Genomic DNA, 121896 nt, shown 5'->3' with positions numbered 1-121896 from the left:
CCTTCTGCCATCAGTTTGAAGGTCTGGCTACACAAAACTGTGTTTGCATTACCTCCAATAACTTTACTTCCAATGACTTTTGAACGAAAGTGAAATTCTGTGGCCTTGATGTTGGTTGAATTTAAGCTGGAATGCTTTGAAATAAAAAAAAAAGGTCTGGCAATCAACCAACAAGCAATCAGGCACGAAGTACAGAAAGCCTGTCTGAAGTCCCATGATGCATTTGCTTTAAATCAGTTTAAATGAGAGCTGGAGAAAACTGTGGTACCCATGGACTCGTTCCTTCCACAGATCCTCCCACCATTTCTCACTGTCAGTCAACGACAACACAATGATGTAAAGTAACTGAACGTTTCCCCAATCGCTTCTTTGTGCTGTAGAGGCGAATATCATCAGTGTCCATAAACATTTAAGATGTAATGATAATGAGAGTGATCTACGGCCCTGTTAGAGCCGGGTGGAACAATCACACGGAGACGTTTCAGTCCGAGAGACGCCGTTTGCTCTGAGATGTCCTGGAGGTAGATGATGCAACAGTGCTGGGAGAGGAGTAGAGCTAGTCACGCGTTTGCTAGTCCAGTGTTTTCATCAGGCATGCTCCCTTGCAACAGGACAGCGTGTGTCACCACCACTGTCATAGCAGAACACTCACTCAGCACGAGATAACACTCCAAAACCACGCACAAACACAAATGCAGGCAATTACAAACACAGTTGCTCATGCAATGTTCTCATATAGCAAGACAAACATGCAGGCTTTTTTACTGAAACTACAGAATACGTCTGATTAGGTGGTTTCATTGCGTGTTCCTTATCAAACTAATAAACTCATGTTTAACCGACATATTAGACTTTCAAATGAGCGGCGGTTTTGCTTTGTGCTTAGGAGGGGCTTCGCGGATGTCTGACTGAGACTCTGCCATGATGCAAACCCCTTGCAAGTCGGCAAATCACCCTCCATCTGCAACCTAAGATATCGTAATGAGAGTTATTTAGCACAGAAAGGGCAGAGAAAAAGTATGCTGGCTACGACACATCTACAATTGAAACAAGAATCCTAAAATACATTTCATGTCAGCATATACTGTCGCTGATGTACTTAATGTAAATCCATTACTCCTATATTTATGTTTTTTGAAAAAAAGGTCTAAAATTAATCTAAAAGAAATGTACAGTTTTTAGGAGATCTTTTGGAAGCTGTTTGGACAGAACTTGAGGTGATGTATTTTAAAAATAGGATCCAAATCCCTCCCATTTTGAGGCCAACTGCAACGTAACAGGAGTGCGGTTTCCCCGTCTAACAAATTGATTGACAGTCACGTATTAACATGTCTCCGTAGTATAATAACGCATATAATCATATCAACAAGACAGGACATGCACAAAGCAATTGTGAATAAAAAATCTGTTCAGCTCTCTGTGATCATCAGTCAACATCAAATGTGATGAAGAATTAAGTTTAAAACGTTTTTAAAACAGTGCATGCTTCTAATTACAGGGATTTTACCATCTTTACTTTATCACCACAGCTACATGTCAGTACTAGGCATGGGACGGTAACCATTTTCTAAATTATACTGCAGTTTGGAAAAGTCAAGGTTTTAAACCCGTCAAAATTTTCTGCAATACCGTTTCTAAGGTATTGTATGAGATTTTTTATTCATGTTTTTTTAAGGACAACAATATCTCCAGTAGAAAAAAATGCCGTTTTGAATTGTAAAAAAAAAAAAATTCTGTTTTTAAAACAAATGAAGACAGTAAAATTAGCCTGACACATTTACTACTCCAAAATATTTTAAATGTTTCTCAAAACAAAATATATTGTGTTCAAAAGGCAAAAAAGTTTAAGTTGTCTACCCAGACATTTAAAAATAATAAATTTTGGAGCAGTAATCACAATACCGTGATAGAAGACACTTCAGTCACAGTTTGTGAACGTTAAATCAGGTTTATTTTGTATATTAACATAACGAATATCCATACATCACATATCAATGTGCATCCTGTGACATTTGCCATGCAAAAACAGTGTAAAGTTAAACGCTTGTGCTGTGTGTCTGTGTGTGCGTCTACTTTGTAAAACCTCCACAACAAACACAACAAATAATCATTAAAAAATTTATCATTGTAGTATTTCTCACAAACGTTACATGAAATCAGCTTCCTTCATGTCTGTCACTGTGCAGTTTATCTGACACAGCCGGTGATTGAGGCACACTCTGACAGGCACGTGGGAACGGTGGGCGGGGAGAACTAGCATGAAAAGCACAGACAACAATAACAGCTACATTGTGTTCAAAGCAGAAAATTCCAGTATTTTGAAAGGTTTATTAAACAACCGATGGGTGTTTTCAGCTGAAACTGTACAGACACATCCTTCTGTGCTGTGTAATGGTGTTAGATAGTGGCTTTTACTTTTTAAACTCGTCAAACTAACCCATACACCGCCAGAAGTTTAACAGGTCATATGCAGCATACTGATGTGCTTTTTTCGAGTTAGCGGCATTATACAATAGGCCTGCACAATATATCTTTTCAGCATCGATATCGTAATGTGATCATTCGCAATAGTCACATTATGAGTCTCCGCAATGTTGAGTCTGGGTTAAAATTTAGCATATTGCAAGTGTTTTTTGAGGCCGGTGACTGTGTGGGGTTTTTAAAAGCATTTAGGCAAAAGAAATGTACCATTTGTAACTTTGACAAATGACTAACGATTAATTTTATTTAAATGTTTATAAAAGAAAGACTATGCAGTATTAATTTTACATTTGATTATTCAATTACTGTGTTCCAGAGTACAGTTTGACATTTAAAAAAAAAAGCTGTTTATTTATTTGTATCATTTTCTTTATTGAAAGTATCTACGCTTGTTTCTTCTATTTTATGCATATGCACTCCCCTACAGAATCATCCTAATCAAAAATGAAGAAATTCTTTGCAAATAGTTATTTAACAAATCTAGTGAAATTGTATTTCTATCGCAATATATATCGCAGAATGAAAAAAAAATACCGCAATGTTAGATTTTACCAATATTGTGCAGCCCTTTTATACAACATGGAAGTGCCAGGAAAAAATTTAAAACTACTCTGACTGTATTTACCTGACAAAAAACAAAGGTCCTATAAACCAAGCATGGCTTCTGGGTGAGAAAATTATGGAGTAATTTTTGGGTGACCTATTCCTTTAACTTATCATGGCTCAATAAAAGTATCAATTTCTTACCAAATCAAATAACTGACTTGGACATTAAAGATGTATTTAAAATAAATACAAGTTAAAATGCAAGTTAAATAATAGCCACCAGGCCTTTGATACTATACAGCAGGGGTGCTTAATTCTGTTCCTGGAGATCTACCTTCCTACAGAGTTCAGCTCCAGCCCTGATGAAACACACCTGAACCAACTAATTAGGACCTGAACGGCACTGGATAATTACAGACAGGTGTGTTTGATAATGGTTGCAACTGAAATCTCCAGGAAGGTAGATCTCCAGGAACAGGGTTGAGCACCCCTGCTATACAGTATATTTTAGATATACAGTATATGTGTGTGTGTGTGTGTGTGTGTGTGTGTGTGTGTGTGTGTGTGTGTGTGTGTGTGTGTGTGTGTGTGTGTCTCACTAAGCAACTCAATCTGCCTGGTGCAGTAAACAAAACATAATACATAAACAGCATTTATTTTATTTTATTGACTGTTTTGCACAACTTCTAAAATAACTAGCACAGTTCTGACAAACTGACATTATCACATGACACAATCAGCCAATCAGTGTAATACGGTCAATAAGACAGACTGCGTTATCAAATAAGATCAGCCATTTACCATTATCTATTTCCCTTTGTAAAATTTTAAGTGCTTTTGCTTCCCTTGCCATCTTTTAACATTGTGTACAATTAGTACAGTAGGAACTCACGAGTTTATAAACAGTACAGTACTTGAGATTTATACATTCAGAAAATTTCATTCCTTTTGGTTCAAAACCACCCTCAAATGGCTGCATGCGGCGCTGTGTGTTTGTTAGTGTGTGCATGAGACAGCATTAGTGGAGCAACAGAGCCTCTGATTACGGTTTGACTGTGCATCTGGCCTGCACATTACATCAGCTATGTGTGACAGCTCCTCCAAGCCTTCAGGCTCTCCAATCCCCCACCTTGATGCATCAGACCAAGTAAGATTGAGTGCCATGATTTAAAATAGCCATGTTTCTATGAAGTATTAAGACTATAACTAGTCATTTACGTGAACCAAAGGTCAGCAGTAATCAGTTCTACTGAAAAAGATGGCAAAGAATCTCAGTTTAGACTCACTTTAAAATTAAAAAACCCATCATCATTTACTGTATTTATCATTAACATTTTCCAAACTCATCTGAAATTTGACCATCTTCAGAATGCAAATGAAGATATCGTTCATTTCCATCCCTGCACCAAAAGCATGATCAGTCAAAAACTCTGAAGCTTCAAAATGTACATTAATATATCAAAAATAAATGACTCTGAACTGAGCAATCCATCCAAAGTTTTCTGTAGAGTAATGTTATTTTGTAGATGTAGATAAGATCAACTCTTATATTCACATATAAACATCAGTGCTTACTGCAATCAAATTTGCTAGCTGTGTGAGAACTGTTGAGATTCATTCTTGTGCTTCACACAAACACACTGGAGTTTCCGCAAGAACCAATCAAGTTTGCTCTTGTGTGTCAAACTGGAATAGTTTTGAATAGCTTTAGTTTGTTTGCTCAATGTTTGCATATGATTAAAAGCCTCAAATATTCCTTAAATGCATGGACGTTTTACCAATCATTATTACATTTCAGGTCTTTAGAGACCCAGACAGACCTACAGTATACATTTAACAGTTATAAATCTCTAACTGCTGCAGTAGCACAAGACTCTTCAGGTATCTTTAAAACAATGATAAAAAAAGATAATAAATCAGGGCTCAATTTGAGCAAGGCGTCATCAAAGTGCACTTCTCACATTCAGTTTATATTTGTGATCTCAAGTCTATTCTCAAAACTATGACCAGCTCTTCCATCAAGTAACAGTGATTGAGTACAGTAATTGGTCTGCAGAAAAAATAATACATTTTTTTGCAGGTTTTGCAGATTTGCAGGTATTATATTCCTGTGGTAAATAGGAGTAAAACATCTTATGATCATTGTGTATCAGAAAAATGTCATGTTAAAGAATGAAGGTGAGCTTTATCAGTTTTATTTAGTCATTAAATATTTAAGTATTGTTGTACCATACTTCACTGTTATATAGCACAGGTCACTAGTGAAACTATACTGTACACTTTTACAAATATTAATATAAAAACAGACATTCGTTGAAAGTTTAATGTTGATTATACTGTATTGATCTTATTCTTCAAATGTGGAAGTGTACTAGTTTTTGCGATTGTTTTAGAACTTTCGATTCAGTTTCCTACGGGAGAAATGACTGGGAATAATAAATGGCAGTATACGGTCAAACTACTTGCCCTACAAACAAGTGTTTGCATGACTTAACAGAAAAGGTAGTATATTATAACAAGAAAATATCAGTTTGTAACACAGAACAACAAGCTGTCTTTAACGTCTAAAAATGAATGCAAATAAACAAGACGGGAAGTCTCGAGTCAAAAAGATTCAAATGGTTGCGCCCACTCGTCCACGGAGAATAAGGTGAATAGATTAAGAAATATTTCAAATGTTGGAAAAGGATAGTGTATGATGTCCCTAACTTTTAAAGGACCAAAATATGTGTTGAAGGGTTAAATCTACAAACAAAAGCAATCATATCACCTCAGAAGGCATACATAAAACACATCACCTTTATAAGTAAACAAACTTCTGGGCAGAAATCTCTCAGATTTGATTAAAAATCCCATCATGCTTTCTGAATATGAGGAAAATTCTGCTGAATTAGCCATGACATAAGGCTGAGCAAATGATGACAGGACTTACAATTTATAGACCATTTAATAAAAATGATGTCAATAAAACTGAAGGCATTCTGAAATCTCCCTTTTCTACTCGGCGTCCCTCAGCCCTGAAACAGGAGCAACTCCCTCGCTCTTTTATTCCGTCATACACCCTTATATAACTCTAATAAAAGACACAGCTTGCGATGAGGATTTGATTTAGTGTGTCTTTGGAGTTTTCCGAGCCATGTTGCAGCCCGTGGCCCAAGAGGAGAGGGAAGGAGAGGGGAGGGGGTGAGGACTGGAGACTGGACACACTCATGTGGAAAGGAGGATCTGGCCTGGAGGGGCTCAGCCGACCCTCACAGCCCCATCTCGCTGTGGTTCACGCACAAGCCTGTGTGTGTGTATGTATGTGTGTGTGTGTGGCTACGTCAAGGAGGGGGGTGCCTGAGCCAATGAGATTCAGAATGTGAAATATGTGGGTGAAGTTAGCCATGCATAAGCATGTATGAATGTGTGGCTGAGCAAAATGTCATATTTCTACGCCTAAGTAGACATGCATGTTGCATGAACGTGGTGTGTTCATTTAAGCGCTCTCATGTGATTATGTGTGTGACATATTTGCACCTCCCTTTCCAGAATGCCGAGGATGGACACGTATCCGTCCCAGTGTGACAAACACATGCCGATGTAAAGTGTTTCAACGCACACACCTTGCATGACAGTTCTTCGTTATGACGAATGGAAGCGGACGTGTTCTGCCCCGCCGGCCCTCCTGTCACATCCTCCTGCAATGACACACAGCAGAGACGGAGACAGCTCAGACGTATTCAAATAAAATAGCATAAAAAGAAACAAACAACACATACTTAGCATTCGTAATCTTAAAAATGCAGCAGAGGAAAAAAGAAAATTCTCCATATGCAGCAGCAGAGTATCTACCTTCTTCGATTTCTGCAATGCCCTGATGGTCAGCTGATTGGGAATAAGGGAGCAGACAGTCAGTGTGTTTGGCTGAGCATCTCCTCTGCAGTGCAACTTGACTTTAGAGCTTCTGTCTCAAATGCATTGTTAAATTTGCTGCTAATTTTTTGTGACTACTTGATATATGCTGTCCTTTCCATGAGCATTTACCCATGAATAATCAATCATGTACTTGGTTTGTCGCCAGTAAAGTGTCTCTACAGGTACTAGAGCTGCTATGAAGAGGAAAAAAGCAAAAAAGCTTTTCCTAAAAAACTGCCTCGAGTGATTCTGTGAAGGCAATGGACTCTCGTGCTTACAGATCTCTGCCTGTTAATGTGGCCAGACTTGAGTTGAATCAGCGACCGGTGCCTGTTCTAGTGAAACTCTCCATCAAGTCATGTTTGATAATCCATGACCAATCTCATTTCTTTACGGATCTATTACCGTGCCCAAACCCATCCATGCAAGCACAATGTTCGGAGATTAATGTAAAATGTAGTTACATAATTTACTTACATAATGAGACAAAGTTAAGACAGCATTTTATGGCGCCTTTGATAAATCTGCACTTTAGAATAAGGTCCCATTACTTAACTCTAGTTCATTCATTAACTAAAGAAATTACCCTCGCAATAAGGTATCTACTTATATTTGGCCACATTACTTAATAAATATACAATTAATTGTTTCAACTTAGGTTTAGTAAATAATTTAACACATGCCAGCTTTTAATTTTGATAATGTATTAGTAAACATTGCAAAGAATAAATAGGACCTGCTTTATTTATAGACTGTGTGATCAACTCCAAACATCAGCATTTGCACAAACACTTACATATTGTACCTTAGTTTAAACTAAAGACATTGCACAAAGGTTCTTCGAGGACAAAAAAAAACTGCCCAAAAAACATTTGTTCAATGTTTTGCAATTTCAGTGACAAATTTCATTACTGGTATCAGTCCCAATTAAAGGTCCTAAAACTTACACAAATGTTGATTTGAGCCCTCTAACAGTCTGTTTACATGATGCCACTGTTCCTTAGCAAAGCTCAACAATAAGGACTGCCTGCTGGCCTGGGGCCAGTTTACAAGACGCTCGGGACAGCATACAGAATGGTTACTGGTCTGATCGCTTAAGTTTAATTTGGCTGTGACTGTTTATCAATTGCATGCTTTCATGCCCAGACGTTTGTTTCGGGCATATCTCGTTTGCCAAGTAAGCACGGTTCGTGGCATATGTGAATCCCACAATCGTGCTCAAGTCCACGCCAAATCAATCGGTCTGAGATCACCAGAATGAGGTAGTCTTGGCTCGATTGAGCGGATCAATTGTAGTGAAACAAAATGATCCACGAACCAGGCTATATCACAGTGTATTATGGTTGTGTAATGGCCATATATATGGCTATATGAAGAGAGAATGATGAGTAGGGCAGGATGTCATTTCTACCGGCAAATGTGCGTTTCATGTCCATGAAAGTGACAGAATGCTGGAATATTACCGAATGCTGTTTATTTGTTGACCGAAAAAAAATTGACCGAAATTACCATCTGATATTTTTTCCATATTTTAATCTTATATTTTGTAACAGGCCAATTGTTTTGTTCATTTCGACACCTTGAAAGAAAGATCAACATTGCTTCATGATCTGACAGCAGTCCTGGTACTGTGACAAGAAATGCACCCCTGCATGGACCCCCTTCATAGACTTATTTTAGCATTCTTAGTCTAAATTTTTTTTTTAACTCAAAGGCAATAATTGATTAAAATGTAGGCTAATATGATTATTATGTTAATGGATCAATCAAGAACAAGAAGTGAAATGCATTTTAAATCTAGGTTTACAAATAAATTCATTCATTTTCTTGTCGGCTTAATCCCTTTATTAATCCGGGGTCGCCACAGTGGAATGAACCACCAACTTATCCAGCACATTTTTACGCAGCGGATGCCCTTCCAGCCACAACCCATCTCTGGGAAACATCCACACACACACACACAGTCACACACACACTCATACACTATGGACAATTTAGCCTACCTGTACCGCATGTCTTTGGATTGTGGGGGAAACCGGAGCACCCGGAGGAAACCCACGCGAATGCAGGGAGAACATGCAAACTCCACACAGAAACGCCAATTGAGCTGAGGATCGAATCAGCGACTTTCTTGCTGTGAGGCGACAGCACTACCTACTGCACCACTGCATCGCCCTGGTTTACAAATAAATGAAAAATAAAAATATTGACAGTATTATAAACTAATGTAATGAGCCGGTTTCTAAAATTAAGCATTTTGGTGGGTTTTTAAACAAAAAGCATAATATTGTTGTAGTTTTCAACTAAAACATTCACTTTAATTAATCTAATCAGTAGTTAAACTATTTTTAAATTGTCAGTTGTATTTTAAAAAGTTATGCTGAAAAACTTAATGGCTAACTTCTTTTTTTGATGGGGCCAGAGAAAATGTTGGCAGGGCACGTAAAAATCTAAACCACTGGCCCGATCCCTGGCCACTGAACCCTGCTTATTTACTAGTATATGAAAACGTAAATAAATAAGCAAAATTTTAATTAAAGTAATGATTGAATCTTAAGATTAATACCTTGTGGGGTTATTCATTTTAAGACTTTAATGTTGATCATTTTTGAGTCACATGAAAAAAAAAACTTCCACTCTCAAACATAATTACACTATATATTACTGTATACAAAACAAACTCCATACCAACATTCATTCATTCATTTTCCTTTGGCTTACATCAGAGGTCCCCCACAGAGGAATGAACCGCCAGCTTATCCACCATTTGTTTTCAGAGCAGATGCCCTTCAAGCTGCAACCCAACACTGGGAAACACTTATTCACACTCATACACTGTGGCCAATTTAGTTCAACTTTATAGTTCAACTTTAGACTGTGGTGGAACCAGAGCATACGGAAGAAACCCCCCACCAACACGAGAGCATGCAAACTCCACACAAATGCCAACCCAGCCAATACTCGAACCAGCGACCTTCTTCCTGTGAGACGATCGTGCTACCCACTGTACCCAGCTGTGAACCACTGAGCAAAAGTGTCGCCTCCATACCAATATCTATACCAAAATATCAACATTATTACAACAGTGACGTACATCGACTTGAAATCGACTTCTGTTGGAGAAAGTAACTTTCTAATTAGACTAATCAAAAAAAACTAATCATTTCTAATTAGGGAAAAATGGGACGCCACTGATATGCCTGCGCTAAGTTAAAGGAATTCCATGTGACCAGAAAGTAAAGAAGTCATATCGAGGGTGAGGGAAGGTTACAATATTTGATTGAAGTTCACGAGGGCAAATGATTGTTTGTTTGTTTGTTTTTTACAAATTTACTGAAGTGCACAGAAACATATATCGTTTAAAACTACAAATACGTTACATTTTGATTTCAGAGCGACTTAATTACACCCGTTTGGCTTTTACTAAGATTAAATAAATAAATGTATGGTATTTTAACAACGACTGAAGTGTGTCCACTTATTAAAATAAATGCCTTATTGCACTCTGTTAGCTCACCTTTGTTAGCCATGCTGAAACAGGTCCTTTTCATTGTTTCTTTCCTTCAAACTCTGATGTGTTTCCTTGCATCTTGTTTTTAATCCCTTTAGTTGTAAAATAGTGTCTGGAAATCTCACAATTTTGTTGGATTAATTCACCAACACATGTTTTAAAAACCGAGCATAGAAAAAAGCAACAGCGCGAAAATTGTTCCACTTTACGTCACGTTGCTATGGCAATGACGTGCCAGACTGACGTACATAAATTAAAGTTAAGTTGTTGTTTTTTTTTTTTAGTTTTTAAAATGTATTACTGTTTGTTACAGTTTACTTATATGTCCTTATATTACTTATAACTTAATGTCCTTCTGTGGATATGCAATATTACCACAGTGTCAATTGTTTTTCATAACAGATGTAGGTCATTACAGGTAATATATGATATATAATATAATATATCATGATCAACTTTTATGTCGATTCCAAAAAATGTTCCCAGTATGTCAGATTTTATTGATTTTAAAGATTTTATTGTAATTTTTACACATTTTAACATTGTTTTAAAACCATGTTACAATGTTTTAGCACATAGCTAATATTTTATGACTTTGGATGGATGGATGGATGGATGGATGGATGGATGGATGGATGGATGGATGGATGGATGGATGGATGGATGGATGGATGGATGGATGGATAGATAGATAGATAGATAGATAGATAGATAGATAGATAGATAGATAGATAGATAGATAGATAGATAGATAGATAGATAGATAGATAGATAGATAGATAGATAACAAACAACAATTGCTTAACAAACAACAGCAAGGTCACTGGTTTGAGTGCCGGCTGGGCCAGTTGGCATTTCTGTGTAGAGTTTGCATGTTCTCCTTGTTTCCTCAGAATGCTCCGTTTACCCCAACAATATAAACTAAATTTAAATTTGCGGTGTGTGTGAATGTATGGGTGTTTCCCAGCACTATGATGGTTTGCAGCTTGAAGGGCATCCGCTGTGTAAAACATACAGTTGAAGTCAGAATTATTATCGCCCCTGGTTTTTTTCTGCCAATTTCTGTTTAACGGAGAGATTTTTTTCAACAAATTTCTAAACATAATTAACATAGTTTCTAGTAACTGATTTCTAATAACTGATTTCTTTGATCTTTAAGCATGATGACAGTAAATTATATTTTTCAAGACACTTCTATACAGCTTAAAGTGACAGTTAAAGGCTTAACTAGGTTAGCTTAATTAGGTTAACTAGGCAGGTTAGGGTAATTACGCAAGTCATTGTGTAACTTTGTTTGTTCTGTAGAGTATCGTAGAGTACTTGTTCTGTAGAGTATTGTAGAGTATTGAAAAAGGGGCGTAAAAGGGGCTAATAATTTTGACCTTAAATGTAAAAAAATAAAAATAAAACTGCTTTTATTCTAGATGAAATGAAACAAGACTTTCTCCAGAAGAAAAAAATATTATCTGACATACTGTAAAAATGTCCTTGCTCTGGTAAACATAATTTGTAAAATATTTCAAAGAGAAAAAAAATTCAAAAGAGAGCTAATAATTCTGACTTCAACTATTTGCCAGAGTAGTTGGTGGTTCATTCTGCTGTGGCAGCCCCTGGAAATCAAGAACTAAGTTAAATAAATAAAAAAAATTAAGAAAATAAAATTAAACCTTACTGTAAAGTGCTACCACAGAAATCTAATAAGCCGCAGCAACAGAGAAATACAAGTTCCCAGATAATAACACTGAGGTTTCTAGAACAACAAAGAAAATCACGTTTTCCCCCTCCAGATTCAAGCAGCGTGCAGCTTGTCTCTCTTCAATCCACTTCCTTCCTTCCCTCCTTCATATTCAACATCTCATTTATTTTACTGCCTGAGTTTGTTTCCAGCAGGGACAGCGGCACGACAGCCTACGATGCTGTAGCATTTGAAAGCAAACCACAAGTTTAATAGAACATAAAGTACAATCAGGCTTAAGCTTGTTCAATTATGATACACACTGCAGCATTCACCAGCGTTCTGCCTATCACCGCGGATGAATACTAAAGACTGAGCCGGAAGATAAAAGTGTGTCTAGAACAGGAATTTAGATTCATAAATGTTTCAGTAAGGCTGCGTTGTGATGTGTTTTACACCATATTGCAATGGATGCTTAAATGAGTGGCTGGGGGAAGCGGTTGCTGAGAGACATAAAATAAAAGAGGAGAAGAGGCACTAGGGCCCAGCAACTAAAAACACAAGCACCTGCTGTGAGGAACTCCACAGTGTCAGAGAGAATTAGAGCGGCCCTGTGGGACAGCATGGCTGATATGTGTGAATGGCAGAGCGAGGGGCAGTAATGGATTATCTGACACTCATTTCATGATATCATGACAAACCCACCTGCTCGGTCAGTGAAGATCATATGATCAAAGCGTAACTTTTCACTGGACCTAGAAAGACCATGACAAGATTTTCAGACTTCAGGGGTGTTGATTTAACGCACTTTCAGATCACTTATCATACTGCTGACATACTAAGCAGCAGTACATCATCCCATTTATGACAAAACTACTCAGCAGAATGTGGACATGAACTATTGACTTCAGTTTAGGATTTTTTTTTTATAATCGCTTATGTTTAGGGGGAAAAGTCTAATGTACATGACAATCAGTCTTTTAACAAGGTAAGAATTTTTGCCAGAACCAAGATGACAGATGGAGCCACTTGCTTTCATATGAAACAGTTTGTATGAGTCACCGCTGATGTGAAAAGCATGAATCCACGTCCTTCCTTTAAATCAGGTTTCCCACGAGTCGTAGGCCTATGAAGTGCACACAAATAAGAAAATATATAAACATTTAAGGGCAACATGGTGGCACAGTGGGTAGCACAATTGCCCCACAGCAAGAAGGTCGCTGGTTCGAGCCTCGGCTAGGTCAGTTAGCATTTCTGTGTGGAGTTTGCATGTTTTCCCCATGATCCGCGTGGGTTTCCTCTGGGTGCTTCGGTTTCCCCCACAGAACAAAGACATTTAGGACAGGTGAATTGGATTAACTAAATTGTCAATAGTGTATGTGTGTATGTTCTGTATCTCCAGGTTGGGGGTTGAGCATTGGGCAAATGACCCACCTTGTAAAAATAAATGTTACAAAACATCAGTATTGATCTGCTAAATATCAACTTTGATATAAACAGCCCTGGGAGTAAGTAAGTAAGTAAGTATTAACTAAAACAAACTGATAAGGAGCAATATTATTTTGCACTTGTTAATATTGCTAGTTCAAAAGTACATCAACTAAAATTATTCGTAAATGTTCCGATTACAATTTTCCAAGATTAATGAATGCTGTATTGTTCATTATTCATGTTAACAAATCAAGTTAAAGAGATTATTCACTCAAAAATGAAATAGTTTCACCCTAATTTTGCTCCAAACATATACTAGTTTCATTTTTATATCGAACACAAAAGAAAATATTTAGAAAAATGTTGGAAAACAGTGGCCGTTGACTTCTATTGTTTGTTCCCCTCATAACAGAAATCAAAAAAATATCAAAAAAGAGTGTATGGGTGTTTCCCATGTGTTAAGTTGTGGTTGCAAAGGCATCCGCTTCGTGAAACACATGCTGGATAAGTTGGCGGTTCATTCTGCTGTGGCAACCCCTGATGAATAAAGAGACTAAGCCAAAAGGAAAATGAATGAATGAATGAATAAACATTTGACTACTATATTGTGCATCATAAAACAAATTAGTTCAAAATGTCTATTGTTTGGTTTAATGGCTGACATATTTGGAAATAATTAATGCTAGCATGGGTGGAATGCTAGCATGTAAGAAACCAGATGATCGGTGCCTGAAGAGACAACCCAACAAAGGTTTTTTGTATCAGTATAGGATCACGTAGGGATTAGCAGCAAAAAAGAAAGATAAAAAAACTTGTAATAGTGCAGAGGAGGAGACAAAAGTTGTTTTTCTCTTTAAATAAATGTCAAAAGAGAAAAGCCTTCACTATGCTGAACAACAGCTTATTTTAGGAACAGGCTAATCTTCAACTTCACTCTAAAAATGCTGGGTTGTCGTAACCCAATGTTAGTCGAATTTGGACAAACCCAAAGTTGGGTTACAACAACCCATCATTTTTTAGACTTCAAGTTGAATTGTTTGTCAATTCGTTTTGAATGGATCTATTTTTAGTGTACACTGAAAAAAAATATCGTGTACGCAGTGGTTCAGTGGTTAGCACTGTCACCTTACAGCGAGAAGGTCACTGGTTCGAGTCCCAACTGGGCCAGTTGGCATTTCATTGTGGAGTTTGCATGTTCTCCCCGTGGTACTCCAGTTTCCCTTACAGTTCAAAGACATGCGGTACAGGTGAACTGAATCAACTAAATTGACCAAAGTGTACGTGTGTGGATGAATGAGTGTGTATGGATGTTTCCCAGCACTGGGTTGCAGCTGGAGGGCCATCCACTGTGTAAAAACATATGCTGGATAAGTTGGCGATTCATTCTGCTGTGGCAATGCTGTTTTATATAGGGACTTAGCCGAAGGAAAATTAATTAATAAAATCATACAATTTTGAGTACAACACATGACATCTACTTTCATTTTCATGGTATCTGTAAACAGTGCCTTACAACTGACATCAAGGCATATGTGATTCAAGTGTGCTTTCCAATAGTAAAGCACGCATGCACACTAACACATGCACTCTCAGACATATGAACTTAATAGAGCTAGTGACGTCACTGCGAAAGGGTAGGGTTGGGAGCAGAGTTAGACTTGCATGTGCACTAGGACTTGCCACGGCGGAATGAACCGCCAACTTATCCAGCAACTAACCCAGTACTGAGAAACACCCATACACTTACATTCACACACATACACTACGTCTAATGTAGCCTATTCACTTCACCTATACCACGTCTTTGAACTGTGGGGAAAACCAGACCACCCTAAGGGAAACCCAGGCAAACATGCAAACTCCATACAAAACTGAGTCGGGGCTCGAACCAGCGACCTTCTTGCTGTGAGGCGATTGTGCTACCCACTATAGCACCGTGCTGCCCAGCGTCAGACCAAAAACCAATAATAACACCTCTGATATTTGATACCTTGGAGTGAGAACAATCATGTTCATCAAATTGAAGTGTTCAATACTGACAATTTGAAAGGGCCCTTCATAATGAAATTTTCAAAGCCTAAAAGTGATGGACACTTGTTTTCATGATTGTTTGTACTTTTTAGTTTGTGGCCAAAGGATTTTTCATTCATTTTCTTGTCGGCTTAGTCCCTTTATTAATCTGGGGTCGCCACAGCGGAATGAATCGCCAACTTGTCCAGCAAGTTTTTACGCAGCGGATGCCCTTCCAGCCGCAACCCATCTCTGGGAAACATCCACACACACACTCATACACTATGGACAATTTAGCCTACCCAATTCACCTGTTCCGCATGTCTTTGGACTGTGGGGGAAACCGGAGCACCTGGAGGAAACCCATGCGAAGACAGAGAGAACATGCAAACTCCACACAGAAACGCCAACTCAGCCGAGGTTCGAACCAGCGACCTTGAGGCGACAGCACTATCTACTGCGCCACTGCCTCGCCCTGTTAGTATTTTTTAGGTGAGATATTTTTGGTCTGCAACACTTTTATACTGTACATTTAATACTCTCACCACTCTCACAAGGGTAAACCTTTCAATGGGATTAGGGTACAGAGATGAACTCTTCAGAAGGGGACACTGCCCAAGTTAAGATAACATAATCAGCAGAAGGGCTTTTCGTGCTGCACTTAACCCTGGTTTATCGCTGTGCTGTGACCATGGGGATAATTTAGAATTTTTTAGAAATGTATGTAACATTGCTAACCTACTGTAAGGTTACAAACCTTGCTTCAGAGTGGGCTTAATAAATAATAGGATGCATATTGTAGAATATGCAAGTAAAGAAGAAAAGAAAAAACATAAACCCTGGGTTTAGGAGTGTACATGTAAAATGTCAGATAATGAATAGGCAGGATTTACCGTTAACCCCCTGGTAACCGTGGGAATTCAGTTTAACTGGGGTTTAGAATTCACACAGTTGACTATTTCAAGTGTGACATTGAAGAGTCCTTCTGAAAACTGAATATATGCACAGACTAATTTGTGTTGGGCAACATGATTGTTCACCACAGTTGTGCTGTGCCTTCCCGGTCACAAAAATACCTTAACGTTTTAAGAGAAAGTTTGAATAACTTTATTATGACCACTTTTCTTAAATGACATGTTTTTAATGACAGTTACCCATATAATTCATGGCTGACAGAGAGTGAAATATCTGCAAATGACCCAACAGTTTTGTAATTAGCTCCCATTAGTGACATTTCTATTCGCATCTATGGATATTACTCATCCTGTAATTTGCATAGCACGTCTAGGAAAAATGTTATAAGGATAACCTAGCTTGAAACGGAAAACCATTACATTCTTTACTTTAAAATAAGCTTTCCTCATCAACACAGGGGCTTAAAAATGAGCCTTGCCACCGTGCATCTGCGTGAGATGTTTGACAGCTAGAGATAAGCTTGCATAAGCAGGATGTGGCTAAGCTGAAGCCGTTCCCCGATGAGGTGGTGGTGGTGGTGGTGGTGGTGGTGGTGATCACCTTCAGCCGCCGAGAGAGGAAAGCCAGGGGGAGATGAAAACGGGCAACTCAGTGTGATTAGGTGTGTGCTTTCTGTACAAACAATCAAGATGGCAGATGTGCCACTGTGAATTACCTTGTAATGTTAGCGAACGCTAATCCCTCAGCACATTCGTGCCCTTTGCTCTCTTTATCAAATAATGTCTGCTGATATGAGCGGAGCGTGTTGTCAGAGATACCAAAGACAAGGCCATGGGGAGAGGAACTGTGCCATTAGCAGCCTCTTGAGTGGAAGGAAATCATGCTAACTCTGTACTGAAAGATTGGTAAGGCTGTGACAATAAATAATCAAGTGGAACAAACTTGCCGTTTACATGCTGTCTGACTGTATTTATTGTAGGTTCTGAGTAAACACTCTTACTCTAGCTCCATTCAGCAAACAGTATAGTCAAGGTGTGCAATATAGAGAGTAATGTTCTATATTTATATGATCCATTGGTACAGTTATGTATGAACTTTGTTGGCTGAGACCTTTCTCCTCACTTCTCCTCCAAAATATTTAGTCAAGTGTTTGTATAACCGTTTAAATTATATATATATAGATTTTTAACCCATCATTAAGTCGATGTATTTACTTGTGTAAATGTGTACATTTATATTTATTCAGTTTTTAAATTAATTTAACTAATAATATTGTTATATAGTAATAGTAATATTAAAATGTTCAAACAGTTGAAGTTAGAATTATTAGCCCCTCTGAATTATTAGCCCCCTTGTTTATTTTTTTTCTGTTAACAGAGAGATTTAACACATTTCTAAACATGATAGTTTTAATAACTCATTTCTAATAACTGATTTATTTTATCTTTGCTATGATGACAGAAAATAATATTTGACTAGATATTTTTCAAGACACTTCTTTACAGCTTAAAGTGACACTTAAAGGCTTAACTAGGTTAATTAGGTTAACTAGGCAGGTTATGGTAATTAGGAGAGTTATTGTGTAATGATGGTTTGCTCTGTAGACTATTGAAAAAAGTTATAGCTTAAGCAGGCTAATAATTTTGACCTTAAAATGTTTTTTTTTTTTTTTTTTTTTTAATTAAAAACTGCTTTTTTCTAGCCAAAATAAAACAAGTAAGACTTTCTCCAGAAGAAAAAATATTGTCAGACATACTGTGAAAATTTCCTTGCTCTGTTAAACATCATTTGGGAAATATTTTAAAAAGGGGAAACAATTCAAAGGGGCTAATAATTCTAACTTCAACTGTATGATTTATTTACAATACAGGTTGTAAAGTAATATGTTCTGTCTTTTAGTAGAGATATTATACGAGAGACTTTGTTTACCAAATAATTGGATCTAACTGGATTTGCATTGTAACCATTAATAAATACAAGTTAAAAAAATTTTTTTTTTTTATTTTATTTATTAAGTCTGTAGTTACGATACTCCCAAAATCATTCCGCATCATTACTAGCAAAAATAACACAAAAAAAAATGTCCACAAATTCTGAGTCTGGCCTTACTCATTGGTTAAGGTTAGGTAAAGGAATAGTTAACCAAGAACATCAAGTGGATCAACTCTATATTGGTTTAAGTTTTCTACTGAACACAAAAAAGGTTGATAAATGTTGACTTCTATTATAAGGAAAAACAAACTATGGAAGTTAACGGCCACAGTTTTCCAACATTCTTAAAAATATTCTTTCGTGTTCAATATAAAAAAAAAAACTAATATCGATTTGGAGCAAAATAAAGGTGAAACTATTTAAATTTTGTTTGAATCATCTCTTTAACTTGAATTGTTAACATTAAGAATAAACAATACAGCATTTATTAACCTTTAAAAAATGTAATCAGAACATTTATGAATAATTTTAGCTGATGTACTTTCGAATTAGCAATATTAACAAATGTAAAAAATATTGCTTATTATTAGTTTATTTTAGTTAATAGTTACTTTAGGTAATACTTGCTCTCAGTGCCGTTTATATCGAAGTTGATATTTAGCTGCATCATGTTGGTGTCATCTAATTTTTACAAGGTGGGTCATTAGCCCAATGCTCAACCCCGAACCTGTAGGACCAGGACATACACATACACTACGGCTAATTTAGCTTATTCAATTCCCCTATAGTGCATATTTTTGAACTGTGGGGGAGCATGCACACAAAGGAAACCTATGCAAACACTGGGAGAACATGCAAATTCCACACTAAAATGCCAAATGACCCAGGCTCGAGTCTCGAACCAGCAACCTGCTTGCTGTGAGGCGAAAGTGCTAAGCACTGCGCCAGCCTTTCTTTTTAGTTAATGCATTATCTAAATGTTAACAAGAAAGTGTTTTTGTCAATTGTTTTTTTTTTTTTATTAAAACTGAATTAGAAATTGTGCTTTAGGAGGAATAAAATATGAAGCAAATTCAAACAGAAATAATAAGATGTCAAACTTAGAAAAGTACATCAAATTACTGCAACACTAAAATCCAATTCAAAATATTGATAAACACTTCAATAGTACGTAAAGGATGCTAAAATAAAATAAGATTTGTGCAGTGTCAGAGGGTTAAAGGTGGGCTGGATCTATACTTGGCGTGTGAGATTTTCGACTGTGTGCCGCTGCTGACTGAATTTGTAGCCGACAGACTGAGGAGGGTTTATTTTTAACAGCTTAAGTTTCTTGACAAACTCAGCCTGCGTTGTCTCTTCCAGGTCCAGATGGACAGCTCTGCTGATACCCTTGCTTATTCATTTCATGCCAGAAAGAATCAACATTTTGAATGCCAATAGATTTTTTTTGTTCCTTTTTCTTTCAGCTACTTTCTCTTTCCTCTGGTTCCGGTCCAGCGTCCCTCCCCTCCCGTTTGTCCTTTATCCGGAAACCGCACTAGGAGAGATTTGTGGCTCAGCTGCTCCGCTGGTACTGAGCTCTGAATGACTTTTATGTGCTAATGACTCTGTTTAATGAAACCTTGTAAAATTCTGCACATGGCAAAGGAAGCCTAATTTAAAGGCTTGGAGATTTGGAGCTCAGTAAATTGCAGCACTGACGGCTCTGTTTGGGCCGTTCTCCATACTTTCATAATGATTCAGGCTTTCCAATGTGCGTGGCAGGACAGAAATCTGATAAACAAAAACATCTAAAAATCTTTTATAGAAATATTTGTCATATACTTCAGAACAGAGATCACCATTCTGCATTTAATTTCACTCAAACCAGTGGAACCCTATACTGACACTGGCTTGTTAGGTGCAGTATAAGTACTGTCATTTTAAAAGATTTACACTGAAAATAGATACAGGAGAGCAGGTATAGCTTTCCGACTCATAGTATCACCATAGCAACCTTCCTGGAGACTAAATACTTTATAAAATGGCAATGTCATACATCTTTATATGAAAGACTGAATGCTTCAGCAGCAGCAGAGCTTGGAAATAAATAGTCAAATAAATATGGGAGAGCAGACAGAAATGCACAAAAGCTCATAAATCTGGATCATATTTACATGACTCTTGAAGCTAGAGTGTGGAATATACAGAGATGTATTAGTCTGAACAGTATAAGCCTGAAGCTGATATATGCAGTAAAAGGGGACGCTTTGTTTAGGTTTGCCTATTAAAGGGATAGTTCACTCAAAAATGAAACATTTTAATTTGCTGAAAGTGTTCTCACCCTCAGGCCATCCAAGATCTTACTTTTTCTAGTAGATATACAAGTGTAAAAAGTGAAATGGGAGGCCTTGGCAATTCATGAAATGCAAGTCAACATCTACCAGCATATAATATCAACAATGAATAATATATATATATATATATATATATATATATATATATATATATATATATATATATATATATATATATATATATATATATATATATATATATATATAAAGCATTGGACTATATTGGACTGAAACACATCTTAAACTATTTTACAGAAGCTCTGGAAGACAAAGAAAACAAATTATAGGAGTGTCTGCTTAAAATGTTCACTATGTTTGGGTTAGAAAAATGATTCTCCTTCAAATAAGGCATTTCTTAAAAGGAAAAAAGTGAGAGGTGCAGCTCCACTAAATTATTAAACAGTCTAAAATTATATTGCAACCACCATGAATGGTATGAGAAAAGTTTTAATTTCGATTCCTAGAAGAACAAGCAGGGACCACCCGCTTCGAATGTTATCACTTGATTAAAAGAGCGTTATCTGTGGTTATCAGCAGATAGATATGGCCCGGCAGGGGCCTTCTGGTAAGCTCAGAAGGCAGTTATCATCCATCCACATGGTTAATCAGCTATACTAATAGAGAAGACTCCAGATGCATTTCTGTTTTACATTACTGTGACCGTTAGGTTTAGGGTTGGGGAAGACGTTAATAAAATACAATTATTGGGAAATTATTAAACAATGTTAATGATTCTTGTTAACTTCCCGCCGCAGCCGTAAGTGATCTAGCTGGTTAACCATGTGGATGGATGATACCAGCCTTCTGAGCCTACCAAGGCTTCCTTCAACACACCTGTTTGGAAGTTTCTGGTATACCTAAAAAAAACTTTATTAGCTGGTTCAGGTGTGTTTCATTGGGGTTGGAACTAAAATATGCAGGACACCGGCCTTCCAGGACGAAGTTTGGGCACCCCTGGTTAAATCAATTTGCACCATTTATGAGACTTTAATGTTGTTATATATGAAATGTGCTTTGAGTTTATTTATTTTTGTCTAACTGGCCTACAGAAATTTATTTTAATAAAAGTCCCATTATAGTAGCCTACATCATTTTTAAATTCTGTTATTTATGTTTATGTCAGCTTGTTGTCTTTTATTCACGATTGATTTTGTTTAGATTTTGTCAATATTATAATCTTAAAAGTATAAAATTGGGCAGTACCGTTGCTCAATGGTTAGCACTGCACCCTCCAGCAAGAAGGTCACTGGTTCAAGTCCCTGGTGGATCAGTTGGCATTTCTGTGTGGAGTTTGAATGTTCTCTCCATATTTGCATGGGTTTTCTCCGGGTGCTCCAGTTTCCACCACAAGTCCAGACAAGTCATAATATAGGTGAACTTAATAAGCTAAATTGCCCATAGTGTGAGTGTATGTGTAAATGAGTGTGGATGTTTCCCAGTACTGGGTTGCTGCTGGAAGGGCATCCGCTGTGTAAAACATATGCTGGATAAGTTAGAGGTTCATTCCTGTGTGATGATCCTTGATGTATTAAGGGACTAAGTCAAAGAAAAATGAATGGATGAAAGTATAACATTTAGAACAAATTTCTTGTACATTAAAGTAAGCTATACACAAGTCACAAATGGTGCAAATTTCAATGTAACACTGGTATGTAATTGCATTTTATCTATAACCAAACCTCCCAGTTTCACATAATATTCTTCTTTGCTGTTCTACTGACATTGGTTGTCCTGAGAGTAAGTAAATTTCAGCTAATTGTATTTTTGGTCTGTACTACTACCCCTTTAAATTGATAAGCAAGTGTTTTTTTTTATCTGCTAGACTAATGTGGCAGCAAAGCAGGTCCATATGCAGAGTGTACTTACATATCAAGGTTACAAGAGGACATTTGGAGAGATCAGAGGCTCTCAGCAGCTGGAGAAAATCTGTGTTTAATGTAAAGCTGAAGCAACACGCAGATGAAGAAGCGTCACGTCTGTGCCAGTAAACCAGTTGAACAGCACTGCCATCTTGAGGCCACAGCAACCAGCACCTGCCAGAGAGAAGCGCGGGAACACGAGGCCTGCCTCCCTCCTGTCAGAATCACTAATTGCATGTTGAATTGCCCGTCACACGCCGTATATTTAGCATTGACGGTGATATTAGTCTTAGTAATGAGTCTTTTTCTCAGCTTGGATGGTTTTAGTCTATCATCAGGAACATTAAGGTAATAACAAACCCTGGCAGGCTACTTTTCTCACCCCTGCCTAATCAAAGCTATCCATTCCGCGCACGCGGTGAGGTCTGCGGTGAACCCCATACATCTCCACAAAACACCACACGTGCGTCAGGTGAGATCAGCTCGTGGAGCTTTAGACCTGTGCAGATGATACCAGCCGACGTTTCTAGAAGTTTGCAGAAAGATGGCAGTTTATCAAGCGTTAACCAGCGTGACTGTAATAAGGTTTATTGCGGAAACGTTCACGCTTAAGTGGTTGGTCCAATTACGGTCACCTTAGGAAAGATTCCCATTGAGATGTTTTCGCAAATCGACGATGAGCTCCAGGGGGGTTTGCTTCAAATGTACTTATTCCGCCCCTCCAGTTAAGCATCGGGAGACTGATAAGAGGAAAATTAGAAAGAGAAAAAAGGAGGAATCGACCGGCCTTTATTAAGAATCCCTCCCTCTGCCTTCTGGCGGTGTCTGGTGGCCCGCGCTCCACGTGCTGCTCTCTTTGATTCCACAGTTTGTTTTACCCTTTTAGGGAGCAGATGATTCCCATGGGCTGAACTGACGATTATTTTGTAGGCACGACCCTCTCTTTGTAAAAACCTACTAATGCTCCATTAATTGAATTGCTGATCTTGTCGGGTATTTAAATGGTGTGACAGGTTAAAGGATAATTAATGCATTAAGCACATGAAATGTTTGATGTTGATGATAGCTGCTGTTTTTAGATGGAATTCACTGAGATAATATTCATTGTTGTGACATGAAGGTGAAGTTCATAAGAGCTGCAGTTAGTTTATAAATCTATAGGCCGATGTACATCAGCCATGTTGAAAAGCAGCTGTAGTTAGGCATGCACATTTGTTTAGCTAACTAACACAATGCTACAAGACAAAAATGGAAGAATAATTAAATTCAAGCTAAATATTGCAAAAAAATAATAATAATTACAACCTATAAAGTTCAACTAAATTTTGTTGCTTTTGATTTTTCCTCTTTTTTTTTAAAAAAATCTGTATTTAATATTTTTCTATAACGTAAATTTGGGTGTACTCGTTTTTGGACCATTATCGTAAGTTATTTTGTTAGATAAGCTCCACATTTCTCATAAACAATAGTGATAATAGTTGAACATGCATAGTGGTGAATAGAAAAGTATAATTTTTGTGTTTTCATTTGTTCCAGCAGCATGTTAAAAACCCATAAGTGTATAACCCAGGGGTGCCCAAACTCGGTCCTGGAGGGCCGATGTCCTGCATATTTATTTCCAACCCCAATTAGACACACCTAAACTAGCTAATCAATCTCTTTCTAGGTATATTAAAAAACTTCCAGGCAGAGGTGTGGAAGGAAGTTGGAACTAAACTTTGCAGGACATCGGCCCTCCAGGACAGAGTTGGACACCCCTGGTATAACCCATAAGCACAACAACTCATAAGACTTTACAAAAAAGTAAAATAAATGACTGTTATAAATATACATATTAAGATTGATAATAAAATAAATATATACCCTACAGTCTGTTAAAAAGGTCATTCTTTCATTGAGACCAAGCGTAACAATAACAATATAATGTTAATAACCTTTAGAGCCAATTTGAATGAATCACGCTTTAAAGAGCTTGAACATTTAAAGCAGCAGGTGAAAAAACAATAACATTCTTGTAATAAACAGAAAAAATATCGTCTGCTGGTTTGGCCGCTAATATAGCTCATTATAGTTATATTTATAGTCATTGTTCTTAATTCTCCACACTAGCTATAATGGAAACAGCACAGAGAAACAATGTTGTTGGCTTCACTTTCGGAACAATTGTTTCCAGCTGATAAAAAAGCGAAAGCCAATCAGAATCTTCAGAGCTAGAGCATTTAAAGCATCTGAAAAAAATGAAGAAAAAACAAAACAAAACATGATCCTCTATTGGTTTGGAAGCTAACAGTGAATATGTTTACATGGACACCAATAATCTGATTTTTAAAAGTTTAAGTCAATACTCTGATTAAGAGTCTACCATGTAAACAGCAATTTTGGATTAGTTTAATCTGATTAAGGTCATAATTGAACTAAACAGAAATCGAATTAAGACATGTGGAGTATGCTGGTTTTAGTAGCATTATTGAAGTGGAGTACAGACATGTAAACACTGCAATCAAACTATTACCGTTGTGTAGGATTTTTGCCGCATTATACTTTATACACACATGGCTGTTTGACACTATTCTCTGCACCAACCGAGTCAGTAATGGACTACAGACACACACATTGCGAAATGCAGAGGTTTTCTTTAAAAAAAACACCACTACAGCAGTGCATACTCGCATCCAGTATCTGGTTTGTCATGGGGTGCATGCATGAAAAGAGTGAAAGTGCCAAACTGCAGATAAAATCAAAAAAATAAAATGAAACATCCAAAATTACATGAAACTCCAGAGGAAATGTGGATAGCGTGGTGATGCAATAGCGATAATCGATCTATGTGCTATAACATGTGAAACGGGATCATTAAAGGAACATTCTGAAAGCAACTTATGTAAACACCTTAATTATATTATTGTCTTATTCAGATTAAGGCAAATAATTTGATAACTAATGTCCATGTAAACGTAGTCATTGTTATTGCTATAATTTTACATTATCATTCTTACTATGAATGTACTTCAATCCTATTTAAATGAACAACGTCTGAATGTTGGATTTGAGCTGCACTGGAATAAAAAGCGCCTGACACAACACATGTACCTCATCAAGCAAAAGAGCACAAACCATCAAGATGGAAACTTAACAAAGCACAAGCACTCCCATCTTTAAAGCGAATCAGTTTATATAGTTTGGTTTACAAAAAATGTCAGCATACAGTATGTCATTTTCTCCCAGTACAAACTAACGCGTGACTCATTCAGTGAGAACGTACATCTAGATGTATTTACAGCGCAAGCAATCATTCCAACAAAATAAACATGAAAACGTAACCACATGTACTACTCTCTACTGGCAGCCGCTACGGTTGAAGAGGTAGCTTCCACAGTTAGACAATGCATCCCATTTTCGATTAGATGTGTCCTACAAAAATAATTTACAACATTCTGACATCTATAAACACACACGCGCGCACATACACACACTCACAGACACATGATTTGGAATTCTGTCAGTTCTACTGGCTACGACCTGCAAGGCTTGTCAGTTGATGCCAGAGCTTATATGACTGGCTTAATGGCATTCACTTTGCAAACATATTAGAAGACCAAAAGAAGATGTTGACATTCGGTATCTAAGGCAACCAAAACACACTTTTCCTTTCACTTGAACATACATGGACATACATGAACATACATACATGAACATACATGGACGAAGTGGAATCATGATGATGAAATGTTCTATATTGCTGAACAACAACAAAAAAGATACTTTGGTCCTCTTGTCAGTTCCACCTGACATAACTTAATGGCTAATTTTAAACATCAATATATCATACAGCTAATCAAACATCACTGCTACTGTATGATAGGGTTGGGTGATGTCGACCAGTTTGGCATCGTATGAGGTCTAATGTGAAACATTGCGATGGACGATAGCATCGTCGTCGTAGGCGGTGGTGAGTTAATTATTTATGAATAACTAATTTATTCATAACAAATTAATTAAATGTAGCCTACCATTTCAACTACCTGACCCGCATGGTCTTTGTTTTACCCATAACCAATCGTAAATAAATAAAAATAAGTTACACACAAATTACCACCTGTCAAACACTTTTTCTGCGGGACCTGAACAGGCAGAGTGATGTGTGTCGTTATAATGGCGTTGACAAACTTGGTTGGTAAGAAATGTGCACAACCAACAGGAACCAGCCAATAGTATCTAAAGTTTTTGCAAAAATTACCAGGTACAAGTGTGCAATTGAAAGATTGAAGCAGGGTACTGACACTGTGACACGTTACCTGATAGATTAAAAAAAACATAAGAGTCGTTAGATAGAGACAAGATTAATTAAATATCACGTTTAACAACTATACTGAGACGCGATCCAGCAGTAGATCCTTGATTAACTGTCCGACGTGCACTGCTCTCGGGAGTTTTGTACTCAAACCACCCGCTGACTGCTGGAGCTCAGACGCGCACATACACTGCAGCGCAAGACAGTGTGTGTGTGTGTGTGGTCACGTGATGTGTTTTTTGCGGTATAGTGTGAAAGGAGAAATTTTCATTTTCAGTTTTCAGGATAATTTTCGTTATAAAATGGCATTTTAAAACTAAAGGCCCGTGCATACCGGGACGCTTTTTGCTCGCGTTTTCAGTCGACGTTTAATGCCTTGTGACTAAATAAAGGGCGCCAATGTGATCGTGCACACCAAATGCCAGGTGCAAAAGCGTCATTTTTTGTGAAACGACTAATGCTTGTTTTTTTTTGTTTTGACGTGCTGCGTCAAAACCTTCTCCTCCAATAAGATTAGCACTTTTGTTCACGTGCACGGAACTGCTGAGGTTACAGTAAACAGCACTTGGAGGCACTCAAGCGCAAAACTGTCAATGCGAGCGCACGTTAAAGAAGCTGCCCAGAGGCCATATGAACATGGAGCTGCTTATTGCATTGGTGAACGTTATGGCATCGCCAGTAACTTTAAAAACAAGCGTTTCAACTTTCTCTCTTCTTCTGTGTTACAAGTGGGTATCATAAGCTTAAAGTTGTGTAGCGCGATCTAACGTCAAGGAGCCATTTTGCACACTCTTCTGCTTTACGGCAGTGAAAATTGCTTAGGTATGAATCCGGAAACACTGCTCAAAAAACGCTGATGTTAAACGCAAACGAAAAGCAACTGAGTGTGTATGAGCCTTAAGGCGCATTAGTGTAAACGGGTGTATTTTTTCCGCGAGTGGGTTGCTGCTGTGAGGGGGGCAGGGCAGAGGATTGCAATGCATCGTGATGTGTATCAGCCATATGGCATCGTCTATCGACCCAACCCTACTGTATGATGTAAAGTGTAGAGAAAAATAGGTTTTTATAAGGGCAGGTTTTAAATCCTAGACACCTCAGGGACTACGCATAATATTACAGATCCAAATATTCAAGTTTATTTATTAGAATTTAAACATATTGGAAATATTACTGCGCATAAATGTCCATTTTTAAATTTATATTACTTCTCCTGCCATTCATATTTAAAAAAGTCAGATCTTTAGCAAATTTTCATGTTACATTCAGTCATAGCATGTACAATTAATCTATTTTTTCAGATGTAACAATATTAATGTTAATATCAGCCATTAATTGTTAATCATTGATAAGAATCAGTCGGAATATTAATATGCATCCTTTCTGTGTGTCATATACTGTAGCAAACAAATCAGATCATCTAGACAGAAGGTAGCTTACACTATCATGAAAACCTATTTTTACTCTACCCAGTGTACAAAATACATCTTGAAATGATCTGGTGACTTTTTTTTTGTCAGGAATAAATGCAAAATAATCATAATAAAAAAATATAGTCTGCCATTCATCCATCAAAGCATTTCCATGTTTAAAATAAATTATTAGAAACATACTAGTGATTAAGGAAGCACTGTGGTCAAGAAGACATCCAAACGTCATTGTAAAACTTAAATTAAAGATGATTTCTTTTCCATAAAGAGTCCATAAAAGAGTACTGGCATGTTTGGATCACTCGGTTAGCTGAAGGACAGGCATGTGATTTTTAGGATTGCTTTCAGAATAAGCAAGCGAGGAATGAATGCTTTTACTATTAGAGGAAACACATGAGAAACCTGTAGAGTACATTCTCATCGGCATACTGGAAAAATCCAGTATATGGAGAAACTTTGCTACATTGAACGGGATTCCCGTTACAGTCTGAGACTATGATCACAAAGGACGAGGAGAATCAACATGACTAAAAACAATGGCACATATATCCCTGCTTTAAATCAAAAGGACAGACGTTTGAAAGAATAAAAGGGAAAATAGATTTTCTTTTTCTAAAAACACAAAATGCCCCAAGAAAATGAACAGACAACTTCTGCTCTCTTGTGAACTGAAAGGCAGGCACTGGGAGAGATAAGATCACTGTGTCCATCAGCTGTCAATCAGCCCTGGGTGCCAACGCAACCGAATTTGGCTGAGGGGGACAGGAAACCAAAAACAAGATGTGTTGTTTGCTGACAACATTTGGCTCAGTGAGTCTTTCTGTATTGTCAGATTTCCCTTTTCATGGATTCAGTCGATGTTCACTCAGACACACACACACACACACACAGACACACACACATGCGCACAAGTGTGAAAAGAGAGAAGAAAGTGCTTCCGGGCTGTTTGCATTTGCAGCCCCTCCCTGCTGTCTGTCCTTGTGGAGCAGTGACACTCCGCACCCTGGAGGACTCGTGAGGAGGTGAGTGTGTGAGCGCTCTGGGCTGTGAGCTCAGTCTGTCATGCGGGGGATGTTGTAAGAGTAGTGTACTAAAGGGAGGCCGCGGCTCTGGCAAAAACAAGCTCGGCCGCACGCCTGCACCTGCTCTGAACTGTCTGATACGAACGAATCCCCCTCGTCTCCATATTCCGACTGTGCGGAAAGCGTCCCGGTATCGGGCCAGTAGCCCTCTGAACTCAAACACTGAGGCACGTTCCCCATCAAAGCAGGACAGCTGTGGGACTTTACTAAATGTCTGCAGGCCGATGAAGAGGAGGAACCTGAAGAGGAAGACGTCCTGATGTGGAGAGCGGCGTCACAATGTTCGCACATTCCTCGAGAGTCGCCGTGAAGCTTTGTGTACATTCCACAATCACTTGACAAGCCTTCTCCATCATCAGAAACTGGTGATCCTCCTGCCACAGTTCCTTTGGTGACTGTTTTAGCAACCAGCCTGCCGCATCCTCCAGTCCTGCCCCGTCCTCGAAGGTGAAGCCAGTCATACCTGAAGGAAGGACTGAAGCAGACGTACAGCACAGGGTTCAAGCAGGCAGACAGAGGGAAGAATATGAGCGTCACTGATTTGGCCATCTCTGGTCCGCCCACTGCATTACTAGTCCCGGCCAGCAGGGGAGCAAAGGAGAAAGCTGCCACCGGGCAGAAGAAGATGCAGTTGGTGAAGATGAGCCAAGCGATGTGGCGCACAGATCCAGCCTGCTCAGGGTCAGCCAGCTGAGCGCGCCCAAGTCTGCAGTATAACCTTGTATAAACCACAGCGCTTAGCAAGTATGCTAGTGTGTTCATTAGCACTAGGGCTACTGTAAACCCCAGGCCAGGACTGGAGCCTTCAGAGAAGGGCAGGCAGAGGGGAGAACCCATGGCTGATCCATGGTACAGACTAAGACAGGCCGCTGCAACAGATACCAATCCCAAAAGAAGTGCGGCTATAGCAAACCTCCTTCGCCTTTCCCTTCTTTCACCCCTGGACCTCAGAGCTCCCGCCTTCCCCATCAGAGCCCTCACGGCCAAGCATCGCTCCACAGCAGCTAACGCCAGCAGCAGGACGGCCCACTCTGAGGAGAACACCGCGAGGAAGCCCACCACCTGACAACCAGCGCCTGTTTCCCACCACACACCATACTCTGCAAATGAGCCCCAGGTGACGGTGTCCAGCAAGGTCAGCGCTGCCACGTAGACCCCAGTCAGCAGGTTAGCAGAGGCCAGAAGAGCCACCAGGAAGCGGGATGGGGATAGAGAGGAGGTGCGTGGGGAGAAGGTGGCGGCAAGGACCAGGCAGTTGAAGAGGAGTGCAACCAGGCAGATGAACCACACAGTCAGTCGAATCATCCAGCTTCCCAACAAGTGTTCACAAGGTTTAAATGCCCCTGAAAGATGAAAACCATAAACAGACACACATCAAACCATAGTATGAAAAGTGCCTAAGAGGCATGAACATTGCACAATGGTTGGTTTGATGTTTCTGAAGAAGTCTACTAGGATCACCAACATTGCTTTTTATAAAAAAAAATTATATTGTGAATTATTATTAAAATAAAAATAAATGTGTTTCAAATAAACCTTATGGCAAACAGATTACTGCAAAATACAGAGGGATTCAAAAAGAATACCACAACTTTGATAATCCAGTACTCTGAAAAGAAAAAAATGAGAGCTAAGCTCTTTCTGTCACTGATTTAAGGAAGCTCTGAAGTTTTGAAAAACTTTAAGTACTCTTCACATTGATTAAGTGCCCAAGGTTCCATCAAGTTTCTTTGAATAAATACAGATTTTCAAAGTTGTGGTATTCTTTTTGATTCACCCTGTATAACTATTGTAATCCAATAATCATTTGTTCAGAAGTATAACCTTAACAAATTCAAATTTCATGTAATAGTATTATATAAAAAGAAAAACAGTGAAAAAGGGATGCAACTAGTTTTCAGCCATTATACAGTGGTCGCTCGTTAATCACAAGAGTTACATTTGAAAAATAACCTGCAATAGGTAAAATCCGTGAAGTTGTCCGCTTTATTTTTTACAATTATGATGTTTGAAGGCTGTAAAACTCCTCACTACGCACTTTATAAATTTTTCTCAGACAGGCATTTACATTTACACATGTTTCTCTTTTAGTTTAACACTTATGTTATTTTCCTCTTTTATATAATAAACTGAAAATTCATTTATTCTGTAATGGCGCCCTACAGCCGAGTAACTTCTACCTTGCTTTAGCATGTCCAACTTTTTTTGTGATAGCTAGCATCTTCCTCTGCCTTTTGGGTGCTACAGCAGGTAATCTTTGACAGTGCAGAACATTTCATCTGCATTGTGGGGTTTGTTGGGGAGAAAACTTGCAAACATACAGTCCAGCACTTTAGAGTCTCACTGCTGGCGATTGAAGATTAATGTCAATCTGGCAAGCTGAACGCATTCTGTACTGTACAGAAGGGGTTCTCAACAGTCTGTAGATCAATTGGTACCGGGACACAAGAAATCATTAATTATTTTGTTTTATTTCTTATCTGAGTCTGAATGATCTTTTATTTTAAAAAATCTTTTATTTTGAAAGATGACCATATTCTCTCGTTTACTTCTCTGTCACTTGAGCGCCCAATTTAACCCACAAGCTGCAAAATAAGTAAGAAACAGACGTCTTTGGAAAGTTTCTTTGCTAAGGGAAAAAGGACCATTGAACTGCCAAGGAACGGATCTGCAACCCATTTGTCAACAAATCAGTTGGAGATGCTGCTGGAAATCGCCTTTTTAGCTGTCATTCGCATATCGTGTCTTTTCTAGAGTTTGCGCAAGTCTGTTATTTCCAATGGAGGCGTGGCGCAGTGCAAGCAGTGTGACGCATGTGTGCCTTCCAGACACACCCAGTTAAATAAATACCGCGAGCAACGGCATTGTCTTGGTCCACGGTAAAATTGTCAATCGTTGACCAGTCCGTGTTGATAAAAAGGTTGGGGACCACTCCTGTACAGGAGACACGGCAAGGAAAATATTATTTGACAATGGTCTACAGCCAATCAGGATACAGAACACAATTTGCTAATCAGGACACAGAACATGCCCTGTAAAAAAAAAGCACGTCAAATCGCACAAAAAAATCCTCAAAATTGCGAGGCTGTGAAAGATGAACTGAGTTCCAGAGAGAGACCACTGTATATACAATATAGTATGATACTGATAACTACAGCAGTCCCCATTATGCTACAGATTTTTTTGGACCAATTACATATATTATTATGTAGCACTAAGCCTATTACTATTCTGTAACATTACATTACCCACAGTTTTCTGACAGTGGCAAAATAAAAAAGAGCCTTTTTTTGTATTTACCCGGTAATGGAGAGCAGTGCATGACCATAGGAATCCTTTCCATGTCCTCCTCGCCACCTAACATGTATATTTATATGTAAGTCAACTATGAAAAGCACAATACCACACATAAACACAGCCAGAAAAGCTAATTCAATCACTTACAGCCACAAATACCAGAAAACAGAGAGCTACACCAAAAAGTCATACCAAATGCATTTCTTCGCTCGTCATCCTCTGCTGGGTTAACCGCACTATCATAAGCCACAAAAGCGCAACACTGGTAGGCATAAGGAACCGTTATGGACCTGTGGGGACAGAGACACAGTGAGCGAGGTCTTGAAGAATTACTTAATTATCTGGGTTTTGATGAAAGAAAAGCTCAAGGTCTTGCTGATTTCTTGAGTACACTGTGAGTGTGATTACAGAGTACGGGTGAAGGTTGGGACGTCACGTTATTATTCATACAAACTGAACTGGGACGCGGGGGAGCAACCGTAATGACCTGTAATCAGTCACGGCTCATGAGAAAGACTGTGAAGAGCTCTAACCTGAGTTTAGGCAGAGTCTTAGACATCAGGCCGTTCCTCAGCTCCATGTTTCCAGTCAGCTTGAGCTGGTTCAGTGCGCTCAGTCCTGCAGTTGGAACACTGGCAAGGGAGTTGAGACTGAGATCCCTAATGACATGATGGAAAAAAAGCAATTATAGTCATGGACACACACACACATACACACACACACATAGAAGCAAGCCCCATATGGCTTTGTTGTTTAATCTGAGGTGCTCTGGTGGAGAAAATGCACGTACGACCAAAAGCAGTTCTGATATCTTCAAGCAGTTAAACAGCAATTTATTACAAGTTCAATCGTGACAATTATGCCCTCTTAAAAATGATGAATATGAGCAATAATGGAGGCAGACTCCAGTGAACACTCACAGGTTAGTGAGAGCGCTGAGAGAAAGGAAAGCATCTCTGTGGATGAACTTGATCTGGTTTCTGCTCAGGTCTCTGTAGAGCGGAAAGAAAACAAACACATACACACAGGCTAAACATACATACAGATGGCTCTGGATAAAGGTTCAGAATTCAGAACAAAGCCTTGTGCAAGCTCACTGTGAGGGTGATTGCTGAACTGCTGTTCATTTGACTGAAATGAAGTCATACTTTGGTTATTTTATAGTTATTTTAATTTAGTTACACATATTTGTTATCATTCATTCATTCATTTATTCATTTTTTCAGCATATGTTTTGCACAGCGGATGCCCTTCTAGCCGCAACCCAGTACTGGAAAACACCCATACACCCTCACATTCGCACATACTCATACACTACGGCCAATTTAGTTCACCTATAGCGCATGTCTTTGGACTGTGGGGGAAACCCACACCAACACTTGGGAGAACATGCAAACTCCACACAGAAATGCCAATGGCCCAGCTGGCACTTGTACCAGCGATCTTTTTGCTGTGAGGTGACAGTGCAAACCACCACCACCACATATACGTTATAGTTATTTAAAATAATTGCCATGTAATATAATACGTGTGTCTTGGAGGCATCTTAACCATAGAATATCAATGACTGGAATAAAAAAAATGACATAAATTGTACTTTTTTTGATATGTTGAAATTGAAACCATTATATTATTATTATAACTGTTAATATTATTAAAAATAAATAATAATCATAATTCTGTTGTATTTGTTGTTAAATAAGAGGATAAAGCAACTTTCCTTCAAAAAACACAATTGTGTTCATCCTGACGCATGCCTTTTTAAATAAATATATAATTTATAATAATATTCAACAATTTATGATGTTGTTGTTATAATTAGAAATATTAATGAATAATAATTAAGAAAATTAATAATCACAATGTTTATAATTTAGTTGTAGTTGCTATTAAATAAGAGGATAAAGTAACATTCCTTAAAAAAAATTGTGATCATCCTGACACATGCCTTTTTAAATAAAAAAATAATTTATAATAATATTCAACAATTAATGATGTTGTTGTTATAATTATAATTATTAAGGAATAATAATTAATAAAAAATAATAATTGCAATGTTGACAATTTTGCCATATTTATTATTAAGTAAGAAGATAAAGCGACTTTCCTTAAAAAAAACAAATTGTGTTCATCCTGACGCATGCCTTTTTTAAATAAGTATATAATAATAATAATATTCAACAATTTATGATGTTGTTGTTATAATTAATAATGAATAACAATTAAGAAAATTAATTAATTAATGCTTATAATTTTGCTGTATTTGTTGTTAAATAAGATTATGATGCGACATTCCTTCAAAAAAATATTTAACAGTTTATGATGTTGTTATTATAATTATTAATTAATAATAATTAATAAAATTAATAATCACAATGCTTTGTAATTCTGCTGTATTTATTATTAAATAAGAGAAGTGACTTTCCTTAAAAAAAATTGTGTTCATCGACGCATGCCTTTTTAAATAAATAAATATATAATTAATAATAATATTCAACAGTTAATGTTGATGTTGTTATAATTATTAATGAATGATATTAAAAAAAATAATAATCACAATGTTTATAATTTTACTGTATTTGTTATTAAATAAGTGGATAAAGCGACTTTCCTTCAAAAAACAAAAAACAAAAGCAAATTGTTTTCATCCTGACACATGCCTTTTTTAATAAATATATAATTAATAATAATATTCAACAATTTATGATGTTGTTGTTGGTATAGTCATAATTATTAATAAATAATAATTAATAAAAATAATAATCACAATGCTTATAATGGACAGCACGGTGGCTCAGGGGGTAGCATAATCGCCTCACAGCAAGAGTTCGCTGGTACGAGCCCTGGCTGGGTCAGTTGGCATTTTTGTGTGGAGTTTGCATGCTCTCCCCTTGTTCACGTGGGTTTCCTCCAGGTGCTCAGGTTTCCCCCACAGTCCAAAGACATGTGCTATAGGTGAACTGAATAAGCTAAATTGGCCATAGAGTATGAGAGTGAATGCAAGAGTCTGTGGGTGCTTCCCAGTGTTGGGTTGTGGCTGAAAGGACATCCGGTGCATAAAAGATGCTGAATAAGTTGGCGGTTCATTCCGGTGACCACTGATTAATAAATGGACTAAGCTGAAAAGAAAATGAATGGATGAACATTCAACAATTTGTGATGTTGTTGTTTTAATTATAAATATTATTGAATGATAATTAATAAGAAATAACGAGCACAATGTTGATAATTTGCTGTATTTTTCGTTAAATAAGAGGGGAAAAACATTGTTCATCATGATGTATGCCTTTTTAAATCAATATATAATTAATAATAAATTTATGATGATTATACAATATTTGTATTCATACTCCAACTAGCAATACTACTACTAATAATAATAATCACAATGAATAAATCTTCAAGTTATATAGCTCATTAGACCAATTACAGTTAATAACTCAATACAAGAATTCAGTAATACTTCTTAATTCTGATTGGCTAATCTAAGCATCGAATGGTCAATTTTGTTTGTATAATGAGTGTTGCCAACAATTTCCTCTATAGCTGTGCTAGTTTTAGGTCTTTTGTATCCCTCTACAGCCTCTTTCATCTCATATAATGAAATCTTTCATCGACTCCGAATCAATATTTCATGACCATTTATTTATTTATACGGTAAGGAGCCATGTAATACGTGGCATAATTTAGGGTCGTCTAATACAGGACTGATCACCCTGCCTGGGATTACTTTGTGATAACGACCTGCTGTCTATATACATTTTTTATTACGACATTTGCATATAACCACAATTTTGGCACACAATAATTGCAATTACTTACAGCACTCGAAGGCTAGTCATGCCCTGGAAAGTTCCCCTGTCTATCTGCTTGATTTGGTTATGCTGTAGATTGCTGCAAATATAAAAAAAAAAAGTCAGTGCCTATTCATTTGAATGTCAGAACTGAACATAATGTAGCATGTTCGCAAAAACTTACATGTCCTGCAGTCTAACGCAGCCCTGAAAGGATGGCAGGTCTTCAATGTCATTATAGGAAAGGTCTCTGTCAGGACATAGACACAAATGTTGAGACACCGAGCTGGTGAGGAGTGGGAATGTTTTGATGAAGTTTGGACAGGAACAAAAGGATGTGTGATGTGTTACAGCAGTCAGGTCTGACTCTGGCTCGCTCCTCCGGGAGGTCATTAGACAGCACTTTAAAACGTCCCCCTGCAGCTGTGCTTCTGACAGGCCACTGCACACTGATGACGCTCGACTGACGCACACCGCGCCTGGCCACCATTGACTTCCACTTTGTGTGTTTTAGGGCTAAGTGTCCATTCAGATGTCTTGGTTTCAGATCCTCAAGCTCTTGATTTGATTAATTGAATATCAATTTATTATAAATGCTGTATTTTTATTTATGAAAATCATCGGTGAACTCAGTGTATCTCTTCAGATGCGTGGAATAAAAAGTCATAATATGGAAATGTAGCAGGGGTTTTTTAAAGTCAAAAACAGTGGGACCTTCTATTTATGTAGAAACACACACATTAATATACATCAATTCGAAATACATTAATCAGCATTTGAAGTGGGTCAAAAACTTTCATTAAAGCTAACCTAAAACCAAAATGTGCAGCTGTTCTTGAACTTTTTTGATCCACTTCAAATGTTGACTACTACAGATCAAACAAGTTCTACAAATATTCATAAAGTTATGAAACAAATTCAGCCAAGAGCACTGATTTTTTTCATAGTGTTCTTGACCTTATACATGAGTGATATCTCTGAATTGTTTTTATTTGGGCAGTTCAACACACAAGTGTGAAGTTGATGTTCAAGTTGAAGTTAGTCACAAAAGTGAAGTGAATTTAGCTCTCGCACACAGCGGTGTCACACAGTGCTTCGGGAGTTTGTGCCACAAAAAGGCATCTGTCAGACCCTTTTTTTCACATTACTTTAATGACTCATCAAACATTTTTATTCACTTTTATCCATGTTTCTTTGCTGCTCTGATTTATATGAGCATTAATGCTCTGCGTCATTGGGTTACTAATTAAATCACTGAACTTGTATTTAAATACTTTTCTAATTACTTTGTCTGAAAAGTAAATAACTCAAAAATCCCTATAAATGCATATCAATGCAAAAAACAGAGGTGCCCCAACTTTTTTCCTTTGCAGGGCCTAAAACCAAACTTGATTGAGGACTGCGGGCAAAATATATACCAAACCATATTCAATAAATTTGCCAAGGGGAATTTCCTTATTTATGTGGTAATATATAAAAAAAAAGACCAATTAACCCAGTATCATTTTATATACAGTATAATGTAATATAATGAACTTATATGTACATACATAAACAATCCCATTTATAACACAATAGAGTTCAATGCAGAATACACTAGTCGAGCTGCTCCTTGATTTGGCTTGTGCTTTGTCCTCTATCCAGGGTTTCTGCAGGTTTCACCAAGTTAAAATTTAAGACTTAAGCCATTTTTAAGACCATTATGAATCAAATTTTAGACTCATACAGGGCTAAACACTAAGGAGTCCCAGATGGAAAATATTTATATTTGCCCAATCAAAAAAATAAAATAAAAAAATGTATAATTTATTACATTTAATAATACAATTATAATTTACTAATGATTAATTTAAATAGTTTAAATATTACTTAGCAATAATATTTTAAATATTGTGTCAAAACAAGTAAGCTCTAGTTATAAACACATTTATTTTAATATGAATTTTCTAAAAAAATGGACAAATGTTTTAAAAGTTTTAAAAACTGTAATAAACTAAATATATGCACAACAGTCTGTCCAGGTCAGTGTCCTCAGCAGTAAATACATGGGTAACTTTTAAACAAATATTATTATGAGGAAAATAATCAAACCATTATGGTAAATAAAGGTAAAGATGACATTTTTAAATAAAAAGTATAAGTTTTATTGAGATTGCCATTGTTGGTGATTTGTATGGGTGTTAATGGCCAGATTGGGTAGCTTTACATGAACAAAGGAAAATTAAGACCTGTTTAAAAAGATTTAAGACCTACAGCACAACATTTCAGTAAATTTAAGACTTTTTAAGGCCAAAAATTCTGGTTTTGAGATTTAAAACATTTTAAAACACTACGGAAACCTTGTCTATTTGTCAAGTGGCAGTGTTTACATTTTAAAAGACAAAAGGCAGTTTAAATTTACAACATTTAATTAAATCATTTAATTTAAGGTAGTTTTTTGTAGTTCTGCAATATGATATCATCAAAATGATGATCTCTGTCAAAAATCTGTCAAAATTCATTGACTTTTTAAGCATCAAGCAAAATAACCAAAATAAAAAATATATATATTCTAAAAATATATAATGTATTGTTATTTAGTCATTTCTGGCTCCATTTGTTTTCTTCATCATGTGAAATTGTCTTAGTAAATTGTATAGCAATAAACTAATAATTCTGCTTCCCTAAATTGATAGAAACAGAACTGTTGAATTTTAAGACTCTGTAGATTTTAAGATTCTTAAGACATTTTAAGAATCTGTAAAAAAGTCAAATAAAAATAAAGAGTAATCTCTCACATTACTTATTCAGTGCATACCTAGTTGAACTAGTTAATAGTTCATTTGTAAGTCATTAAACCCAACACTGCTGCTACATAAATATGTTTGCTGATGCACTATATAGAACAATCTCTATCGCTAGATGTAATTATATATTGCCTAGTCCTACCAATGTCAAAATATAAAAACCACTGGAATATAGAATTTAGAAAAGAATCGATTCATGACTTTGAGAATCAATATAGAAGTTATTATTTGCCCCAGTGTGTATTCAAAGCTAAGCCAGTAAGCAAAGTGCATAGAGTTCTGAGTGACATGCCCAGCATATGTTAGTTCCTGAATGACAGCAGCGGCTTGAAGGCTTTTCCATGACCGTGTGTGAGTGTTCTGAGTGACAGCTAACCTTTGTGTGTTAAGAGGCCTGTGACTGATGATTAATTACTGACTGCTGAAGGCGGTAACTGGACCATCGCCGGCCTCTCATGGACCTCTGACTGACATGTGTTATGGATGATTATGAATGGTGTGTCACTGCTAAGAAACATGTTTGTGTGTTTACGCTGGGGTATTAGTTTGTAGCATTTAGTGCTAATATGCATACATGTGTTGTATATACAGTAAGTGGGAAAGAACTTACACTGTTCGCAGCACAGTTAGATCCTCACACAGGTCTGCCGGGATGCTCCTGATTTTAGTTCCTGTTAAAGTCCTGGACAATGCAAGAGAAATAAAATATCAATTTTGTTTTTGCTTTAATTAAACAGTTTTGTCAACTATTAAATGTCTAGTCCTTAAAGGGGCTGCATGACAAGTTGAGAAAACTTTGCTATTAGCGACACCAGTGGCCATTAACAGTACTGCCTGTCTAAGTTAGTTTGTGTTATTTGCTTAGAGGTAAACAAATATGCAAATAACCTAAGTCTACATAAAAATTATTTATGTTATGATATCTTGTAAACTCTGCATTTTACCTATTTAATATTTATTATTTTGTGTTGGAGAACACATTTTTAATAGCTCTGCAAATCACAGATAAGGTCATTAAAATGACATTTTTATGATTATTTTATGATCATTCATTTTATTTTAGTTTTATTATTTTATTACTGCATAACACACTGACATTACACTAGAAAATGTCTCTTATTACATTATCTTGGATGTTAATATGCATAAGTACTCCATTTATGTGTCATATCAGAAGGCACTCGGGAAGATGTGTAAATGTCACAAACGTTTATGTAACGTAGGCAAACTACAGATTCAGGGAAGGGCTACATAAGATGTCATGTCCACACATTGGAAATAAATAAAGAGATTAACATGTGGACATTCTTAAAGATTATAGCTTCTTCAGTGTTTGCAATTAATTGTACTTTTAGGCTGTGTTTCCATATAAGGAAAAGTTTTATAAATGGTTTGCCGTTCGTTTTATTGTAACCGACACTCGTCTTTGTGTGGTTTTATGGAAACTCACAGGCTCTCCAGATTTATTGTTCCAGTGAGGCTGGGGAAATCCTGCATCATACTGGCACCACGCAGCATTCTGTAAAATATAAATTAAACATAATGAAAACTCCACGATCATCCGTTCAAGACAAAAGCTAAAGCTTAGCAGATAATTTGAGCTGATACTTTCCTAAATTGAGAGTAAATGTGAACCCTGCCAAACTACATAAATGAAGTACGTAAAAGAAAAATAAAGTCATTATTTATTCACTCCTGTGTCATTTAAAACATGTATGCATTTCTTTTTTCTGAACCAAAATATTCAATGAAAGTCAAAGGGTATCATTAGGATATTCTTTGGATAAGAGCATTTTTCAAAATATCTTATTTTGGGTTCCGCAGATAAAAGAAATGACTACAGGTTTTAAATAACATAAGACGATGAGTAACCGATGGCAGGCTTATTGCTATTATTATTACTATTATTATTCTACCCCAATGTGTAGAAAAACTAAATCCAGCTTCTGACAGGCCACTGCACACAGAAGACGCTCAACTGACGCACACCACACCTGGCTGCCATTGACTTCCACTGTGTGTGTTGTAGGGCTAGGCGTCCATTCAGATTGATTTGATTAATTAAATACCAATTTAATATAAATATTGTATTTATATTTATGAAAATCATCAGTGAGCACGTTATTTTATCATAAAACATGTATCTCTGTTTCAGATGCGTGGAATAAATAGTCATAATATGAAAATATAGCAGGGTGTTTTCAAAGTCAAAGACAGTGGGACCTTCGTTTTATGTAGAAGCACATACATAAGATTGAAAAACAATAAACAGAATTTGAAGTGGGTCAAAAAAAGTGAATCAAAGCTAACCTAAAATCAAAATGTGCAGCCATTCTTGACTACTACAGATCAGATCAATTCTACATATGTTCATAAAGTTATGAAACATATTCAGCCAAGAGTACTGATATTTTTTTATTAATATTAACTACACAGAAAGTCAAAGGGTCTCATAAGGATATTCTTTGGATTAGAACATTCTTCAAAATATCTTATTTTGGGTTCTGCAGAAAAAATAAATGAATACAGGTTTTAAATAACATAATACGATGAGTAAATGATGGTAGGCTTATTATTATTATTATTATTTTGTGTAAGCTAGATGAAGGTTGTAAAATTAGGTTAAAGTGGAAACGTACCACAATGTGTAGAAAAACTAAATAATATATAAAATACAAAAAAATTTACAAATAATAAGAAACATAACTAGTATATTTGATTTTTAACATATAGTTTTCATGGTAAAGATGAATCTTTTTACAAAAAACTTTGCAAACCTATATTTCATATTTTAAATACAGCATAGATCGTTATTAATTTCATGATAAAAATTTAGAGAAAATAACAACTCCTAAATGCTCTGTTTATCATTTCATGGATGAAAGAAAATCACATTGGTGTAAAAACTAATTTTGTAATTTTGGTGTGACTAAACAGAATTAACATGAAAACCAAGTAAATGGTGTAATAATATGCATATGAGCCTGTAAGTGACAGGTGTCAGTGTGAGTGACTGGCATGTTAAATGTGTGTGTAATTACTTCAGTTCCACAACAATTACTGAATAATGCTTCTGCTTACAGAGAGTGCAAGTCTGACAGGTTCTGGAAAGCAGTGGTTCCCACGAAGGAGAGCGGGTTGTCAAAAAGATGGCTGTAGACACACATATAATGAATGTTTATAGCCAACAAAAATAAATAAATAAATGAAGCACGATATTTCAGTGTGTGTGTGTGGGATCAGCGTTTGCTTACATTGTTCGAAGAAGGGAATTCCTGCAGAAGGCTCCCTCAGGGATAGATGCAATGTTGTTGCTATGAAATCCACTAGCAAACAGGGAAAAATTTAAATCATTATGAAATCATTAGACTAAACATTTTTAGATGCTCTGAGATAATCTCCCTCAGGATTCATAACTGCTGCTTCACTGACCACAGCTCTGTTTTATCAAGCAGGTCTCAATCTTAACACTAGAGGGCAGCTTGACACTACTGTAGTTCTCTTCAAAACACAAGGCTGGAAGGATTAACAAAAACCTGTTTGGGACTCTTGATGCTATATTACACTCTTCAAGTCTTATTTTGTCTTGTAAAAGGACTCCCAAGATGTTTCTTTTTAGAGCAATTTAGAGGTGTGTACAGTTCTCACTTGGCAGGTTTGGTTTGATTAAAAAAAACTGTGGTGTGATTGTGAGTGCAGTTCATTTGAAAAGTGTGATCTCTGCAAACGGATCCCTGCTGTGCACCAAACTGAAAAGATGAGTCTTGGTTTAGTTCTGTGTTTCAATTGAAATATGAATGCAACATAGAGATATCTTAATCAGCTAAAAACAAGACGCAATGTCCCAAAATTTGACATTAAAAATCCTTAATTATACCACTTTTTTCTAGTCATTGTAGTGTTAGAAACACTTTTATGGTCCCACATAGAAATCTGATATGTGGCAATATATGCAAATTATATATATTACATACAAGTTCCAATATAATACCTAAAATGTTATATATAATATATAATGAACACACACTCAAATATTTTGAAATATACACCACATATACGACATATATGTCATATATGTCAATTGCATATTTTCCATAGATCAAATTTCTATATGGGGCAGCAGATTTGTGTTTGTATATGACACAGTGCCCTGTGTAGCTTTGACCTGTTTACAGATTTTATTAGCTCTTTTAAAGATAAAAAACAGCACATATATGCACATATACAAGTGATTTGAACCAGGATTGTTTTGTATGTTAAGATTAAAACAAGCAGTTTAAAAAAGCTTTCAATTAGTTAGTTTAAATAAAAAGTCAACATCAACAATTGTTGTCCACAACAGTGGATTTATTCCCATACAGAGAGAGTAGCATACGTTTTTGGATCTTGGATTGTGATGGGAGAGTCGGATCGGAGTGCAAAGTCTTTTCCAGCACACCCCAAAGATTCTCAACTGGTTTAAGGTCCGGACTCTGTGGTGGTTTTATGTTCCTTAAACAATCTTTTACAATTTAAGCCTGATGACTCCTGGCATTGACTACCTTTACATGGGCATCAGTAATCAAATTAATTGTTTTAATACGAATAAGGCAGTAATATAATTAAGGTGTTGATATGAGTTACTTTTTGAAGCACATTCATTCAATTAACATCATTGCTTCACCACGCTATTGTTGTGATTCGGGATAGATACAAACAACTGAAGGTAAGATCCAAATGCAGGTTTATTCGTGGTCAGGCAAGCAATGGTCAAAACAGGTATGAACAGGCATATACGGGCAAATCCAAAGTCGAAGTCGGTAAACAGGCAAAAGGTCGAAAGGCTGGCGGCTAAACAGGATAACAAGGAAACTAAGCTAGGTACAGACACGGAGAAAACAAGATCGGAAGAAACGCGTTGAAATGTCACCAAACAGTAGACAAGACTCGGCAAAGTGAATGAGTGTGTGTGCTGCTTAAATACTGTGTGTAATCAGTCTCTGTAACAGGTTTCAGCTGGTGATGTAATCAGGAAGATGAGTGACCAGGCGTGCGTGATTGGAAGAAGTGCATGTATGGAAATGTAGTCCTGGGGAATGCGGAAGTGAGGTTCATGAAGAGGAAACCAGCGATTTCCAGTGAATGATCGCTGGTTATCGTAACATAGCCCCCCCTCTAAAGAGCGGCTTCCAGACGCTCCAAATACAGTTCAGGCGGGGGGTGGAGCGGAGGCGGAACAGGGGGAGGGATGGAGGGCCAGGACCATGCAGCTGGAGCGTACCTGGGGCGTGGAGCTGAGGCGGGCCTGGAGCGTGGAGTTGCGGAAGACCCGGAGGAGGGAGCTGCGGAGGGCCTGGAGTGTGGAGCTGCGGAAGACCCGGAGAGTAGAGCTGTCGTGGTCCTGGATCGTTTGACAATGGAGGACCTGGAGCGTGGAGCTGCGGAAGACCCGGAGAGTGGAGTTGCGGAGGGCCTGGAGCGTGGAGCTGTGGAAGACCCGGAGAGTAGAGTTGCGGAGGGCCTGGAGCGTGGAGCTGAGACCATTGAGGAAGCTTAGGTGGCAGCTGCCATTCAGGAAGTTCAGCCGACGGCGGCCATTCAGGAGGCTTGGGCGGCGGCCATTCAGGAAACTCAGGTGGCGACCATTCAAGAAGCTCAGGAGGCGGCGGCCATTCAGGAAACTCAGGCGGCGACCATTCAAGAAGCTCAGGAGGCGGCGGCCATTCAGGAGGCTTGGGCGGCGGCCATTCAGGAAACTCAGGCGGCGACCATTCAAGAAGCTCAGGAGGCGGCGGCCATTCAGGAGGCTTGGGCGGCGGCCATTCAGGAAACTCAGGCGGCGACCATTCAAGAAGCTCAGGAGGCGGCGACCATTCAGGAGGCTCAGGAGGCGGAGTCGACTCTGGTTGCGGCGTCGACTCTGGCTGCGGCGTCGACTCTGGCTGCGGCGTCGACTCTGGCTGCGGCGTCGACTCTGGCTGCGGCGTCGACTCTGGCTGCGGCGTCGACTCTGGCTGCGCTGGAGGATCTGGCAGCACTGGACGGTCTGGCAGCACTGGAGTGTCTAGTAGCTCTGGAAGGTCTGGCAGCTCTGGAGGATCTGGCAGGTCTGGTAGCACTGGAGGGTCTGGCAGTCCTGGAGGGTCTGGCAGCACTGGAGGGTCTGGCAGCTCTAGAGGGTCTGGCAGCACTGGAGGGTCTGGCAGCTCTGGAGGGTCTGGCAGCACTGGAGGGACTGGTAGCACTGGAGGTGGCGGTGGCAGCTCTGGAGGGTCTGGCAGCTCTGGAAGGTCTGGCAGCTCTGGAGGGTCTGGCAGCTCTGGTAACTCAGGTAGTGGTGACCATTCTGGGGGCTCAGTTGATGGCACTTCAGGAACTAGAACAGGAACTAAGGCAGGAACGGACAAGGAACAGGAAACCATCTTGTGAGCTGGTGGCAGATTGGCGTTTACCACATTGTGAGCTGGAGGGCTGGTTGTGACCACATTGTGAGCTGGAGGACTGGAGTCGGCCATCTTGTGAGCTGGAAGACTGGAGTCGGCCATTTTGTGAGCTGAAGGACTAGATGCGGCCATTTTCTGAGCTGGGAGTGTGGTGATGGAATGAGCAGCAAGCCCCGGTGTTATCTGGTCTTGCTGTACACTGCCCCTCCCCAAAAAATATTTAGGAGTTTCCTCCACCTCACCTATGGTGAAGGACGAGTCCACAGTGCGTAGAGCATAGTCCAAAAATTCAGAGAAAGTCCCTCGAGAACGAACACTTGAAAGTGTGCTCTTTAGCGGCTCATTAAGCCCATAAATAAAAAAGTCAATGAGCATACAGTCTGGTAAATCAGTGGTGTTAGCGATCTCCAAATAACACTGGATGTGGTTCTCGAGGGATTGATTACCTTGGCGTAGACGGACCAAAAACACTGCTGGATCCATAACGTGGCCGAGTCTTCTGTTGTGATTCGGGATAGATACAAACAACTGAAGGTAAGATCCAAATGCAGGTTTATTCGTGGTCAGGCAAGCAATGGTCAAAACAGGTATGAACAGGCATATACGGGCAAATCCAAAGTCGAAGTCGGTAAACAGGCAAAAGGTCGAAAGGCTGGCGGCTAAACAGGATAACAAGGAAACTAAGCTAGGTACAGACACGGAGAAAACAAGATCGGAAGAAACGCGTTGAAATGTCACCAAACAGTAGACAAGACTCTGCAAAGTGAATGAGTGTGTGTGCTGCTTAAATACTGTGTGTAATCAGTCTCTGTAACAGGTTTCAGCTGGTGATGTAATCAGGAAGATGAGTGACCAGGCGTGCGTGATTGGAAGAAGTGCATGTATGGAAATGTAGTCCTGGGGAATGCGGAAGTGAGGTTCATGAAGAGGAAACCAGCGATCTCCAGTGAATGATCGCTGGTTATCGTAACAGCTATCCACATTTCCTCCTGAGTATCATAATTTTGGGTGTTTCATTTTTAATTTGTCGACTTTAACTGCAGTTTGGCACTTTCACTGTCATTCTCTAACATTTCATGCATGCCACCGTGACAAACCAGATATTGGATGTGAGTAAGAAATGCTGAAAAAGTGTAGTTTTAATGGATTGTCTTAATCGTATTAAAATGAGATTATTGGTGTCCATGTAAACGTACATTCTCACGGTCATCAATTGATGGAATGACCTGGTCATTGAGTATATTCAGGTAGTCAGTTAACCTCATTCTTTGGGCACCTAACCTGCTGAACCTATAGACCTGACCAACTTCAGCATCCCCAGATCACAGCATTGCCCTCGTCAGGCTTGCATGATATTCACTTTAGATAGTGTTTGTTATAAAAGCCATTTTGTATCTTTAGATTCACTTTTAAAAATCACAAGGAGTTTGTAAGCGAACCAGGTTTAAATGTGTTATCATTATTATTTGACAGGTTCAGACAACCTCACTTTCTGTGTAAAAAACACCAACCATCCACATCAAAAACGAACCCCCAAACAAGTGTCTGAGACAAACTACTCGAATGACAGTAAATGAGTGTGTGTTTGCAAAAACTCACAGTTCTTTCAGCTTGGGCAGCATCTGAATGGCCTCTGGGAAGATCTTCAGATTGTTGAAGTTTAGATCCCTGAAAGAACACAGGACAGGTCACGTTATTCATTTAGCCCTCACTCCTGTGAACTAAACACTTCCCCTAATATAGCAAACTTATTATTTTTATACTAAAGACTTAGACATGTGTCTGTATTCAATAATTCAATACATTGTGGTAATAAATATGCACAACAATGTTACCTTGTTCTCCATAAAATATTGTGAATTTATTATTCTGTCTCTGAGTTTGTAAATATTTATAGAGATCCCTTTAACTTCTTTAATATCCAATGAAAGATATGTATAACACTGCATGTAACTCGTTATACAAGAGAAAGACCATAGTCACCAACAACACAATCGTTTGGTTAATGTTATGTAATGGTGTTAATGACAAGTTACTTGAAAACTATTACATTTGTTATCAGAAGGACAACAGATCATTTCTGCCCCTATGTAAATTATTAAAATACTGTGATAATACTGTGAAAAAAAAGTCAAATGTGATACCCTCACATACTTATGTACATTGAACAAATTAGAATTCATATTAAAATATTTTAGCCATCTGTTTTAGTTCTCCATTTTAAAGGCAACCGTAACTGATTTTGCTTCCAAAGAAAAACGACACAATCTAAAATAAGGAGAAACCAAAAACTGCTTGCGAGAAATCAGACCAGTGAGCACAGCCGATCTCCTGATTTCTTCAGTGTGTTATTGTTTGTCTGAGCTGCCACACGATACAACCTGGCATGAAACTTCCTCTCTACCCCTAATGCCCCTGTCCGGTGTCCCACTCTCCTCCCCAGGGGCACAGGACGTTGGCGTGTCCTCATCCTGTCCTAATTATGGCCCGAATAAGTAAATAAAGCAGAGTCAGCGATGGCTATCTGCCTTCCCCTTCCCCTCGCCTCTTCCTCCCTGATGCGGTGGATGCTTGCTAAACGAACTGTGGTAAGTGGAGAGAGAGAACGGAGGCAATAAGGTAAAGCCCAAGGTCCTGAAAAGGCTCCTTTGTCCTTTATCGGCATACTGTAAATCCTGATTAACTCTATTCAAGTGAAGCAATAATGAGTTGCCCAACTTAATAAAGGCCGATCTGTAATCGCATTAAAACATGCAAAACACATGAAAAGTCTCTATTGTAACTAACATTTATAAGTAAACTGGGGTTTTATCTCTGTAATAAATTTTAGAAAAACAATTGATGTATTTTTTTATGTCAAAACAGAGACTAGAGACACCTTACAAATATCTACCTAAAATACTAGAGTTATGATGCAATGTCTCAAATTGAAAAAAATATGTGTTAATGTATCAGGCTATATGATAGGGATCTTTAATCAACGCTTAAGTGTTTCATAACTAGTGTGTTTTCTAGTATAACGCATCCTAGCAACTTAGGCATCCTCACCTGCAAACCTGAGTTCTGCAGAAGAGGGCGCTAGAGCAGCAGAGAAATGTCCTAACACCACACAGAGCAACTATACTTCTACCCAAACACCCGAGTATGATGCTATTAATGACAGACCCACTTCGGTTGATGTAAACGTACATGTATTTACATTCTCCACAATGAAAGGAGAGTATATGACATAAGTAGGTGAAGGGGAACTCACAATGTCTCCAGGTTGTCCAGCCCATTAAAGCAGTTTTTCCCAATTTCCTGGATCCGATTATTGTGGAGATGCCTGAATAATATGGATAAACAAAAATTTATAAGCAATACTTATTTAGACATTTTTATTTTTACACAATCCTTTTATTTTACGATTCTTGTTGATGACAATAAGCTGATCGTTGTTTATTACACTCAAAAAATATTTTGCTGCTTGTTATTAACATTTTCATGATAAGCATTGGTTAACATTATACAGTACGTTATTCGGGTATATGCACATGGACCTTTAATTATCAGCTAGTCAGCCCTTGGGCTTCTGGTGAACTGTCTTTGCATTATAAAATCGCACATTTAGGGTCTGATTTCTTTAAAAATAAGTGATCTTCGATGCCTGATAAATATACGATATAAAATGGGTCTCGGTGACGCTGTGGTGCAGTAGGTAGTGCTGTCGCCTCACAGGAAAAAGGTTGCTGGTTTAAGCCTAGGCTGGGTCAGTTGGCGTTTCTGTGTGGAGTTTGCATGTTCTTCCCACGTTCACGTGGGTTTCCTCCAGGTGCTTCGGTTTCCCCCACAGTCCAAAGACATGTGGTACAGGTGAATTGGGTAGGCTAAATTGTCCGTAGTGTATGAGTGTGTATGGATATTTCCCAGAGATGGGTTGCAGCTGCAAAGGCAACCGCTGTGGCGACCCCAGATTAATAAAGGGACAAAGCCGAAAAGAAAATGAATGAATGATAGAAGTGGGTCTCAGACCAGACAAGAAGCACTCCTTTAAAATTAAATTTTCCCTCACCATGTCTTTAAAATACAACAATTTATTTTACTGCAGTTGTTTCAGTTTCTGCTCACCTGCTGATCCTGAAGATGCTAGTGGCTACACGGTCTTTTATCTCCTTATACACTTAAACAACTAAATGAATGCTTAGGTCTATTTAACTGAATGTATTGTGATTACATTACAACATCGATGCTGTGAAAGAAACCTTGTGAAATTGAAAATAGTCACGTTAAGCTTTTACCAAAAGGTTATCATTGGCTGAAAAACACTAGCTGTGCATATCCCATTGAGACTTGGATGATGACAATTAAAATATAAAAGAAATGGAAATGGGCATGCGCAGTGGCGCAGTAGGTAGTGCTGTCGCCTCACAGCAAGAAGGGGCAGGCTAAATTGTCCGTGGTGTATGAGTGTGTGTGTGGGACTAAGCCGACAAGAAAATGAATGAATGGAAATGGGCATATGCTATTAAATATAAATCCATTTAATAAATATAAATGTATTTTTAATATTTCCAATAATTATAAAGATGCCAATTTAGAAAGTTTAGCTCATTTTAAAAATAAGGCATAATACATTTAAAATCAATCAGGTTCCACAATAATTCACTTGTTTTATATAGCCAATTCTGTGTAATAAAATGACAAAATGTACTTAAAACATGTCTTCAAGATGTATACCCATTTAATATAATGAATCTAACTTAAGAGGTAAAAGAATGCATCTAATGTAATCTAGGCAGTAATTAATTGCTCATTTATAACTATTCAGATGACAAGTGATGTCCACTTTGCTCGAATTTTCCAGTCATTAAAAAGATGCACTTCTCAGCGGAACACCAACGCAAACATTTTGTGTCGCTGGAAGTCGTGTGGATGGATAACTCCTCAACCGCACAGGTCTGTGTGTTTGTTCAGTCTACTTAACGGATTAATTGGCCTCCACTCCTAAGACAAATATTTTCCAGCAGCTGGAATGTAATTGGTAAATCAGACCCACAGAGAAGCTTCCAGAAAGAGAGAGAGAGAGAGAGAGGGAGAGGGGGAGAGAGAAAGCCTATAGGCTCTGTTCAACTTTGCAAGACACAAGGGGCCATTTTGCTTTTGCCTGTTTTCTCTCTCTAAAATCGCCCATCCGCACCGCTGTTTACCTGCGTGTGTACTTAAGCGTATTTGTACAAGTGCTTTACGAGCCGCCTAGGACTACAGTTAGTGCGGCGCATTGATGGATTTAACTGACATGTGGTAAAAGGCAACAGGGGAAGGTCAATTTATCAGTGTTGAAATAGGATCTGATGAATGTGACTAAAGCTGCTCTGTACTCACAAAACAACCAGGCTAGAGAGGTTGGCGAAGGCGTTGTCTGGGATGTGTGTGATGCGGTTGAGGGCAAGCGTCAGGGCCTGCAGGTTACTTTGGTGCTGCAAGGGGCTGATGGGAACCTCAGTCAGGCTGTTGTCATCCAACCAGAGGTGCCTGAGCTGCTGCAGACCCTCAAAACTGTCCTCCGGCACTGATGTGATGTGGTTAGCATCCAAACGCCTGCACAGAAAGACAGAGAGATTCATGAAACCAGACTGAGTATGCATGAGCGGAAACATTTTACTACTACAAATATGGCATCAGAGAACATGTTGTCTTTTCATTGTAAGTCCAAGTAACAATAAAAAAGGATTTCAAGAGTTCGCACTTAGATATTGCTTTATAAAATTAGCAGGTTTGGCATGCTTTTCTGGGAGAGAACCCTGAGCTTGGAGATATTTGAGACCCCCGCCTGGTTAAAAAGCATGTAAGGGGGTATGAGATCAGGTGGTTCTCAAGAGCTCCCCCTGGTAAAGGAAGAAAGAGGGGAGATGGGGTAGATGGGGGGTTTCTTAGATAAGGGAGTACAGATGGGATACCAGCCTCACTCAATCATATCACATGATCCTCTCAAAATTAGTTTGTGAAACTTCACTTAAATTGATAAAAGTTGTCAATTAAAGCTGCGGTCACACTGGGCTTTTCCTCCCATAGACTTTCATTCATACGCACGCAAATGCGTCAGACCGGAAACGCTGGGTCATGTGTCCAGTTTCGCAGGTTGCTGCGGTGCAAGGTTCAAGCTTGGTGAACTCTGACCTGCAAAATCGCATCACTTGACTGCGTGAGACCAATCGAGGATCAAAACATGACATCTCTGGACAGAAATTTAAAACATGCTTGCTTTTAAAAATGTCTAATAAGCTTGTTTAATCCCGCCCTTTTTCGTAGCACCGCACGACAGAATTTCGCATGCTCAAACTCTAATGTGACTGCAGCTTAACTCTGACACTAACAAAGGCACACAGCCAAAACATTTTTTTTTTCTCCTGTGATTTATTTAATAAGCTATTAAGTGTCTTTCTTTGGTACTTTGGAAGAAATTTGGTCGTGGCACTAAACTTATCTGGTAGTGCAGTAGTGCACAGTGATTGAATTTCAATTAAGTAAAAAACTATACAAAAAATGTCGGGAAAATAAGGCACTTTTTTTTAAATATACTGATGTCATCATTCAACCATACATTTAAAAACATCCATCAGGTAGTAATTAAAAAATATTCTGTAAAAGGTAAAATTAATAAAAATCATAGTGCTTTAATACACATTCTCCAAAAACTCTCACAGAGGATTCCAGATATGCCAGAAATTAGCAGATCTCTGACGCAAGTCACAAGTACATTTTTTCATGGGTAAGAAAAAACCATCAAATTCAGCCACACATTGATGAAAGAGACATTGAGGGGAGGAGAAATGCAAAAGAATACATTTTATGCCCATTTTTAAAATAATTTCAAATATGCTATGACTTTTGTTCTAAAAAGACATTTCTTTTTTCTTTCCTAAATACCAGTAATTTTTTGTGAGAGAAAGTGAGAGTAATAATAGTTACTCTAATAATGTTTAACTGATTTCTTTTATCTTTGCTGTGATGACAGTACATAATATTTTACAAATAATTTTTCAAGGTTACAATATTCAGCTTAAAGTGCAATTTAAAGTCTTTACTAGGTTAATTAGGTTAACTAGGCAAGTTAGAGTAATTATAAAAATCATTGCATAACAATGGTTTGTTCTGTAGACAAACGAAAAGAAAAATTGTATAAGAGAGCTATTAATATGGATTTATCTTCTTCAGAAAAAAATACATTATAGCCAAAAATAGAAAATTTTCTTGCTCTTTAAAACATAGTTTGGGAAATATAAAAAAAAAACACAGAAGGGCTAATAATTTTGACTTTTACTTTTTTTTTTTTTTTTAGGGCTACCAGAAGCCTTGTGCCTATTATCTCTGATGTCAATTTTATTCTACTTTACTCTTCTATTCTATTTCTTTAAACAAACAATGCATTTTTGAAAATGACCTTTTTTTCTGAAAAATCCCAGAAGCTTCAGTGCTTTACATTTTTGTTGAAAATCTTATTTTTGGACAAATCCCAGAAGCTTCAGTGATATATTTGTCCTGATAATTAAGATGTAAAATTAAAGCCTGAATTAAATCTGTTCATCTTAGATAATGAGGAAGACTGACTAAACTTGATTTAAATTTAGTTAGTTTTAGTTAGTAGCAAAATGACTTGAAATTAACATCAGGAGAGTGTGCATATATTGTCCTTGCATTGAAAGTCCAGAAAGCTCTTCGACAAACACGCCGTTGTGAGAGTGCACATATTGGAAATAACAGTGTTCTGTCAAGTAGGTGCTAAAACATCAGTTAGCGCTCAGTTTCTGAACACAGTTCTGTTAAAGAAACACAAGACGTTTCCATGATCTCACTACACTGGCCTCTCTTTTCACACAGCCCAGGTGGGAGCCCTGGGCCCTCACCGGGGCCCCTTCAATGGTTTTATGAGAAAAGGGGACCACACCTTTCAGGCCCGAGGGCTTTTGACTGAAATAAACAGTGCTGTGTCAAATACTGTAGATGCTTGAAAGAGCTGACTCAGTGTTTATATATTCATCAACGAGCGTGCGTTGCATATGACTTCACAAGGCTTACGGATATAGTGCGCAAGTCATGTGGAGAATTTTCTATTTCTACTTCCTATTCTAAATTAGGACACTGAGATTTGTAACGGGAGCCAATCACAGGGAGGAAGGGCTTGATGGGTAATAACGGTGGGGTGGTGACTTCCTGTTTATGAATGGCTGACACTGACTAAGCTATACTCTCCCTCCCCTGAAGATTATACAATTAAGCACACAAAAGGCTGGATCATGCGTAGGTGTAGATCTCAGTTAGAACAAGAACTGCGCTTTACAGCCTTGCCACTAAAAGGTGAACAAGCATAGAAATGAAATAAGGCAACATACATACATGCTCTGTTACCTGCTGTTAACTGCTGAGGGATCATCACACAAACATAACTGAACTGACCTAACAGGAGCGATATCTATAAGTATTTATTGAAAAAAAAAAACCAAATTTATATTATTATACAAAACATGCAGTGCTCCTGAACATTCAAAGCTATTTAAACCAACATCCACCATATTGAATTCATCTGTATTTTTTTTACCCAGGCTCATTCTAATTCCGTACACCAATTACATTTCTGGAGATTGCCAAATACATCCAAGGAGCTACAATTTTTGCAGTTTTTGTTTTCGCAAATACGTGTATGCTTTTTAAGATCTCAAATTTCTCTTGGGAGTGCCATTCACACCTGCCGTTCTTGCATAAATCCACTAGAGTCCGCGGTCGACTGACTGACTGACTGACTGACTGATCCTCTCAACCACCCACTTTCCCTAAACCCAACTGACAATGTTGACAATGTCGCGGCAGCCTGTTTTTTTACCATGTTTTTAGATTTTTACTTTTAGACAGCAATTTAAAATGCAGGATTATATGTTCATGCGGGGTAACTGCAATATTAAAAGAACATATTTCAAAGCTGTTATGCTTATTGTTTATATTTGTTTATTTACTGCTAAGTGTATTTCTAATAAATAACTACATAAGAATGTTTGCATAAGAGTTCCGACTTTAAGCTGTAGAGCTAAATGTTCAAGTTTAATCTTGTTAAGAATTTACTATCGATCTTTATTTAATAATGTAAAAAACCTATTTTGAAAAACCCACACTGTATAAAAAATCTGTAATTTTACGGTTTATTTTCGGCAGCTGGGTTGCCGGAAAAAAAAAGTAAAATAACGGCTGATAAATTACAAAATTTTACCAAAAATTTAAATATAAGTAAATATCTGTAATTTAATGTCTGCTATTTTACCGTAAATTTCTATAATTTAACGCATGTTATTTACTGTTTTTTTCCGGCACCCCAGCTGCCAGAAACAGATTTTTTTATAGTGTAGGAAAGGTTTGAGGGAATCATTGGCAAACTAGTATTGTGGATTTTGACAAAGTGACTTCCGCACACTACAGCATCAATCTGCCTATAAAGTTGCATAAAATGTTCAGTTTAGCACTTCTGTTATCAAAATAAAGGTAGAACATAAAGTACTTATACAAAGACATTTAAATCTATATTGTTGTTCAATAAGTCGATATAAACCGAATTTGCTGCAGACTTTTATTTATGATGAATTTCCAACTGAAATTAAATACGGAATAGGGACTTGAGTTTAAAATTTCTGCATTTAGTCTAATCTTTTACTTAAAGCAAATTAACATTAGAGGGCTGTGGCTAAGCATATTTCGCCCAAGCTCTGAAACTGACATTATCAGAGAACAACTGCAATGGAGTATATGCATAAGGACTTTTAATCTTCAGTACGCAGCTCAAGTGCTTCCAGTGAATTTTCATGCCATTACAAAAACGCTGTGTTTAAGATTTGATTTCTTTACAAATCAATAATCTTCACTGTCTGATTGAGATACAATAAAAGTGGGTCTCAGACAGGACAGGAAGCACTGAATTAAATTCCATTGTTCCGCGTCATGTCTTTAAAATATTTAAACTTATTTTAACACAGTATTTTCAATGGAGTTTCTGCACTCGCCAGCCACCTATCTTTTATTTCTGATTATATATATACAACTGATTATATTTGAATTAAATTACCTTATCGATACCTTTTACTGGAAGTTTATTGGTGGCTAACAATCCCTTGCACTTTTTGGAGCGGAAAGAAAAGCAAACTTTTGATTAAAGATTACCAACATATATTTTTTTTCTGTTGATTAACATTTTTTTTAAACCACATATTAATTTTACACCTAACAAGTGCACTACCAAAACAAACGGGAATTTAATTTCATCTGGTCTTTCAAACTCTGCATAAATAGCGAGCTGCTCAGCTTACTGTTGGGCAAAAGAAACACACAGTTGGGGAGCTTATGAATGCCTTTGTGTAATGGAAATAAATTACAGCATCGTGGATCAACTAAACGAAAATATAAACACAGCTCATAATTGTTCACAATAGTTCTGCCTGGAACTGTATGTGTACAGTGTACTTTAAGCTTAGTCTCGCTTGTTAAATAAACTTTTTGTATTCTCTCAGGCCATTCTGGGAAATGAGAACTAAAGATTGCACATTCTAACCAATCAACAGTGAGTGAAAACCAGTTCTCAAGCATGTATTTCACCCTTTTATTTAAATCTGAGTGCAATTTTCTTTAGGGAAAAAAAAATTAGGACTGCAAGGCATTTGTGAGCTACGGTTAGAGATCATCTAAACTGACGTGTACTTTTGGACAGGAACTCTGGCTCATGTTGGGCTTTGGCACATTCAAGAATGTTTAATTCTCTGTTCTACACAGCATGAAGCTCACACAATGTCATAACGCAATGCTGATGATTGATAAGCAAACTGAAATCAGTAAAGGAATGACACACTTTGGCCTTCACAGTCCCTTATAGATTTAAAAACGGACGGTTGATTTGTGAATTGAACTGAATCATAATTCAGGAGTCGACTCAGGTGGCTCTTATCTATGGAGATATGAATCTGTCTGCTGCTGCATGCTTATTTTGAATGTGCAGATCTGGGCATGTTTTAACATCAGCCGCTGCCAAACGTGAGCGTGCAACACAATGACAAACACACAGTACAGCATTCACAGACAGTCAAGAGGGTTGAGTGGCATAAATGAGAGAGAGAGAGAAGGATATTAATTTAAGACGTGTATCTAAAAGGAGAAGTTTGGCCATGAAAGCTGTTATAATGTAACAAATTAGCGGCTTATCATTTGCGACGATTTATCACTTCATAAGGAATTTTGAAAACATACCAGATTGTAGCTTTTAGCGCTCAAGAAGACTGGAGAATAATTGTTTATGATAATGAATTGCTCTCTGGTCTGTTAACTGGCAAACCACTGGAGTGACTTTTGAGGTTAGAAGGCAGCAATGTTTACTGGTTCACTGCAAACTGTGGCACAGACGGCCACTTGAAATTATAGATGGACGTAAGATTATAATTGTGGCTTTGGAAAATGTTCTGAGTAAAGAGAGGCTTTTCCAAAGAATATCCATAGCATAAACTGCCCTAACTAGGGATGCAAAGAAATTCTGGCCACATGAAATCCTTCAAAATGCCATTTCTGAGAAAGGAAAAACAGTAAACAGTAACTGTAACATTCAATAAAAGAATCATTTACATGGAGGGAAAAGCAGTCTGCAGTGCACTTGAAATGATCCAAGTTTAACAAGATTTAATGTAAACACTGGCTGTTAATGGGTGATATATTGACAGGAAAAAGGTTGCGTTTTATAGTTGTTGAGAAATGAACACCTCTCTTTCAGAGTACTCAGACAGATAAAAGCTGACATTCATACACACAGCTATTAAAATGTATGATTAATAGTAGTGCTGTGTTATTCTTGGTTGCATGAAACAACAAAAAAGGTGCATGTTTTCACACATGCTTATATTAATTTTAAACTGCATAATATTAATGTTTTAGCTTTGGATGGAAAAACTTGATTTTTATTTACTGTAAAGACAACATTTGTTAATCTGACCAACAGTTATTTAATTTTAATATACATTTATTCAGCAAAGAGTTATTAAACTTATCAAAGATGACAGTAAAGCATTTATAATGTAAAAAACGATTTTAAATAAATACTTTTAGTTAAAGTTTTTGAATGTTATATTTACCAAAGTATCCTGAAAAATGTAAAATAAAACCAAAATGGCATATTTAGAGTTGTTCGGTTTAAATCATGTGACTCTGAAGACTGGAGTATTTGCAGTTTGTAGCTCAAATTTTTGTAATGGCTTGCCAGCATGAGTTACCAATAACCACAACATTTTTAATGCAGTGCTTTTAAAAACATGTCACAAAAAGATCAATAAATCACCCTCAGCTTAGTCCCTGAAGTATCAGGGGTCACCACAGCAGAATGAACCACCAATTATCCTGGCATATGTTTTATGCACCTGATGCCCTTACCAACCCAGCACTGGGAAACACCCATATAGGGCTGCATGATTAATCAAAAAAGACCTCGATTCGACTTAACACACAATCTTAATTCTGCTTTTCTATGATTCAGCCAGTTATATTTTCAAGGTAAGAAGAGAAGCGTAAAGGTGGTCGCACACAAGTCTTCACATTGTTTTATATATAATGCTAAGCAACACCTCCAAATGGTGTTAAAAGTGTCACATACTGTATTTATAAGGTAAAATTCACCCAAAATGTAATTTCTGTCGTTATGACATATTCTAGATTTTTTACTACCAAGAAGACAGTCGCCCACCAATGATGTCTATTTTAGTGAACAGAACCTGCATAGGCTGTGAATAACAGGTAATAAAGTTGTAAATAACAATCAATTTGTTGGACAGAGCGATCATTTGGGAGCCACATGGGAAGTATGATTTGCATGTATGCTTTTTTTCTCTCAAAGTGATGGCAGCTATGATATGAATGCACTTGGCATCAAAAGTAAAACCGAAAGTGCGAACATCATTTAAATTATGTCGCATTTTTAGTTTATTATGACAAGCGTTTTTTTTTTTTCATAGCGAAAACAGTGTTGTGCATGAGAATAAATGTTTAATGGTGTCATTATAACTACTTTAGCCTATATGATGTATAATGCAAGAGGGAATCCGATAAAAAAAAAAGTTTCAGTTTGCCAGTGAAAACAATGGTGATCAAAAATAGTGATTCCGATGTAATCACTACTGTGAATTAACAACCAGGACATGTTTAAAGTTTATTTAAGTCTACCATTCAAAGTCTATACAAAATGTAGCATTTTAACCAACAGTAGACCTTCACATAGGCCTAATATTATTATTGTTGTTTTACCATGCGTAAGAATTCAAATGAACTGTTGTTATTATCTGCATTCATACATTATTATTTTAATGATTTGCAATAATTTGTCTAACATATCTCTTGTTTACATTGCACTAAATGCCCCGTACAACTCTCACCACTACAGTTAAAGATCATTTCTACCATGTGCGCCTGCAGGGCACGAGTGCGTCGGTCCGCTTGCGAGCCGTGCGTGCAACACTCCCAATATGCGCACTTCTCCATTGGAAATAATGAACTTGCGTGTGGAAAAGATGCAATATGTCAACGGCTTGCTGCTATAGTTAATCCAGTGTGTGTGCTTATTGGCATAACTTTGTTTTGTTACAGCAGCTTTTTTCCATGCAACAGAAATGCGGCGTTGAGAAGCCTTTAATGTATAAAATCCGGGTTAATAGTGAAATTGGCTAATCATTGCATCCTATTAACAATATCAGTGCATTATACAAAATGCATTTTCTACAATCATATATAAATGTTTTAGGCTGCTCGTGCCACTTGCTTAATGTCAGGTGACTAACTCTCTGCGCAGTCTTTAACTTCAGCTCGTGCTGTATTGAACAGTCATGTCACTTCTTATCTACATTATAGCGACTGTTTTTTGACTGAACAAAATTTTTTTTGATGTCTTAGTCACACAAATTGGAGGGCCGGAAAAAAAATTCCGGGTTCGGCCTGCGGGCCGCCAATTGAATAGCCCTGATATAAATCATACTTATTTAAAAACAAGCCTAATTTAAAATGGGGATTGTTGGTTAACTGTCGGGAAGAATATTCCGTTTTAGATCAGTTCATAAGCTGCAACCAAAGAAATAATTAGTCAATCAAACACCTGTCATCAAGTAGAACTACTGCAAGTAAAGGGGGTTTTCGGTAGTTTCCTCCAGGCTTTGTCTCCACCTTGTTCCCCGCAGCCATGTCAATGTAATTAAGAAGAGTTTTTATTTTTGGTAGCCTGATTAGCGCAGCTGAAGAACCTGTGGAGAAAGCCTGCAGGGTGAACACAATCCCGCAGCACTCTGACCTCTGCTCTGACTGTATCCCACTCTTTCACTCATCATCCATGCTGTGGGACAGAAAGCACACTGATTGACAGGTCATTCTCTGAGGCCTTCTCCAAAAGCAGACGGACTGTGCCAAAATACATTACTTCAGCACCACAGGGAAACAGAGAGGAAAAACACACGACGTGAGGGGGTGGGACACAGAGAGACAGAGAGATCTGGAGAGGTGATAATGGTTTAGAGCTGATTTTTTAAACATACATTGTCCTTCGGCAGAAACAGCAGCTGGTCTAGATCTCAATGAGACATACATTTAGAGGACAGACACTCAAACACTCAAACACTCAAGCACACACACACACACACACAAACACACACAAACACACACAAACACACACAAACACACACACACACACACACACACACACACACACACACACACACACACACACACACGCGCACACACACACACACACACACATACTTGTACTAAGCAAATGTTTCTTGATGCCCTGTTTATTATTTATATTAGTAATAAACTCAGACGAAATAAGATTATATTTCTAAACTCACAACATATTACTCCATGTAACTGGCAAAATGCTATAATTTTTAGATGAATACCATTGCATCCAGTCTCTGTGTTGGCTAATACAAGTGAATAGTGTACTGTATATTGGGAGCATCAATGACAATAATTCATGATATTCATGATGGTAATAGATATGTTTTGCACTGAGAGACAGGAAAAAAGTATCTTTGGACGAGAAGTACTATCTTTTTTAACAAAATAGGTGTATTGCACATCACTCCACATCAACATCACACAAATAAACGCATCCAGATATTTAAGTAGCTGAGTAAAAAGAAGACAGACATGCTTCAAACATGAAGACAATAGATGCATAATTGAGGCAATATATGTTTTATCCATCTTCTTTGAGCCATTACTCATCAATTTTTTTAAGTTTAAAGAATATGTCTGATGGAATGTTAATCGGCATAGCCTTTAACACTGTATTATAAAATAGTATGGTTTCTTCCTCATGGTGTGATACAAAACCATATCTGAAAGTTAGACTGCATCTGTAAACATGTGCTGCTGTAGTACTTTCATTTATTGCACAGACTGATTTTTACCACACTGTACAGCCCTGACCCATCGTTATTATCATGGGTAGACAAGTTCTTATCGCAGAAGAATTTTTACTAGCGTATTGCAAATGATAAGATATCGCCCATCCCTACCGACTAACATTTCCACTGCAATTTTAAACTATATTATCTTCTATCTAATAAATAAGCTTTTTGAGACAACAGAATTTTAGTTACAAATCGATTTGAAAAAAAAAAAAACTAACACAAAACTAATAGATTGTTAAAACATTATTAATTATTAAAGTGATTTGGCCAAGAGCATTAAAAGATTTAATCTTTGGCTTTTTTTTTTTTACATTAAACATAAAGACACTAGTTAGTAGGGTTTACTTTAAGACAATGCATGGGTCTACTTTAATGATACACATCTGAGTTCTGTTAATGTTCACTTAAGACATAAACAACAGTTTCTTAGGGTACTCGACAAGAAAGTTATACTGGAATAAGTCTTAGACAAAGGTTAATTGCAATTAATCGCATGCAAAATAAAAGTTTGTTTTGACAGAATATATGTGTGCGTGTTATATATATTTATTATGTATATGTGAAACACATAGGAAATAAACTACATTTTTTGTCACATACATATTTTAAATTTACTTATAATTTTGAATATATAAGATAATTGTGTCATATACATATATATTTTATATTTTAATATAAATAAACATGTTCTCAAACATATGCATGCATGTATTTATATATAAATAATAAACAGACACAATACACACACGATAAATTTTATCGAAACAAACTTTTATTTTAAATGCCACTAATCATGATTAATTTGTAAAGCGCTAATCTGGAATATGCTTATGTGTTCGTACAATCAAGAGCGAGAAGTCAGAGAAGACTAATTTAATGTGTCTGTGTTAGGGATGCAACAATTATAGATGTTATTTGTACAATTATAGTCCTGGTTTCATGTTATCACAATTATTATGCATTCATAAATTTTAAAACACTACTAGTTTAGAAAAAACTATGAAAACTGTTGTTTATTGCTGCTCAGTAGGCTTGGGCGGTAATCCGGTAATATGGTATATGCGGGATCTAAAAATAGCAACTGTGTCAGTCTCAATACCGTTATACCATCATAAAAAACAATGCACTTAAATAGGAGACTATAAATATTTAAATATTAAATATCCTTTATTTAATGCCTACAAATATGTATGCGTGATTGTCATTATGGGACAGTGTGGAGGAGAGAGAGAGAGAGGGAGGGAGAGGTGAGGTGGCAAATTAATAATTTCTTACTTCTTTTACCAATATCGCTTTTCTGGACACTCAAAGCACTTTACAGTATTTTGGGGAAAATCCCGAAGCGACGCCAGCTATACTGTGCCAGACCGCACACCACACACTAGCTGAATGGTGGAGAGGAGACAGTGATGAATCCAATTATGATATAGGATGGTTAAGAGGCCATGATGGACAAATTTGGTCAGGATTCTGGGGTTAAATGCTTACTCTTTTTTTAAAGGACATCCTGGGATTTCTAACGACTACAGAAAGTCAGGACCTCGGTTTAACGTCTCATCTGAAAGACGGCACTTAATGAGCAGTATAGTGTGCCCATCAATATACTAGGGTGTTAGGACCCAGAGCGCAGGTTGAGGGCCACTGCTAGTTTCACTAACACAAATTCTGGCAACAACCGAGCTTTCCTATGCGGTCTCCCATCCAGGTACTGACCGGGTACAGCAATGCTTAGATTCAGTGAGCGATCGTGTGAGAGTTGCAGAGATCTAGCTGTTGGCATGTGAACGGCCCTTAGTCAATAGCCTCAGCCACAGTCATCCAGTGTGCATGTGTATTAGCCTCGGTGTACAAGTTTGAAACATTAAACTAGCGCACAGTTGGCATAACTTTGTTAAGTTGCAGCAGTTTTGTTCCATGCAGAAACGCTGTATTGAGAATTTTTACGATTAATTAACCATAACAAATTAAAGTGTGGTCAATAGTGAAACTGGTTAATTGTTGTTTCCCAGGTCTGTGTAGGGATAGCTTGGTAGTAGGGATCAGAAAATAGCTTGTTTAGTTTTCTTCTCTTGATGGAAAAATTGTTTAATTATCATTAACATTAACATAAATAATTATCATTAAAATCAACAATTGTGTATACTGAATTATGTTTGTTTGAGATGGAGGAGAGAAAAAAGAGATGCTTACAAAGACTGCAGGGCATTAAGATTCTTGAGAGCTGCGCTGGGGACAGTCTTCAACTGATTGTTCTGAAGCATCCTGAAAAATAAGTACAAAAACTACCATTATATTCTGGGTTTACCTGAATGATACATCTATCTGACATCATAGCACAACAGAACAGAAAAACACTTCTCTCCCATATTTCTCCACAAATCATGAGCTCAGACAGCTCTATTCATGTATATGAATGTATGTGTGTGTCTTGCTCTGAGCTAATCACGGTGCATATCTTGCTTCCTCTATACTATCAGCTCTCTGGCGTCACTCAAATGGCACAGGCCACGAGGACAGCTTTTCCCACTCAGTGCCAGGCCGCAACACACACACACAACGGCACAGAGCCCAGTCAGGAGGCGTTCAAACACACATGACCACAGTAAATAGAAATATTGCAGAATCATCTACGGCTCCAATGACTTTGGCTTTTGGTCCAAGCGATAAGTTTCCCTTACACATTCCCAATTCCCCGCAGCAGTGTCTGGACGAGCACCATAGGGCTTTGAAGCAGCCCAGGACGAAGACAGGAAGAGGAAAAATGAGCTTTATGTAAAGCGTGGCTGAGGGGACCAGGTGGCTGATAAGCAGCATTTGAATTGGCTCCCAAACACCTGAAAGGCCAAATATAAGTTGCGGCAAAGAGGGCGAGAGAAGGGGGAGAACGCATCACGATGAAAGGTACTCCATCAGACACTGACAGACTTGCTGATCCGGTAGCAGTGAAATTCTTGTTAGTTACACAACGCCACTTAACAACTCAACAAAACACACAGCAGGATCTACTGCGCTCTCACTGTGCTGCACAACATCTCGCCGGGTGAACGAGTAAGCCTGGATCAAATAGAGGTGTGTGTGTGTGTGTGAGAGAGAGAAATACTTACAGGACTTTAAGCTGATGGAGGCCAGACAGAGCCTCTGGGTGGATGAAAGCAAGGTCATTACCAGCCAAACGTCTGTGGGGAAAAGAGAGAGAAAAGATACTTTATTTTAGCTGGACAGCAAAAAAATGTCAGATATTCTGATGGGATAATAGAGAAAGGGTGTCAAAGGGTGTGAGAGTGAAGTTATGAGTGGGAAGGAGAACAGAAAGAGTTATTATATATCAAAGGATAGCTTTGACTCTAAACTAGGCTGGATACGTTGTTGTAAAATGGTGACGAACTTAAATATAAATAACCCATTATATAGCTTAAATCACAAACTTTTTCTTGTAAAATAAGCCTATACATTTAATATAATAATAATAATAATAATAATAATAATAATAAAAAAAATAATAATAGTAATAACAATACATTTTATTTATAGTGCGCTTTTTTCAGACCCAAATCGCTACAAGGCATACAAGACAAACAGTAACAAAGCAAAACTATGAAAAAACAGTAAAAGCACCACAACAAGACAATAAAATATGAAAAATAAAATTGAATGATTAAATTGACAAAAATAAGTTAAAAGCAACAGAAAAAGGTGAGTCTTGAGATGTTTCTTAAAACAGTCATGTGAAGCGGCATTCCTGATGCTGATAGGTAGACCACTCCATAGCTTAGGCGCACTGTACCAACAAGCTCTACCAATCGCGGTCTTTAGTTTACAGTGCGGCTGGTACAGCATAAGTCCAGATGCTGAATGAAAACTGGAATGGCGAGAGTTAAACGACAGTGTCATTTGTACATATACTAATGATATCAAGAAAATATACTGTGCAGTTTATAAGTAAATTAAGTCATGTAAAAACATTACTTTAACCTAATTTACATTAAGTTTCATTTATTTTTAAATGTTTATAGACTGGATAAAAATATCAGTCAATATTTCAGCATGTCATAATATATGCAAGTGCTATGCCAAGTCCCAATTAATCTAACACAGTATACATAACATAAAATAAATAAAAATAAACACTAAATAGAACGTGCTGGTAGAAACAGGTAATTTTTTTTAAATAAAAATGTGTAATCAGTCACAAACCTTCATTTGTAAGTGATTTGCCCAATAAGAATTATTTTATATAACAATAACAAACTTCATATTACAAAAGAAATAAAAAGAAATTATATTAAATTATTTTTATAAACATATACAGACTAGAAATGTTTATCTAATTAGTACTTTACAATATTACTGTTTTATTAGAATTTAAAGCTCTCATGAAATTAAAATCAAGTTTTTTAGACGTTAGAATCAGTATTGTTAGTTTTTAAGACATCGATAAGGTAGTGTGCTCCAAAACAGTGACAAAATTTGTGTTCAGAAAACTGTTGTAAAGCTTATAGTTTGTCCCTTAAGCCTAAATGGATTAACGGTTTTAGTCACGTCACCTCAAACTTCAGTTTCTAATTAAATTATAACTAATGAAATGCTTTCTAGTATCTGACATGCCCCGCCCCCTTCAAGACACTTCTCATTTGCTGTTCATTTGTTGAGCTTGAGCTCAACCGCTCTCACTGGCAGAGCGTTGATGAGACGAAATGCTACAGGCATTTGGGGAGGAGCTACACTATGTCCCACCCTCTAATCGTGTTTCAGTTGAGATTACGTTAAACATTGAATAAAAATATGCATTTCAAAGCACTTCACAGGACTTTTAACAGACAGACTTGCCGAACGATACTTTTATATGCTATTTTTATACAATTTAAACACACACACACACACACACACACACTATTTTCTTGAAATAATGAAGTTTACAGAACTTTCCAGTTCACCTAAGAGACATTGCCTAGAGCATGTCTATATTGGTAACAAGAACCAAGCTGTGCATCACTTAGCAAAGGGTCAACTTTTATGTGGCTTGTCAACCATAAACAAACTTTAGGTTCAGTGTGGGAGTGCAATACATACAGCAGTGCATATCTGCGGTGCTGACAGCGGTGTGTCTGATAACTGCTGCTCTCGCCTGAAGTGCTAACTTGTTTTCTGTTGGCAAAATCCTCTAGAGACTCTCTGTCTGATTGGACAGCACAAATACTTTAGATGTGTTAGAATGTGATGGCTGAAATGAATGTGATGTGAAGCAGATGAGCCCTGATTGTTCAAATATGTTTAGGACTGAACAACACTCATTTTGACACCTTCTATTCAGAGAGAATTAAGTCTACATTTGATATGCTGTGGAAAACAATGCACACAGGTTGAGCTTTATTTAAAAATACAAATATGTAATTTTGCGTATGGGTTTTTCCCGTGCTGTATGTAGGGTGACTAGTTTGCGAGTCTGCTTGTGTGTGGCAAGGCGGGCAGACGGTGCACATAACTTCACCAAATCAGGCCCGAGAGATTAACACCAGATTTATCACCCACTGAAACTGGAGTCAAAGAACTCTCTCACACTCTCCTAACTCTCTTATCATCTCCCTCTCTATCTGTCAGGAGCAGAAATAGTCCACAGTGTTTCAGAAAAAAAGAAAGTCTTCTATTTGCCCCTCTTATTACAGGAAATGCTGGACTGTACACATTTATCTAGATGTTTACAGCATCAGGATGTGTCAACTGGCCCTTGGTGGCCCTTAGATGAATGTGTGAAATAAATGGCATGGAGAATGTAACATACAAATAAAATAGATGCACTGAGATCCCATCAACGCAATAAAAGCGATCCCTATCACCACTAAAGCAATAATTGTTTATAAGAAAAGCAACATTGAGAAATAAAATACTAATATAGAAGGTTACTTGCAATGGTCCAAAGAAATGTGATGCCTTAAATCCTCCTGATGAAGCCAAATCCTATTCCTGTCTGCTACCTTCGATATCAAAACAAAATTAAATCCAAACATAAGGCTGGACAATATGGCTCAAATGTATATCACAATATATTTCTAAATTTCGCTCGTTCCAATATAATTCTAATATCACTATATTATTTAAAAAGCATCAGAAAGACTGCTAAAAGCTCCTATTATGTCTATACAAAGACTCAAAAACAATTGAATGAATTAAAACATCAGGAAGAGTAGACCCTTCCTATTAGAGCATGCTGTTTTACTGCTTGTCCAAGCTCTGTCCAGGTTGGACTATTGCAATGCTCTCTTGGCTGTCCTCCCAACCAACACAATCATGCCTCTGTAGTTGATTAATAATGCAATGACAGTGGTCTTTAATGAACTGAAAAGAGTGCATGTTACACCTTTATTTATCAGTTCACACTAACTGCCAATCGCCACTCGCATCAAATTCAAGACGCTGTCATTTGCCTCCAAAAGGCTCTGCACCCATTTACTTAAGCCCACTACTTTAACCTTATGTGCTACTGTACATTGCTTAGTATCACCCTAATGGGGCACAAAATCAGTCAAAAGGACGTTCACTTGCAAACAGTGTCTGGCCATTTTTAAGAAACATCTGAAAATGCATTGGTTTCATGCAATTGTCCGACAATAGCACTACCTATTTATTTGCACCAGACACTTTCTTACAAGCATCCCGTGTTTCTGAGAAAACATTGTGCAATTCTGAGTGTGCTTCGTGTATGGTGAGTGGGCCTAACAAACCACCTGTAGAAGACACTTTTTGCTCTCCATTAGTACCAGACACAGGACCTATGCTGGGAACAAACAAGCACTTGTCATCAAACTGACTAGAATTTAACAACAAATTTGAAAAGAGGAGGAAAAGTGCCCCAGCAGGTTGACAGCAAGAAGCCTAAGACTGAAACTGAAGATAAAGAATTCATAAGGACTGATAACCAGCTGGTCAATTGAATTTAAACAACCTTGTACACACTTTATATTACAATATGAGGATTAGGGCTGCACCATATTGTACATTACTTACATTGCAACATTTTCTTTTTCAGTGACATGAAAATTTTACCAAACGACTTAAATACATGGAAAATTGTGAAGGCTATATTTGAATATTTATATTTTAGAATGATTGGGTGATTTTGTGGGAAAGTGCGTCTGCTTAAAATGGAATAAACTGCAAGCATGGCTAAATACAATAGCAGAAATATACAAATGTTAATGCTGAAACAATATATTCCAAAGCTTTAATCTGTAACAAGTATTATCAGAGAATTCCACAAAAATAAAACAAGCCAACAATGTGAACTTGAGTACAATGAACACTGACAAGTATGTAAATGGATTTCAAGGGTCATCTGTCAACTGAGCAAAAGCCATTGAGATGAAAAACTGGAGAAAAAAAAAAGGATGCTGGACTCTTTCTACTGTCATCCTTCTCTCCACCACACCCTTCTAATACCAAAGTATATATGTAAGTCTAGGGGTAATTATCTTATGGCATGGTGTCTCTGTTATTCACCTGAGAACCTGGAGACAGAGAAACAGAGACAGAAAGCAGAGGAGAGAGAAAAACAACAAGAGACGCTGGATAATACAGCTGAAATCATGACAGCAAGGACATGACAGGGGTGGCTTATCAGTCCGCATGATCATAGGGGTTCAGCTTTTAAGTGTTGAAATATTGCCACACACAAAGCGTGGAAGTAGAGAAAAAAAAAACACAGATAGAAAACCCAGCAAGAATACTACACTGTTAAAAAATCTGTTCACACTTTCTGAATTTCATGATTCACAAGTGTTTTCCGTTTATTTATGGTTGTGAATTGCAGTATGCTACCTTGTTCTCTACTCTGTTGACTTTTGATGTTGAAAATTCAACTCTACAGTTTAACAAAGTCACTTTTATTGACATTTTAGTAGTTTGGAATTATATAATGTATAATCTTTTAATAGAGAGAAAAAAAAGTCTGTAAAATTACAGAAAATATAGTGGCAGTTTATTACAAAGATTTTGAACTGTAATATACAACACCGACCCAGACAATGCATCACTTTAAACTAGGGCTTCATGGTATTGGAAAAAAACTGACATTGCGATATTTCGTTTTTACTGTAAAATATATTAATACATGAATATAATTTCACAAGATGACTGTTTGAAAAAAAAATTATATTGATTGGGATGATTTTGTAGGGGATTGCAACTGCATAAAATATACACAATTATAGAAAAAATACACAAAATAATAACATTTAAAGCACAGATGAGCAATTCCAGCATTATGGATGTGACATTTGCAGTAAAAACTAAAAATATTAATTCAGAGAAAGTATATATTTATATTTTCCAAAAGAACTAACCACAGAAAAATATCAATCTATTAACATTTTTTAATAAAAATAAACATGTGATGTGTCCAAAAAAGTAAAATTCTGTGAATTTAACTGCACAATCTAAAAGAAATAATGCCAATCAAAAGTGTTGGCTCACTACAAAACAAAAATGATTGATTTTAATTTACTTTACATTTTTGCATTTATGAGGGGAAAAAAAATCCTTATGAATGACATTATGGATGTGACAGATGTGCAACTAGCACTGGTGTGACTTTGCTAAATCAAATATAATTAGTTTTATTTTATTTTTTATTGATTGATGTTTGTATTGATATTTTTTAAAGTGTATTGTTACTGTCCCTACTTAAATACGACTCGTGATTCTAAGACAACATAACATAAACAACAGAGAAAGTTCTCCAACTAAATTATTTATTAATATAACATCAGCAAAACAATCCAAAAATGACAAGAGATGGAGAGCACAACTACATAATAAATAACATCCAAACAAACCTAAAGTAGGTTAAAAATAATGAACCACTAAATCAACATTTTACAAAATCTGTCCCATGCAAACCATGACACAAACCCCATTCACACAATCCACTGTAGCCCATCTGCTTTTTTGTTTACATAAACACATTTGTTGTGGCACACCAGTGTGGTTGGGTTAGCTTGCAGAAAAAAGAGACGTTCTCTCCTTCCATGTCATTCGCTCTACATCGTTTTGGTTTGGCTGTGTCTCAAAGCCACCAGATCCGGCCAGGCTTGCCTGCATGGGTGGATTGTCAAGCACACACTCGGTGTCAGTGCTCAGCAGTCAGATGCAGTGAGCAGGGAGATGTCACCCCTGATCTTTATTTGTCTGGAACTAATCTAAGTCTCATTCTGTGGTCAGTGAGTTGCCAGAGCCGTGTAGAGCTACTCCGCTTTAGTAACCACTTCAGTGAGAGCAGCAACTGTCATGTGACCTTCTGAAGAGTTCATCCAACAACTCTGAGACTGTTCTACAAATATAAAACCAATTATAAACATATTAATAAGGAAATGCAATCCAGTGTTTCACTGTCTAAACTTCATTGTTTAAGGCACATCCATTGAGGCTGGATTCAAATTGGTGACATCAATTAGAAACCACAGGCTCTGAATACTGTGTTTTCCCCTAGGTCAAAAGTGTTTATGATAAACTGTAATCCCTGTAGTAAAACAATATTTGTTTTGAACTACATTAGACAAGAGTTTTCTTTTTTTTTTCTTTTTTTTTTACATTCTATGCACTTTGCATTTATGCTCCCTTATTCATATTAAAGACCAATTTAAAATTCTGCATTTGCATACATGACATGGACCCTAATACGCACATCCTCAAAAACTGTAATTCAGGTTGCATGGCTTGGTAATGAAGACAAGTATAAAGTGGGCAGAGACCCATAGGAATAAAGCGAGGCCGGTGGCACGAGTGTTTAACGAGTCGCAGGGAGGAGTTACAGATGAATACTTTTTTGCCTAATAGATCTTCGTGCGGTCGCATACCCCTCACCATGGTTGACGCTGACCTCTGAAACAATTTAAGTACACATTGCATTGATGAGTTGCACAAGCTTTGTGATTGGTCAGTTTGGTAGCGATGATGAGTGTGGGCGGGGGTGAGAGCCGCGTGAAACCGTTGGAATGAGTGTCGAGTCCCGTGAAGGAGCTCCAGATGGAAACTTTTGTTTTGCATTTACCTTAAGGCTCGTACTCACTCGGGCGCTTTTCGTTTTCACTGGCATTGAGCAGAATAGTATGCAAAATCACTCCTTGACATTAGATGGCACTACGCAACTTTAAGCTTCTGACACTCGCTTGTAACACAGAAGAAGTTGACATGCTTGTTGTTATAGATGGTTCAAGTAGCAGCTACAGCTCTAGCGATAAAGAAATGATTATTGGTCACCAGAGCAATAAGCAGCTCCACATTCATAACGCCTCTGGACATCTTCTTTAATGTGTGCTCGCATTGACCGTTTGCGCTTGAGCGCCTATAAATGCTGTTTACTGTAACTTCAGCAGCTCTGTGCACAAAAGTGGCAATCTGATTGGTGGAGAAGGTTTTGACGCAGCACAACAAACCAAAAAAAAACGAACATGAGGCGTTTCTTCAAAAAATGATACTTTTATGTCTGGCGTTGTCCACGTTGGTCTGCACGATCACATTGACTCCCAGCAAAAAAACTTCTCGGTGTGCACGGGCCTTTATGATTAAAGTTGCTGCATGTCTGCCGGTTACAGTCAATGAATGAGCAAGTTTTAGCTACGTGTACATTAAAGTAGCATTCAGAAACAAAACACCTGCAAAGATGATAATGGCAGGATGTTTTTAAAAGAAAACTCTGATCTAAATGTATGAATTAGGTTTAATTTACTAGGATAACTGAGCACATGTTAAAAAAAAAAAAAAAAAAAAAAAGAGTATGACATGTCTTACTAAAGAGTGATTTTATAGACAGTTTACATTTTTATGTGTACATGTATGGATTAAAGGAAATATATTTCCAGCTACTGTATACTTTGTTTTGCCTTGAAATCGCTTAAAATGAATTTTAAAATCACTTTAAAAAAAGTCATTACAAATTTTATCAGTGCTTATTAAAAGTGGCTGTTACGGTTGCCTGGTGGCGAGATACGTTCACTGTAGGCTAGATTGTCTCATTTCAAAACAGCCTTTGTGGACTTCGATGGACTCACCTTTGAAAGTGACTCATCGCCTCTGAAATGAGACAGAGCTACAGAGGAACACAAAAACTTCACTGACCGCTAGCGTTTCAGAAGTGTTATTGCAGAGCAACACAATAGCACGCAGAAGTATAAATGCAAGACTATGCGAAAGACAGGCGCCTTGGGTCACGCTAATCACTTGACACAAGTATAAACCTATAAACTAGACTTCACTGCCACAGCAGTATCAGAAGAGTAAGTGGTATAAATGCTCACAACTGCATTGGCAAGGTATGTGCCGTGGGGTACACAGATCACTGAAGGTTTACCTCAGACCTAAGCCATAATTAATTTACTGCTAGAGAAAATATTGCACAATGATAAAACAATAAACAGCTTTTTAAGGCATGCATACACATTTATTATTGTAAAAATCGTTAAAAAATAATCATAATTATAAAAAATAATTCAAATTATAATAATTTTTAAAATCATTAACTTGTGTTAAAAATATATACACTCCTATGGTAAAACTAAATTATAACATTTTAAAATAATACAGGTAAAAAAAAACTAACAAACACAATCTCTTTACTCCAGCTTATCAAGCCAGAGACACAAATGTAGAGCGAATTAATATTTGACAGCTCTATATCTGTCAAAAGGGGGTGGAAATGTTTGAAGAGGGAGGTAAGAGTGAGTGTATGTGTGGTTATGGCAGAAGACTGCATGACTCTGAGGCAGAGAATGTTCCTCCACTCCACAGCGATGCCTACCAGCACGCACAGGTCAAACACGCACACACATATACACATCACTGCTGCTGCACAGTCAGAGTTAATGTGTTTTGTAAATAGGGATTCTGCTCACAGTGCCTTCACCTCTACATAAGAGCCACCACTAATGTTGAAAAGAACATCTGTTACTTTAGTCAGCTAGCTTATTTATATATTCTAGTGACTTGTACATTACTCACACATTACACATTCATACTTTTCAGAACTTTGTGGGAGATATTGTGCTGTCTTTTAATCAATCTCATAATTTCAATGATTAAAAATACAGAAAAATGTAATACTGTAAGATAATATTATGGTTTAAAAATATATATTTTTTTGCATGTTCTGTAATTTATTGATTTTTTGTGAATTTTGGTAAAGCTATGCTACATCTTCAGGAAGTCATTACTCCCATCTACAAGTTAGTGTGTTTATGGCATTGTTTCTCAACCACGTTCCTGAAAGACCACCAGCTCTGCACATTTTCCACAAGCAAAAACATCTGATTCAGATCATCAGCTCATTAGCAGAGACTGAGAGACCTGTAATGGGTGTGACAGACAAAAAAGACGTACACAACTAGCCGTGCTGGTCTATGGTACCTTGCTAGATTTTTTTTTCCTATATTCTAATGTTAAATTGAATCCGATGCACATTTAGTGCAAAATTTGGCATTCAGAATATTATAACTGGAATATTTTATATAATACATGCACATATATAAAAATACGAATGTACCAAATAGGCATGTGAAAGCACCAAATGTCATTTGATAATTACTGAAGCTTTTATTAGAGCTGTGAACCTACACTAGTCTCACGGTTCGGTTCGGTTACGATTATCATGCCATCGATTCAGTTCAATTCGATATTTCGGTGCATCACGGTGCATTGACGGTGCTTTCCATACACAGTTTTATATTTTCTTCACAGCAGCATTTCTTGTATTAAAATGTATGAATCTATTTATATTTATATACTATTTGTAATACAGTTTTGTCATTTAATACAAACAGTCAGATATATAAACTGTAACTAAACAAAACGAGCATTTAGCAAATAATATAAACAAATATAAATATTCAGCTCAATTTCTGATCCTTGTCTATTTCTCTTACACCCCTTTGATTGGTCACACCCTCAAAAAACACGGTTGCGATTGGTTTTGCGCGCTGCGTTCTTCACAGATGACTGATACTGATAAGCGGCAGGCGGCAGCGGCGATCTCACAGCTGATGTATGATAGACACGGTGGAGAAAACTCTGCAGACACGTGCTCGTTTCTGTATGCAAAAGTAATGCTGTAAAACAGCCGAGAAGAGAAGAAAAGCCACGCCAGCAGGTCAAATGGGCCACTGTGTGTGTGAGAGAAAGAGAGAGAGAGACAGAGCAAGAGAGCAAGAGAAAGAGAGAGAGAGAGAGAGAGAGAGAGAGAGAGAGAAAGAAATGGAGTAGGCTACTTTCATTCTTTCGATCTCAGTGAAATAGGGGCTATTGTTGTATATGTCAGTGAAAGACTGATCCAGCAAACACACACAGTGAAATTGTGCACAGTTTATGAGTTTTAAGTAGTTAAAGCGCTGTAAATACTCGCGACCGCCTCCCTCGCGACAGAGCGCATATGAGGTAAATGCCGTCAGTAATAACCGGTTATGATTATTACTGAACCGATACCGAATTGTCCGCGTCTGCATCGCAGTGCACCGAAGAAACGATTAATTTTGACACCCCTAGCTTTTATCATGGTACATGACATTATAACTTAAATGACTTGGAGAAGTTTAAATGTTGTCCTCTTAAACCTATAAAACCTACTGTATTATATTTAATAGATTTCCAAGGAGTCAAAATATTTATCAATGAATTTTCTTATTCTTAATAATCTTATTATTCATCCATTTGGGCAAAAACAATCCTTTTGAAATTGCTTTTAAGCGTATTTTTAAATGCAGATCAGATTAAAGTGCAAAAACACACAACTATAATCAAAGAATTCATTTGTAGATATCTTTTCCAGCATATTCTAGTTCAAATTAAACATATTTTTTTACTGTAAGTAAAAACAAAAGTTTGAAAATAAATACCAATTCATTAAGTGCACTTTAGTAAATCCTAACATCTGAAGGACTATCTAAAAACATGAAAACTGACAAGCTCTTTCCTCCAAGACGTGTCACATTTATAAAGTTGTTGTGCAGCCTGTTGTGTTTACATTTGCCATAGAATAGACGCACAAAAATCTCTTATACACAAGAATATTCATTCATTCATTTTTGGCTTAGTCCCTTTATTAATCCGGGGTCGCCACAGCGGAATGAGCCGACAACTTATTCAGCACATGTTTTACGCAGCGGATGCCCTTCCAGCTGCAACCTATCTCTGGAAAACATCCATACACACTCATTCACACACATACACTACGAACAATTTAGCTAACCCAATTCACCTGTTCCGCATGTCTTTAGACAGTAGAGAGCACCCGGAGGAAACCCACGCGAATGCACAGAGAACATGCAAACTCCACACAGAAATGCCAACTGAGCCAGCCAAGGCTCAAACCAGCGACCTTCTTGCTGTGAGGCGACAGCACTACCTACTGCGCCACCGCATCATCCCACCAGTATATCAAAATCTTAATATCTCTAGTTCTTTGCATCGATACTATGTTTCAGGATGTTTCATTTTTTTTACTCTTTTTATCACCAAAAAAAGAAAAAGGACCTATGAAGACCTTATTCTTGTTAGGGTTGGTCACAGAGCGTGTAAGCCTCTTTTAATTTCACTGGTTTGATGAAAAACATGTCACTCAGAGCGTGTGTATGTGAAAACCTGTGGGTTATAGTGGTTGACTGACTGGGACTCTGGAAGTGATAAATGCATCGCCATTAGGATTAAGACCATTCTCCAATTCACTATACTGTGCATCAGTATACCTGTGATCACAAGTATATATTTTTATCCGTAAATGATAGAAAGTCATGCATATAAATTTTAATTGAATATAACAATAATTCTAAGTAAAATATTCATTTTGCTAAGATATTTGTTGTTGACATTATATATGTCTCATGTGCAATTTTAAATTGTACATATTTTTATGGCAGCAGTAACTGTAAAGAGAAAATTCAACATTTTTAAATTAAATCAATGTTTCAGTTCAGATGAGTAACTGAATGTTTCATATGTGGGTAAATGTATTATACATTTTTTCTGTTTAATTTCTTTTTTATTTAGTGACTTTAACTTTTTAGTGATTTTAATGCTTCATTTACCAGTTCTCTCTTATGGTGTGCTAATGTTCTGCTATTTTTTCAGCTGACTACAAAATTTACAGCTGTCATAAAGTCCAATAGAAAAGCTGCATGGTTATAATAGTAGCCTATATGTATGACGGAGCTTAGCCTGACAGTTAAAGACATAAAAAAGCAATCATACTTTTTCATATTGCATCATATTGCAATAAATGTTTTATTAACAAATTTCGGTAAGAGCACAGAAGTTTTGACGAGGCCAATTTATTATTAATCATTCTTTTCTATCCAATCAGCACAAGACCAAAACCCTACAAACAGTCAACCATGTGCCAAGTCCGATTTAATCTCAACTTTCAATATCCCTTCACCACCCCAACACCATACCTTTACACCTGAATCCAATTTAAAGCAGAGCTGGGTGTGCATTCTGAGGTCAGGTTAGACACTGCGCTCTGACACCTATCTCAATCTCTCAACTGACACGGGGAATAAGACAAGTTAGGGTCGTTTCAAGCTCAGAGCCCTCTCTCCAGTCAGCATGGCAAATATGCATATTCTATTCAGTCAAAAATCTGTAAGTGTGAACTCAAAACTGATCTGAATCATTATTGGGGTGAATGGTATCGTATTGGTTGTTACTTTGTATCTTTAAGCAGACCCCCTTATTTTCTGTGATTTTGCGATAGCCAAATCAAACGCAAAATCAACAAAAAGTCCCAATTGTTTTGAAATCTTGCAAAATTCTTAATTTAAAAACAAAATAATTGCAAAAAAAGTACAAAAAAACTCATAAATCATCCAATTCCAAATCATATTATTAAATTGAATTTATGTCAGTTTGCTCGATTGTTTTAATCATTAATTGTTTAACAAGACTTATATTATACGTTGCATATGCAGCAAACATGAAGTATTCGAGTGTCTCTCGAAAAATAACATCTCACCTCGCTCTTACAATCGCTCTTACAATCTTAGCATTACATGTAGTGGGAAATTATTTTGCAGATTGTGCAGTAAGCAGACGTGGATGAACTGCAAGTGATTTACATGAAAAGTCAAAGCAAAAATGCAATTAGACATCCTGTGGGGCAAATTAAGTGAATAACATGGAACGAATTAGGTGCTTTGTTTGTTTGACGCGTTTCAGACTGCAAAAGAAAGTGAGAGCAAACATAATGTGCGTACTGTGCCCGGTCAGTACCTGGATGGGAGACCAGATGAGAAGGTAGGTTGCTGCCGGAAGTGGTGTTAGTGAGGCCAGCAGGGGGTGCTCAACCTGTGGTCTGTGTGGGTCCTAATGCCCCATTATAGTGACGGAGACTCAATACTGCTCAGTGAGTGCCGTCTTTCGGATGAGACGTTAAACCGAGGTCCTGAAACTCTGTGGTTGGTAAAAAATCCCAGAATGTGCTTCGAAAAAGAGTAGGGGTTTAACCCCGGCATCCTGGCCAAATCTGCACACTGGCATCTGTCCATCATGGCCTCCTAACCCTCCCCATAATATAATTGGTTTCATCACTCTGTCTCCTCTCCACCAATCAGCTGGTTTGTGGTGTGCGGTTTGGCGCAAAATGGCTGCCGTTGCGTCATCCAGGTGGAGGCTGCACACTGGTGGTGGATGAGGAGATTCCCCCCCATTGTGTAAAGTGCTTTGAGTGGCCAGAAAAGTGCTTTATAAATAAGGAATTGTTATTATTATTAATATATCAAATTGTTGGATATTCATCAAGATGTGTATCGGATCAGTTTTGAGATTCACACACCTAATTGCCATAGCAACACCACAAACAGACATTCACTATAAATTTAATATAGTTGCTTTATCATTAAACTATTGCTGCATCCCAATTTGCATTCTATTTGTCCTAAGTAGTATTTGAAAATAGAATTAGTATGTCCTAAATCGTAGTATGTTGATAGAGTACGTTCGAGGTTACTAAAGTAACCCTTCGTTCCCCGAGGAGGGGAACGGAAGCACTATAAGTGGATTTGATTGTAAAATCCACGCATTGGGAGGTTCGGTTCAGAAGCTACTCGTCTGAAGAGTATTGAACGGGCCAATTAAGAATGAATTGGCAGCGCAAGCCTGCGCAGGTGAGCGGCATAAGCAATCAACTGAGTATATAAGCTCACCTGGCGCCAGCAGACGCTATCCTTTTTAAGCTAAAGAGACTTTCAACAGCTAAGGGACAGTCATTATGGCGACGGAGTATAGTGCTTCCGTTCCCCTCCTCGGGGAACGAAGGGTTACTTTAGTAACCTCGAACGTTCCCCTTCGGGGGGAACTTCAGCACTATAAGTGGATTTGATTGTAAAATCCACGCATTGGGAGCCCATTGAAAGCGCCATAATGACTGCACCTTACCAACACCCCCGATGAGGAGATAGTCAAGCAAGCGTGACGCACCCACATCATGGGGGGCGCGGTCCTCCAACGTGTCCCTGGCCCTAATTTATCCTACTTCAACAGAAGTTTTACGGATTTATATATATTTTTTGGGAAGTCGTGAGCATCTAGATAATTCTAGGAAAATACGACAGTACGTTGGGAAGCGTGCAATCCCGATAGGGAGGACGCTGCGGAGGCCATCCGTTACCCAAGGGGGGATAGATGGCAGAATTTACATATGGACTAGCCCTAAAAAGGGGGAGTACGCATAGCAAAAGAGTGGTTAGCGGGGAGGGAAGACACGGGTCCGCCCAGGGGGGGGGGGGGGGGACTTAACCGTGGCTGAATAAGCATATGGGATCGCCTAGTGGGGACCACGCATAGCAGGCACCTTTACCCAAAACGCGGGCTGACCAGCGGGCAGACCTACAACGTAGTGGGCCAGCAAGTGACTCCTCCGCTGAGTCAGTGCTGGGGGCCACGGAGGAATCTGCAGGGCTCACCTGACGGGGAACTTTACTGACAGATAAAAAGGCGCACGTATCTCCGTGTTAGGGAAAATGGCGCAGCAAGCGTGTTTCAACACCCTACCGAATTGTTTCCTCAATCACCAAGGGTTACCTAATACCCTTGAGGAAACCGGCTCCACTCGCAGATTGTAAAACCTTGCAAATGTGTTGGGTGTCACCCAGCCCGCAGCTCTACAGATGTCTGTTAGAGGGGCGCCGCGTGCGCGCGCTCGAGAGGATGCGAAGCTCCGAGTGGAGTGCGCACGCGCTCTCGGGGGACGCGGCTCATCTCGGCTCTGATAGTGAAAGAAAGGCATCCACAATCTAGTGGGAACTTATTTCGGTACGGCACTTCCCTGCTGCCGACCGCTATAACAGACGAAGAGCTGCTCAGATGATCTAAACTCTGAGTGCGGTCCGGATAATACGCAAAACGCGAACTGGACAATAAAGAAGGGCTGGGTCTGCCTCCTCCGAGGGCAGCGCTTGCAGGCTCACTACCTCGTATTAAAACGGAGTGGTAGGAACCTTGGGCACATATCGTGGGCGGGGTCTCAGAACGTGAGAGAAGCCAGCCCAATTACAGGCACGAGTCACTGACCGAAAAATGCCTCCGGGTCCCCGACCCTCTAATCGATATCAACGCGACCAGCAGAGCTGTCTTCAGGGACAGAAATATACTGAGTCGAGGATCGAAGGGATCTGACGCGGCTTGTGTAGCGAGGGCGAGATCCTAAGAGGGCATGAGAGGGGGCGGGGTGGATTAATTCGCTTAACGCCCCTGAGGAACCGGATGATGAGGTTATGCGTTCCCACGGTGCTGCCAGCCACCGCGTTATGAGAGCGGAGATGGCAGCCACGTAACCTTGAGTGTGGAGGGCGACAGCCTGCTCTCCAACTTCTCTCGGCGTAAAGAAAGCACAACGCTGATCTGGCAAATTACGGGGGTCTTCTCAGCGAGAGACACACCATTCAGTGAATAGACTTCACGTCAGGGCATAGGCGCGCTCGGGGAGGGGGCTCTAGCCCGAGTGACGGTATTAGCCACCGCAATCGGAGGTTACCTAAGTCTTCCTCGCGTCTAAAAATCTCTTCAAAGATCGGCGAGGGTGCCAGGTGGTGCCCTGTCCCTGAGAGAGTAGGTGCTCTCTCGAAGGGACTGCCAGGGGAGGGCTATCGCGAGGGAGAGCTCTGACATCCAGGTCCGGTTGAGCCAGAGGGGCGCAACCAGCAAACTGTTCCTCGTCCTCCCTGACCTTGCACAGTAACTGCGCGAGCAGGCTCACTGGGGGAAACGCGTATTGCGCGTGCCCCGAGGCCAGCTGTAAGCCAGTGCATCCGTGCCGAGAGCACTCGGTCAGGGAAAGAACAACTGGCAATGAGCGATCTCGGGGGAAGCAACAGATCGATCTGGGCTTCCCCGAATCGCGCCCATATCAGCTGAACAGACTCGGGGTGGAGTCTCCATTCTCCAGGACGCAAGGCTGCCGTGAGAGCGCATCGGCTGCACGGTTGAGCTTGCCTGAATATGAATGGCGTGCAGCGATTTCAGCCGCGGATGACTCCAGAGGAGCAGACGGCGGGCGAGCTGAGACATGCGGCGAGAGCGCATACCCCCTATACGGCTGATATACGCCACCGCCGCCGTACTGTCCGTCCTGACCAGCACGTGTTGCCGCTCCAACACCGGAAAAAAACGGTGGAGAGCGAGGAACACTGCCAACAGCTCCAGGCGATATGCCAATGCAACTGGGTACCTTTCCACAGGTCCGCAGCCGCATGCCCGCAACGCACAGCCCCCCAGCCCGTGTTGGAAGCGTCTGCTGAAACGACAACAAGACTGGACGCCTGTTCTAGAGACACCCAGGCCTGTAGGAACGAGGGGTTGCTCCAAGGGCTGAGGGCGCGGCGACACAGCGCAGTAACAGAGACTCGGTGTGCGCGCGCGTGCCATGCGCGTCTGGGGACTCGATCGTGAAGCCAGTGCTGAAGTGGTCTCATATAGAATAATCCGAGCGGCATGAAGCGGCTGCGGATGCCATATGCCCCAGGAGCCTCTGAAATAGTTTCAGTGGGACCACTATTTTACTGTCGAGCTCTCTCAGACAGTACAGCATCAGCTGAGCGCGCTCTCCGGAGAGGCGCGCTGCCATGGTGACCGAGTCCAGCTCCAGCCCGAGAGAAGAGATCCTCTGCACGGGGGCGAGTTTGCTCTTTTCTCGGTTGACCTGAAACCCCCACAGGTGGAAGTGCCAGAGCACTTTGTCTCTGTGCATAATCAACTCTGTGCATAATCAAAGAGAGGGCAAAATTCAGCCAGTCGTAAAGAAATTGAGTATGCAGATGCCCGCGAGCCGAAGGGGCGCTGAGGCACCCTCCGCGGGCTTGGTGAGGACCCGCGGAGACAGAGAGAGCCCGAAGGGGAGGGCTTTGTATTGCCAAGCTCGACCTTCAAACGCAAACCGCAGAAACTGTCGGTGGCGAGGAAGAGTGGAGACATGGAAATACGCGTCCATCAGGTCTAATGCTGCAGACCAACCCAGAGGACGAACGCACCGGAGGATGCGCTTCTGCGTGAGCATTCTGAACGGCAGCTTGTGCAGGCAGCGGTTCAAAACGCGCAGATCTAGGATTGGCCGTGACCCACCGCTCTTTTTGGGCACGATGAAGCGTGGGCTGTAAAACCCGCTCTCCATCTCGGCTGGAGGGAGCGGCTCGATTGCATCCTTCGCCAGGAGGACAGCAATCTCCTCTCGCAAGACAGGGGCGGACAGAGGGCTGACCCTGGTGAATACACACCCGTGACTTGGGGGGCCGTTTCGCGAACTGAATCGCATAGCCGAGTCTGATTGTGCGTATGAGCCACCGCGAAGAGCTGGCCCGCGCTAACCAGGCAGGCAGAGCTCTCGCTAATGGACTCATCGCTACAATCGCTGACGTACCAGCAGTGGGGCAGCGCGGAGTGGGTGTGCTGATCCGGGAAGCTCGCGGGTCCCACGGAAAAGCTGGAGGTGAGATATTTGCTCTCACTCCAAACCCGAGCTCCGGAGGGGAGGCTCGAGGGGTGGGAGAAAGGAGACCGTCCTCCCAGCGCTCGTGAGCCACTGGCGAAACGCACCGAATCTGCAAGCTAGAAAGCATAGCGTCCCAGACTGGCAGATTTCGGGCTGTCACATCTGGGGAAGTGAAAAGTGCCCTTTCATAATGTTTTCATGGCAGTAAAAAGTGCCGTTGGAAATGTGGCCCCGCCCTCCAGCGGGGAAAGAGCAAGTTCCCTCTTCTCCAGATGGCCTGTCCCAGGGGCGCTTCGCGGTCCGTTGCCGGACTTAGCGGCGTTCTGGGCAGGGGGGCTGCCTGCTTCCGAGGTGCCCGACGCGCTCGCTTCGCCGGAGACGTGTGCGGGGGCGGAGCAGCTCTCGTAGGCGGGCGCCTTCGGCGAGGAGCAGGTATGAATGGCACGGCGGGCGGAGCGGGCTACGGACCGCCGATAAGACATCACCCACCAACTGCTCTCTCACCGCCTTGAATTCCTGGGTGAATTCACAGACAGTGTCGCCGAACCTGGCTGGGGATATGGGGAAGTCAAGAAAGCGGACTTTGTCGACTTTGCGCATATCAGCCAGGGGTGGCGCTCCTGGACCACTAATGTGGACATCGTCCTCCCCAACGCACACGCAGCGGACTCAGTAGTCCGAAGAGCTAAGTCGGCGGCGGTGCGAAGCTCGTAAGCCTGGGTTGGACCCACCCTCGTGCAGCTCGGCCAGCGCCTGCGCTTGGTAGCGCTGGTAGGTGGCTATCGCATGCAAGGCGGAAGCAGCCTGGCCCGCAGCTATGTAAGCTCTAGCTCCGAGGGAGGTAGATAACTTACAGGCTTTGGATGGGAGACGAGGCGGACCCCGCCAAGAAGAGGCGCCGCGCGGATTTACCGCCATCGCGCACTCAACCTGAGGAATCGCCACATACCCCCTGGCTGTTTCACCGTCAAGAGTGGTTAGGGTGGAGGAACACGCAGCACGAGCAGAAAAAAGTGCTTTACAAGACCGCGTGAGCCTACTGTGCACCTCCGGGAAGAAGGGAACGCCCCTCTAGTCGGTCCGGCCGCGGAGCTGGGGGATAAACCATCTCCAACCCACGGCCGAAGCAGCCCGGGAAAGCACGGCTAACATGTCCGTTTCAGGATCCGTAGTGACAGCACTCACCAGCCCGAAGGGGGCGAGCGGGTCTGGATCATCATCGGACAATGAAAGCCCACCCTCCGATGCCGCGGTGGACATCTGGTCTCCGGTGTCATCGGGCGTAAGGGCTACCATCTGTTAGACGGATCGCTTCCCCCGCCCGAAGCTTGGATGGAGCGCTTAGAGGAGCGGGAGGTCCGCGGGCCCGTGGGCGACGGATTATCTCTCGCTGAAACCCTCAGATCTGCCCGAGTGCCCGCTGCAGAGCAGGGGACAACTGGGGTGGTTCGCCCTTTTGCAAAGGCTAACCGCGATCTTGCGCAACAGTCATGGCATCGCAATGACGACATGAACTGCCCGCGAGCAGCGCATTAACATGCTGGACCCCCAGACATGCAACGCAGTGCCCGCGCCCATCATCCGAGGACAGGAAACCACCGCATCCAGAAACGCACAGTCGGAGCGCCGTCCTGATAAGGACGTGCTGCACGACTGTGTTGCTCTTTCTGTGAAGTTTGCAACTTTATACGCACCGCTCTGGAGGACCGGACCCAAAGAACGCCAGGCAAGGGAGAAACCCAGCTCGACCGTCTGCCACTGCGTGTACACACTCTGGACCGGGAGAATGCTCTCGTTCGCTCAGAATCGCTGGTCACAGCAGGAGGAACCCTCATCGACTCGATCAGAAAGTCTCTCAAGCGAAAAGGATAGCGTCTGCTGGCGCCAGGTGAGCTTATATACTCAGTTGATTGCTTATGCCGCTCACCTGCGCAGGCTTGCGCTGCCAATTCATTCTTAATTGGCCCGTTCAATACTCTTCAGACGAGTAGCTTCTGAACCGAACCTCCCAATGCGTGGATTTTACAATCAAATCCACTTATAGTGCTGAAGTTCCCCCCGAAGGGGAATGACAGGTTCCCTGGTTTAATATTTGCTATAAAATGTTTAAGTGTACAAGTGTCCATACTCTTAACTGCTAATATTGCCCACAGTACACAGTGCGTTAGACGTGAATTCAATTAGAACTACAAACGAGGGTAAAAAGTGTACAGCTGAAGAATTATCAGAATTATTAGCCTGCCTGAATTTTTTACCCCGTTTAATTTTTTTCCCCAATTTCTGTTTAACGAAGAGGAGATTTTTTCAGCACATTTCTTAACATAACAGTTTTAATAACTCATTTCTAATAACTGATTTATTTTATCTTTACCATGATAACAGTGCATAATATTTGACTAGATATTTTTCAAGACAATTCTATTCTGCCTAAAGTGACATTTAAAGGCTTAACTATGTTAAGGTAAACTAGGCAAGTTATTGTATAATGATGGTTTGTTCTGTAGACTATTGAAAAAATATATAGCTTAAAGGGGCAAATAATTTTGACCTTAAAAAAGTTCTTAAAAAAATTTAAAACTGTTTTTTACTCAAAACAAATGAGACTTTCTCCAGAAAAAAAAATATATATATATATTATCCGACATACTGTAAACATTTCTTTGCTCTGTTTAACACCATTCGGGAAATAATTAAAAACTAATAAAAAATTCAAAAGGGGGATAATAATTCTGACTACAACTGTAAATAAGCTACAAACATGACGGACACGCAGGACCAATCGTTAAATAGAGGCTTCGGTAAAGATGTTTGTATGACTGTTAATAAATCTCTAGCCCACTGAAAAATATGTAAATCGCATTTTCTGTGTTAGATTTTATCTGCAACAACAATACTGAACTTGTATAAATACGTGTTAGGATATTAACGTCTGAATGCAGAATTATCTAAAGACCTGAGAAGATGTCTCTGCATGAAAGACTCGTGAAGTGGAGATTAATCTGCTGCTTCTTATTAAATTAATATGATAGAAATGTGGAAGATGTGTGGATGATTGACAGGGCTCAAAACTAAACACAATAATGATCTGTTAAGGAGGATGTAGTATGTCCCAAAATCTGCATACTCTTCTTTTACACACTCCAAAGTATATATTTTCTTTCACAAAAAAAGTACATACTCTTAGGGAGTAGTATAAGTATGTGAATTGGGACACAGCATATGGCATGGAAAAAGAGATTGTTTCAGTCCAATACAGTCTAAGTAATTAGTAATTTATTTATTTTTGTCTTCACAAATATTTTTACACAATTAAATTGCTTATTTAAGATAAAACTTACTCTTTTACTTATTTATCTTTCATGTACACATATAGGCAATGTGCATTTAGCTGTTGAGTGGTTACCCTTGTCCAGTATGCGTTTAAAAATAAATCTAAGCCCAGAACATGAACTCCTGACCCCATGATTAACCACACCCATTGTGACCACTGAACCATGAGCAACCTGACAAAGAGCATCTGGCACAAAACAGAGCAGTGCAGGTCCTGGAGACCCCCCGCACCCCCGTCCTGTTCCCAGATAGCACACACTTCTCAAAACTCCAGTTGTCACAGAAACCATTGTTTTGCCCTCCTTCTTCCTGCCATGCATTCCTTCTCACAATGCGCTGAAAAGCAAATTGGCCTTTGACAAAGCGCTGGAGGACTGTTTAGGAACGAGAGCGGAGGAGATTGGAGTGGATGAAAGACACACAAGGGTAAGAAAACACACTCCAATCAAATGAATAAAAAAGGAAAGAGTCAGGAAAAAAAAAAAAAAGAGCGAACAACAAGGGGGAGCCAACTTTTGGAGCTGGTCATTTCAGCCGTCTGGAAGCGCTGGTACCTGATATCACTTAGACAGATGTTATCTGGTCCTCCCGCAGATGGGCAGAAGCGGGATGAGCGAAGAAAAGACAAACATGCAAAAACATCAGACACACCCAGCCAGAGTTCAAAACTGACTTCAGAAGTACTGACAGAGGCACTCCAGAATTTGGTAAAATGGCACGTGTTTGTTCTTTCAACGCCATTAATACACAATGAATGATGTAGCTTCAAAAGCCAAACTGGTGACATCTGATACCCGGAGCACCCTGAGACTCTCTGACTTTGTCTTTAATATTTTGTAAGCTATGAGACTCTTCCAGATGTGATGGTGCTGTGTGTGGCCAAATCTGTCAGTAGTTACTACCAGTAGTCTTCGTACTTTTTTTTTAAAGTATACCCTAAAGGCAATGATATATTTTAGACTTTTTATATTATACATCCCTGGGGTATGAATAATTTCGGGCATGACTGAATATATTATTAAAATGTTTTGTTTTAATTAGAATCACACTGTAAAATTGTATGAGCACACATTTATATTACCTAAAATAAATATGTATTGTATATACAATTAGGAAGGTATTAATGAAATATTGTCAGTAGCAAGTCAGTCTAGCGAGAGTTCATTCCACTGTGGTGACCCCAGATTGGTAGAGGGAATAACCTGAAAAAAATTGAATGAACGAATGAAAGTTAAGTCTGGCCACTGATAATAAACGACAAACCTACCCAGCAGGTACATGACGTCAGATTGACGTTGTTCACCAAAGTCGTGGGACATTGCATTTTGTTTGGAAATGAAAATTGGGTTGACATCAGGCCTACGTCAATGTCCAACAAAGGACTTACATTGCATTTTGTTTGTTTTTCAAGGCAACCTAAAACAACAAAAAATATCACCAAATCACCTAATCAATATGACCTAAATCTAACCTAATATTAATGTCTTATGACATGGTGTGTCATGGGATTTTACAGTATTTCGTATTCTCAAATAATTGTGTAACTGAATAAGTCTGTCCATTATGCTTTTACTAAAACCTCCAAAAAACATTAATTTGACATCATGTACGTTTTTGCACAATGGATGTTGTTGACAAATGGTCCATAAAACAGCATAGGCAAATGCTCAACAAAAATCTAATCTAAAACTAACTTAACCATGCTGACGTATGAACAGGTATGTATTGTATGATACGTTGCAATATAATGTTAGTGTAGGCACATATGGGCACTGTACTTTTTTAAACCTGACCATGTTTATTTGACATTTGATGAGCTCTGATTAGGTCAGTCGTGTCTTGATTAGGTCAAATCTGTGATGATTATGTAACAGGTAGGAGTACTAACATTATATAAACAATGAAAAGAGTTTTGTTGCAACTACATTGGGGCCCTCAAGATCTAATATGCATGTTCATGCGTAACCCAAACAACATTATATTGTTGCGCTATTATACAAAACACAAAGCTTTATCAAAACCATGAGTGATGCTGTCGTACTAAACATCCATGTGGCTGAATTTGAAGTTAGAACTCTTATATAAAAGTAGTCATGTATTAACAGCGTCTGGAAGTCATTTGCTTTCAATGACTTGAGGCTACATGATCAATGGCCTGATCTGAGGCTACATGAGCAACATCAACTGCGTGTCAAAGTTGAGCAGACTTTAATTTGTGCAAATGGACAGCGATGCAATGTGGCGACCAACAAAACAACCGAAGACAATGGAGCACATGTAACCCAACAAGCTGACACTGAAAACAGCAGCGATTTAATGGATGCCATGTGTATTTAGCTTTAAATTAGTTTCCGCAGTTCTATATTTCAAAATCTCAAAATAGGCAAAATATTACGAAATAGGGCAATACTCAAGATTAAAGACATCATCTTTCCATGCTGATTTTTGAGGACAATATCAACCATACATGGAAAAAAAACGAAAAAGAGCATAAGGGATAAAGTACAAAAAGAGAGGGAGAAAAGCAGAATTCACTCTCACAGTTCTTCCAGATACGGCAGGTTTCTGAAGACATTAGCAGGCAGCTCAGTGATGTTGTTCATGCTGATGTCCCTATGGAAACAAAAGAACAAATGCTCTTAGTTAGGGGTTTAGCAGTTGAATTTCTACTGTTTAATACAGCACAAACATTTACATTTTCTGTTTAGATGCATTTTCTTTTTCAGATATAGATTTTCTGGTTGGCTGCGTCACCATTTTATAATGGAAAAAAGGGATCACCGATTATTTATATTGTAATTAGACTCACTTTGGGTTTGACCTGACTTACCAACAAATCTGGCCATGTGTGGACAATCATTTAAAACAGATTTCTTGGTAATGTCATGAGCAGTACTCAATGTATTTTTAACATTTCATAACAAAATACATAAATAAAAAGGCATGTGAAAATATAATGGTATTTCAAACCTTGAAAAACGTTAAGCTGAGTTTAAGTGTATTATAATAATAAAAGTGTAAATGTGAAACAAGTTGACACTTATGATAAAGAAAAGACAAGACTAAAATGACTCATTTGACCTAATTAAAAAATAAACCTAATAAGCTTACATACTGTAAATTATTTCTATTTGATACATTTCTTTGAGCAGTTCCTCCCAGAGCTGATGTTCACGCTTTACAAGTTCAAACAGAGATCTGTATGTCTGTGATGACAGATAAGACCTGAATCCAGATCAGACAGTGAGATCACGAAACAATAATTGAAAAAAGTAATGTGTGTTTGATGACATCAGTGCTGCACTATTTACCTCTCTTGTCATGCAAGTATGACATCAGGGGATTATTTCAAGTCTTTCAATTCAATTTATACTTTTTAACCTTAAACCCACATTGCTGGCATCAAATTTAATGCAACACCAATCTCAATACAATCTTTTACATCAATATACTGCATAATAACGATGACCCCAGATTTTAAATTTTAGCTCTATATATATTTATCTCTATATATTATCTATATATTTAGCTCTATATATATTTAAACATACTGTTGAATTAGCTTCATTTGAACAAATAGATTATTACTGGCGAGGCACTTCTTATCCGTTGTACTTGGCTTTAGGACGCATCTGAAAGCGAAACCTTGTTGTCATAGATGCCATGCCATGCTGCACTACTTGCCCGGTGTGCCAGCAAATTTAAAATGACTAAAGATGATAGACAGGGTGGCAATAACAAAAAGAACTTAACGTTTTGTTCGCATGTGGCTATTTGTCAAATGTGTGCAAATACAATCTCGGGATCGAGATAAAGTTTGTGCTTTAAAGCTTTTAAATGCCACCTTCTCTGTGATGTCTTAAACACCATATTGCTTTTTGGTTCTGCTTATATGATTGGATGTTCTGAGCACGTTATTTTTTCCTATAACCTGGTAACAACCAGTACAGTGAAGAGACGGCAACATGGCGGCAACATCAAATTATGAGATTAAAAGAAAATGAAACGTCTGTCTGTTTCTAACGTCTTGGAAGCAGACATTTACGTAGGTACAACACGACGGAAAACATGTAGTGATGTTTTGCACAGATTGCCATTAGTTCGGCAAGTCAGCCACCTTTTGTTAAATAATTTAGAACTGCAATTATCCATACCGTTTTTTTGTTGTTGTTATTTGCATAGCACTTTGAATTTTGCTAATTTTACATTTATTAACATTTTTAAATATTTAAAGTTTACATTTTTGACACCTAATTTACAATACGTGGTTAAGAAATAGATATAAAAAAAAATTTATTGGTGGGGCCAGTGAAAATTTTGGCAGGGCAGGTAAAAATCTGAACCCAATCGGGCCAATAGAAAAAAATCCTTAGCATTTAATCCTGATGGACACTGACTACAACAGAATCATATGCCGCCATACGGTGCACTCCATTCCAGATGAGTAGAGTCTTTAAAGATGCGTCTCGTACAGAGATTCCAATCATTAAGCATATAACCAATCATTGAGCATATTACACCTTGAAGGCTAAAAATCCTTTTGGAATCAGATCGTGAAATTCTTAAAGATTTCCATCCCATTACAAAATCAATCTTGATATAATTTTCATCCAAAGAGGCAGTGGATAAAAAAAAAAAAAATGAAAAGTCTAGTATACCCAAAAACTCCAAAGAGAAAACTATATAGAGCTAAATCATCTGAATTGAATCAGATCTGTAATGTGCCATTAATCTTTCTTGCTCTCTATACATCTAAGTTTACAGACTCTTTTCTTCTACATAATGAATGTTAATGGTGAAAGGCTTCAAGAATGTTATCAGCATTACTTTTATTATGAATTTTAATGTACATAAAAATTGTATTGGAGTGAACACATGAGAGAAAACTACTCTTTTTTTATTGAGTAAAATCCTCTAGTTCTCTTTTTTTCTTCTCTTATTTTCTATGAAACTATCTCTCTCCTTCTCTCCCTGAGGCACTGAGGCTCAGAGCATAAAGACAGAGAGAGAGAAAGATAGACATGGATAGAAGTAGAGAGAGAGAGAGAGAGAGAAGAGGCTGTCAAGGAGACGGAGAGATAGCATGTAGCAGCATGACAAAAATGCAGGCAGTACACAAAGTGTTTTCCTCTCTCTCTTTCCCTTTTTCCATTTGGGCTGAAAGGTGAAGTGTGTGGGCAGCAAGAGAAGCAAATGGCAGTTCGACAGTGAGAGGTCAGAACACTGACCCTAAAACACCCTCCGTTAGAGACGCCACAACACAAACTCGCCAAAACGAAATGTGAACCAGCACATGTAAATCATAAGAAGTGTGTTTTCATGTGGCATTCTCCTTGTTATACATCTCAGCCCTCTTGTTTATTTATCCTGCAGTATTCCAGCCAGAATTTTGTCTCTGTGTGTGTGTGTCTGTGTGTGTGTGTTTGTGTTTGTCTTTGTTCTGGAGGAGATGCACTGAAGCCCAGGCAGGTTTTTTCAGCTGGGGCCGAGCGAGATCTTGATTAGGAATCCATTATGTGTGGCTTCAAAAGCCAGGCCGCAAACAGTAGACGTGGAGACGGAGCCTAACAAACATGCTACACAAGCTAATGAGGCACATCTCCAACCCTGAAGGATGACAAAAAGCAAGGGACGAGAGAATCCGCCATCTTGGATTTTATTTGCAAGGGCTGTCTTGGGTCTTGAAAGCATATACATGAACATAAGGGCCTCTGGCCACACTGTGTATCAGATTACCCCCCATCACAAGCTCCCAAAGAGGCCTCTCAATCCCCCTCGCAGCTATGACCCTTCCATTGCTACGCTATCTTTTTTTTTTTTTTTTGATCTGAGGTTACCTGCCCTATCCAATTACCCTTCAGGCTGCTTTCAATGGACCAAGTAGCACCAGAACACTCCCCTTTTCTCCTCTCATTCCTTATCACTTGCTCTTTCTCTCTTTCTCTCTCGGTGGCGTCCCTGGGCCCCTATTTGTGCAGCGGTCCCGGTGGTCCTCTGGATACATTATGTATTACTGACAGTCCTGTTCCTCCTTTACTCACACACACACACACACACTCACACACACACACTCCTCCACACCCGCAGCCTTTCGCCCCACTGCAGACTCTCTCAGTCTTTTGGCTGGGGTGCCTGGGAGCAGGATGAGAGAGAAAGAGAGAGAGAGAAAGAAGAGTATGTGTGTTTGGGTCTGTGAATGTGATCTCTATCCCCGAGTAGCAGGTTTCCTCATTAGGGGCCAGGGGCCGCACTGCAGTGACAAAGACAGGGACGGAGACAGAGGCCTACTGGAGCCTTCACTGAAGGAAACTCTATCCTATGAGACTGATAACGCATGCTCTTAAAGACTGTGTGCTTTTCACTGGATGACTCCATTTCCACAGCATTTTAAGTTATGCTGAAATAGCACAATTGTTATTTGTGCACTAGGATCTGGACCGAAAAGTGATACGTCTCATTCTTATGACACCAAAATCAATTACAAATGTCTCAAACTTCTATACTGATGTGGAATGATTTTGACTAAGAAACTGCAAATAAATTTCATTTTTTTTTATAAAAAGTATTTCATAAAGTATTTTATATAGTATTTTTGTCGAATTTACTTTAATAGCAATATAATTTAATTAATTATTAATTATATATGGGTGACGCAGTGGCGCAGAAGGTAGTGTCGCCTCACAGCAAGAAGGTCGCTGGTTCGAGCCTTGGCTGGGTCAGTTGGCATTTCTGTGTGGAGTTTGCATTGTTCTCCCAGCATTCGAATGGGTTTCCTCCGAGTGCTTCGGTTTCCCCCACAAGTCCAAAAAAATGTGCTACAGGTGAATTGGGTAAGCTAAAATTGTCCATAGTGCATGTGTGTGAATGAGAGTGTGTGGATGTTTCCCAGCAATGGGTTGCAGCTGGAAGGGCATCCGCTGCTCAAAGCATATGTTGGTAGTTCATTCCGCTGTGGCGATTACAGAATAATAAAGTGACTAAGCTGAAAAAAAAATTAATGAATGAGTGAATAAAATACCTGCTCGTTTCTGCATGTATATATAATTTTTTTTTTCATGGCGACATCGTGGCTTAGTTGTTAATACTGTCACCTCACAGAAAGAAGGTTGCTGGTTTAAGTCCTGACTGAGTCAGTTGACATTTCTGTGTGGAGTTTGCATGTTCTCCCCATGCTTGCATGGGTTTCCTTCGAATGCTCTGGTTTCCCCTATAAGTCCAAAAACATGTGGTATAGGTGAATTGGGTGTGCTAAGTTGTCCGTAGCCTATGTGTGTGAACGAGAGCGTATTTAATAAGCGTATAGATTAATAAAGGGACTAAGCCGAAAAGAAAATGAATGAATGAATCACTTTCAACAGTGTTTTATTAAAATTCAAAGGGTTTTCTTTAAAATGATACAACATTTTTGCATTTACATCTCTGCATGTGGATTTGGGAAGCTTGTAAACTTGGGTAGGCAAAATCCAGGCAGAAACACCCAAATAGCATTTAACTTTAAGAGTTCAAAACAATACATTGTCTGGGTTGGCATGATACAGTACAAAAACAGTATACAACATTATTTCAAATAAACAGTAACTAAAAGAACTTAAACATCAAATAAATTAAAGTTACTTTGTTATACTGAAAAAAAGTAATAATTTAAACATCAAAATTTGACAGGCAAATATCAAAGACCCATAACGCAATTCAAATGCCTAAATAAATCCATACAATTTTTAGTCTTGCAATTTTCCTTTTTTTGCTGGTGGTGTTCATAACCGTGTACTCAAAACTCAAAAAAATATTTAAAATGTGTAATTTTGTTCTTAGAAAAAATTAAAGTCATACATTCAGAAAGACATAACATAATTGTCTTTTTTCCATTCTATTAAAATACTGCTATCAGGTTTATAAAATATATTATATTATGAAATATTAATTTATATTATAATATGTTAAATATATTCCTATTTTATTTTTCATATTAATAAAAAAAATAGCCAAAACATTCTGATCTCATTGCAGGCGTAAACAATCTTGTAACACCAATGGAAAAAAAGATAATCTAATGTAGAAGCTCTCTCTAATGTAGTACCTGCAGGGTGTTGTGAAGGTAAAATCCGGCAACAAGCTCAAACAGTTGAGGATTTCAGCTCACAAATGCAGATACAATTTGGCATTGTCATGAAATTACTAACTCTAGAAAAACAAATAAGGACCACCCTAAGCGCTACAGATGGAGCGTGACTGAATGGAAAATACATACTACAAACATGGAAGGAAGAAGAAAAACCCTTGTGTTAGGAGAGCTCAGAAACATGTCAAGTCTCAACAGAGCACTGCAGCTTTTCTGCCTGTCAGTAATAGTAACAAAAATACAGCAGGAAAGAGAAAGAAGCCTAGTTAAACTCGTGCTATAGGACAGAGAACATTGATTTATGAACGACAGCCTCATTTTCTATGAGGGTAGCGTCATTCCCTCACTCTAAACCAACAGTTATTCTTTAAGAGCTTAACGTGAGACGTTCACTCTTAATCACTCTGAAAGCAGCACAACAAGCTTGTTTGTCCACAACCTTAACACTCAGGGGCAAATTCGCTAAACGTTTACCACTCAGCATGAAAAACTTGAGCAAATCGCAAACTACATGAATTCCAGTTTCATGAAACCTTCAACCGCACACACACACACACAAACACACACACAGACACACACACACACACACACACACACACACACACACACACACACACACACACAAACACACACACAGACACACAGACACATACACACACACAACTGCCAATTTTCATTCATTCATTTTCTTTTCGGCTTAGTCCCTTTATTATTATTATTATTAAGAACCGCCAACTTATCCAGCACGTTTTTACTCAGCGGATGCCATTCCAGCCTCAACCCATCTCTGGGAAACATCCACACACACTCATTCACACATTCTACCCAATTCATCTGTACCGCATGTCGTTGGACTGTGGGGGAAACCGGAGCACCCGGAGGAAACCCAAGCAAATGCAGGGAGAACATGCAAACTCCACACAGAAACGCCAACTGACCCAGCCGAGGCTAAAACCAGCGACCTTCTTGCTGTGAGGCGACAGCACTACCTACTGTGCCACTGCTTCTCCTTCATGAAACCTTTAAAAAGATAATATTGTTAAAGCAAGGCAAGGCAGCAGATTCAACTGTGAGGCGAAATGGTGGCTAATTGCCCGTTTCCACTGAGTGGTATGGTACGGTTCAGTACAGTATGTTTCAGTACGCTTTTATGGCCATATCCACTGTCAAAAGAAACCAGAAGCAAACAGTACCATACTACATTTTGGCTACACTTTTGAAAGAGTACCTAGCAAAACAAAAGCATACCAAAAGGCGGAGCCAGATGCACAGCTAAATGCTATTGGTTAACAGAGATACGTCACTAGCTTGTGCACACACCAGGAAAATGAATACAAAAGAAGCACCTGTTTTAATTATACAGCCGAGACATTACACCGTAATAATATACACATTAAATAACGAGCCATGGTTGACCCAAGCTTAAACAAACCTTGTCGTCGTCTTGATGAACACCCACAAAACCAAGAGGAAGAGCAGAATCTACCCTGTGCATCGTTGTTGTTTACAAGGCCATCTAAAGCGCGAGCGGTTTCACTTTCTCAAGAGAGTTTGCGTGCACGTATATATTTAAAATAGCAAACTTCTTAATTTTATGATAATAACGTTCGCATGATTATTGAAGAGCTTCTAACATTCGATCCTTTCAGAAACGGAAAAACTTGAGAATGAAGCGCGAAAAAACAAAGGAGAAGCCCAACAAAGCAAAGGAGCAAGTGATTTTTGAGCAACCTAAATCATAACACAAACTCTCATGTTTAACCTTTTGGACTATTATGATCTCAGAATGACGGAATTACTTTCTAACTTTTACAAGCTTACATGTGCTGGTGAAGATTAAAGGTACAGATGAGAGGTTTGCACTTACTGTGGGCTATATGTTGCGTGTTGTTTTTGAACCCAAATAAGGACTAAATGTATGCTGTGTGTAGTTTATCTGTAATTGGTAACATATCGGAGACTGTAAGGGTCTGTATGTGTTCATATATGTTGCATTTATTTATTTATTAATTTATATAATTGCAGACATTACAGTAGGCTTTGTCATTGATCTGCAGTTATAATCACATCATGTTCATAGAAGGGTTAGTAATGAACATTTATACACAAGTATTTATGAGTATAAAGCATTTGTTTTGTGAGAAGCGCTTCACATATAATATGTGAACGACCCATACAGCTTTACTGTAGACATTTCCTCGAGCGGGAAAGACGTTAACTGAAACTTTCTGTCGTACACCAAGCCCATTATTGGTACTCTGTTGGCAGTGGAAACACAAGCCTGATAAAGTTGACCCGCATAAACCCATACCATACCACTGAGTAGAAATGGGCCATAAATTCTTAGCACGGTTGCTAGTTTGAGTCCTGAATGAACCAAGAGGCCTTTTTGTTTGGAGTTTGCATGTTCTGTCACATGTAAAATGACAAAAATTCAACATGATTTTCTAAAGATTTTTCTAATTTTTACAACAATATTACCAAATACATAGAGCTTTTTCAAAAAGCTTCTCAAAAAACTCAATATGAATGGAATGTTAGACCAGTTTTCAAACAAAACCTATGAGCAGACAAGACCTTAGAATCAACCTGCAAGTCTTGGAATTGTCTTAGATTAATGGCATTCGCCGATTTTCAACAGTTTTCAACAAGTTGAAATATGTTTTGACTGTAATGTTTCCTGATTAATGTGACTCAATTTCACTTGAAGGGATAGTAACCAATTTATTCCCTATTTCCTCACCCTCAAGTGGTTTCCAATCTTTAACAAAAGAAGATTTTTTGGAAAATATTTTAGAAAAGGCAATTAGCAGTTGATGTTCACAGGAGAAAGTCAATTGCCACCGATTTTCAAAATTCTTTAAAATATCTTATTTTGTGTTTGACAGATTTTGTTCATTTTTTTTCTTTTGGTGAATCAGATGGTAAAACAAAGCAGTGTCCCTAAGCATTTGCAGGAATGTGCTCAACAGCAGTTCCTCTCTGCAGGCTAAACTCCTCCGCTCAGACTCTGAGGGTTAACTTTTACATTTCCACTGCATCAGTGAAACATGGGTGCATCCGCATGTCGGCAAACCACAGCAGCACCACAGCAGGCCTTTCAGTGGCCACAGCTGCCCACAGAGCCCCACATCACAGCTGAGCCTGCCCGCTCACAGCCCTGCCAAGCCCTGAAGGAGCCCAGCCACAGCCTGCCCCATGATAAGGCCTGGAGATGTGATTGTTGAGCGCGTGTGTGTATGTGTTTTATGGCATGGGTGGGTCTCATTTACCCACTGGCTTTTGGGCCACAAAGGGTGAGGCGTTTCTGTGACAACATCCCTTTGATTGACAGCTCTGCAAATGATGTGTTTTAAGGAACAAGGCTAAAACGTTTAGAAATGTGCTCATGAAACAAAGACACATTTCATTCTTTTAGATTTAAACAAGGGGTGTCCAAATCAGTTAATGGGGTCACTGTGCTCTACAGTTCAGCACAGTTTAAACCCACCTGAACCAGCAAATTAACATCTTCAGATTTCCAGACATCAGAAACTTCTAGGCAAGATGTTGGAGCTTGTTTGAACCTAAAATCTACTGGAAAATTATTGGACTTTTAAATTATGAGTATAAACTATGGAAGAATGAGTATATACTATGGGTGCACATGTAATAATATTCAATAAATTGCTAAATCAAATTTAAGACAAAAAAAAAATCTGTTAAATAGATTTTATAATAAATACCATTTTTTACAGTATGTTTCCATCCACCTAATTTTATGTGAATTTTTGATATACGCATAAAAACTGTCGATAGAAATGTAAAGATGTGCGTAAGTTTTGAAAATGTGCATAAAAAGCATATGTGCATAATTGAGTAATTTTTTTATTTACCAACAAAAGATGCATATAAACTATGATTGAAACCCTTTTACCGAGCAAATTTAGTATGTGCATTAAAAAGTCATGTGATTTTGTTTTAAGATATTATGTAATGATAAAGGTGTGTGTGAATGGGTAAACCAGCAGGCTGAGCACACTATAAAACATAAAATGTTGTTTTGTCTCACAACTTCAAACGCCACCAAGCATTCATTGCATGTCTGAGTCGCAAGTTATTTATTAAATAAAGAAAAGATTGACGCAGTTTCTCCTATTGGCGGGAGTTAATCAGGAAGTGATGATTTTTTTCTCTTTGACTTGTTGGATGCAAACACTGCTTTATTTATTTGCACCTTTTTTGGTTCGATGTTCCTGTTTTATGCATAAATTTATTTTGAATCTTTGGATAAGCGCAGTTTGAACCTAAATTTTGAATTTAAGTGCTAGTAAATTCTCCCATATCCCATAACTAAAGAAAAACAAACTAACTGATCAATTTTCATTGTGCCCTTATGTGTTTCTGGATTTTTCAAATCAGGAGCACATGTGCTGGTAAAAAGTAAACATCAAATGTAAATAAGACAAATTACAGATTATTTTTAACATAAAATGTTAATACATTTAACTTATGGGATTGATTAAAAATGTGTGCAAAACCAGCAATCCTGCACCGAGTTTGAGGGCCAAAGCAGAGCTCATGGTTTGTTGTTTCAAGCAGGACCTCCACCCTGAATATGAAGTACATTAGTCTCTTCACAAGTAGAAGGCTGATGATTTGTTTTTCCTTCAGCGTTACATACAGTAGAGACTGAATACTAAACACTGGAAGCCTATCGGCGGGTCGGATGATGTCATGCCTGACAAATTCCTCTCCTTTGCTACACAAGAGAAAAGTTTGAGTCATATCTGAGAGCTCCAGCAAGCCGTTTGCCACTGAAAAGTCAATTGTACAGTTTAAACCACACAATTATAAAAAGCAGAAAGATAAGCAGAACTGACTACCTCCTAGACCACAAGCTCAGTGTTTTCTCTAAAGAAATTAGGCCTGATGGTTTCAAAGATAGGATATACGAATTTAAACACTGTACTTGGCTCTTTAAATGTTTGGGAAGACGCCACTTAAATGTTTTTCTTAAATTGTTTGGGAAAAGAGCGCCGTCTGACGCAGAACATGGGATTTAAACTCTGAGTAATGAGTTCCAGTCTAAACCATCTTTGAACTAAACTACCTGAGATCCTAAAAAGCTCACCCAATACTAAAAGTAGAGAAGACGACCACACACATGCATGCATAACTTAAAGGGTATGAAAAAAATACATAAAATATATTCAGAAGGTCACACCAACACACAGGCAGCTTTATGTCCAGTCAAAAAGGGCTACAGTTCTGGAGTCACAGAGCGAGATGCCAATTCCCTCACGTGAGCTCTAACACAAACACTTAGCCTTGAGAGCAAACATCTCGACTAAAAAAAAAAAATACAAATCTGAGACAGAGAAAGCAAAGGATTTACAGAAAGAGAAAGACAGCAGGAATGCGAGAAAGGAAGTGTATTAAGCCGCTAATTCCACAGGAACACCATGGCCGTAAGCACACAGTGTGTTGGGACTGTGCTGATAGTCTATCTGTAATGAGATATGGACAAGGCTGAACACACCGCCGATGCACACAAACAACATACACTTGAGTTAAGACTGTACAAGAGCCAAGAACAAACCATTCAAATGTAGTGCTCTCCACCGCCCATGCACACTTTTAATTACTTAAAGTATGATTTAAAAATGGGCTTAAATGCATTACATGACTTAAAAAGTATTAGCAAAACACAAAATGACTCACTTAACCAGGACTTATGATTTCTCAAAATTAAAAAAAAAAAAAATTATGAAAACAAAAAAAAAACAGGCTAATGGATTTTCATTACTGTGGAGAACAAATTGTTTGGGACTGCTCTTTTCATTTAATGAAATAGGTAATGTGTTGCTACTGAAGGAAAAAAGGCACCATAAATCATAAGCATAATAAATAAGTATTATAGATACAGGGCTTATTATTCAAAAAAGATTGCAATCTCGATTCGACCCTACACATGATCTTAATACTGCTTTTCAATAACTCTGAGAAAAGCATATAGGCAGTCGAACAAGTCTTCACATTCTTTACACGTGGCTCAGCAACATGGACACCTCCAAATGGTGTTAAAAGTGTCACATACTGTATTTATAAGGTATAATTGACCCAAAAAATGTAAATTCTGTCTTCATGTAATGACAAATTTGTGACCGCAAAATCACGCATGAGCTGACAAACTATTTGTTTATTATCGATAGGACTCGCGCATGTACACCAATAATGTTTACTTTAGTGAACAGAACCTGCATAGGCTGTGAATAACAGGTAATAAAGCTGTAAATACCGTTCAGTTTGTTGCACTGAGGGATCGTTTGGGAGCTGTGCGAAAGGTATGATTTGCATGTGTGTTTTTTCCTCAGAATGATGGCAGCCATGACATGAGCGCACTCTGCAGTGAAAGTGAAACCGAAAGTGCGAACATCATTTAAATGATCATATTGCATTTTAGAGTAATGATTTCGGCAAGCGTTTAAAATGTTTTTTCAATCATAGCTAACACATACTGTTGTGCATGAAAATCAATGTTTACTGTTTCAGTATAACTACTCTAGCCTATATGACATGAAAGGGAATCTAATAATGACAAAAGTTTCATTTTACCAGTCTAAAAGGGTTTGAAAATGTTGTCAATGACAACAACAAGCATATGTCTAAAAACATAATCATTCAACTTTAGAATCATGAATAGTTGTATTCTGATGTCGTCATTTTACTGTAAATAACAACCAGGACAAATTTAAGGTCCTCCATTCAAAGTCTAAACAAAATGTAGCAATTAAACCGACAGTACACATAGGCCTAATATTGTTGTTTTACCACATGTTTGATAAATAATAATAATTATCTACTCATTTTAAACTTTATTTCAAATCTACAGAATCATGAGAAAATCACGATCTTGATTTTTTTGAAAAAAATTAATAAATAAATAAAAATTATGATTTACAAAATCGTACGGCCCTTTTACAGACTCAAGCCTTCTTTCGGCAGCAAAAAAAGAAATGAAATAAATAAAAATCAAACGTTCCCTTTTAGCTATGGTGCTCAATTCACTTTTGCAAATTTTAAACATTAATAAAACAGTAATAAATAACAATGCTGTAGTTCTAATAAACATCTCATAATTGTTTTATGATAAAGTATTATCAAATTGTAAAACAAAAGTGGTGAGAAGGAAACATTCCTCCACTAAAGACGAATAAGCTATAAAAATATCAGCCAATAGCTGACATTTATCAGCCGATATCTGGACAGCTTAAAATAACAGTTGTTTTAATACAACATCAGCAAGGTCAAAATTCCACATGCTTGCTAATGTTTGGCAGCGAGGGCTGACCAGATGTCTTTGACAGGATCACCTAAATGCAAGTTGCCTCCCATAAGAGTTTGATACTGACAGGATTCAGAAAAACACCCACGTCTTATTGCCAGCAAGTTCTTTTCCACAGCACTCAAACTGGACCATGCCTTCCCTTCACTTTCTCTCTAGAGAGGTGAGCTGAACTGGACGGAAGCTTGATGGGAACAAAACCCAAATAAAAAGCAGCTTTCTGGGAAGCAATTTCACATTCCAGTGAGACCAGAGAGGCTTCCCACCTTCCAGTAAGAGTGTGTGTACAGACCTGTCTGTGGCGGCACCTATGTGCGCGTCTGTGTGTGTTGTAACACCAAGAGACTGAATGTGTGTGTGTGTGTGTGTCTCAGTGTTTTCCCAGTCCATCTCACTCAGTAAACCTTTCTGTTTATCGTTCGGCCCATCACTCTCCCTCTGTTTCGCTCTCTCCATCCTTCCCCTTCATTCCTTTCCACTGATCTCAGAGCTTCATCCTGTCATTTGTCTGGTGTCCATTAGAAAAAGAAGATGTGATGGGAGACAGGCGTTTGTAACGCAGCAGATGGCCTTCTTCAAGCCTCCATCAGGAAGCTCACATTAAACAAACCCATTAACTGCCAAGGCAACCTGCCTGCGTCCCAACAACACTATTGACTATGAGCAACATTGAAATAATCACTGGCCATCTATTAGCATTCGCAACTGTCTGCTTGTGCTGGTCAGAGATGAAGTCAAGTGTGTGAATGGCGTGAGTTGTCGTCCTTCTGACTCTCAGCTGCTTCAGACCAAACACAGTGAATCAGACTGACTTTGACAACAGTTCAGCACTCTGAATGAATTATAGAGGGGCCTCTTCAGTATTTCAGTGCATGCCCCACACTCTGCACTCGCTTCCACATACTCTCTCCAACACATTTACAACTAGGGCTGCAAGATACTGGGACAATATACGATATTGTTGTTGAGTATTGCAATAACGATATTTCTGACAATAAAGCATTTACTTAAATAAATAAAAATTTTGTCAGTTCTGTTTTATAAAAATGTATTTATACAATGGTATCAAAATAGTTAAGCTATTCAGACCTAATGGTGTATATGCAAAGCTACTGCTTTTCAGCCACCGTTAAACTTCCAGTGAAAGTTTTATAAAGTTACTTTTACAGCATCTATGTTGTTATGTAATTCAAATATAATCAGTTAAATAGAAATAAGCATTCATTTAGTTGTTCAAGATTAAAACAAGATGAAAGACTGTTAAATGCAATAGCCATCAGGAGCAGCAGTTTAAAACAGAAACGCCACTGAAAATAAATGGTACAATTTAATTTAATTCAGTGCTTCTCGTCCAGTCTGGGACCCACTTTATATCACATCTCAGTCAGGCAGTGGAGATAAAATGGAAGCTCTTGAGCTGGCTGGCTGAAAATGAAAGGTCTGTGTGCATATACTAGGGCTGCTCTATTATGGGAAAAATCATAATCACGATTATTTCGGTCAAAATTGTAATCACGATTATTCAAAACGATTACATAGTCCCGCTTTGATATGGTTTCTCTTTCACGTTTTTTGATTCTCAGCTTGTTTGTTTATTAAACAAACGAGGGTTAATATGAATAATCACTAAACACCGCGCTCTGACATAAATGTGCTTGTATTTGACCATTAAAGCCAACCCAAGCTCATTCTGAAAACGTAGTCCCGTGGACGTTTCTGGAGACAGTGGAATACATCCCGGGAGGTACGTATGGCTGCGGTTTTTTTTTTCAAGCGAACGCTGCGGGGCGGAGTGACGATGTTCCCTTTCGCGCTTACTGGCCGACCGCTTACCTCTTTGTGGAGGGCTTTCCCGCTGCAACCCGTTTGTCCACTCGGCTCACCGTGTACGTCGGCAGGCTCGAGATGCAGAGAGGAGTTAACCACGGAGATCGGTTTCGAGTCCGGTGAAGAGCAGTTCCAGCAATCAGGTAAGACAAAAACAGAATCCCAAAAATTAAGTGAACGAGTTTCGTAACAGGGTGAGGACGCGGTAAAATCTGAAAACAGGGTAGAAAAAAAAAATCAGGGCTTTTCTTTTTTTGGACGGCTTTTGTAAACTGTTGCTCGGGTTTAGGGAAGCGAGCGGGCGGACGGGTCAATCGGTAAAATTGGTTGGGTTCAGGGAAGGAGGAGGGCGGGTCAGCCGATTGGCCGGTCGCGCAGTAAATCATCCGGTTAGTAGGACAGCGGCCTCTGGTGGGTTTACACGAGAACAGCGCGGGCGCGAACTGCACTCGCGAGAGGCGTTTGAAACAAAAAAACTGCAGCCGTACGTACTCGCCGGGACGTATTGCGTGGTCTCCAGAAACGTTCGCGGGACTACGTTTCCACAATGAGCCTGGGTTGATTAAAGCACTCACATTAAGACAGCACATTAAGATGAGCTTTGCTTGTCTCCGAGCTTGTCCGAGGCTAAGCGCGGCGCGCACACACACAACAGCATTCGCTCTTTTGCGCTTTTAAAAATATGAATGATGCACATCACGTGCTGCAAAAGTTACATTACAGTACATGCTTTTATTTATTTTCACGTGAAACTGAGCTTTGCAGAGCAACAAATGTGTACAACTGGAAAAGGGGCGGTATATGATGGAATAATCGTTTATCTCGATTAATGGTTTTTCATAATTGTGAAAAGCCAAAATCGAAATCGGATTTTAGATTAATTGCACAGCCCTAATATATACCCTATTAATTTTTTTAAACTGTCAAGGTGCAAACATTTAATCTTTAAAACACTACGAGTGAACATATGAGTTATATTCTAACTTTGGCTGTTTTTATTTTCCTCTGTCATCTTGACTCCCGCCATTAGTGTTTATTTATAACTCTAAGTTCACCTTTAGGCCCTTCCAGCCAATAGCAGAGCAACAACTACTGGGGAGGTGGGGATAAGGAAAATACGGCCCCATCTTATTCGTCAAATTTACATAACCAATGCATAAAATAAATGTAATTTATCATACATCACTGCGATACGTATATTGCATGTACTATTGTTGTGATAACAATCAATTTGTGATATACTGTGCAGTCCCCTTTACAACATTTCTGCAATACTTCATTTTCAAAAAAGCTCATGTCAGCTGTGATGAGATGTATAAACAACTGTTCACACTCCTGATTGTGCCAAATTCTGCTCGAATTGCACCATAAAGCCATTCAATTGAGTGTGAGGATTAAGATTAAGTGTTAGTGTAACGTTAAAAGTACTAAATTAATTAGGTGACATTTACAATAGTCCATTTTATGGTTTTGTGGTAAAATATGCATATGCCGGGTGAGTGTGAATAGTCGCATACAGTTTAAAGCGTTTTAGGCTGCATAAGGCTGCAGACAGAGATTTTTTTATATGCCATAAAAAAGCCAGTTTGGATGAGAAAGATCCATAAAGCACTATTTCATTTAAATCTTTATTCTATTGTATTCATCCATATTTGTAATTTGTTTATTATATTTCATGCAGGTGATCTGCCCTTCAAAATCATCCCTAGCAATGTTAAATTATTAATTTATTCAAAAAGATTATAGCAATGTTTATCATAGAAAAACTGAATATCACAATGTTAGTTGTTTCCAATTTTAAGCAGGCCTACACTGAAAAAAATGGTTGCAAACAATTAATGTATTGAATTTAATCGAACAAATAAAATTTTGTAATATTGTACTTAGTTTGTTTGTTTAATTTCAGCCCAAATAAATTGTTTACAATCACTTATCTTAAAGAAATTTAGCAAATCCAAGGAATCATCTTTGAATACTTTTTTCAGTGTACTTGATAAGCATAAAAAGCTCAAATCACACTGACCCCAAACTTTTAGACAGTTTTTATTTTTCTTTGAATGTTTAGATGCTATATTTATATATATATATATGTGTGTGTGTGTGTGTGTGTGTGTGTGTGTGTGTGTGTGTGTGTGTGTGTGTGTGTGTGTGTGAAATATTGGACTTTTTAATACTTGCTTTGCTTAATATTTTTGAATATTTGATGCTTAATATTAACATGGAAACATTGATTATGTTCATTATCTTCCTTCCTGCTTATCCTCATTAAACACTGAAAACATTTTTTTTTTCTGAGTAGTTCACCATAGTTTTTTTTACAGTAATCTGTTCCTCTTTCCTAACCTACTTGAGCTGCTTTCCCCCTCTGAGTGCTTGCGTGTCATTAGATTTGCATGGTCACTTGTCACCTCAAATCTCATACACAATGATGGTTGTTTTGCCACTGCAAACTGCTGTCAATGTGAACTTACCTCAAGGGTTTAAAAACCCTGTCCTGAAATGACTCTCTCTCTCTCTCTCTCTTTTAGACACACACACAATATTGCAAACTCTTAAAAATAGCAAAGCAAAAAAAAATGAAGCATGACTGACTAAAATATGACATGCCACACAGACAAGGAGACAGCAGAGGTTTCCGAAAATGATGAACTGCGAAGAACTGTTTATTTTACTGCCCTGTAGACATAATGTATCATCAGCTCAGTTTAAATAAATTCAACACTTTCTGCTTTTCTGCCTCTCTCACGCTCATAAACACACACATACACTCGCACAAATTGTTGGCAGGGGCAGCGCGTGGACAGATGCGGGGGACCCCGGAGGGTCATTTTTGGGTCAGGAAGTGTGCGGCCATTGGGTGATGATGGGCCTGAGATCACCGTGGGTCACTAACACAGGCACATGGGGAATGCCAGCCAAGTGGCACTGCGTAAGACCACACACACACACACACACATACACACGTCCAAAACGTTCAGCGAGGAGGACAAGTGCCATGTTAAACACTGCTTACTGGAAGAGCTGGACAGAGAAGACATCCGCACTTCTTCAGCTGCTGGACACTTCTCAAGGAGAACACGACGTGCAAACCTTGGATTAAAGCTCATCTCCGGTCAGACTCCTACTGGGGACTACTTGTCAGTCCACTAATCCAGTTCTTGCAGCAGAACGGACATTTGGTGAATATTTTCTCCACGAGAGACAGAAACCACAGGACAAGGGCATGGCCAATACGGCTTGATTTGAGGTCTGAGCGCTGCATGTGTAAACACTTGCAATGCTTTAAGAAATTTTGGCAGCCTAACAGTCTGTCTCTTTGTCCCACACCCACCATTTGTGACTGCAAGGAAATCTCTTACGTGTCGCTGTAATCATTATGGGGCTTCGGTTATGCTCATCAGAAATAAAAACAAGGGTTAAATTAGAAAGGATATTGGATGATGGAGATTTTATTAGGGATGTGAATCACAAGTTTAAATTCCTCTTAACTATTTTACTTGTAATAAAAGTTTCTTAGAAATCTTTTAAGTAATATTTTGCTAAATATTTCATAGCCACATTGTGAAAGAATTAAAAAATAATATCACTATAAGAATATTTTACAATAATGAAACCATTTCTGACCAATAAACCCTTTTAACTGCCTGCTCAACCAAATGGTTGACCATCTTTTGACTGTTTTAAATAATGACTGTTAAAGTCATTTTGAATAATGGTTTACAATGTACAGCATTGTTGGTTTACAAAAAAAGAATTCAAACAAACATATTCCTGTTGCACTACTCCACTTGATTTTGGTTTTATTGTGAAAACAAAAATAAGAAAACATGTTAAATAAGAATCTTAAATATTTTATGCTATACTTCAAAAAATAAAGATGTAGTTGCAATTTATCAAAATATTTTAATTTGATAATTTTTTTAATAAATTGGTCATACACTTTTATAGTATATGTATTAATTCCTGTATTTTTACCATAAAAACAACATATCGACCATTTGGTAGATGTTGATATTTTAGAAATTATGGGATTGGAAAAAATTGCATTGAGTGTGTTAAACTAGTGACTTTAGGATTTAAGAAATGCAATCCAAAAATTAGTTTCTTGGTGGGGCAGTTAAAGGCTTAAAAAGCTTTTAGAAAGGATGTAATATTTGGCTTTAACTAAATAACAATACCAAGCAATTGCTCATTTTCCTTTCAAACTGCATTTCATTAATATTTATTAAATTGTAGTGACAAGCGTCATAACGCCGATCTTTCAATAACACACATATACATATAGATATATATATATATATATTTTTTTTTTTCCTGAATAAAATGAGTAAACATTTTTTATTCTAAAAATTTTGAAACAAATAAGTTTTGCTCAAAGTAAAATAAACAGTTTTTTGTGGTCTTTATGGGTCGATTCTGTAAGGTGTGAATTGTGTATAAAAATAATAATAAAATTACAAGAATAATTATTTACAATAGAGCAAAGAAGTAAAATAAACAGTTCTTTATGTGTTTCTGAAGAGTCAAACAGTATTCAGATACAGAAATGTAATAATGCAATGTACAATAATGGTAAAGTCTTCATTGGAATAAAAAAAAAAATCAGTAAAAATTGTTAAATAATATAAGAAAAAAAACTATAACAATTATATAAGAAAAGTTTACTGGAATTTTTTTTAGCTTTGCTTTTTTTGTTTTTCAAATACTAGTTTTGTTTTTCAAAAACTAGTTCGTAATTAAACTGATTCAAGTCACACAGCAAATGGTAAGCCATATGTTTTTGATTCATTAAAAAGAATAATCTCAGAAGTACTTGTTCAATGGTTTGTATTAGGGCTGCATGATATTGAAAAAATCTCACATTGATATTTTTAGTTTTTTTATATATATAAAAATTTCAATCATTTAGATTGGTTTGGTAGATTGTGTAAAATGTGAATCATGTATCAATTTTTATTAATTACAATTTTTTATCATAATAATAATAATAATAATAATAATAATAATAATAATAATAATAATAAAACTGCAAAAATAGTACAATAGAGCAAAGAAGAAGTACAATAAACAGTTCATTATGGTTTTCTGGAGAGTCAAACAGTATTCAAATACTGAACTTTAATAATAGAATGTACAATAACACTATAGTTTTCATTGTAATAATAAATCTGTAAAATTTTTCTTCATTAAAGTTACAAATGTTTACATTATTGTGCCTAAATGCTTTACACTTTCTTGAAATGTCTTTAAAACACATGCAAATGATAAAGTTTCACTATACTTTGCAATTACTTCACAAATCTTATGTATTCTTAATTGTTGATCAACTATAATCCCGACTTAACATTGCATATCCTGCGATGTGACTATTGCGGACACACGCATTGTGATATCAATGATAATATAACATATTGCGCAGCCCTAGTTTGTAATATTCTAAACAACATCAAAAAAACATTCTACATTAAAAAAACAACTTAGTTAATTAGATTTGATGGAATTAAGTTTTAATGTGACTTGAACTGGATACGTGATGTTGCTCTTGAAAAATAAAAGCGATCAGAGACATTCATGAGGCTTCACCTTTAACGGCTGAGAGAGTCTTTGCCAGAAGGCTGAACACAGAGGGCCCTCTTCTCCTTTAGAGCTCTTCTCATGACCCGTGTGTGTGTGTGTGTGTGTGTGTGTGTGTGTGTGTGTGTGTGTGTGTGTGTGTGTGTGTGTGTGTGTGCAGGTATGACTGAAGGCTGCCTGTGTCCATTTACATAAAACAACCTTTATCCTGAACTTTCCCACTTCACCTCATAACTTCAGCTTGAGCGGTAAATCATTTGTGCAGCACTAACACCACACAAGGTGCACCACTGCTTCTCAAACCACGATTTTCACTCAAGTAATTTTATCTGACGGATTAAAGTAAAAGGCTTTCTCTCTGGTGGCCTGCAAAAAAAAGACCCAAATAAAAAAGAGCAATGACAAACCTTTATCCTCTAATTCACTCTCAAACACCCTTGCATTACCTCACCAGTCATTTTCCGTCAAGTACCCCCCGAATGCACAGAAACACTATTGTCTTCAGAGGTGAATGTGGAAAAAAAGCGATCACTAATCGCTCTATACATTCAGTCAGGGAAAGGTGTGGAAAAATGGTGCTGCCGGTTCCATCTGACTGAGCTTGTAGACGTGCAACCCTTCCCACAGCCTTTAAGATGGAAAGGAACATGGCGTCTCTGTTTTGTTAATGGGACACAAAGGCACATTCCAGCTCCTCAATGCTGAAGGGCTTTACTGAGGCTGAGACAAGAGTGGGCTAATGGCGTGTGGACAGACGGTTAGGGGGGATATCCCTACTGCACACAAACACACACACACACAAATACATAAGGGAAATTCTTTCAGCCACTAAGGGGACACCAAAAAAAAGAGAAGCAGGGGCTGAAAATTAGCAAAAGTCAAAAAAAGGGGCTCACAAGTTAGGAAAGATACATCACTGAATCACACATTGACATTGTTTGAACATACAAGATATGCATAAGACAACTAAGAAAGTACATTTAAAAAGCTACATGGTAAAATATTTTGTTTCTAAATTAAACAAAGATTACTGGAGTATGTTTTACAAAAAAATTTATCAATTGCAATTTTTAGGCATGGGACGATAACCGGTTTCAAGTTTGAAAATTGCTTAAATTTTCTGTTATACAGTTTCTAAGGGATTTGTGAAGATTTTAAATGTGTTTTTTATGTTTTGTAAAATAATCTGTGTTTTTAATATGCATTTATGTGTACACAGTATTTCGTCTTTGCATCATATTACAAAAAACAAAATTACCGCTTTTGCGAGGCATTTCTAATGCAGCATCTATGGGACAGGACAGTAAATTTGAAGTTATTCTCTCCTCTGGCTGCCGTCATCTGTCTCACACATTTTTTTTTTTTTTTCTGAAAGTCTTTATAACATCATCATTTTTTAATTTATTATTTGAACAAATAGGATTGTAAAAAATTACTTGTTGATTTCTCCCATTCACTGCGCTCTAAGTTATCCCAACTATGACGATTTCTCCTACTGAGAAACCCGGAAATGTGAAAAGGGTCTATTGTGTTCAATGGGGAAAAAAAGTTGTTGTTTTTTACCTAGTCATTTAAAATTAACTTATTTTAAAGCAGTAATCACAAAACCACGATACTTTTATCCAAGGTTATCATAGCGTCAGAAACTTATACTAGCCCATGTCTAGCAGTTTTTTATTTCATAAATTTTTGTTTTGTAAAATACAATAGCAGTTTGTAACTAAAATAAAAAAGAGTTGCCAAAATATATCCAGAACTTTGTAAATGTAAATTTAAATGTAAAATAATTAATAAACAAAAAGGAGTGATGTGCATTTAATCAAACTGTGATGTGGTCTAGTGTCTGTGAATAATTATCTGACTTTAAATATGAAGTCTGCATGTTTTATGCATCTGTATGAGTGCATGATGTGCATTCATTTAATACAGACACATATTGAAGACACCATGATATGTGAAAACATATACTTTATCTCCATAGCTACTCTGATATTCACTTCTTGACAAGCATTTTAGTTTTTTTGTCAGAAAAATTATCAGTGTATCATTATGTACACACACGCATACATTTAAGCCACAAGCCATTAAAATAAAAATGTGGTTTAATTTGACAAAAATATGTTGCTTTTGTAAAGCAGATTGTACTTCTCAAAAAAATAATAAATTAATTTATTTTATTTTTGAAAAAATAAAAATCTTCCTGGATAATTTTTTGAAATAAAAGTGAAAACTGAAATAAAAAGTCATTTAGAGACCCTAAAACCTAGCCCTAACACTTTCATTTTTTTAAAAACTGTAAATTTGTTGCTGCTAGTTTAATTAAAAAAATTATAATAAATATATAAAAAATTAAAATAAATTAATTAAATAAATAAATAAATAATAAGTTATTATTAATAAAAATAAGATTAAATAAAATACTTGAACAAAACAATTTAGGGAAAAAAAGTAAGATAATAATAAAAGACAGACATTTTACAAGGATTTCAAAAAACAATGTCACTAAAGAAAAAGCATAGTCAACACTACAATACAATAGACAAACGTTTACGAGGTGCTTGTTAAAAAGGAAAAAAGAAATATCAAAGCCAATTGATGCAAAGTGCAGCATAATAAGCAATGAACCACTTGCATTGGGGAGTTAAGTATATAGTTACATCCGCCCATACAGCTCAGTCAAGGTCAAAGTTTCCCTGGTGTGGAGCGATACTACAGTGCATATTTGTTTCTTAAGCCGGTGCTAAGTCTCTCACTCGCCCTGCTCCGATACTCCGCCTAAACAGAGTATGATTAACCTGAAGCATTGCGCAACAACCTGCTGAAGTGAGCAAACTATATTAACCTTGCAGGACTGCTATCTAGACCACGGAATAATGATCAACTAGACTGTGCCCACTCTCCTTCTCTCACACTTTTACACATAAACACACACACACAAATATCTTTCTCTTATCTTTTCTTCCAACATATTTTTCTTTGTCACTTTACCAGTTTTCAAACTTTGACTCCCTCCCTCTATTGTCCTTTCTCTCGCTAATTCTCCAGTTCTGTTCTTCTCTGCGGGGAGAGACAGCGTGGCGACAGCTGAAGGCGACCCAGAGGACAGGCAGACAGAACTGCCCTACTATTATCAATTACATAAATAAATACCACAAATGCAGTAAAGCGTGCAGCAGGGCTGATGTAGGCGGATGCAGCAATGCGGCTGGAACGGTGGCAGCGATTTTTTACGGTTCATGACTATCACCACACAGACTGAATGACAGATGCCCAATCATCTGCTCAGCATCACTGGTGGATTGATCAGTAATGTGCATCCCAACAGGACCATGCGAACAAGGTATGGGAATGTTAAAGTTTCTGTTGTACAGGTTTATATAAGTTTATTTTAAGTTTATATCAATTTTAGATTTTTTTTTTATGTGTTGTTAAAGACATTTTATTTATATTTTTTGGGCAACAGTACCCCCAGCAGTAAAGGACTCACAAACATAAAAAGACAGTGGTCAGTACACAATTCAGCAAACATTTGAAAAACAAATACAGTATACATTTACAGTATACACCAATACCCAAGCATGCTATGGACCTGAACAGACCAGTGGTTTACTTTATATCCAAGAAAAGAAAGTTTTAACGAAATCTGTGTTTTTAAACTAATGAAGACAGCAGAAGTCAATGATGTATTTTAATTATTTAGCCTGACATGTTTACTTATTAAAAATATTTTAAATGTTCCTTAAAATAAAATATATTGGGTTCAATAGGAAAAAAGTTGTTGTTAAAGGTACCGCGAAGAGCTCAGAAATGTGTGTTTTTTATTCTATGTTTCATGTTATCTCAACTAAAAAATGAAGAGAAGGTGGGACAAAGAGTAGCTCCTCCCCTTTAAAAACAACAGCCAATCCGCTTTTTAAGTCATGACGTATGAAATACTGTTTCCGGACCCAAGCCGCTATTCCTCTGAATAGAGAAAATACTTGTTTATGACCCCTTTTTAGTCATATCACACATTAAAGTGAATTTCATATGAAGTGAAGATTATTTAAAAACTAATTTCAAGAGGATCACGTGCTTATGATTGACACGGCTGGTCCTGCATTAGCTAACGTATGATTCACCAATCAGACGATTCCTAACTTAGTATAAATAGCCAAAGTGTCTTAACATAGTCATCTTCATCTTGAAGAATCCCCTCTTCCACCCTCTCTCCCTCTCTTTTCCTCCATGGGACTGCACGGCGGCCCAGTGGCTAGCACTGTTGCCTCAAAGCAGAAATGCCTTTGGTTTGGGTCTTTACCCAGCCAGTTGACGTTTCTGTGAGGAGTTCATGTTCTTCACGTGCTTTTCCTCCCACAGTCCAAAACATGAGACATATGTAAATTGACTAAACCAAATCAGCACCATGGACGAATTTCAACCAGCAGTATATACTCATAACAATCCTTAATCAGCTAAGGGGGGGTTCTCGAGATCTACCTGAGCTCAAACTCCCCTTTCACCCAGCAAACGTTAGGGAGCCCTGGGCTCGAGAATCTTATGAGCTCAGGGTTCTTTCCCAGGACAGCATGCCAAACAAGCTTCAGCTTTACCAATCATCAGCTAAGTGTGAACTCTTGAAATCATGGTATATACTCCAGTCTCTGGACTTGCTGCATCATAGACATCAATATTTTAACAATTAAAAAAAGTAATTACTTTCTGTCCATCTGATATGAGTCATGGATATATATATATTGTGAACTTTTACACTGCTTTGTAAACATATATTATTAGCATTTGTTGAATCTCCCCAAACAGTTTGATATAGCACTTGGACCCAGAAGCCGATTTGTGTGACGTCACGCTTAACAAGTGGATAGCGTTTCGTTTTTATCTTAGCTCTGCAAGTGAGAGATTCTAAGATCAAGTTCAAAGCAACGCAGCGAAAAGCAAATAAAAAGGGTCTTGAAAGGGGCGGGGCATGACATTCCTTTTTTAATTTCACAGGACCGCTAATAGTGTGATATTTTTATTCAAGCTTATCATACCATCTGAATCTACTGGTATGCAATATCTGAATATACTGGTGCAAGCTTAATGCTAACACAATAACCATTTTAGTACAGGTGCTTTTTACCCCTTATATCAGGTGTTCCGAAAAATACTCTCATACTCTTTCTTTTCAGGTTTTTAAAATCAGGACAAACTGGAAGTCAACCATTAAAGCATCTGCTAAATGATTAAAAGGCTAAATGATAAAATGACTAAATGTAATGTTACAACAGCTCTTTTATTCTGTATTGTGAAGCACATCTTAGTGTAACAGACTATTGGGGAAAAAATTGTATTTCAGAAAATATGTTCAGTTGGTTTTTGACTGGATTTTGAAATCTGGCCACTGCAGTTGAATGTAGAAATTTGTTGTATTTATAAACATGTGCCAATGTTTAGTAATACAACTACATTGTGGTAAAGAATATACATAATATTTCTACCATTGGCAGTGGACACTTTAAAATATTGTGAATTATTCTGTGATTTTAGTTTCATTTTCTATCAAATGGAGTAAATGCATATGTGTGACACTGCTATAGAAGAGAAAAACATGTTTCAAGGTACTGCCGGTTTACTGAAAACACACTTATCTGGGTAAGCTTGTAATTAATGTCAGTAATGAGTGTTTTTGTTATTTGAAAACCATTTAACTTGTTATTACTTGGACAATACTAAAGTCTATTATCTCTTCAACCTCTTCTTTACCTATATCACAGGTGTAAAAAAAACAAGAATAAAACACTTGAAGCAGACTGTTAACTTAGCACCATGAGGATGGTCCTATATTTGCATTAAATTTACTGATATCTAAGATGGCCACTGCCGGAGCTAGTGTTAACTCTGTGGCTTTATTTCTGGCTTTATCGCTTCTCCAGACTGGACTTAGCTTGGCGTTGGGTTACACGCTGCAGTTTGGCAGAGATATTTCGAGAGCCCGGTCAAGCTGTTTTCAAAACGTATGGGCTCCAAGAGAGAGCTTCAGAATAAACACTCGCCTCCAGACGGAGCTTACAAACAATTTGGCAGAAAAGTACCACACTTAATCACAACTGAATGAAAACACAATAAATGCTGGTGAAGTCTAATGAGGTGAAGGACATGATTCACACGTGCCACAGACAGTGGGCTCTGGCTCAGTCCTGCTATAAACCAGTCTTTCTGTATTAGCAGATGGAAAAACTTGAGGAGCAAAAACTTCTCAGTCAACTAGTGAAACATCAAACTAATGCAAATGCTCTATAGACACTGACAGATCAAGAATTAAAGCCCATCTACACAAGGGATGACAATTATAATAATATCTATAGGTATAGACTTTTTTTTAAGTCACCCGTTCAATTATTGAGTTCTTTAAAAATAAGGCCACACAACAGCTGTGATGATAACATTATTGGTGGAATTAGTTTTAAAAAATATAAACAATAAAAACATTGGCAGCCAAATTAATCCATTTTAAGGTTCTTTGAGCTTGCAAGTGACACTTTAAGTGAAATTATCTTTTCTGGATGGTTTCTCAATTGTGTGTGACTCCACACTTTTACTCAGAAATAGAGACGCTCTATCAGATTTTTTATAGAAGAAATAATACTAGCGTCTGTTATTCCCTGAAAAAAACTGCAGAGAGAGACATTTGTGGGAAGCACTATTCATAGAAAAGCACCCTAACTCACCTCAAAATATAAATACCTTTTTTGCTGCATGGGTTTAAAAGCAGGCGAGCGAGGTTTTAAAGGCTGGCTGCATTCAATAATGGATGAGCAACCCTCTCTATATTAACTGTATGGGTCATTTAGTCTGTTACACTCACACAAAGTACCCAAAAGCGGCCCAAGATGGACTTTGTGCAAAGGAAAAACAAACCTTTTAATCAGAAAACAACTGCAGGTATTAATAGTGAAGACATTTAGCTCGAATCACAGTTATTTTATGAGATTATAATCTTGTCTTATTAGGTAATCACATCACATTTAAATGTTGTGTGCATATTGGGGGTTTTATTAAAAAATATCCCCTGCATACTTTCTATATGGATTGGAAAAACTTTTCACCTCAATAACGACTCAGAATGCAGACTAGGCATGGGACGATAACCATTTTCAAGGTATACCGCGGGTTGGAAAAGTCAATGTTTTACTACTGCCAAAATATTCTGCTATAAAGTTCCTAAAGTATGTGTACTTTTTTGTTTGTTTACGTTTTAAATTTCTTTTTTAGGACAACAGTATCTCCAGCATAAAAGATCTCCAAAGATGCCATTTTAAATTGTAAAGAAGTGTTTGTTTTTGAAACTAATGAAGACAGTAGAAGTCAATGATTTATTTAAATTATTCAGCCTGACATGTTTACTGTTTCAAAATATTTTACGTGTTTCTCAAATTAAAAAATATTGTGTTCAAGGGGATTTTTTTGTTTGTTTGCTTTATTTACTCGGATATTTAAAAAGAGCATATATTAGAAAAGTAACCACAATACCGTGAATCTGTGATACTTTTATATAAGGTTATCATACCGTCAGAAAATTATACCGGCCCATGCCTAATGCAGACATAACCTTTTAATTCATAAAAGCCCTCCATGTTCACCAAAAATTACTCAGTGTAAATCTTTCAGCCATAATCTTAAGAATGTGGTACTGCTTGCTGGTAGTAAAGTGATTATACATGTCTGAGTCACAGAGGAGTTGATCAATGTTTGATATTACATGATCACTGATCTTGACGTATGAAAACATTGTTTTAAAGTTGCTTATGGCTGCTTTATGTAACTGCGTTTACGTGACATTATTTTGCCGATTTGATACAAGGTGATATCGGTCATTCAAAGCATGAAACTCGTGTAACATGTGTAGCGCTAAACTGCAGTGTGCACTTGTTCCAGGCATGCACTTGATTGTTAAAGGTTACTGTGGTTACTTACAGGTAGTAGGTGAAAGCGCTGAGGCCGGTGGGGACGCTGGTCAGTCCCCGTCCAGAGCAGTCCGCTCCTCCGTCCTCATCACAGCGGCACAGCGGAGAGCATGTGGCCGGAGTAGACTGTCCCTCTCCCGCAGCGGCAGCCTGTCCCCCTACACACAACCCCAGCACCAGCATCCGGACGGCCAGCAATGCCATTATTCTCCTGCTTTTTACCCAAAAGACCCTCGAAGGCAAATGCGTGGCGCTTGTTTCGCCCACAAACAGACGTGGTGATAGTTCCTTCAACCTAAGAACAAGTACATTATCAGACTCCCAGAAGACTTTAGGTTGAATTCGCAGATTTAGACACGGTGAGGGCTAGTTAACGGACTACAATGAAGCCACAACATGTCTTTTTTATGTGTGCGAGTGCCCCAAAACAAATGGTTTAGCTACCTGCTTTTCTTTCAGCCATGGCTGGTGTAAGTACTTAACGTTAAGTGCTCTTACCTAATGCCCGCGAACGATAAGCAGACCGAGCCAGTCAACGGTCATTCTGCGCGGAGTCTCGAGCCTCACACCTCCAAAAACAAAACAAACACCTTTAGATTAGATTCCGGGGTCGAAACAATCGGGGCTCCAGATTGCCGTGGTTCGCTAAGCGTCCGCTTCCAGGAAAACACTCGCAAACCGCGACGAAACACGACGGGTTACAACAGTATTTTCACTCTCTCTCTCTCTGATTTGTTTCCTGTAGAAAACACGGTCAGCTCTCCGTCGAGCCTCACGTTTCCTCTCTCTCTCTCTCTCTCTCTCTCTCTCTCTCTCTCTTCGCTCTCTCTCCCTCTCTGCAGGATAGCCAGTGAGGTGCTGAATATGGTAATACAGACCTACATATTAATGATTTTACGACGTCAGCTCTATAGAATGAAAGTGGGGGCAACTTGTGACTGTTAAATATTCAAAACCTACTGTATATTTAGCCGCGGAAACAAGAAACAGTGCTATTATTTTTACTACTATTATGAAAAGTAGCAACATATGTTTTTATGTTACTTAACATAATACAATAAAATATGATTTTAGATTTAGTTTTTAAAGACAAGTAAAATGTAAGCAGATTTTTAAGACAATTTAATAAATTGTGTAGAAATTACTTGTAAGTATGACTTGTAAAGTGAATTTGATCCAACTAGCATATATAAATACAGAAATTATTAGTGTGTGAATCAATAAAACAGTATTTCTAAAAAAAATAAATAAAAAAAATAAGGCCATTTACCTGTGCAACTGTTAAAATAAAGACTCCAGGTTAATAAAATGAAATTCAATAATCTGGATTCATGTCTATCAGAATCGTGGGCATTATAAGTTCAGATTTAAAAAACGAAACAATTGAGATATTAGATGATTTTACGAAAAGCGACTGTGTTTCCACCTGTATTTCAGTACCCTTGGTAGAATGCCAAAGAAGACGACAACACTGAATGTTTAAATCACTGGCTCACTTAACACTAATGATATCATGTTTAAGATAAAAACTAAATGTTTAATTTACAAAACATTTATGTTATATTCTGTGTATTATACCAACATTTAATGTGTGTGTGTACATGTATATTTTTACATACAGTGTATATGTAAGTATACAGGTAAGTCGAAACTCTCCCAAAAATTACACCATCACACACGTTTTGGTGATTTATGACCACTGTATTGTTTTTAAACCCTTAACACCACTAACTTTATCATCTTGCCCTAACCCTACCCCTAACTGTCACAGGGAACCTGTGGCCAATTTTAAATGTGAAAAGACCCTGCTAAGAATGATTTATAAGATTTGAATTATGAGGACACAGGGCATGTGCTCATACCTCAACACTTAATACTGAGGTCATACCCATGTCATAATATAAATTACCTCGTAAACCACCAAAAACCAATACACACACACACAAATACATCTTAGATTTGGTCTGTGTCTGAGTTGAATTCATTTTTGTAACTCCACACCATAGTTTGAAAGCAGTCCGAGAACTATATATTCAGCAATTGAAGCAAACTCATCATGTCTGAGGACACTCGTACATTGCATTTAAAATTCAAATTTCATCAGCTCTTGCATTCTCTTGGAGATGAACCCATAACATTAGTATCAATACTGTAGTGCCCTGAAAAAAAATTACACCATCATCTAGTACACCATTACCAAGATACAGCATCATCCATATTCTCTGGACCTCTGGTTATAGGTCTGTACAGATTGTATTCACAAAAAAAATCTTTCTAAAAATCATGTGTGCAAGTCAAAAAAGCATTAAGTGACCCATATATGGGTTTCTACATGGGAAAAGATTTCAGATGAGTCAGACGCGACCAAGACATATACAGTATAAACAGCCACAACTGAACCCTTACAGAACCTCTTCAAATAGAAAATAGTTGAAACTGTGTCATCTATTTACTGACATTAACAAATTTTAATGAATGATTATTCAGCATTCATTAAATCACAGTTCAACATTTACTAATGCATTATTAATATCCAAATTCATGCTTATCATTAGTTTATTCACTATGAGTTAACATGAACTATCAATGAACAACTGTTTTCATTTACTAACATGAACAATTGTTAGTTCATTTAAAACATGTTAACACACATTAGCTAAACATGCACAACCTTATTGTGAAGTGTTAGCCAGTTTCTTTAATAATGGTTCTTTAATCATATCAAAGCTTCCATGAAGAACCATTACATTTTTCTTTTTATAAAAGCTTCTTTAAATGATTAAAATGTTTGTTACAACTGTTCTGCTCTGTCCAACTTCACAAATGTTCTTTTGAACTGTTCACATTGTAGTTCTTTATGGAACCCAAAATAATTTTTCTATTATATTGTGAAAACCTTCTTTTAGAATATTTATTTTGAATGTTCTTCACAGAAAAAGACAACCGAGGCTCATTCTGAAAACGTAGTCCCGTGGACGTTTCTGGAGACTGCAAAATACGTCCCGGGAGGTACGTATTTTTTAAGTTTTTATTTTCGTGAATCCATGAGAGGCCACTATGTTTTTCGTATATCAAATGTCTCTCGTGCTGTTCTCGTGTGAACCCGCCAGAGGCCTCTGTCAAACGACCGTCTGTCTGACTGACTGAATGATTGACTGTGCGACCGGCCAATCGACTGACCCACCCTCCTCCTTCACTAAACCCAACCAATTTTACTGATTGACCCGCCCATCCGCTTACTTCCCTAAACCCAACCAACAATTTACAAAAACCATCCAGAAAAAGAAAAGCACTAGCCTGATTTTTATCACGTTTTCGGATTTTACCACATACCACATTTTACCACATGTCTCACCTGATTTCTGGAACCACTCTTCCCTGAACTCAAACCCGGTCGTCGTGGCTAACTCCTCTCTGCGTCTCAAGTCAGCTGACGTACACGACGAGCTAACTGGACAAACTGGTTGCAGCGCGTAAGCCCTCCACATGGAGGTAAGCGATCAGCCGGTAAGCGCAAAAAGGAACGCGTCATACCACCTTAAAGCGCTTGCTTAAAAAATTAAATGCAGCCTTTCTCCATGGGACTACATTTTCAGAATGAGCCTGTGTTGGAAAAAGAGATGGTTCTTATAATGAATAATCACTGAAACTTCTTTAATGACATAACTGCAAAAACTGCTTCATTTATAGGAACAGGCATTGTTGCAACACAGGCTCATTGTTAAAACGTACCCCAGTATACATTTCTAGAGTGCGCAAATTGTGTCAAGATGTCCTCGCTGCAGTCTGTATCACAATGAAGTACTGGACCAGGTCCAATCTCTGGATTGCTTTTGAAAACACTGTCAGTTGGGTTTAGAGAAGGTGGTGTAGGGTCAATCAGTGCTTTTGAAAACACTATTGGTTGGGTTTAGGTAGGAGGGTGGATGGGGTAACGGTCGGTCAGGCAGTCAGTCCATTGGTCAGTCACCCGCAGCCTCTGTTGGATAAACGTAAAAAAACAGCAGGTGCAAATGGCACTTGCAAGAGACATTTGATATCTGTAAAAGCATACACAGCAGCTACAGGTGGATTCATGAAAACAAAAATTGCAAAAATACGTACCTCTAGAGATGTATTTCGCACTGTCCAGAAATGCATACAAGGTATGTATCCATAATGGGCCTGGGTTGCATTTTACCCAATGCTAATCACAAATGCATACAAAGCAGTTTCACACTGATACATTAGAGTAAACATGTAGAAATACAGGGAAGAAAGAGACATATAATAAGATGGGATAGGAAATCAATGTCTTATGTGCAGCCTTATTCTAATGGTAAAATGTCCTGGGTAAAATGTAGGATAGGTGATTCAGTGAAACTGTAAGAAGTAAACACTTTTGCAAAATATTACATGTTTGAAAGCACTATTTGTAGATATTCAGTGCAATATTTCTCCTCTCCAAAGTTTAGTCTTCAAACTCCCATTTGAAAAGGCCAAGAGCATACAATACACACTCACATCTACTCTGGCAGCACATTAGCATAAACTGTCTGTGATAACATAAGAGAAAGGCTGTCCTAGTCTGCCAATACTCCTGTTTGTGTCGGTTTTATAAGCCAAATTAAAGTTATCATAAATGTCTGCACAGCTACACTGTCTGCACCACCCTTGGGATTACATGGCACTGACTCATAAACTAAAAGGGTAAAAGGAGAGAGGCAGAGAAGAAAAGTTTTATGTTTTGGCCAGTGTGTGTGTGTGTGTGTGTGTGTGTGTGTGTGTGTGTGTGTGTGTGTGTGTATGTGTGTGCGTGCGTGTGTGTGTGTGCACATGCTTTTGTGACATATCAGGACACAAATATGTATACTGACATGAGTGTGACACAGGTATTACAAGGAAATTGTGAATTATGAGGACACTGACCCTACGAGGACAACACAAAATCTTAAGCAATACACAAATACACTTCATTGAAAATGTATTATACAGACATCACCTCTTTGGAAAGGACACAACACTCAAAAAATGACTTTGCTGCTTGTTTAAACTACCTGTTTAAAATGAGTTGAAACAACAACCATTTAGGTTTTTGTGACTACTTAATTGTTTAAATTCAATCCACTTAAAATTTTAATAACTAGTCGGCGCCCTTACACTGTAAAAAGTGATTAGTTATTTAAAGCAAGTTAACCAATTGCCTTAAAAGCAACAAGTTGACTTTACAAAATCAATGTCAGTAAACCCACTGTAACTTGTAACTGTTTTGTAGACATAACTCTGCAAATTGCTCACTTTTTTATGAACACAAACTAATCGCTTTTTTACCATTGCACCTTTGTTATATTTATTTTTATTTTCCAGCTTTTTTGTATCCAGCAAAATGACATACAGAAACTAAAATAAATCTGCTTTTCCAATCTCCAGCAAGTTTTCTAAATTCAATACAGGCCATAAATGTAGATTTTATAAATTTAATGAAGCACCAAATATGTAATGTAATAATAACAATAATTATTTGAAAACAAACATGTTAAAATAGTCTGATACATGTAAAAAGGGATTAGTTGACTTTAAAAAGTGAGTGCAATTAGCATAACTATACAAGTCAATGTAACAGTTCCAAGTTACAATGGGTTTACTCATATTATCTTTGTAAAGTTGCTTGTTGCTATAAAGGCAATTGGTTTACTTGCTTTA

General features: G+C 38.2%; 1 protein-coding gene and 5 long non-coding RNA genes across 9 annotated transcripts; 2 read left to right on the top strand and 4 right to left on the bottom strand.

Annotated features, from left to right (window-relative positions):
• Nucleotides 1-1931: 1931 nt before the first annotated feature.
• On the bottom strand, nt 1932-10660 carry LOC142644785 (uncharacterized). Of its 2 annotated transcripts, NR_200039.1 has the most exon segments (3): nt 1932-6707; nt 8928-9099; nt 10442-10647. It is a non-coding gene; the product is annotated as an uncharacterized LOC142644785 (long non-coding RNA).
• Nucleotides 10661-12354: 1694 nt separating this feature from the next.
• Nucleotides 12355-23313, bottom strand: LOC147836022 (uncharacterized). The gene is made up of 2 exons (XR_015495817.1): nt 22601-23313; nt 12355-13236 (listed from the first exon to the last, which is right to left on the bottom strand). It is a non-coding gene; the product is annotated as an uncharacterized LOC147836022 (long non-coding RNA).
• A 636-nt stretch (nt 23314-23949) lies between these two features.
• Nucleotides 23950-25908, top strand: LOC141375388 (uncharacterized). Its single transcript, XR_015495819.1, has 2 exons — nt 23950-24165; nt 24368-25908. It is a non-coding gene; the product is annotated as an uncharacterized LOC141375388 (long non-coding RNA).
• Nucleotides 25748-116978, bottom strand: lgr4 (leucine-rich repeat containing G protein-coupled receptor 4). 2 transcript variants are annotated; one of them, NM_001353862.1, is made up of 19 exons: nt 116713-116946; nt 116225-116509; nt 87966-88037; nt 64243-64314; nt 63329-63400; nt 51054-51269; nt 48946-49017; nt 47292-47360; nt 42525-42596; nt 42352-42423; nt 40721-40789; nt 39881-39952; nt 36669-36734; nt 36513-36584; nt 33611-33682; nt 33224-33349; nt 32883-32980; nt 32694-32750; nt 25748-30736 (listed from the first exon to the last, which is right to left on the bottom strand). In NM_001353862.1, exons 2-19 carry the CDS (start codon nt 116416-116418, stop codon nt 29364-29366), a joined length of 2916 nt encoding a protein of 971 aa, NP_001340791.1. In that variant the 5' UTR covers nt 116419-116509; nt 116713-116946; the 3' UTR covers nt 25748-29363. The 2 variants fall into 2 exon arrangements, with proteins under 2 accessions (NP_001340791.1, XP_087115660.1); XM_087259534.1 differs by lacking the exons at nt 25748-30736; nt 32694-32750; nt 32883-32980; ... (6 more) ...; nt 42352-42423; nt 42525-42596 and adding an exon at nt 43977-46191 and having other exon boundaries at nt 116713-116978.
• Nucleotides 54573-61806, bottom strand: LOC147836021 (uncharacterized). The gene is made up of 3 exons (XR_015495820.1): nt 60620-61806; nt 60390-60577; nt 54573-60330 (listed from the first exon to the last, which is right to left on the bottom strand). It is a non-coding gene; the product is annotated as an uncharacterized LOC147836021 (long non-coding RNA).
• LOC147836020 (uncharacterized) lies at nt 95557-100475 on the top strand. Of its 2 annotated transcripts, none has more exons than XR_015495815.1 (2): nt 95557-97631; nt 97823-100475. It is a non-coding gene; the product is annotated as an uncharacterized LOC147836020 (long non-coding RNA). The 2 variants fall into 2 exon arrangements; XR_015495816.1 differs by having other exon boundaries at nt 95949-97183.
• Nucleotides 116979-121896: the final 4918 nt, after the last annotated feature.

This window comes from Danio rerio, chromosome 7 (genome assembly GCF_052040795.2).
Source record: "Danio rerio strain M-AB ecotype USA chromosome 7, GRCz13ab, whole genome shotgun sequence".
Lineage (NCBI taxonomy): Eukaryota > Metazoa > Chordata > Actinopteri > Cypriniformes > Danionidae > Danio > Danio rerio.
This window is presented reverse-complemented; position numbering and strand designations above follow the sequence as displayed.

Coding starts and splice junctions, on each gene's coding strand:
- lgr4 (NM_001353862.1), bottom strand. CDS start 116,418: ATGGCATTGCTGGCCGTCCGGATGCTGGTGCTGGGGTTGTGTGTAGGG. Junction 40,790..42,351: donor CTGTCAGACTTGCACTCTCT/GTAAGCAGAAGC, acceptor TATATTTTACAG/AATGCTGCGTGGTGCCAGTA. Junction 33,683..36,512: donor ATGACTAGCCTTCGAGTGCT/GTAAGTAATTGC, acceptor TCCGCTCTACAG/AGACCTGAGCAGAAACCAGA.